This window comes from Aquarana catesbeiana, linkage group LG11 (genome assembly GCF_042186555.1).
Source record: "Aquarana catesbeiana isolate 2022-GZ linkage group LG11, ASM4218655v1, whole genome shotgun sequence".
Lineage (NCBI taxonomy): Eukaryota > Metazoa > Chordata > Amphibia > Anura > Ranidae > Aquarana > Aquarana catesbeiana.
In genome coordinates this window covers 224,132,930-224,261,948 of record NC_133334.1, presented here as the reverse complement: position 1 = coordinate 224,261,948, position 129,019 = coordinate 224,132,930, and the positions used below count along the sequence as shown (strand labels likewise).

General features: G+C 43.1%; 2 protein-coding genes across 2 annotated transcripts; one reads left to right on the top strand and one right to left on the bottom strand.

Annotated features, from left to right (window-relative positions):
- Positions 1-25,200: 25,200 nt before the first annotated feature.
- Positions 25,201-75,002, bottom strand: LOC141112515 (kelch domain-containing protein 1-like). Its single transcript, XM_073605413.1, has 11 exons — positions 74,808-75,002; positions 45,498-45,683; positions 37,454-37,544; positions 35,461-35,650; positions 35,161-35,283; positions 34,599-34,786; positions 34,297-34,493; positions 32,912-33,003; positions 30,185-30,239; positions 28,668-28,765; positions 25,201-26,244 (listed from the first exon to the last, which is right to left on the bottom strand). The coding sequence occupies exons 1-11, from the start codon at positions 74,870-74,872 to the stop codon at positions 26,039-26,041; spliced, it is 1,491 nt and encodes a 496-aa protein (XP_073461514.1). The 5' UTR covers positions 74,873-75,002; the 3' UTR covers positions 25,201-26,038.
- A 16,746-nt stretch (positions 75,003-91,748) lies between these two features.
- On the top strand, positions 91,749-105,852 carry LOC141112514 (uncharacterized). Its single transcript, XM_073605412.1, has 4 exons — positions 91,749-91,934; positions 92,846-93,534; positions 97,855-98,163; positions 105,559-105,852. The coding sequence occupies exons 2-4, from the start codon at positions 92,850-92,852 to the stop codon at positions 105,822-105,824; spliced, it is 1,260 nt and encodes a 419-aa protein (XP_073461513.1). The 5' UTR covers positions 91,749-91,934; positions 92,846-92,849; the 3' UTR covers positions 105,825-105,852.
- The last annotated feature ends 23,167 nt before the right edge of the window (positions 105,853-129,019 follow it).

Sequence of the window (129,019 nt, the reverse complement as noted above, 5' to 3'; positions counted from 1 at the left end):
AAGTGCTTTAACTGAAAATACCACCGCTCATCGACCACCATCAATTCTTTCTTGTGTTTTAAATCTTGTAGGGGAAGTATTTTTCCATTATGTCCTTCAGCTGTGCATTTCTATTCTTTATCCATTCCCCATATAAATTCTCTTTCCCCGGTGAAAAATAACTTGTGTCCCTTAATGGGATTAATGGGGAATTAAACTTCCACTTTGCTTTTTTATGTATTAAGTCCCATGTTTTTAAGACCTCTAACGTCAGTGCATGTATTTCAGTGCCCAAATCCCTATATTGTGCAGGAATCCACACAATTTTACTCAACAGTATTCCACTCATTACTTTCTCTATTTGAACCCATCTTTTTTCCTTTGTGTCTGTTGTCCAATCTAATATCCGTGGAATTAAAACCGAATTATAGCATTCCTTAACATCTGGTACCGCTAAGCCTCCTTGCAGTTTATTTTTACTTATTACAGAGAACTTCTGCCATATAAACTTTGAAATGATTGTTTTTAGTATCTTAAAATATGTTTGAGGAATAGGAATTGGAAGCATTTGGAATTTATACATAATTTTAGGTAATATTGTCATCTTTATCATATTCTCTTGGCCCATCCAAGAAAGAGGTCTTATTGCTAAACTTTTTATTTCTGTCTTAATTAAATTGAGGAGAGGAATATAGTTTGTTTGATACATTTTTCCCACTGTTGGTGTCAATTTTATTCCTAAGTATTTCAACTCTGTTGTTTTCCATACAAGTGAGAACTCTTATTTTAACTCCTGTTCTTCTTGTTTACCCGCATTTATATTTAAAATCTCTGATTTTACCAAGTTAATTTTTCAATTCGAAACTTCTCCATAGTTTTTCAGTAGTTTTATTAAATTTGGTAATGTCATCCTTGGGTTGGAGATGTAAAACAGAACATCATCTGTGTAAGTCGCTATCTTCAATCTCCAATCCTAATACCTTTTATATCAACACAGTTTCAAAACGTTGTTAATAGTGGCTTCAAGGATAGGACAAATAATAGTAGGGAGAGGGGACAACCTTGTCTTGTTCCATTATGCATTTCAAATGGTGTGGATAGCGTTCTGTCTATTTTCACCGTTGCAATTTGGTGATTATATAATGTTCTAATCCAACTCATCATCCTAGGGCCAATACCTACTGCCTCTAATATACTCATCATAAATCTCCATTCTACCCTGTCAAATGCTTTTTCAGCATCTATTGACAGGAGAAGAGTTGGGGACTTGCTTCCACTGATTTTTTTTAGCAATAGGAGTGTTCTTGCTCCATTATCTCTTCCCTCCCTTCCCAGTACAAATCCTACCTGGTCTGGATGTATCAAATCCCTCATGTGGTCTTTCATCCTCGTTGCTAATATTTTCGCAAATAGCTTAGTATCTATGTTTAATAATGCTATTCGTCTGTAACTGCAGCATAGAGTTGCATCTTTCCCTTCTTTAGGTATAACAGTAATGGCGTCTAATAATGCCTCTATTCGCATCTCAAAATGTATTCCTAATCCATTCATATATGCACATATTTTGATGTAAATACTTATTTCAATGTTTTATAATAAAGGGTTGTAAACCCATCAGGACCCTGGCTTTTACTCATTGCTGTTTTTTTAATGCTATATTAATCTCCACTTCTGTTATCGGATTCTCTACCACCTTTAGTTTTTCTTCTGAGATTTTACATAGTTTAGCTTCTTTTAAATATTTCCTTATCCTCTCTCTTCTATTTATTTCCATTTCCTGAGATCCCTTTTAATTTAAAGCATATAATGCATTATAGTATTTTTTAAATATTATTGCTATTTTAGACGTTTAGCATGTCATCTCCCCCCTCTATCCTTTATTTTCTCTATGAAGTTTATAGATTTTTTCTTTCTGAGCATTTCCGCTAGGTATTTCCCCCGATTTATTTCCCCATTGGTACCTTTCTTTTGGTATTCTATTAAATACTTGTTTAGTCTCCTCTCCTTAGCTCTTTTAACATACCTCTTTTTATCACTAAAGTGTGTTGGACGTTAGTATCTACTTTTTGTTTATGTTTTTGTTCAAGATTATATATTTCTTTTATTAGCAGTTTTCTTTTCTCAGTTCTTTCCTTCTTTTTTTCTGCCCCAATAGCTATCAAGATGCCCCTTATATAAGCCTTATGGGTCTCCCAAACCAGAGCCTTTGATACCTCCTTAACTTCATTTAATTTAAAATATTGTTCTAGTTCTTTTTTTATTCTCTCTTCCACGTCTTTATCCTGCAATAACTCTCTCAGAGAAATAGTAGGAGCCGGACTTGTCAGTATCGGAACATTTCCGTGCGCCTGCGCGGCAGAATAGCGATCTGGCGCATGCGGATGCGCGTTACAGCGAGACAGCGCACACGGGTGCAGGATACTGCGTAACGGCACGGGAGCATGCACACTGAAGCGCGCATTAACGTTACACCCCCTTGCTGGCCTATAAAAGGCTAACCAACCCCTTGTCCAATTGCTGGTTTGTCTTCCAGCTTCCTGTGTTCCTGTCTCAAGTTCTGTTACCTGTGTTTACCTGCTGTGACCCAGATTGACCCTGACCTGCTCTGCCTCTCTCCAGTACTTTGACCCCGGCTTGTTTAAAGGACCTCTCTGCTACCTGCCTTCGGTGTTTGACCCCCGGCTTGTGTAAAGGATTCCTCTGCTATCTGCCTTTCTGTGTATGACCCCAGCTTGCCTAACAGACTTCTCTACTTACCAGCTCTCTGTGCACGACCCCAGCTTGCCTTAAGGATTCCTCTCCTGACTTGCCTTCTGTGTTTGACCCCCGGCTTGTTTAAAGGACTTCCCTACTGGCCTGCTTTCTGTGTATGACCGCGGCTTGCATTAAGGACTTAATGCTTCTACTGAGTGCTCTGTGCCTAACCTCCAGCATCCTCCTGCACTCAGTGCCAACTACTATTGGGTCTGTTGGGTTAGAGCCCCAGCCGCATCTCCTACTCCAGTCCAGGTGTCTGGTTCACCTCTGCACGGCATCTCTACTCTGCAAGAGTCCTCCTTTCAAGATCCATCTACCTGCTGGTAACTCGTGCCTCTCTGTGTCCTGTACCACCTTCAAGGTTAAAGTGCGCTCAGCTGCAAGGGGAGCCGCTCTCAGCATCTCGGCCTTGGTGAGTACCCTGACAAACTCCTGATTTATTCTCCATATATTCTTGTGTTTTATAGCTCTAGGTATCCTCATTTTCATTAGTACAGGGGCGTGATCTGATATTGATGTTATCTCGATATTCGTTTTTTCTACCCAATCCATTATTCTATGCTCCACTAAAATTAGTCAATTCTAGACTAAGTCCCGTAAACAGGGAATTAATATGTATAATCTAGTGTTTTCGGTTGTTGGACCCTCCACATATCCATCATTTGAGTTTGATATAATATCTTTTTAATCTTGTTTGATTGTTGATTTTTTATCCCCCCTGCATGGGACGTACTATCTACATTCGGATTCAAACAGACATTAAGATCACTTGCCAGAATCACAATACCTTCTTTAACTGCTTGCGGACCAGCCGCCACAGTTTTACTGCGGCAGGTTGGCTCCGCTGCGTGAAATCACGTTATACTACGTGATCTCGCGGAGCTTGCATAGCAGGCGCGCGCCCCCCGTGAGCTCCGTGAGTTGGATCACAGGTCCCGCGGACTCGATGTCCGCGGGGATACCCGCGATCGTCTCACGGAGAGGAAGAGCGGGGAGATGCTAATGTAAACAAGCATTTCCCTGTGATCGGGAGCATGATCAGTGATGTGTCACACATAGCCCATCCCCCCTACAGTTAGAATCACTCCCTAGGACACACTTAACCTCTACAGCGCCACCTAGTGTTAACCCCTTCACTGCCAGTCACATTTCCAAAGTAATCAATGCAATTTTAATCGCACTGATCGCTGTATAAATGTGAATGGTCCCAAAAATGTGTCAAAATTGTCCGATCTGTCCGCCATAATGTCACAGTCACAATAAAAATCGCAGATTGCCGCCATTACTAGTAAAAAAAAAAAATTATTAATAAAAATGCCATAAAACCATCCCCTATTTTGTGGACGCAATAACTTTTGCACAAACCAATCAATAAACGCTTATTGTGATTTTTTTTACCAAAAATATGTAGAAGAATATTTATCAGCCTAAACTGAGGGAAAAAAAAATTATATATTTTTTGGGGATATTTATTATAGCAAAAAGTAAAAAATATTTTTTTTTTCAAAATTGTCGCTTTTTTTTGTTTATAGTGCAAAAAATAAAAACCACAGAGGTGAACAAATGCCACCAAAAGAAAGCTCTATTTGTGGGAAAAAAGGACATCAATTTTGTTTGGGAGCCATGCCGCACGACCGCGCAATTGTCAGTTTTAGCGATGCAGTGCCGAATCGCAAAAAGTGCTCTGGTCTTTGGCCAGCCAATTCCTCCGGGCGTGAAGTGGTTAAAGTCCATACATTTTTTCATAATTTCTTCCAAGTATCTTATTGGATTTTTATTAGGGCAATATATATTTACTAGAGTGCAATCCACAGCAAATAATTTCCCTTTCAAAAACAAATACTTACCCTCCGGATCTACCATTCTCTCCTTTAGCGTAAACTGTATATTCCTAGCAAAAACTATTGCTACTCCCTTTGCTTTTTTTATTGGGGTGTCTCCGTAGTACCGGGTTGGGTGTTCTTTTGAATATATTTTTATTTTGGAGTCATGGGTAATATGTGTTTCCTGGAGGAATATTATCCACGCCGAGTATTGTTTAGTTTCTCTTAGTATTTTATGTTTTTCTTCTTGTTGTTCTTGTGTCATATATTTTTTTTATTGGGCTAGCACTTAGTTTAGGGGGATTTACCCCTGCTCCTTTTACTGATCTTCCCCTCATGATCTTCTCACACGTCTTTCACTGTATATTTAAGGGTTCGTCACAAATGTTTTTATATGGGTGCTACCAGTCCCCAGCCTACCATCCCCGAAGAGTTAAGGCATATATATTTTGGTAATACCTCACTTCTCTGTAATGCCTAAGGTTGCAGGCCCAGTTTTTCAACTATATAGACTGGTGGTCACCATTCAGCAGTACCCCAAACTAACAGTCCCAGTTTGATGATGCATATATCGGCATTCAACTTTCAATAATGCCTACCCTGGGATGTCTTTGTTTGATAATACATAGGCCTTTAACCACTACTCTGTAATATGTGGTCCAACAGTCACCTAATATTGATATTTAGGCCAGTAATTAAAATTCATTGATATTTAATAGTTCCAGTGCAGCAAAACATGGACCAACAATCCTAATTCAGTAGTGCTTACGCCCGCCATCACAATTCCATGATATATGGACCAATGGTCACAGTTCAGTGATGCATATGTGGTACATAAGCCAATGATCGCAGTTCAATGTGGTATATCCCAGCAATTTCATTTCAGTAGTGTAACCGCCAGCAATATAACAGAAACAGGTCTCAGTAGTATATTGAATAGCGATACTTGCTCAGTAATACATTATCACACTTCCATGGTATGTATGCCAGCGAGTGCAGTTCAATATTACATAGGCTTGAATTCCCACTTCAGTTTTCTAGTGATCTCAACTCAATGATACAGTTTTTTTTTTTTTTTTTTTGCTATTGATCACAACTTAAGCAGTGCACTAGGTGGCCATCCTTGTTCAACGGTGCTTAGACTAATTATCCCAGTTTAATAATACCCAGGATAATAATCTCAGTTCAGTGGTGCCCAGGCTAGTAAACTCCATTCAATGATACCTAAGCTAGTATTCTCTGTCCAATGGGATTTAAGCTGGTATTCACAATTCGGTGCTATATAAGTTTTAGCACCCCCTGTTCAATTGCTTAATTCTGTCTAACCCAGCAATCTCCGTTCAATGATACATGAGTCAACTATTACAGTCCAGTGGCATATATGGTATATTGTATATAAAGTAGTCATCACAGTTCATCATAATGTATATTGGCCAGCAATGCATATATGCGATTTATCTTCATTTTCAGACAAACACCTCTGTCTTTCACTCTTTTAATACACAGATCTACAGGTATATCTGGTATAATGGCCTCACAGTTTTGTTTCACAGTTCATAATTTAGGAGAAAGAGAATTTATAGGGACTCACCACTCTAATCGGTGGTTGCTGCTTTTTTGCTGTTTAGAAGTTCTTAATTCTGAGGTGATGTTTTCTCCCGCTCTACGGGTTTAGGTCTCTTTTAATATGTCCTGCCGCCCTCCTAAGGCTCCTGCTGGATATATACGTGGGGCTCTGCCAGCGCTACCATGCGGGTTCTGTGCGGACTTAGGACCACGCACTGGGGCTTGGTAGGAGCCTCCCCGTATGAGTCTTTCCTCACGGATCTGCTTCTCTCCCCCCCGGGGGAATCCCTCGCTCCTCGCTTGCTTCCAACGGCAACTTCTAAGGGTAAGCTGCACCTGCACATTCCTTTTCCCAACAGCCATTTTAGCAGATTTGCGGGGGGGCACCGAGCCAGGGGACACAGGCAGACTGCTTACTCCATGCGGATGGTGCTCTCGAGCTTAAGGTCGGCTACTTGCTGGTACCATCTTAAGGCTCCTCCCTCATCAAGTTCCATATTCCGAATTCCAAATTCTGTGTTCCGAATTCCAAATTCTGTGTTCTGAATTCTAAATTCCGCGTTCTGAATTCCAAATTCCACGTTCTGAATTCCAAATTCCGTGTTCCAAATTCTTTGTTCCAAATGCAAAATTCTGTGTTCCAGATTCCAAATTCGTGTTCCAAATTCCGTGTTCCCAATTCCATACGCAGTGCATTCCAGAACCCTGCACTCCGTACGCAGCGCACACCTGAACCCTGCACTCTATACGCAGTGCACTTCTAAAATGTGGAATTCGGAATACGGAACACGGAATTCGGAACATGGAATTTGGAATTCTGAACACGGAATTTGGAAGATGGAACATGGAAACTGGAACGCGGAATTTGGAATTCGAAACACGGAATTTGGAATACAGAATATGGAATTCGGAACATGGAATTTGGAATTCGGAACATGGAATTTAGATCATGAAACACAGAATTTGAAAGACGAAACACAGAATTTGGAAGACGGAACAAGGAAATTGGAACACGGAATTTGAAACACGGAATTTGGAACACGGAATTTTGAACATGGAACTTGGAACATGGAATTTGGAACAGTAAATTTGGAATTCGGAACATAGAATTTGAAACACGGAATTTGGATTTTGGAACAAGGAATTAGGAACATAGAACACAGAATTTGGAAAGCATAACACGGAATACGGAACTTGGAATTCGGAATTTTAAATTCAGAACACGGAATTTGGAATTCAGAACACAGAATTTGGAACACAGAATTCGTAACACGGAATTTGGAAAATGGAACACAGAATTTGGAATTCGGAACACAGAATTTAGAACACGGAATTTGAAACACGAAATTTCAGAACACGGAATTTAGAATTCAGAACGCGGAATTTGGAACACGGAACACAGAATTTGGAATACAGAACATGGAATTTGGAACACGGAATTCAGGACATGGAAAACGGAATTTGGTAAACGGAACTTAGAATTTGGAACTCTGCACTCTGTACGCAGTGCACTTCTAAAATTTGGAATTCAGAACACGGAATTTGGAATTCAGAACACAGAATTTGTAACACGGAATACAGAATTTGGAACACAAAATTCGGAATTTGGAACACGGAATATGGAACACGGAATTTGGAACACGAAATTCGGAATTTTGAACAAGGAATTTGGAACACGAAATTTGGAATTCAAAACATGGAATTTGGAAGACGGAATTTGGAATTCGGAACACGGAATTTGGAACACGGAACACAGAATTTGGAATGCAGAACACGGAATTTGGAACACAGATCACGGAATACGGAACACAGAATATGAAACACGGAATTTGGAATTTGAAATTCAGAACACGGAATTTGGAATTCAGAACACGGAATTTGGAACACAGAATTTGAAACACGGAATTTGAAACACGGAGTTCGGAAAATGGAACACGGAATTTGGAACTCTGTACGCAGTGAACCTCTAAAATGTAGAATTCCAAATATGGAATTCAGAACACAGGATTTACAATGGTGGTGGAACCCTCCTACACATAAATACCACATTTAGACATAGTTTTAGGACCTGGGAGATGAGGCAACTTCTCTACATGAAGCAGCATGTTTGGGATTTGAACCCAGATGCTCAGGGATGCTAAGCAGAAGTTCTAACCTCTAAGCCACGGAGTTGCCACATGAGAACCTCCTACACATAAATACTGCATTTCTTTGGACATACAGGTGATGGAATTACATTACTCAAGAGTTATTCTTCTTGATTTATTCTGTGATATTTGGTGGTTCTTTGTAGGTGAGTGTAGAATAGTGATATTACCCTCAAATTTTTGAGAATTACATTTTGATTTCTGATGTTGGTACACATATCACATTTTTTGGGCTCAAATTATGATTATTTGGAAATAATAAAAAGCACAAAAAATTGTGACTAATTTTAAATTTGCAACAGCAATGGTATTGTTTGTGCTTTGTAAAGACACCTGTGTGAGTTTAGGTAAAGATTGTTGTGAGATGGAGAGTAACAAGTGAAAGTGACAGAGAAAAATATATTTTACCAAAACATCAAAACATTCCACATTCTAGCATTCTTGAAAACAAAATATTTGAAGTAGAAGAAACAATGTTGTAAAGGAAAAATTCTTTCAGAGAAAGATACATTTCATCTCAACATTAAAAGGATTTATTTGGGGAAGTTACAATTGTACCATTAGAATCAATGGCTAAAACTTGCATTGGACTATAATAGTGCCGATTTTCACTTACAAAAAATGCTCTTTAACACAGCGCTCATTTTTGGATTTACTATAGCTCCCTATAAAAAAGCCATGGGAGCTAAAATGAGAGTAGTTTGCATGTCTGAGCATGCTCAGTTGTGCTGGGACCTAGTTGTACAAAAACAGGAAATTTATCTCTTCTCAGACTTTTAAAGATATTTCAGTGTAGAAATCACTTTTTCACACAGTTTAAAAGCAGACTATCTAACAATATACCGCATATTTCAGTACCATTTAGGCAATTATATCATGCTCTAAACATTATTTCCATGTGCACTACTCCAGGTTTTAGTAGAGTAAGGGTTTAGGCGCTAGTTGTTTTCAGGGAGCTATAGTAAATTTGATTTTGGGAGTATTTTTTCACCAGCGCTATAGTGAATACTATTTTAGTGCTAATTAGCGACAATTACAGCTAATTAGCACCGCAGCGCTATAGTAAATGACCCCCAATGTCTATACCTGTTATACTGGTTTTTGTTTTGTTTTCTTTGTTTAAAATCAAATAAAGATATAAAAATCAGTGCAGCTGTGCAGGGCTCCGTCCCCTAGCCACATAGTTCATTTACTGAGATCTGTGAATGAATAAACTACAAATCCCATTCTCAATAGTTCTCAACAGACTACAAGTGCACTGATCAGCATGCTCATAGTCCATTCCCACTTCCTACAGCTTTCTAACTGAAAGCCTTTATGGAGATATGAGCATAAATCTGGAGGGAGAGTGTGCAGGAGCCTGACAATGCGCCCACGATCCACTGATTGTGGGTGTAATGCTTTGCTGGCTCTTAGGGGAAAAATAATAAATTCTAATTTCTCTCCTGCAAAAATATGTGCATTTATTTTTTTTAGAAGGCGAACTTAGCCTTTAATTCAAAATGTATGTTTTTACCGAGCTCTGGGAGCATAGCTATTGCTATACTTCCAGCACTCTGATGCTGGACCTTCTGGTCTCAGCTCCATGCAGCCGCTATGCCCACTCCTCCCCTCCTGTTGCCCAATTACAGAGCACTTTGTATTATGTGAACTCATTCACAAAATACAAAGGTTTCTGTGAAAGAACAGCAGAGGGGAGGGGTGGGTAGAGATGCTGTGTGTGAGAAGACATTGGGGGTTATTTACTAAAGTAAAATCCACTTTGCACTGCAAGTGCACTTGAAAGTGCACTGAAAGTGCACTTGGAAGTAAATTCACTGTAGATCCGAGGAGAACATGCAAGGAAAATAAAAAACAGCATTTTAGCTTGCACATGATTGGATGATAAAATCAGCAGAGCTTCCACTCATTTCAGATCTACCTCTTAGATTTAGAGCGACTGCACTTCCAAGTGCACTTTCAGTACACTTTCAAGTGCACTTGCAGTGCAAAGTGGATTTGCTTTTCGTAAATAACCCCCATTGTCTTTCCTTTACGCCCAGAACTGCGAAAAACTCATGCACCTTGTTGGACTTAAAGAGTGGAGAGAGATTAGAACACTTGTCAGTTTTTAATGCTGTCTGTGCTCCCATTAAGGAGATTCACTCTCTCTATTCATCTTGTTTACCATTATCATTTAAAGTGAAAGTAAAAGAAAATTCCACATTTTGGGTTGTCCCCAGAAAAGTAATAGAGGAAAAATCCTCCAATGGGGACACTAATTCTGGTGACTTCATTTGCAGGGATTTCTTTTCACTTCCTGTTTGGCTATGGAAAACTAAGTGAAGAGAAATCTCTGTAATGGGACAAAGATGGCGAAAAAAATCTGACATGGGTTATAACCCTTCCTTACTCTATCCAAAATGAAATAAAAAGTTTTGCCTATAGCTCTGCTTTAACACATAATAGTCCAACACATTTTACAGTGAGTTCAACTTTATACGTATTTTCCACCCTGGATTTAAGTTGTGTAAATCAAACTGTAACAAACTCAATCAAATCCATTTTAATTTCAGACCAAGAAACTATAAAATCTGGAAAGGTTAAAGCGGAGCTCCTCCAAAAATGGGAAGCTCCACCATCTGGTGTACCTGGGTACCGCGGCGAACTCAGCCAGAAGTTTGGCCCCATCCTCCTTCCCCCGCAGCCAGCCCAATCGGAGAGTGTAGCGTGCTTTGTGCATGCGCAGTAGGGAACCGGCTGTGAAGCCACACAGCTTCACTGCTGGTTTCCTTTAGTGGAGATGGCGGCAGCATCCTATAGCTGATTAAAAAATCGGCTCGGGTGAGGACACTGCTGGATTCCTGGACAGGCAAGTGTCCTACTATTAAAAGTCAGCGGCTACAATATTTGTAGCCGCTGACTTAAAACATTTTCTACAGGAGCCTGGAGCTCCTCTTTAAGGGCGTAAATGCAAAATACTGTGTGTTCCAGTACTTTCCTTTCCTAACTGCCACCTTGTTTTCATTTTTACCTTGGATTTGTTGCATGACAAATTTTCTGTACTTTTTCATATTTTTATTTTTATATTTTGTGTACACTACAGTATGTAGTGACATTGTTCTGCATTACTGAATTTGGTCACTAGATGTCACCATGATTCACATATTGAGTGAATATGTGCTTGTAGTGTAGACGGGTCAAATGACTATCATGGTTCTGTTTATACATTGTTGTTGATTTTGTCCAAATACAAGAATTTTGTCTCTTGCAATCATAAGAGATATACGTAGTTAATGTATTCCCTATCTGGCCCGTATTTTTACAGTATTAGCCTTTGGTTATTTAAACCTTTTTTAAAACCAAAAGCAAGCATTTATTATATTGCAGTTTACCAATTCTGCATTCGTTTTCTTTTTTAGGCTTTCTTTCTTCTATTTTCATCTGGTGATCCAGCCAATAAGTCTGTTGTTTTTCAAGAGAACAAGCTGTCTTCCAGATGTATCAATTTACAAGGATGAGACAAATCATTTACCACTGACAGGTGCCGGATCAGTTTTTTTTTATTCATGTAAAACCTCAATTTCCCCCCCAAAAAAACTGTTGCTGTAAATGTAGTTAGCTGGAGTTCGGTCTCAATTTGTTAGTGTATCTAAATCCTTGGTAGATTTGGTAGTGTGCTTCAGATCATTATTGTGTTAAGATAAAAATTTTCTAGTTCAATTTTAACTTTTAAAAAGATACAGTATGTAGCAGGGAGCTGGCAATCTTATCTGCAGTATCATAAGACACTCTGCAACATTGTTGTGTTCTGTCCGATTAGGCGTATTGGAAGTGACGTTCCATCACGGTCATCTTGGTACACCTCGCACTCGCCCACACTAAGCCTACAGTCTGAAGTCGTCAAGCGGACATCTTTTTACACCCACCGAAATCTTGCATTTTACACTTATTTTTACCACTAAGCAGCGGCAAGCCTGCTGATCTCACATGTTTGTTAATGTGACAGAAAACCACTGCTTTTAAAATTCAACATTAAAACAGTGTCACAGACTTCTAAAAACTATATTTCACGATATAAGCTCAGTTAAGTGCTAAAAATAAGTGTGAAATGCAAGACTTCGTGGGTGTAAAAAAAAATGTCTGCTTGGTGACTTCAGACTGTAGGCACCCCTGAAGAAACCTCAAGGCACCCTGGTTAAAAAAAAACTGGCCTAGGCAAATGCTGTCATACTGTACAAACCAGGAGTCTTCAGGAGGAGAGGAGAGGAGGAGGGGTTTTCTCAGCTAAGCATACTCTCCTGCATGCATACTTGGCTAAGGGCAGATGGATTCTAGGAAGTAAATGTTACATGAATCATTTGCCCTTATTCAAGATGGCCACAGCTAGAAATGCTAGGGGAGTGTTTTTCAAAGTGATTTCTCAACATAATAAAGCATTGCAACATGGATGGATAGGGGAGTTTGCTTTGAATATTAAAAATTAATTAAGTAGTGTTCTTGGTTTGTGGTGCTCAGATGCAGTGTAGATGCACATCGCCCGTGTCCACTGTATCTCATGCACGGAACGACGTACAGGTACGTCGGTTCGCTCAGCCGGGCTTCCCTGCCGCAGTATATGTGTGGTGGGCAGTCCGGAAGTGGTTAAAGGATCTGCTACTGACAGTTTGGTGCCCAATACCAAAGCATACCTTTAAAGCTCTAATTGCGTCCATGCCTTGATGCGTCAGTGCTGTTTTGGCAGCAAAAGGGGACCTTCTCAATATTAAGCGGGTCAACATAAACTTATGGCTAATTGATGTATCTTCCTGATTCAGTTTTCTACCAATTTTACTGCTTGAAACAATACAAAATCTGCCGTTTATATAGTTTTAACCCTCAACTGAGAAGGATTCAGAGCCAAAGGCATATCTTTACATCTATGACTTTGTTTGTTGCCTTCAAACTAAGTCATTGTGGTTTCTTACAAAGAATATATCAATACATTAAAAGAGAAGTATGTTTTTTTTTTTTCTTTTTTTTTTAGTATCATACTTACCTAGGTGGATGCATCATCGGTCCCCTGGCACCTCTAACACTCAGAACCAAGCGATCGAACACCACTGATTGCTCGGTTCTCACAGCTCCATGAGCAGAGAGCTGCTCACTGTCAGTCAGCGGCTTTCTGCTCTGCCCCCCCTCGCCCACTAGAGCGCTGGGCTGTGGAGGGGCGGGAGCAGCCGGCTCAGGTTTCACAGCGGCTCGCTGAGAGCCTGGGCCGGGTGCTGGTCCAGGAATCCGGGCGGGTCCCGACGCTATGGTCGTGATGACGCTCGAGCCTGGACCAATTCTGTTACATCAGCAGACATCGGACTTTAGGCCGCTCTCTGCTGAAAACGGATTACAGGGGTGCAAAATGAACTGCACTCCTGTCACCCACAGGAGTACAGCACAAGTGAGCTTTGGCTGTACTTCTCCTTTAAAAACTTTGGGAGAGGATTATCAACTTTGTTGCACATCTAATGAACACAAACAAAGAAACAGCAGATTGAGGCCTGGTTCACACTAGTGGGATTTCAGATGCGACTTGAGTTGCACAGAATTGCATGACATCGGAAATCACATTGCTGTCAGTTAAAATCAATGCGACTCAGCACATAGTGTTTTTATAAAAGGTTCCTGCACTACTTTGGTGCAATTCTGATGCAGTTTTGGCCCCATAGAGTATGCAAACCACATCCAAGTAGCACTGCATAAAATCACTGAAAGTTGGAACAAAATCAGATCGCAGCAGTGTGAACCAAGTCACAAATTTTTCTCAATATTTATAGACATCTTATATACTGTAAGCTAATTCGCACTTTTTCAAAACCAGGTCAGGACCAGTAAAATGAGAAAGTGTTTTGTATTATAAAAATAAGTCTATCTATAGGAATGTTGCTCTCTGCGCTGCAGACTGTGTTCCTACAGGCTCCAGTCATGGAAATCACATATGGAGAAATAGTGATGCATGCTATGAGATAAATCTACCGTAAGATCGCAGCTACAGTCAAATTGCTGCATGCACAAAGGTATTAATGCATCAGCATAAATCATGCCAGTGGTCACCTCTAGCATGTGTCAAGCGTAAACTATCCAATACATCTGCTGCAAATGTTTTCCAAAGCAGTCAGCCATCCAACATTTTAGGCACAGAGGTCACAAACACATACAAATTGCAGGAAATCCTTGTTCCATTACACATGGGATTCAGCTTGTAAACATAAGTCTGAAGTGCTTTTAACCACCTCAGCTCTGGAAGGCTTTACACCCTTCATGACCAGGCCGTTTTTGCCATTTAACACTGTGTTATTTAAACTGGTAAATGCGCAGTCATGCAACGCTGTACCCAAACAAAATTTGTATCATTTTTTTTTTGCACACAAATAGAGCTTGTTTTGGTGGTATTTGATCACCACTAGGTTTTTTATTTATTATATAAATGAAAATTTTGAACACAAAAAATAATATTTTTTACTTCCTGCTATAAAACAGATCTAATAAAAAAATACAATTTCTTTATACATTTAGTACAAAATATATTCTACTACATGTCTTTGGTAAAAAAAAAAAAATATTCAAAAAAATCCCAATAAATGTATATTGATTAATTTGTGTAAAAGTTATATTGTCTACAAACTGTGTTGTGTGTATATATACACATACACACACACACACACACATACATACAGTATCTCACAAAAGTCACTTTGCTACAATGTAAAGTAGTGAATGTACAGCTTGTATAACAGTGTAAATTTGCTGCCCCCTCAAAATAACTCAACACACAACCATTAATGTCTAAACCGCTGGCAACAAAAGTGAGTACACCCCTAAGTGAAAATTTCCAAATTGGGCTCAATTAGCCATTTTCCCACCATGTGACTCATTAGTGTTGGAAGGTCTCATGTGTAAATGGGGAGAAGGTGTGTTAAATTTGGTGTTATTGCTCTTACTCTGTCATACTGGTCACCTCATGGCAAAGAACTCGCTGAGATCTAAAAAAAAAGAATGATTGCTCTACATAAAGATGGCCTAGGCTATAAGAAGATTGGCAAGACCCTGAAACCGAGCTGCAGCACGATGGCCAAGACCATACAGTGGTTTAACAGGACAGGTTCCACTCAAAACAGGCCTTGCCATGGTTGGCCAAAGTAGTTAAGTGCATGTGCTCAGCATCATATCCAGAGGTTGTCTTTGAGAAATAGACGTATGAGTGGTGCCGGCATTGCTGCAGAGGTTGAAGGGGTGGGGGGGTCAGACTGTCAGTGCTCAGACCATACGCTGCACACTGCATCAAATTGGTCTGCATGGCTGTCATCCCAGAAGGAAGCCTCTTCTGAAGATGATGCACAAGAAAGCCCCCAAAGTTTGCTGAAGACAAGCAGACTAAGGACATGGATTACTTGAACCATGTCCTGTGGTCTGATGAGACCAAGATAAACTTATTTGGTTCAGATGGTGTTAAGCCTGTGTGGCGGCAACCAGGTGAGGAGTACAATGACAAGTGTTTCTTGCCTACAGTCAAGCATGGTGGTGGGAGTGCCATGGTCTGGGGCTGCAGGAGTGCTGCTGTCACCGGGGAGCTAAACAGTAAAAGAGTGAGGACAGACCATATTGACCCCATAAAGAATGAGGAAGGGAATCTGGTTACAAAGGATGGTGAGATGGCGAAGGTATTGAATTTATTCTTCTCCTCAGTCTTCACAAGGTAATCGGGGGGGGGTTTCAGTAACCAAAACTGCAGTGTTTATCCTCATGACACGTCACACATAACAGAGGACAGAATTAGAAATAGACTTGAAAAACTTAACATAAGTTAATAAGTCACCGGGACCAGATGGCTTGCACCCGAATATCCTTAGGGAACTCAGTCAAGTAATTGCCAGACCATTGTTCCTAATTTTTACTGACAGTCTTCTGACTTGAATGGTACCAGCTGATTGGAGAAAAGCCAATATTTAAAAAAGGGCCAAAATACATCCCTGGGAATTACAGATAGCCTTACATCAACAGCATGCAAGCTCTTGGAGGGGATGATAAGGGACTATATACAAGATTTTAGTAATGAAATCGGTATCATTAGCAGAAATCGGCATGGATTCATGAAGAATCATTCTTGCCAAACCAATCTATTAACCTTCTATGAGGAGGTGAGCTGCCATCTAGATAAAGGGAGGCCAGTAGGTGTGGTGTATCTGGATTTTGCAAAAGCATTTCATACAGTTCCCCATAAACGTTTACTGTACAAAGTAAGGTCCATTGGCATGGACCATAGGGTGAGTACATGGATTGAAAACTGGCTACAAGGGCTATAGCTCATAGCAGTAATCATTGTTTTCTCCTGGTGGGGAAGGCTCCCTGCGTCCCCCTGCCGGCAGAACATGGTAGCGCTGCGGGAAGGATTCCCCCATGAACATTGACTGTGTTAATGTGGGAAAACTTTTTTGAATTTTCCTTCCTGCAACCCATGGTTGTAGGGGTGAGGCGGCGGGGGGAGGCTGGGAGAACACACAGTGATTATTGGTAGCGTCTATAGCAGCTTTCAATAAGTGCATGAAAAATCTGACAAGCTGGTTGTACCCAAGTTGATCGGTTGATCAACTTGGGTACACAATCAGCCTGCCTATACATGGTTCAAATCTCAGCCGGGCCCTGCTGTTCCGGCCAAGATTCAAACGAACAGTCTACGGACAGCTTTAAACTTACAAGGATAGTGTCTTATCTGCCTAATATTCTCTCCTTTCTCCCTTATCTGCAACCTGTGAACTTCAGCACTGTAAAGCTTTGCCAGCCTTTTTCTCTATCTGGGCCAAGACATACAGTCAAGGCTGGAAATGTACATGATTTAATTGAAGAAAGTGACATATAGTTCTTGAGACCAAGGAGAGGTTCCAATAAGGAAGTGACTGCTCTGGGCTTCAACAAAATGGCGGCCTCCCGCAAGGAGAAACAGGAGCAATGCTGGAGGCAATTTACAGCACACACTAATTTTGGTAGTGTAAAACCTTGAAAATTTGTCACACCAATGGCATGCCATAATTTGCCATTCAAGTACAATGCACGGCGTGGCCACAATGTGAGAGGAGAAAGACGTGTCCAGCATAGGCTCCTGCCATCTGTCTCACACATCTGCCGAAATCCGGACCTTTACAGCTCACCCTGAAACACAGGTACCTCCCGGGGATCTGGGAAGCTCCCCTGGTCCTCCCCATGCCCGTGAAAGGCAAAATGCCTAAGAAATCAGCCGCACAGAGGCCCCGGAACGTCCCGCTGAGCACACGACCGGCGGCCATCTTGCCTGTCAGCACCTGCATGTCTGTCTCATCAGAGATAAAGGGCTTGGCTTTTCCGCTCTCCACATTGCTTTGTTTTATTTGTGATCACATTTTTAATTGTATGCTGGTTTTATGAAGATAAATACCCGATTTGTTTTTTGATCTGCACCATTGGGAGCCCTTTTTCTTTTTTATATATCCTATCCATTGTGAGTCTGCCTAATCCACCCATTTGGCCCAGAGTTCAGCTCTGTCGTTCTAATTATATTGGGAGAATACCGGACTGCTGTGGACATCGGTGTCTGTTCCATTCCCTTTGCCGAATACTGCAGGATTCCTTTGGATCGTTCCTGTCACACCGAGACGTCCGTTATCCATGCCTGTCTGACCTGGTGTCGCTGACATCCAGGTCCACTGGTTCCGGTAAGAGTACCCATTTACTTTCTTCTGTGGTATTTGCTGATGATATCATACCTGGTGTTCCTGACTCCTTATATGAAGAAAATCCACATTTGTGGTGCCCCTGACTCCTTCCATGAACATTTCTTCACCTGTGGTGTACCCATCACCCTTCGGGATTGACCTATCTTTGATTCATTATTGATTTTTATTGTTCATCATTGGGACTTATTTACACTTATATAGCATTATATATATGTATTATATATGTTTGCATATATTTATAGCACTATTTGTTCACCAGCGCTACATTTTTACCTACTGTCTCATCAGAGACACAGACGAATCCCTCTATGGCGGCGCCTGTGATCCCGGCCACTGTTGGCTCCTCTGCCAGTAATCAGGTGGGTGCTGAGCTCCAAGTCGAGCACTCCACTGCTATGATTCTGGCAGCAATAGCAGACAGTAAGTCCTCTGTGGAAAATAAGATTGACAGCCTGTCCATAGAATGTGGCTTGATAAGGCAAGACATGGACAAGTTTAAAGGCTGCCTCCATGAGTCTGAACAACGCATATCTGAGGTGGAGGACACCTCTGCCTCCACTATGCATTCTGTGGCGGAACTGCAGCAGCAAGTAAAACTCCTAACGGAGCGTTCGGAGGACGCGAGAACAGACTCCCGGAGGGGACAGAGGGCTCTAATCCTGTGGTATTCTCTGAAGCCTTTTTTAAACAGCTCCTGGGCCTGCAACACCTGTCTCCAGTCTACGTGGTGAACGTGCACACAGGCCGGCCTCTGGCCGGAGGCCTGCTTGTGTGTGGCCGAGGGATTTCCTGGTTCGCCTATTGAACTTCTGGGACAGGGATCTCATCTTAACAGAGGCCCGCAAGCATCCTGAACTGAAATATGACAATGTTATACATCTTTACCCTGATTTTTCTCCAGATCTCCAGAAAAAACGGCACTCCTTCACGGATGTCCACAGGCGCCTGAGGGAGAAGGGCCTAGTCTACAACATGCTATATCCTAGCCGTCTAAAGGTCATTCACAATGGATCCGCAAAATTCTTTGAATCCCCTGCAGATGCGGTAGACTGGTTGGATTCCATCGCTTGAAGAGGTATGCTGGGAGTTGTTGTTCATGTTGAATACGATTGTTGGGCTGTAACTCACTCCTTTAAGACAGATATTTTCTTTAACAAGTGAACAGCATTAAAGAGTCCGGGACTGCCTGTCCGTTAATCGCAGGAACCTATGACCCTATTGCTGGATACTGACACAAACCTGTTATGCCGTGTACACACGACTGGACTATTCGACAGCTAAGGTCAATTCGATCGTGTGTGGGCTTCATCGGACCTTTTCTGACAAAAAATCTGACGGACTTTAGAAATAGAACATGTTTCAAATCTTTCCGACGTACTTGAGTCCTATTGAAAAATCCATTCTTCTGTATGCTAGTCCGACGGACCAAAAACGACGTTAGGGCAGCTATTGGCTATGAACATCCTATTCTAGTCTGGTCGTACGTCATCACGTTCGAATCAGACTTTGGTGTGATCGTGTGTAGGCAAGTCCATTTCGTTGGAACTCCGTCGAAAAGTCCTTCGGAGTTCAGTCCGTCGAAAAGTCCGCTCGTGTGTACGCGGCATAAGTCTTCAAAACCCCTTCTGGAGTGGATGGACTCTTAGAACGATCCACTGTTTTTGGGACGTTTTTGGGAATGAAGTTTCTCCAGTGTTTTTTTTCTGTTCACCTGGAGCAAACAGGGAGTTGGGTACTTACACTGTTGAATTTTTTTTTACCTTTTTGCTTTTTTTGTTTTTATTTTTTCAACACTTTTCTACAATTTTTTGTTTGTTCTTTGCCCAATATGGTTTATGCTGCTACTCTGTTGTTTTGTGGTGTGTTGTGGCTCTCTGCGTCCGGGTCCTACCTCCCTGACCCCCCCTCACTATAGCATCTATCCTGTCCCTATGTTCTATAAATCTTCGCTTTATGAGTAATCTCAAAATTCTCTCTTGGAACGTCCGAGGCTTAAACTCTAAATTTAAGAGATTGTTGGTACTCCAATAACTTAAAGATCAGAATCCGCACATAGTCTTCTTGCAGGAGACCCATTTAACTGGGAGCAGGGTACTCTCCCTAAACAGGAGTTGGATTCAGAGATCCATACACTCCACTCATTCTTCATATGCTAGAGGGGTGGCTATACTAATTCACAAAAAGCTAGCCTGTTCAGTGGAGCATGTGGTTACAGATCCCCAGGGGCGCTATGTCATGGTGGTTCTGGAGGTCAAATCCCAACTAATGGCGTTCGTGAATGTTTATGTCCCACCCCCTTTTAAAAGCGAGGTCTTGTACATGATCCTCGAGAAGGTTGCCACTTTTGGCCCATTAAAATTGTTTGTGGCTGGTGATTTTAACAATATTCTATGCCCTGTACACCTCTAATCCGAATCGGCTGCAGAACCTGGAGCTCGGATACTGGGCAGATTCAGTGACTTTAGAGGAGGTGTGGTAATGGAAAAATCCTGGAGAAAGAGGTTACTCCTATCTTTCCCACGTCAGCACCTCTTCCTCTCATATAGAATTGGCATTTGCCAACCCAGCTCTGCTGCCACAGGTCACTAAGGTCTCCTACCTGGCTGGGGGAATCTCAGATCACACCCCCCACAGGTTATATTACCTCTTACCTCTGCTAGACATAGTGGGGTGTGGAGGCTACATCCTGGTTGGGTGGCGGAGCCCTCAGTCTCACCACAGTTAAAAGATTACTGGGATCACAATGAAGGAACAGCGGATAGGCCTGTGGTGTGGGACACATTTAAGGCGTCAACCAGGGGGATGTATGTATCGGCCATCAAGGCTGCCAGGGCTGAGTAAAACTCCACCACTGAAAAGCTTCAAGCTCATGAAACACTCTGTGCAAAGACTCATGCTGAAACACCTTCCCCTTCCTCCCTAGCTGAGTTGCAGATGGCCAGAAGGGCACTGTTGGTGCACTTCCAAAGTCTCACTCAATGTAACTTCAAAACTAGGGCCGAAACACTGTTTGATAAAGGGGACAAAAATGGGAAGCTGTTAGCCTATCTGACTGCTGATGCTCAGACGCACACAGCATTTCCCTGTGTTCACACACCTGAGGGCACGTTGGTGAGAGATGGGGAGGGCATCAAGCGGGCATTTGTCTCCTATTACTCTAAATTGTACACCCGTCTCACCTTATGACCATCAGGCCTTGACAGATCTGCTGGACCCCCTCTGGATCCCGGTGCTGCCAGCTGAGGTGGCGACTAGTTTAGATGCACCTTTTACAGACAAAGAATTGCCTACTTTCCCAATGGTAAGTCACTGGGCCCTGATGGGATTCCCGCAGAATGGTACAAACAATATGTAGAGCTCCTATCCCCCGGACTTTTGCAACTCTATAGAAACTGTTTAGAAACTGGTATGCTACCTACCTCCTTTTACGAGGCCCATGTGGTCTTACTGCCCAAACCAGACAAGGACCCTCTCCTGCTCATCGTATAGGCCCATAGCATTGCTTAATATGGACCTCAAAAATTCTTACTAAAATGCTTGCCAATCGGTTAATGAAAATAATAGATCATTTCATTTCACCCGATCAGACTGGGTTCATGCCTAAAAAGTAGACATGTGCATTCGTTTTCGTCCGAATGCATTTTCGTACGAATTTCAGGTATTTTCATTATCGTTTTAACAAACGATAACGAAAGTGCAGAGTCCGAAAAACGAAAGATCCGACAAAAAAAAAAGGTTTATTTTCGTTTTCATTGCTACAACAGTTCGATATAGATAGGAGATTCGACATGATGATGACAATAACAATCTGTCCATCAAACCTGTGGTCGAATGTGCCTAACCTTAGCTCTATTAGTCCAAGATTATTCTACATAGAGAGAAAAGATTCGACGTAGGGGAGGAAAGATTCGATGTAGGGGAGGAAAGATTCGACGTAGGGGAGGAAAGATAAATAAAAATAATGATGATGATGAATGTTATTGGCTGATTGTAACCAAAGAGGAGGAGCAGTAAAATAGCTAGAACTAAGTACACACGTACTTTGGCTTATGGTGTCTGTTGAAAGTTCTAAGAAGATTCGACGGAGCAGGTAAACTATACGGCGTCGCACAGTTTAGCTGCTCCGTCGAATCTTCTTTGAACATTTTACAGACACCATAAGCATTCAATGACAGATTCGACCTTAATTAGGATTTTCGGACGAATGCAATTTTTAACAAAAACCGAAATAAATAAAAACGAATTTCAGGAGTAACTAAATAAATGTATTTTTTTGGACGAAAACGAAATATTTCAGTGTGCACATGTCTACTAAAAAGTCCACAGATATCAATATTTGGAGGGTGTATACACATACTTAGTTGGAGGCTGGGAGTTCGTGGGGGGGGGGGCCTGGTGTTTTTTGATCCGGAAAAGGCATTTGACTCCATTGATTGGGGGTACATGAGGTGTTGCACTGCATGGGATTTGGCCCCACCTTCCTTCAGTGAATATCGCTGCTGTATGACCATTCGGTAGCAGCTCTCCGTCTCCGGGGTGTCAGATGCCTTTCCGGTGTCCAGGGGCACCAGCTCTCACCAGGGCTATTTGCATTGGTCATGGAACCTCTTGCAATGGCGCTCTTCCCCGCAGATACAGGGTATTACTGTGGGTACTCTGAGGTTACGGCCCTTTATGCAGACGACCTAGTGTTGTTAATCAAAGACACTGGACCATCTCTACAGGCAGTGCTGTCGCTACTAGGCAAGTTTTCTGTGGTCTCTGGCCTTAATGTCAACTGGACCAAGTCTAAAATACTCCCCTTACGGTCCCATCCTGTACCCGGACAAGCCAATCCCAATAACCCCTTACAATGGGTGAGACGGATTTAATACCTTGGACTTTTAATCACAAATTTGGTGACAGATTTCATTAACCTTAATGTCTCCCCTCTACTTGTTCTATCTAAAAAGTTTCACACCTGGAAAAACCTCCCACTGCCCTTCATTGGGAAAATAAATCTGATCAAGATGAAAATTCTTCCCTTGCTACTGTATATTCTCAGAAATTCGCCAGTGTGGATCCCAATGTCTCTTTTCAAATTGATAGATAGTATGCTCTCCTCCTTTTTGTGGCAGGGGGGAACTCCCCGCCTGAAATTGACCATTCTCCAGCAGCCATGGGGGGGGGGGGGCTTGGTGTACCTAGTTTTTATAAGTACTTCCTAGCTGGCCAACTAACAGTAGCCCACCGCTGGTTGACTTCTCCCCCAGATGACGCCTCTGTGTCCCTGGAGGCAGCCTGTGTGAGCCCATATGAGGCACTCTCGTACTTGGTCTACAGAAGTTTAAAGTCTCCGTACTCCCTCTATGCGCTCAGTGATTAGGGCATGGAATGCGACTCAGGGAATGCGGTCATCTAGTGTGAACAGGTTCTCCCCTAGAGTATTTTATTCCCACGCTACCATGTAGAAAATATAATACCAAAGGGAAAAGCCGCTTGCACCGGATAGGGTCCTAACTGGCCCCTAATAATAACGTAAACTAGCAAGTGGGTGTGGTGCTGCGCTAATCCAAATAAATGAATAGATACATAGATGAAGGGCATGCTGCAATGCTAATGTGTATAAAGCTAGTCCCAAAACGTGGGTGTGGGGTGTGTTCACAGTATAAAACCTTATATAAAATATTGTGAGATCCAAATTATTGTAAAGTATAACTAATCTCAAAAAAGAAGCAGAAAAATACAATGTTACACTGTACGTACGCCTTGAGATCTCTCCGGACGTACAGTGTAACATTGTATTTTCCCGCTTCTTATTTTGCTTTTTGTAAATTGTGTATATCAATTTCTTCGTCACCCACATACTTATTTATGCACCACTTGATAAGTCTGACACTGCATGCTTTATATCGTTTATGTTGACGTTATTGCAACTTTCCACAAGTCCGGACATTTGGATTTACTCTTTTTTGAGATTAGTTATACTTTACCATAATTTGGATCTCACAATATTTTATATAAGGTTTTATACTGTGAACACACCCCACGCCCACGTTTTGGGACTAGCTTTATACACATTAGCATTGCAGCACGCCCTTCATCTATGTATCTATTCATTTATTTGGATTAGCGCAGCACCACACCCACTTGCTAGGTTCTCCCCTAATTAACCTCTGTGGAGAAATCCCAATCTGGTACATTTTTATGACTACCCAGACCCTGTTGTCTGGACTAAATATGGGGTCAAAACTTTACAGCATATTGTACTAAATGGCATCCTAATGTCATTTAACGAACTTAAGGAGCTATAACCCACTGTATTAAATCGGTCACCTCTATTTCAATCCCCCTGTCCACTGAAGTATGCTTGTTGCATTTGGTTGAACCTTTGGCCACCACTAGGGCTATACGAACTATTCTCACCCTATTATTGTTCTATGCTAAAAGACGAATTGTCCTATCGTGGAAGAGTTAGTCAACCCCAACCTTGGAGACCTGGAAAGCTCTGGTCAATAAAGCAGTGCCATTTTATAAAGCTACCTATCTAAGAAGAGGGGCTCTAGCCAAATTTGATAAGGTTTGGGGAGGGTGGATGGCTTCTGTGGACACAGTTTTGGATTAACTACATAATCAGCTACAGTCACTGATCCTGGGGTTTGCTGCAGAGTTCTGAAGGTAAAGTTTTTGGAGTGCTAGAAGAGTGCGGGCTAGCTGGAGACCAATGTAAGTATTTTCTCAATAGACGGCCTATTCATATACCTAGAGGTTACTGGATTTCCTGGTGAGGGTATGGGGGGGAATCAGGGAGGGAAGGACCACATAGGCAGACATTCTCCTGTACGATAGAGCAGGGAGTCACCGCACGGAATCGCTATAAATCACACCTCCGGCTGGAGGGTAATGTAGTGGGCATAACTGTCTAGGCAAGACTGTACCAGGGCTGGGTTATTACCCTTTTTGAGTTTGTTGTGGGTTTTGTTTTGCTGGGGGGGGGGTTGTTTGTTTTTTTGTGTTGTTTATCTACACCCCTTTTTATTGATTTACACTGGGATGTTTTTTACTCTGTAACCAGTGACTGTTTCCGCTTTACGCGGGTTATTGTTTGTATGTCATAAAACTTAATAAAAAGTAATTTACAAAAAAAGTACAATGCACAAAGTTTTTAGTACAGACAAACCTGCACCAAAACAACATGATTCAGTAAAAAAAGACAAAGAAAATCAGCACTGCTAATAACAAATACCTGTATTTGATAGCATTCGTATGACAGAAATAACAAATAGGCAGTTTTAAGACACAAAGAACAAATTTAAAGAATATGTAAAACTGCTTTCTAACTAATCATAATTGTATAAAACTTCATTTACAATGAAACAAGCACATAGAATTCATATGTACAACCAAATGAAACAAGCTCTGTTAACACACTTAAAAGACGCTTTTTATCCCCATTTGAACGTTTTGCTGTATACGTACGTTTTTCTGTTAAATATGACTACCTACAGTAAATTCTTTTTAAAGTGGAAGTAAGCTCCAGTTTTGAACTTGTAACTACAGGTAAGCCTATAACAAAGCTTACTTATAGGTACAGTACATATCTCCTAAACTTACACTGTTTAGGAGATATTCACAAGCGATGCTGCCAGTGACATCACCGGCGCATGAGCTCTGAAGGGACGGCATACTTGTGCTGTACCTTGAGAGCTTCGTGCTGGAGCCAAGGGCACCTGACTCACCGTGGCTCTGGCCAGTTGCACAGCCGGAGCCCGCGAACCCGGAAGGAAGAGCAGGTGAAGATGACGGCGCCGGGAATCCATGACAAGGCTGCGTGGGAGGGATCCGCTTTACAGGCAAGTGTCAAAATGTGCTAGTATGCGGTGCATATGAGTACATTATGACTTGACCCTAGCCTGCAGAGAGGCCCACTTAATTTTTATTTCAGTAGCGATTTTAATACCAGTTTATGCAAGTCAGATTTTATTATAAAATTCTATACAAATCACAATACATGTTTATATACAAAATAAAAAGTCAAAGATTTATAAACAGAAGAGAAGTCAGGACTCTACAGATTCACAATATCTGTTATCTGCAGTCTGACAGTATCACAGTAGAACTGCCCCTCGTTGTCTCCTCCACCAAAGATCAGCAATTCCTGAGGACTGCAATCCTTACTTTCCTCTTGCACAGCAGGGAGGGTCAGCATAGCGTACCCTGCACGGGGCGAACGAGGCAATGATTTGTGAACCAAAGCAGTCCAAGTCTTTGTCACTGTAAGAGAAAAAGAAACCTTAAAAACATTTTAATTATGTAATATTTTCCAAATCGATACAATGTATTACTATTTCACCGTACAATAGCCAATTTGGAAATAAGATGAAGATATGCATTCACAGCCCACAACAGAACAGACACACTAAGGCAGGGGTCTTCAAACTGCGGCCCTCCAGGTGTTCAGGAACTACAATTCCCATCATGCCTAGTCATGTCTGTGAATGTCAGAGTTTTACAATGCCTCATGGGATGTGTAGTTCTGCAACAGCTGGAGGGCCGTAGTTTGAGGATCCCTGCACTAAGGGTTTGGTCAATGGCGGCAAACACATTTTGGTGATCCTGTTACTGAACCTAAGGTTTCATGCATAAGCTCAAAGAGTTGTGAGATGTAAGCCACACTTCGTTCATTTTGAGTCAACTGGCAGCAAGACAAAATGTCATGCAATAACTAGCTACACATTACATTTTATTTGATGGGGAGGAAAACAGAGTTGCAACAGTTAAACTATTTTTGATGTTGCATATGTACTTTAGAAATGCAGTAGTTGTATGCAGATTATTGTTCAGCTTTTATCAAAGGTTCTCCCACCAAATTAAATGTGTAATTTTCACAAAAGGACAGAACATGGCAAATCTACAAAAAAACTGCTACAGGTATAACATGCAAGCAGTCTCTAAAATCTTGTTCCTACAGCTGAAAGGGCAAAGCTCTCATACTTCTTGATAGCGTCAGAGCTTGCAAGCCTCTTCCTGCCTTCTGTACATTCCTTTTGCCTAATGGGGCTGCCCATAATGGGCCAAAAATCTGTGGGGGCAGAAGGAAAAGGCAAACTCAGACTCTATTTGGACATTTTGGAGCTTTGCTGGTCAAAGAGGCCCGAAATTTCATTTGAGGGCGTGGGAGGTTACTGCAGATAAGGTGCACTTTAAACCTGCAGCAGTTGTTTTTTTTCCCCATGACTAGGTCTCTTAAACATCATTTTCAATCATCTAATTTGTAGCACATTTTTTTACCCAATGTGCTGCAAATGAACTAATAGCAAATAAGTATTTGAAGTGACCTATCAGCAGACCTGGATGTAGGCAACTACTCCACCATTTGAACTATGGTTGGTGGAGGTGAACTCCACCCTGACATATAAAAAGTAATTATATTTACATAGAAGATGTTCCTCCAAATACATAAAAATTTAGGACCGATAGCCGGCACAGCTAAATATGTGCGTTTAAAGTGATTGTAAAGGCATACATTCTATGCATTAAGACAAAAAGCCTTCTGTGTCCAGCAGCCCCCCCCCCCCCCCCATATACTTACCTGAGCCCCATCTAGTTCCAGCAATGTTGTAGGAGTGTCTCGGCTGCCTGGGACTCCCCTCCTTACTGGCTGAGACAGCAGTGCAGCGCCATTGGGTCCCGCTGCTGTCAAAGTCAGTCAGCCAATGAGGAAAGAAAGGGAGCGGACTGCAGGTCCATGTCTGAATTGACACACAGAGCTGAGACTCGGCTCGGGTGCCCCCATAGCAAGCTGCTTGCTATGGGGGAACTCATCAGGAGGGAGGGGCCAGGAGAGCAGAAGAGGGACCCGAGAAGAGGAGGATCTGGGCTACTCTGTACAGAGCAGGTAAGTATAACAGGTTTGTTATTTTTAACTAAAAAAGCGAGACTTTACAATCACTTTAAGGTTGCCATATTGGTATATTGAGAGTTTGATTTGATTGTTGAAGAGTTCCTAAAACATTCCACTCTGCAGGTTGAGAATGGCTACTGGAAGACCTGCTGCATGAGGGTTCCCCCATCTAGTGGCCTCTTTTCCTGTAGCCCACAGCTGAAAAATTGTATATAACTTTGACCTATATGCCTCCATATGGTTTCCAAAATGCTAGATATGTCCATCATGTTTTGTTCCTCCTCAAGGCAGTGTACTTCCTTAAATTTTTCTTCCCCCTGTTCTTTGATAATTGGCTTATTCTGTTATTGGCTTGTTATATTACGCTGTATTTGTATTCATCTTAATAAAAATCTTCCCCCCCCCCCCCAACATGGAAGTGACCCTATCAGCCATTTTTGACTTGCAAAAATCCTGTCCGACAGGAAGCCCCACATGATGACTGTTAACACTGTTAGATGGGAAATGATCCTTATGTTACCTTTCAATACCCATGCCCAATTCAAATACCTCAGTTGCTTAAAAGCACACTCTCATCATACAGGGAAACAGCAGTTGATGATCTTTATGCCTGAAGTCAGGCCCTCAGCAAAGTGTAGGCACACAGAAGAGATTTTTCAAGCTTACAATATCAGTATGTGCTGGTAGGCAACTTTTAAAAGATTAAAATGGCTAACAGGCTCATTCTAAGCCCTTCAGTAGCAACAGTCAAAAACTGTAAATTAGGTAAAAGTAAAACAAGTCACATTTGTACCTGTATTAAACATATGGGTGTCGGTTAAAGCCTGATTTCCATCATAGCCTCCATGGATTAGGAAAGAAATATCAGACACGGATGCAGCTGAATGCCAACTGAAAAAAAAGAAAGAAAAAAACAAAAACTATGTGATCAATTTATACAGATATATAAATCATTTACAAACTATAGTAACTTATTTAAAGAACATGAACACTGACAGATGCATCAGAATTCTTTCAAATATGACTTCAAAATGTAATAACATTTAGATGACCCCATCTTAAAGTGGATGTAAACCTGAAAAAAACATTTTTTTAATGAAGACATCTACCTGGTACAGTAGAGGATGTCAAGTCATCTGTGCCCAGTCTTGCCACATAGAGTTAATTCTGCACTGAGCAATTCTCTTGTCTTTTTTTTACCAAGATAAAAAAACTACACACAGATAAATGTGTCGCCACATCCCCGCACTGCTGTGACTGACATCTAATTTCTTTATCTCATGCACAGCATGAGAGCAGAGAGTATGTATACAATTCCAGCTTCACATCCCTCCTCCTTTCTTCTCAAGCTCTCCTAGATTTGGCTGCTCCACACCTCAGCATGATTGAGCACGCTGAAGTCATGTGGTGCCTTTCCTGAGTTTTGACTAGATGTTACTCATGGGACGTGATCCACGAGATCAGCAGAAAATCAGTGTGACTACAAAGGATTTACATGGTGCAGTCAGCTCCCAGGACAGCAGCAGACAGAGTAGGAGAGTGTAGAGGTGGGCGGGAGTCATGTGACATCACCACTCCGCCCACCAAATGCACGCTAGGAGACCTGCCCACCGATTCTGGAGTTTTGAGGGGCTCCTACAGCTGAAAGAGGTTACAGAAGAAAGGCAAGGGTACATGCATGAGTTTTGTATATATGCACAGATTAATATTGTGCCATTTGTTTATACTGGGTGAGCGGTAGGTTTACATACACTTTAAGGATAGGGACAAAACTACTTTAAATGTGCATTTAAAAGGTGGTATAAATATTTACATTATATTAACAATAACAAGAGCAGACATGAACTGGTAAGGGATCCAAATAAACTAGAAACCTATTCAGAATGGATACATTTTGTTTGGATTTAGCTCACAATCCATTTGTGAATAGCGGTGTGTTTTTCGTTTGTCCCCTTCTTTTCAGATAGCTACAACCATGAAGTAACTATTATGCATGAAAAGTTGTCATAAAAATTGTTGCTTGTTATGTGATACATAACAATTTATGTATAGAGAAATCTGCACAAAAACGTGAAAGATTCCTTGCTGAATCTCACAGTTGTAACATCTTCGGTTCTAGGAGCTCAATTTTTTGCTCAGTTTTTATACATAAATCTCCACAAGTTGTCCATAAAAATTAGTTCCTTCATTGCATGTAACTGAAAAATGGAAATGTTATTGCAATAGGAAAGGCAGTTAGCTCGTTGAGATATTTTCATATGGGCTCACGCCGACAGATAAGGCCAGGCAGTATTACCAAGTATTCCTTACCTTCGAGGACTGGGGGAGCAACCGTTCACCTCAACTGGAGAGAATTCCATAAGTCCTATAGCAAAGTAAAAACATTAGGAGCTTGAGCAAAAGAAAAACACAGATAGCAAATATATGAAAACATTCAAAAGGTGCAATAAAAACGTTTATCATTATTATTTTGCTACATAATCTATTGATATTGATCTATTCACAATTTTGTGTTTTTAAAACACATTCATTGCCATGTGCTTCATCTAGAAATTTGTATTAAAAATGATGCAGAGAATGGCACATTGAAATGGATTTGGGAAAAAAAGAAATCATTAAATAGGAGCTATATAGCCTTTTTAACCACTTCCATACTGGGCCTATTCTGGCACTTCTCTCCTACATGTGAAAACCATCATTTTTTGCAAGAAAATTACGCAGAACCCCCCCCCACGTGATTGGCCCTCCTGATCACATGATGGCTGTGTCCCATCACAGCCATCATGTGATGTAAATAAAGAGCCGGTTGCCAGGCGATCAGCTCTCTTCTCCACACACGGAAGTTGTCAGTGAGGAGAGAGACAGAGCAGATCGCAGCAGCCGGCCGGTGATCAGTGAGTATGAGCTGTTTTTTACAGCTTTTTACACACTGATCACCGGCCCAGTGTCCCCACAACAGTGTCACCACACAGTAAAAACACCCGTTCCCCACATATGTCCCAATGATCATCTGCGCACATCTGTACATGATCATCTGCGTACATATATCCGTGATCACACAAAACAATTATTATACACTTAACAGGATTTTTTTTTACCGAAGACATGTGGCAGAACACATTTTCGGCCGTTAGCGGGGCGCTTTTAACCCCCACTAGCAACCGAATAAAGGGTTAAAAGCGCCCGCAAAGCGCCGCTGCCGAGGTGCTTTGGCGGCGTTGCCCATTGATTTCAATGGGCAGGGCCACTTTAGGAGCAGTAGACCGCTCCTAAAGCGCCCCAAAGATGCTACTTGCAGGACTTTTTTTAATGTCCTGCCAGCGCAGCGCCCCAGTGTGAAAGCACTCAGGCTTTCACACTGGGACTGCAGATGAGACATTTTTCAGGCGCTTTACAGGCACTATTTTTAGCGCTAAAGCGCCTGAAAAACACATTCAGTGTGAAAGGGGTCTTGAAACCGTGGTCTCCAAACTGTGGCCCTTTGCTAGTCTTTATCCGGCCCTTGGGGCACTATTCTCCCCCAATAATATGAGGCACTATTCCGCCAACTGACACCAAATAGTGGGGCATTATTCTTGCACTGACACCAACGATAGGGCACTATTCCTCCCACTAATATCAATGATTGGGCACTATTCCATCCACTGACACCAATGATGGGGCACTATTCCTCCAACTGACACAAAACAGTGGGGCATTACTCTTGCACTGACACCACTGATAGGACACTATTCCTCCCACTAATACCAATGATGGGGTACTATTCCTCCACCTACTAACCACCAACCCTGAAAAATATGTTTATTCTCACTGATGCTGGCTTGGCCTGGTATACTTTCTACTCCCACTGGCCACAATCTGGCCCCCTTAAAGTCTGAAGAACAGTAAATTGGCCCTTTGTTTGAAAAGTTTGGAGACCCCTGCTTTAAAACAATTTGTAACTGTATATGAAAAAGGGGAAGAAAATGAAAGCAGTTTACCAATAAAAACGATTTTAATAGTTTATTAAACACACATTTCATTAAAAAATCTATCTGAAAAAAAAATTTGTTGAACAAATGTTACAAGCATTCGTGTAGGGTGCCCAACATTTCCTTTAATTTTCTGTAGTAGATGAATTCTTATGATCTACAGAGCGGTCCAAATGCAGTGCAGTTTCCTCACTGAGTTGTTTCATTTATTACAGCATTGTTATTTCATTGCATTTTGGTCACTAGATGGCGCTGAAGGATCATTACAGGAAATACAGGGAAATTTGTGCAACCTGCACAAATGCAATATCAGTGTGGTCTCAGAGCCCATAAGTGCGGTCTCAGAGCCCATAGGTGCAGAGCAGGGATCATTACGAGACACTGGCTAGGTGACAGAGCGGAGATCTCAAGCTGTGACAAACCTTGTATATCAAACACCGATCACCATAACGTCCCGCCTCCTGGGCCGGCATTGTGATTGACAGCACACTGGTCTGGTTCAATGCTGGCCCAGGAGGCGGGCTGTACGGCGATAAGTGTTTCAAACACAAGATACAAGATCTCTCACAGCCCAAGATCTTCACTCTGTCACCCGGCTGAGGTTTAGGGGGAGGCGGGGTTTGGGGCCGATTGGGGGAGGTGCTGGCAGGAAGCAGAGGAGGAGGAGAGGAAATCACCTCCATGTACGATGCAGACTGGGGGTTGCAAGACCCCTCCGTCCACTACAGTATGCGGGGACAATCGTACAAGTCCCTGTTCGCTGTGGAAAACTACAAGTGGGAAGTGACAAGACCGCTGGCTGGAAGTACAGGAGGAATAGCAGCCAGCGGTCATACAAACAGGATATCACAGGGCAGTAACGTTTTTTCTTCTAAATCAGCGGGCTATAGCAGAGGAACTGCAGAGCTCAGAAGAACATGGATGGCATAGTCGGTGAAAGTAGGAGATCGGCAACAAGGACATGGACAGTTTTTTCCAGAGTTCTGCTTTAACAAATATTTTATAAATAGACTCCTATGTGTTTAGGTATCTAAACTATTCTGCAATATTTACAAACCTCACTTACCCAGATCAAGCAGAAAGAGATCATTATAACACAGCGGTGTGTCCCAACCTCCAAATATGTAAAGCTCCCTGTTTAATAAGCTGGCAGTGTGCCTGAACAAAAGGAAACAAGTAGTTATACAGGCCTCTCTTCTGTAAATACAGTTACAGATGGCAAACAAATCACACACTGCATTGTCTTTAATTACTTAAAGTGATTGTAAAGGCAGAAGGTTTTTTTTATCTTAATTCATTCTATGCATTAGGCGATTATAAAGTCTCCTTTTTTTTCCAATAAAAATAACAAACATGTTCTACTTACCTCCTCTGTGCAGTTGGGTTTGCACAGAGCAGCCTGGATTCTCCTCTTCTCGGGTCCCTCTTTGGCTCTCCTGGCTCCTCCCTCCCTTTGAGTGCCCCCATAGCAAGCTGCTTGCTGTGGGGGCACTCAGCAGGAGGGAGGGGCCAGGAGCACCAAAGAGGGACCCGAGAAGAGGAGGATCCGGGCTGCTCTGTGCAAAACCACTGCACAGAACAGGTAAGTATAACAGGTTTGTTATTTTATATATAAAAAATGAGACTTTAGTATCACTTTAAGGGAAAAAATAGTTTTTTTGTACTCACTGTAAAATAAGATTTCTAAACTTACCGTGAAACCATTTTCTTGGAGTTCATTGAGGGACACAGGAATTCAGATTATACTGATGACTACATGTGGTTTAGGACACTGGCAAGCCCACCTTGTATAACCCCTAATCTAGCCATCATGCCTCAGTTTTGTGAAAAAACAGCACCAGGGCAAAGCAAAAAAAAGCAGGAGTTGTACTTGGGTCCCTCGATGGGACTCCAAAAAAAAGATTTTACAGTTACATGAGGCTGTGCCACAGTTCTGGACCTGGAAAGCATTCTGCGGTTAATGTAGAACATTCTGGTCTTGAACGTGCCCAGTGAAGAACTCTGTGCACAAAACTCGCATTACTAGGGTAGCCCCGCATGGCCAGTCAAGCAAAGTCGGAGTACAGCCTCTAAAGCTAGGCTGTGGAAATGCAGACCCAGGTAGCTACTATACAGACACCAGCTCAAACAATGGTGTCTGCAAAGTGACTGAAGTGATTAAGGAACAAATTCCACAAAGTAAGGAAGGCTATCAAAAAATTAGCAGACCTGAGGAAAAGACATACTACCTCCTAGGACTCGGGAATTTCTGTGCCCCTCATTGGATGAGTAAACAAGTAAATTAGGGGACAGAGGAATTTTCATTCCTTCAGAAACCCCTGTAGGTTTTAAAGTACAAAAATCAAATCCCACAGAGATGGAGGGGATTTGACCAGGGAAGCCACATATGAGCCCCCTTGCTACATTTTGTGTCTGAACACACATGCTCAATTTGCTGCAAAAAATTCTTACCCTGAGCGAGCCAAAGGCTTTTTTCCTAAAACAATGGGCTGGTACCAAATTTCATGCTGAGGATCAAAGATGTATACTGAGTCACTGCAACCATCTGGTTGTGGGTTTGGACGAGGGAATACCCCACCATATACAAATAATTCTCCCCGAAATAGGGAACAAGAATGATAAGATAGAGGAGGAACTTTTCCCTGGGCCTAGAGGAGAGAATAAAAGTGCAATATTCATTTTAGTTTAAAAGAGCCAAAAACAGGTAAAGGTGAGAGCAATAATATAAGCAAGAAACACATGTACTCCCTAACCTCAACACTTCTCCATCTCCAAGCCTCTGTATCCAAGATATGAACATCATTAAACCACTTCTTGTTTTTGGAACCTCCGAAGACATAAATCCGGCAGCTCTCTGGATCATAGACTGCAGTGTGACCTGTGCGCGCTTCTGGAGTAGAACCATCAGCCACTGCCTCCACAGGAAACCATGTGTTATTCTCTAAATTCATAAGAATAATGTATTAGCCAGATCAATAATCTAGCCACCCTCCTAAAACAAAAAACATCTTAAACGTTTAAGGTCACTTAAATTATAAAACCCACAAAGAAAAACTACCGATGAAAAAATATTTGAAGTTTAGGTGAGAAGGAGCAAAGCTACAACATGCAAAATCTGGTGCAACTCTGCATAGAAACCAATCAGCTTCCAGGTTTTATTGTCAAGGTTTAACTGAACAAGCTGAAGTTAGAAGCTGATTGGCTACTATGCACAGCTGCACCAGATTCTGAGTGCACCAGTTTTAGTAAATCTCCCCCACTAAATAGTAAACCACACACTTCTAGAGCAAAAAATGTATTCCAAATTAGGTTTACCTGTTTTAAGCTTCCACATGGAATCCTTACAGAATTGCATGCGTGTGCCTTGCCCCCCTATCAGTATCACGGTTTCAGAATCAGCAGGGCATAAAGTATGACCCCAACGTCCTGATGGGACACCTAAATATAGAAAAAAAAAAAAAAAAACAGTTTAGCTGAGTGAATTCTGTTATGCCAGACCACAGCTTAATAACTATATTATTTCAGATTCTGGAAGGCTAAAAGCAAAATGGGGAACTCTGTTATATTTCTTAATATTTAAAATAAAATGCCATCTTTAAAAGATCCCTTACATACCTGAAATGCCATTGGTTGTTTTTGCAACAGCTACTGGCTTGGGCAATGGAGCACTTTTGCTGTTCTTATTCTTCAATTTTGCTGTATCACCTTTAACAAGACCCTTGTTAGGGCAAATGTTCTCTTCTTCATCCTTCAATCGTTTTCTCTTTCTGCTTTCTTGTTTTGGTTCATTCTTCTTATGATGTAGCTTAACCCAAGGACAAACATTTATTATACTACCAGTCATTAAATGTGGTGGACGCATTTGTTTTTCCTTCTCAGGATTTTTTTCCCCTTTAACCTGGTGATCCTGCTAGTATCACATTTCCTGTCCAAAGGTGACAATGTTCACTCAATGGGCTATATATATGGAGAAGCGATGTTACATTAGGACAGGACATGTGTTAGAACTACAGAACACCTTCCCTTCTCCATCTCTATAACATATGTAACTTGTTCAGAGGTGAACTGCGTTATTACAGATCTCTTCCCCATTAATCAGAGGAATTATCAGAGAAGAGCAGCACCACATTAACTGAGTATTTTTTATCAGGGACGACTCTTTACCAGCATACCTTGATTGTGTGTGAGATCAGCACATTGTTTTTTTTTTTTGTATGTGATCTTCCTGTAGACTTGAATGGGGCCTTAATTCAATGGTAGAGTTATTTACACGCACATGAACTTTAATGGCATCCCAGTCTTAGTCGGTAGGGTTCAATGTTGAGTTGGCCCACCCTATAACAGCTTCAACTCTTCTGGGAAGGCTGTCTACAAGGTTTAGGAGTGTGTCTAGGGGAAGGCTTGACAATTCTTCCAGAAGCACATTTGTGAGGTCGGGCACTGATGCGGACAAGAAGGCCTGGCTCGCAGTCTCCGCTCTAATTCATCCCAAAGGTTGAGGTCGGGACTCTGTGCAGGCCAGTCAATCTCCTCCACACCAATCTCACTCATCCAGGACCTTGCTTTGTGCACTGAACCAAATCATTTGGTGGAGGGGGATTATGGTTTGGGGTTGATTTTCAGGGTTTGGGCTTGGCCCTTTCATTGCAGTGAAGGGAACTCTTAAGGCATCAGCATACCAAGACATTTTCAACTTTGTGGGAACAGTTTGGGGATGGCCCCTTCCTGTTCCAACATGACTGCACACCAGTGCACAAACACGGTCTAAAAAGACACGGATGAGCGAGTTTGGGGTGGAGGAACTTGACTGGCCTGCACAGAGTCCGGACCTTAACCCGATAGAAAACACTTGGGAGGAATTAAAATGGGGAGCTGTTTGGAGAGCTTTCCCTCACAAATCCACAGCAGCCAGTACTTTCTAGGCTCTACTCTTCAGCATCTGATGGCAGGGAGTACACACTGCACTGCACATGCACAGAGGAAATTGTCTGGGAAAAAAGTTGCTAAAAAAAAAAAAGGGAAGTGTTTTTGGCAAGAAAAACATCATGTGTCTTGGACCAAAAAAAATAAAAAATAATTAAAAAAAAAAAATCCCAATTTTTGTTTCTCACATTACAATACCTCTTTATTGAGTTTTGACAAATCCACTGTAGCTAGATTTCACAGAACCATTCCTGGAGCCTATGCTGTTGCTCCCTCTATCTTTCCTATATCACTAATTAGGTTCAAGCTTCCAAAACAAATGTTTGAATCTGATTGGTGGCGGTCAGAAATTTTTTAGTACTAGCATCTTTTGCAGGCTTGCAGTGTATGCGAGACAGTAAGGAGCTTGAAATGTATACTGCAGAATAAAATGAAAGCAGCCTGTATGCATCTTAAAAGGGCTCCTAGAACTTTGACCAAAAGACAAAATGGATTCATTAACCTATTGGAAGAATTATATACTACCAATTTAGCTTATCTTATGTTGCTTAAGGAGCCTGAGTTATTTGTTGCCTTTGTTCAAGAATTTGAGTGTGGTTTGCCATCTTGTTGAGGTACCAGAACAATCTATTTTAAAATCTTGGAGCCTCACTTTGACTGTAATGTACCAATATCATATTTTTACCTGCCCTTGTATAAGGATGGCAACATGCACCTTGGAGTCCTTCAACTTACAGGTTAGATCTTTACATGAATCACAGTCCCAGATGAAACACCTGCAGTACAAGATACATTTATCAAGATCATGGCAAAAAATTGGATTTTTGTACTCACCATAAAATCCTTTTCTTGTAGTTCATTGAGGGGACAAATGAATCAATATTGGGTTATACTACTGCCTACAGAAGAAGAACTGGACACTGGCAAACTAAAGAAAGAAAAAACTGCCCAGAATAACCCCCCCCCCCCACACACACACACACACACACACACACACACACACACACACACACCACCACCACCACCACCTCCAACTACCAGCATGCCAACTAGTACCAAAAGTATGATCAAAACACACAGAGTACTTGTGTCCCTCAGACTACAAAAAAAAAAGAATTTACAGTGAAATCCTATTTTCTTTCTCAATGATTTAGAACCACAGGTCGATCACTTTCAGGACATCCAAAAACAGTCCAGCTGAGGGGTTGGCAACACAGTAAACAATTGCTAAAAAGCCCAAAAACATAAAAACTGGGGACTTACAGCTGCCCAAGTTGCCTGAATGACTTAGACCCAAAGCTGGCATTAGGAGAGGCCCAAACATCCACCTGGCAATAAATAAAAATAAGAACAGGTGGTCAGGTGGCAGCCTTGCATTGGGAAATGATGCTTGATGCAGGAAGAGTAAAAGTCGCTTATCTACCAGTGAAGTATTCAGAACGGGGAATTGGAGCTGCTCAAAAATAATGGTATGGTAACCCCTCTGATTCAAAAAGCAATAGCTCAAAAATAATGGTATAATAGCTCTTCTAATCCAAAAAAGGATAGCAGGCAATGGTGGGTAATTAGACCCTATTACATTGAAGGTAGAAATACCAAATACATAAAAAGTGCACTGCGCAATGAAAAGGCCTTATAGTAAGTGAGAAGATCTATCTTAAGTGATACAAAACAAATCCTTAATTGCAATGTGAAGTGTCCAAAACTATTGACTGCAAATACTGTGAATAACTGATTAAACAGTCAGATAAGATATGTATATATGACACTAGAGAAAACCAAGTCCATGTAGCAGTATAGAAAATTACTTTCAATGTTCTATATGCATATTTTCATAGAAAGTGCTGTTGTGCTAATGTCCAAAAAATGACAACTTTTTGTATTCAGAAGCCCTCACCCCTGCAGGGGTAAAGAACGTGTAATGAAGTACTTGGCCAATCCAGATGTCCCCAGAATGAACTGGTTAGGAACCTGTGCATTCTGGGAATTCTCTAGAGGAAGCCACCTAAATCCAATAGAACACCTCTGGGAAATTAGGTTTCAGTCCATCCGACGCCGCCAGGTTGCACCTCAGTCTGTTCAGGAGCTCAGTGATGCCCTGGTCCAGTTCTGGGAGGAAATACCCCAGGATACAATCCACCATCTCATTAGGAGCATGCCCCGATGTTGTCAGGCATGCATACATGCAAGTGGGGGCCATACAAACTACTGAGTACCATTTTGAGTTGCTGCAATTAAATTTCAGCAAAATGGACTAGCCTGTTGCATCATTTTTTCACTTTGATTTTTGGATGTCTTTGAATTCAGCCCTCTGTAGGTTGATACGTTTCATTTCCATCAAACGATGTGGCATTCTTTTGTTCCGAACACATTAACCAGTTCATATCAGTATAGATATCTAGCATATTTTTCCCCATTGAGATCTGAAGTATTTTCAAAGTGTTCCTTTAATTTTTTGAGCAGTGTATATTTAAGACATCAATCTATCTTCATATACTATTGGGATTTGAGCACAGGTATATAATGTAATTTTTTTGCATACTCCAGGTCAATAACCAGACCTGTACCTGTAGCTCTCCTACAATGTATGTGTTTGCCCTATATTGGCACTATATGCACTAGAACATTTGCATTTTGCAGAGCAGAGTAGGTACTGGCCAGAGAGGGACATACTTTGACACAGTTGGCCAGCTTAAACATGTGTCGCAATGTATGTGAACTAAAAACCCTATTTGTGCAAAGTTTGCTAGAAAGGGTTTATAGCAGGGTGCAGAGGGCTCATTCAAAATTTTTGTGTGTTAACATATGGTCACACCCCTTTAGCATCTGATGCATTATACATACAGTATATGAATAAGCTATTAGGATTTGATCGCAGGTATATCTTATTTCTATTTGCAAAGCTTAAGAGCTGGTTTAGCTGATCCATCTAGAAGGTGGAACAAGAGCCAAATCTCACTACAGAGTCCATTTGGAATGTCCAAAAAACACATTGGTGCTTCTACCTCCCACTATATCCTACATCTGTTTAACACTGGTGTCTAGGCTGAGGTAGCTAAACCCTCGTCCAAATCAATCTATTAAAGAAAGCCAGCTCTGCAGTGTATCCTCTGCAAACATGGGCTTTAATCAGTAGGTATGCATTGGTAACCGCCACAAAATGTCAACGTGTTTCAGCCAATTATGACTTTAAATCTTGGAATCATGATTCAGGCCATAATTGGCTAAAACGTGTTGACATTCCCAGCCTGAACGAAAATCGATAGGAAGAGAGGCTCCTCACAACGTGAAGTTGGGCAGAAGGATCGAAAAGGCGATGACTACTGGGGAAGAACCCTTTGTGGATAAAATGGTGAATAACCTCCAAAAAAAACCTCTAAATGGCAGTTCCCGAGAATGCACAAAGAACCAAAGTTTGATTCCATGGAGTCGCAACGGACAGACTGGTGAAAGTAAATGGGAACTTCCCAAACAAGGTCTTAAAACAAGGAATAGAAGGTTAATAAGCTAACCAAATCCGTCAAGGAAGGAATTAAAAACTTCATAGTGCCAAAAGCTAAGCTCTAGCCTAATCCTATCTGAAAAAAAAAAAAAAAGAGATCCTCCTTGGGCTAAAGAGACACCCAGGAACCTCAAAAGGTTTGCAAATTACATTCACTTGAATGTATCCTAAGCAAGAAGTCCACCAGAGAATCCTCCACCTCAAATCTGCGAAGCATTAAAAGAGGAAGGCATAAATCAGGTTATATAGATCCAACGAGGTCCAGAGAGCGACTACTGCTCCCACTAGAGAATTGCTGCACCTGGAAACATACCTGGTTCACAAGCATTTGAACCAGGACTGCAGAGGGGCTTCACATCTGGCAACCTCCACCTGCAACAAAAGTCCTAGAATGCACTCGGTTGTAAGGATAGCTCTCCCCAGATGTAACTGGGTGGTGAAGTCTGTCTGCCAACTGTCCACATCTGGCATAAGCACAGCGATTAACGTCCTTGACAGGTCAGAATCCCAACATCCTTGTCACAGCAAGAACTCCTGTTACTCCTCAATGGTGGAGGCATGCCAGCACCATGGCATAGTTCAATTAGATTTCGATCATGTAACCCACCTTGGTAATATCCCTGAAATGCAGAAGAAATCACAATGCCCGAGAATCCAGGATGTAAATGGAGAGATGAGAATTCTCTGATGAGAGGATCTTCAAGAATGGGATGGGAGGACCTCCCCCTGCTCCAGTGCTGGCAGACCAGCACGTCTCACTTTTGTAGCAAAGCAGTATAAACAGCATGATTATAAACGCGGAGTGGTGGGACCTGTGTCCCTCAGTGGATCAATGAAAAGGACTTTACTGTGAGTAAAAAAAAAAAATAGGATTTTTTAAAACAGCTTACCTGTAAAATCCATCAGTAGGGGGATCCAACAGTTCTGGGACCGTAAAGCACCTCGCCAGAAATTAGGAAGTTTAAAGCCATTTTCTGATCTGCGGGGTCCAGCTCTCTAAAAAGAGAAGCATTACGGGTAAAACCTTGTTTCTTCGGACACGAGGCCCGGCTACCATTCAATTCGGCCATGAAAAGACACTTTGAATGGATCCGGTTCGCCTGGCTTGCCCCAGTATAGGATCTTAGGATATTCCCTTTGGAGCTCAGCACAGGACATCTTTACATGTCCATCACCTAAGACACTGGCGTAAAAACTGAGGTATCCCTGCAAGGGGGAGGGATTATATAGGGGGTTGAACTTCCTGATAGGGTGTGCCAGTGTCCAATCACCAGTGATACCTATATAACCCATCAGTAATTACTGTGGCTCTGTGTCCCGTGATGTTCGAGAAAGAAAAAAAAATTAAAATTAAAAAAAAAAAAAAAAAAAAAAAAAAAAAAAGATCCTCCTATGTAGTTTCTCGTTCATTTAAGGTCATAGGAATTCTTTAAAAGAGAAGTATGGGTTTTGTTTTTATATTCATACCTACCTAGGTGGATCCAACATCAGACCAATGCTGCAGCTGTCCCTGAGAACTGAGCCACAGAACAACGCCGATGGCTCGGTTCTCTCACCTCCCTGAGTGGACAGATGCTGTCTGTCAGTCAGCATCTCTCCTGCTCTGCTCCTTCATGCTCACTGGAGCGCTGAGCTGTGGAGGGGCGGGGAACGGCCGTCCCAGCGGCTCGCTGAGACTGCCATCAGTCAAGGCAGCTGGCGGATCCAGACTTCGGAGGTCGGGATGACGCGCCGCCTCGACTCATTACAGTGACATCAGTGGAGAGCGGACTTCAGACTGCTCTCCGCTGAAAATGGGTCACAGGAGTGCAGAACGAATTCTCCTGATAGTAGAAGCCCAGCCTAAAAAGCTCAGGCTGGACTTCTCCTTTATTCCTAAAGCTGGCATCAGATGAGGCCACAACAGCCTCCTGATAGAATGGGTGAGCAGAAGACCAGGTGGCAGCCTTGCAAATCTAGGAAATAGTTGCTTAATGTCGAAAGCCAAACAACGCTCACAGATCTGGTAGAGTATACCTTGACAGGAAAGATTGAAACCCAAACCATGAGCTTTGATGGTAGCCTGCCTGAGCCACCTAGACGGTGGAATAAAAAGCTTGTGCACCCTTACGGGGACAAAAAAATAAATTTCCTAAACTAAGCAGCGGCTGAAAGACTCTCACAGCCTACGCCACATCAAGAAAATGGAAGGAAATTTCCTGTGGGTGGACTGGAGCCGAAAAGAGGACCTCAACCCCACTTCTTGAATAAGAGTGAGAGGTCAACAGTCTCTGAAACAAAATAGAAAGAGCCAGAAACTTGACCCTTGATAGATAGTGCTGAGAGCCAGACAATGCCCAGACCCAAAGATAGAAGACAAATTGTCCCACTGAGAAACTCCTGGGGTGCAAGTCCTGAGATTCACACCAAGTGAAGCAAGTCTTTCATGTCTGATGATAGACCTTGCAAGAAGTATATTTTCTAACTTTTATAATTGTATGAATCAGGCTCAGGATGCCCCTGTCCCTCAGAACCTGGGTTTCAATACCTATACCTGCAATGCCAGTGACCAGTGCCAGTGGGTGAAAAATCGGTCCTTGGGACAGAAGATTCTGAAAGCCCAATCCACAGAGCACCTACCAGGAATCTTACCAGGTTGGCATTCCACAGCCCAGAGATCTAAATTATCAAGAACTCCCTTCCATTTCTATCCTCCAAAGCAGACAAGGAAGAACTTTCAGAGGAGGAAACGCATAAATCAGGGTGTATTGATCCCACAGAACCACCACAACGTCCACCGCTTCTACTAGAGAATCTCTAAACCTGGAGACAAGCCAATTTAGTTTGTTGTTTACCTGGAACCCAGGCGATACACACTCAGCACCTCCCTACCTAGGAAACAGGTCCTGGAACACCTTCAGCATACAGGCAAGCTCTTCTGGGTCAAGGAGACAGACATCTCACCGTGGCAAGAGAGGTAGATCGGCCCGTCTTGGGCAAAACTTCACTTTCAAATCGTGTCAGCAATGTGCATTTCAAAAATGGGCAATTGGCAGTCACACTTCCCCTGCCAATAAGCATTTAGGGGGGAGCCAACAGCTTAAGATGTTTCCAATCTCCATAGCAAAACAGTTGGAAAAAGCAGGTGCAATGGTAAATTCTTTGCAATCTTAGGCATTTTAAATGACCAAAGACTGCAAACAGCACTGTTAGAAGCAACAGGCTGATCCTCCATTTTAAGAGTGGGGCATACGGAATCAATAAGAACAAAAACAGTTGTCTTTTAATTTGGGATTATTAGCAGTAGATTGTGACTCCTCAGAGGCCGCAGATGTTGGCATCATCAGAAGGCATGCTGAAAGCAGTCGCCGCTGAACTGTTAGTAGAATGTGTCCCCCATGTCTAGAAACAGGCATGTGGCAACCCTGTTACAAGGGTCTAATGGCCAGAGGTGACCAAAGCCACTTTTTCTGGATGGGCAGAAATAACAGATTAAAGTTCTACATGGCTTTTTTCAAGCAGAAGAAACAGTGGTGAGATGCCCCCTTATGCTGTATGGTGGGACAGAGAGAACACATAGTGCAAGTTTACGCCAATCCACCCTGCGGATAACAGCACTCTGTCCCACATCGTTAACCTCTCCTACGGCAAATTCACCGGGAATGGGGAATAAAGGCACTCAGCAACCTAAGTTCCGTAATTGTGGTAACTCCCAATGCACGGCCCAACCAGCCTAGTCACGGAGTCTTTAGAGAGACAGGGACATGCCAATGGGTTTGGACCAGGATAGTGTTCTGCAGCTATTTCCAGAACAGAACCCAGTGCCCAAAGGTCACTGCCAGGCTGTCCTTGCATGTCCAATATAGTGTTAAGGCTAAGGATGACTGACAGAAAGCTGCATTCAAAGCTCCAGTAGCAATGTAGAGAAGTGTCCTCTGAAAATGAAAAAAAAAAAAAAAAAAAAAAAAAAAGGGCTAGCAAAAAAATAACAAAAAAAATAGTTTTAACACAGCAGAGCTGTAAAAAAAGAAATTCATCGTTCTAGCACACTAGCAAACAACTGAGCTATTCTGGTAGTGGAAAGGGTTAATCTGGGTTGGACAAAAAAAGTTTATCAGTGTCCAGTCCTGTAGGTGGCAGTTTAACCTAAAGGCGAAAGTGTGTTCCTCAATGGATGATAAAATCACTATACTTTATCATCCCAGTTAAAAAGAACAGTGATATAATAAACAAAAATACTACAATGTAAAAAAAATAATGCAATTATTTGGTGTACATTTATAACAAGACACATGTTAAATATATCCCAGTAAACCTCTGTGGAGCTTACAATGCATTCAATCAGCATATGGGTTATATATAAATTATTGGGGCTGCCATTGAACCAACCAGGGTAAAGTAAACTCCATCCAGACAATGTAGTTGATTTACTAAAGGCAAATATACTGTGCACTGCAAGTGCAGTAGCTCTAGATCTGAGGGGAAGCTCTGCTGATTTCTATCATCCAATCATGTGCAGGAAAAAATGTTTTTTTATTTTCCTTGCATGTTCCCCTCAGATCTAGAGCAACTGAAGTTGCAAGTGCAATGACAATTTGCCTTTAGTAAATCAACCCTAGTGTTTTTGATGGTAATCTAATTCAGGACCCCAGCTCTGCAAGCAAAGCATGACAACCACTGAAATACTATGCTGCCCATTTTTACAAAAAGAGTATGAAAGACATCCAATTCATAAATGCAAGCTCTTATACTATTTGAATTATCTCAGAAAAGAGAATGGTGGTATATAATTTTGTTGTGTAACGGCTATTGTATGACTTAATAATAAACAGCTCTTCTACAATTTTCACAATGGTAAATGCCAAAGCTTTTAGAACTAACCCAGCTTAGTTTGCATATACTTGTGTATGTACTGGTGACTTATTTTGACAGTAAATATAGCAAAGCACAAAATAAAACTGCAGTACGCAATTTTCACTGCACATGTATAAAAGAAAAAATAAACGCTAATTGTTGTTTTCCACAGCCTATTTCAAGGTCTGTTAAAAGCAGATAACAGTCTGAAGAGATAGAAAACAAAACCATACTAAAATAAAATGATGCCTTTCTATCTAAAATCAGTGTTTTTCTTTTCATGCATTACTGAATTTTCACACAATTCTTGTAATAAATGCTAATCTGATACCAGACAGTTATTACGAAAAACATAAACAAGGCACTGGAAACGTTTAACTTGTGTACACCTTACCTAGATTCACGGGATAGTGTTCCCAAGCTGATTTTTTTACCTCCAGTTGCTTCCAGCTGGACCTCAAATTTACTATCATGGGACAATCCAGACCAATCCCCAACACTGAAAAGCAAGAGCTGGGAAGAAACAGATGGCAACACTGGCGCAGAAAGCTGGAAAGATTCTTGGGAATCAGATGGCAATCTGAAGAGTTAGAAAGAAAAAAAAATACAAGAAATAAATAAAAATGCATTCTTATCTAATTTTTAGCCAATAGGGCATGCTTGTTATAGCCCAATTGACACAGGAATTGCATTAATTGCTCAGTAGGTATGACAGTGTTTTAGCAGAAACCAGTAAACAATCTCTATGTGCCTTACATGTTTGGAGGGAGATGGTGTCAATTAGTTATGGCCTGTTTAATGTCCTCATGGTCCTCTGCAAGATTTAGAATTGTTTCCAAGGCCTTGCCTCTTAGCCCTAGTGTGAGGTACCATGGCCTTTGCTCATTGGGCATACAGTGCTGACAAAAAGTTTTTTCAAGTCCCTGGAAAATTCTGGCCATATCACCATTTCTGTACAGTTGTCCAGGGGGATTTTATACTCTCTGGACACTACGAAACCAGCAGACCCATTTTTTTGAAGCTGGAGTTTGGCTAGCACCAGCTAGTGTTGGTGCTCTTTTTGTTGATGCTGCAGAAGGAGCTGCTGGTTCTGGAGGCATAGGGTTGGATCAACTGAGCTCAGTGGCTATAGGTCGCCAACAAGGATGGTATCTAGGTGTCAGGTTGGCCATCCGGAATATCACATCTTTCTGCATCCTGTGGTGGTTAAGACTGCTCCTCCTCTGGGTTGTTATGTGTGATGCCAAAGCAAGCACTTGCTCTGCACAATCATGCTCATCCAGGACAGAGACCAGCTGCCTTTTCATCTGGCCCATGCTGGTCTGAAGTCTGACTGTGTCTTGGCTTTGCTTCCAGTAGCGGATCACTTTCTCAGCCATTTTGGCCCAAATAAAGATGAAAAGGAAAAAAGGAGGAAATCAACCAGCACTGACAGGGTGACCCCCCCCTTTATTAAAACACACCAGTCGGATGCTGGTTTTCCAGCATGCACGCTCAAGAGAAGCCACTCATGAGACCATCTTTGGTTGACTGGCAACTGTACACACAGTCCCAATGTCAACGGTCCCTTTCTGAACTCATATTTGGATCCTGTGTACCCAGCATTACAGTCACCCTTCTCACAGCCCCCATACAAACAAACAGACAGTTCTGAGTACACTGCCATCACCTGCAGTTTGTCAGCTGACTGGTCTACTAAGCAATCCCTGTTGCTCGTAATGACATGTATCGCATCCTTTGTCAAATCTAATAACCTCAACATACTGACACTAATCATCATGCAATCAGATTGGCCATCCAGTACTCTGTCAGCCAACTGTTGTATTTATAGAGAACACAAGGGTGCAGCCACACAATACAATCTCACACAGATTAGCAAATTTACAATTTAACATAAAGGCACGTAGCAATTCAATACAATAGTCTCTTTATGAGTTTTGCTAAGTACACAGAAGGCCTACTTAATAATTTTGTATTTAAAGTGTCACTAAAGCTGAATTCCAGGAATTAAGGCACTTTGTAATATGTGCAAGCATAATATGAATTAAAGAGTTTGTTAACCCCAAAAAATAAAAAATAAATCCTGTTCCCTTAAAGCATGTTATACAGCACAGTGCTTGTGCTGTGTCATTTGGGCCCTTGTAATACCTGAAATACCTGGCTGATCCTGCCAGTTTCTACCCTCCCCTCTCTGTGCTGACACCGATCTATCAGGGCTGCTGAGCTCTGACACCGGAGTCATCTGTATGTGCCTCCGTCATCCACAGCCTGCTCTCCTGTGTCTGCGTCTCCCTCTCCCCTGTCAGTTCCCCGATCCTCCCCTCCTGCTCTAAAAAAAAACAGTAGTTTTTTTTCTACAGTTCCCTCTGATATATAACATTAAGCTCCGCAGTGAATCTCATTTATAACAATATGCGGTATAACAGCTTACTCCCCCCCCTCCTCTCCTCGGCTGACGTTAGCGGGGGTTTCCCAGAACCTCCCCCTGGCAGCTATCACATTGGGAGAGGAGACCAGCAGACAGTCAGCTGAGCCTTTTATACCGTATATTTTTATAAATGACATGCACTGCGGAGCCTAAATGTTATATATCAGAGGGAACTGTAGAAAAAAAAAAATTTCCTTAACAAAACACTTTAAGTCCAACGAGCTGCATTCCCCCTCCTGAACTTATCTCTATTATTTACATCTGACAAAAGCTTGAGTGGTCCCATAGAAGACCAAATGGGGTTTTAAGTCCTATGGTCCCTGGCTGAAGGGCCCCTATTCTCATTCTTTTTTATTTTTTTCTTTAACTTACATTTTTTGGACGTGAAACACATTGCAATTTCAGGCATGGCTTAGTTACTTGATTGCCAATTAATTTAATGCTGCTGGGCCTGGTTGTTGTTCCTTTTTCTATTTCTACATCATTGATTGCTGTGTAATACTCGCAGAGAGAAACTCCTTTTGAACTTGCTTCTAATATTGTATAACCCTGTTGCACTTTGTAAGTGCCTATTTACTTCGATCTTTTCAATAAAATTCAAAGTAAAAGAAATGTAAGGACTTATTCTTGCTGGTAGTTAGAATCTTTAAATATTTGCAGTCAAAATGAAGGTTTCCTATTTAGAATAATAAGCTGTCAGTTTAGTAAAACAGCGATATCAGAACCGATTTTAGGTTAATAGGTTAATCACACATACAATGGGGACAGAAAGTGTTCAGACCCCCTTAAATTTTTCACTCTTTGTTATATTGCAGCCATTTGCTAAAATTATTTAAAGTTCATTTTTTTCCTCATTAAATTTACACACAGCACCCCATATTGACAGAAAAACACAGAATTGTTGACATTTTTGCAGATTTATTAAAAAAGAAAAACTGAAATATCACATGGTCCTAAGTATTCAGACCCTTTGCTCAGTATTTAGTAGAAGCACTCTTTTGATCTAATACAGCCATGAGTCTTTTTGGAAAAGATGCAACAAGTTTTTCACACCTGGATTTGGGGATCCTCTGCCATTCCTCCTTGCAGATCCTTTCCAGTACTGTCAGGTTGGATGGTAATAGTTGGTGGACAGCCATTTTTAGGTCTCTCCAGAAAAGCTCAATTGGGTTTAAGTCAGGGTTCTGGCTGGGCCATTCAAGAACAATCACGGGGTTGTTGTGAAGCCACTCCTTCGTTATTTTAGCTGTGTGCTTAGGGTCATTGTCTTGTTGGAAGGTAAACCTTCGACCCAGTCTGAGGTCCTGAGCACTCTGGAGAAAGTTTTCGTCCAGGATATACTTGGCCGCATTCATCTTTCCCTCGATTGCAACCAGTCGTCCTGTCCCTGCAGCTGAAAAACACCCCCACAGCATGATGCTGCCACCACAATGCTTCACTGTTGGGACTGTATTGGACAGGTGATGAGCAGTGCCTGGTTTTCTCCACATATACCGCTTAGAATTAAGGCCAAAAAGTTCTATCTTGGTCTCATCAGACCAAAGAATCTTATTTCTCACCATCTTGGAGTCCTTCAGGTGTTTTTTAGCCAACTCCTGCGGGCTTTCATGTGTCTTGCACTGAGAAGAGGCTTCCGACGGGCCACTCTGCCATAAAGCCCTGACTGGTGGAGGACTGCAGTGATGGTTGACTTTCTACAACTTTCTCCCATCTCCCGACTGCATTTCTAGAGCTCAGCCACAGTGATATTTGGGTTCTTCGTTTACCTCTCTCACCAAGGCTCTTCTTCCCCGATAGCTCAGTTTGGCCGGACAGCCAGCTCTAGGAAAGGTTCTGGTCATCCCAAATGTCTTCCATTTAAGGATTATGGAGGCCACTGTGCTCTTAGGAACCTTAAGTGCAGCAGAAGTTTTTTGTAACCTTGGCCAGATCTGTGCCTTGCCACAATTCTGTCTCTGAGCTCTTCAGGCAGTTCCTTTGACCTCATGATTCTCATTTGCTATGACATGCACTGTGAGCTGTAAGGTCTAATATAGACAGGTGTGTGGCTTTCCTAATCAAGTCCAATCAGTATAATCAAACACAGCTGGAGTCAAATGAAGGTGTAGAACCATCTCAAGGATGATCAGAAGAAATGGACAACACCTGAGTTAAATATATGAGTGTCACAGCAAAGGGTCTGAATACTTAGGACCATGTGATATTTCAGTTTTTCCTTTTTAATAAATCTGCAAAAATGTCAACAATTCTGTGTTTTTCTGTCAATATGGGGTGCTGTGTGTACATTAATGAGGAAAAAAATTAACTTAAATGATTTTAGCAAATGGCTGCAATATAACAAAGAGTGGAAAATTTAAGGGGGTCTGAATACTTTCCGTCCCCACTGTAGTTGGAGAACTACTCAAATTAATTTATTTAATTAAATCAATAACATTACATTACATATTCTTGTATTTGCTAAAACATCAATGGTTAGTAACTGAAGTGCATAAACAAAATATTTTTGAAAAAAACAAATAAAAGAACTTAAACTGAATATATCAGCTGGGTCCATAAAAAAAAAAAAAACACAAAACTTCAAACACAGTCCTTTCATCACTGCACGTCTTCTCATGATGTTGTTTCATTCGGGCCACCAGGCCTTGCATCTCTTTGTTGCATTGCTTGCATTTTGCACGCATACCTGCTTTACCCATAGGTAGAGGAACTTCATTAAAATATTCCCAAACTGGGTCTTATGGCAGTGGTTCTCAACCCTGTCCTCAAGTACCCCCAATAGGCCATGTTTACAGGTTTTCCTTTATCTTGCGCAAGTGCTTTAACCACTTCAATACCAGGCACTTTCGCCCCTTCCTGTCCAGGACTATTTTCAGCTTTCAGCGCTGTCGCACTTTGAATGACAACTGCGCGGTCAAGCAACACTGTAACCAAACTACATTTTTATCATTTTCTTCCCACAAATAGAGCCTTATTTTGGTGGTATTTGATCACCTCTGGGGTTTTTATTTTTTGCTAAACAAACTAAAAAAAGATGGAAATTTTTGAAAAAGAAAAAGTTTAGTTTCTGCCATAAAATTTTGCTTTCTCCTTCACTGATGGGCACTAATGAGGCGGCACTGATATGTAGAATTGATGGGCACTGATATGCAGCACTGATGGACACTAATAGATGGCACTGATGATGAGGTACTGACAGCTGTTACTGCTGGGCACTTATTGGTACTATGGTGGGCTCTGATTGGCACTGAGAGACTTTATGGGGGCACCGACTGGCAGCTATTGGGCACATCTGATGGGGGCTGTGCTGATAATCAATGTGCTGATTATCAGCACAGACACCCCCCCCCCCCCAACAGGGAGAGCCACCGATCGACTCTCCCTGTCAGCGCAAACCGAGGAATGCCGTTTACCGGTACTTCCTGGTTCATGCGATGATCAGCTGTGATTGGTCCCAGCTGATCACGCAGCAAGAAGCCTCTGTCAGAGGCTACTTACCACTATTGGAGATGCAGTGTGTCAGAGTGACATGCCACACCAGCGATTGCCAGGCTGCGCACCGGCATGTTATCCTGCAGGATGTCATATGACGCCCAGTCAGGATAACGGAACCACCGCTCGGCCGTCAATCTGCTATAGGCCGGGCGGGAAGTGGTTAAATTTAGAGTCGATGGCTTGGTATTTTGGACAGCGATTTTATCTAAGAGAAATTCCCAAAACATGGCCTGTTGGGGGTACTTGAGGACAGGGTTGAGAACCACTGTCTTATGGCCTGCTTCCATTTTGCTCATGAAGGAAGAAATAAAGCACTTCAAGTTATGTGCAGAAAGATCACAAGGTTTATAAGCTGCTTAGAAGGTTTCACTTTCATTTTTACTGCTTGCCCTTCCTCCTCACACTTAGAGCCTGGTACGGATTAATTTCTCTTCAATCATACAGTTTGTAGTGTACATAGATTTGCAAAACAATGGGATAAAGGAATATTCCTGAACTTTGGTTTATCTCATGGTTACTGTGAAATTGTGTGAATGCATTAATGCAGTGCATGTTATCTCAGCTTGCAGAGCTTGGACTCATTGAATGAGTTTACCAAAAATTTAAATATTGCAGAATATACAGCCTCATGCTTCATGACTAAGCTCCATTTCATGCTAAATAAACTAAATTATTACTATATCTTAAATAGAAAACTATCTTTGGATAGATTTTTACTCCAAAAGCATTTTATTAATAAATTTGATAAAAATCAAAAAAATCCAGTTTTAATTTAAAAAAATCTGATTCTTTTTATTTTTTATAAATCATAGATTTTTACCCATCTTGGTTCAAGTAATAAAGGCTTCTGCACTCGAAGGAGCTGAGACCAGAGTGTCCAGCATCGGAGTACTGGAAGCCATCTTCCTGGAGCACAATAAACCTGTCAGATCTAAATTAAAGAGATAAATTCAAGAGGTGACATGCACCTCATTGGATGCCTGAAGTTTTTACAAAATAACTGAACTCCTAGAGTTAAGCTTTAAACCCCCCCAAAAGTTTGTTGTCATTGCATAGAATAGTATTTGTTCTACATGTGTCCATAACCTTTCCTTTATTAATATATGCACTTCTAGTAAATATCTGGTTGATCCTGACATTTTTCTGGTCTTCCTTCTTCTGAGTGGCAGGGATAATCACAGCGGATCTTCTCTGCCACTTGCGCATGCTCCAGCTATTCTCTGTGAAGTGGCTGCATTCTCCCCTGTATGCCACCTCACCTGAATATTTTCATCTTATAGGGCAGCTACAGCTATACATCTGCAGAAACTCCACCTATATCAGCCCAAGCTTTAAAAAAAATAAAAATACCTAAATATTCTTGTCGTTTACATTTTAGATTAAAAGGAGTGATTTCATGTTCTTTTTGGCAAAGTTTGCTTAAAAACAACATTTTTTTTTTTTTTATATCAACACATGACTGCTACAACGCCAAATTGGTGCTTTGCAGTCACAGAGATCGCATCTAAACTTTCTGCTGTGATTTATACTGGGAGCATCACAGCATGCCTGCATTCTCCACCCACTGATTTCAGAGAGCAACGAAGAACAAAGGATGACCATGTGATTGGGCATCAACCTGCAAAAAGGTACCATATTTTAGGATAGTTTTACAAACAGATTCAATGCACAGTTGTTTACAGGTTTCAATTTGCATCACATAAAAGGTAAAAATGCATTAAAAAGGGTTTGGATGCACTTTAAAACAGCATTTTCCCAATTCAGTGCAGAGAGTTCTCTGCTGACAGCTATCAAAAAAACAAAAACAAATAGGCAGTCTGCCAACTTTCTCACAACATCGCATAGACCTGGTTCACACAGGGGCGACCTGTGAGGCGTTCTGTACAATGGAACCGTTCTAATAGGAGTCACTCAAGTTACTCTACTACTTTGGGGCGACTTCAGAGTGGCTTGCATTGAGTTCTATACAGAAGTCGTTTTGCAAGCCGCGCTGAAGTCGTGCCGCATGGGGAAGCTTCAGAGTCGGGCGACTTTGAAGACGCCCCTGTGTGAACCGGGTCTGAGGCGGAGGTAAAGAGAAACATTGTTAACACCTTCTTTTAGATCAGGGGTTTCCAAACTGCGGCTCGTGGGCCAGATGTGGCCCTTTGGTTGCCTTTACATGGCCCTTGGGGAACTATTCAAACTGCTGATATGAGACATAATTCTGCCCTCTGACACCAAAAATTGGGCATAATTCTTGCCACTGGCATCAATAATGGGGTGCCATTTCTCCCACTGACACATCAATGGGGCACTATTCCTCCTCATAATACCAAGGATAGGGCACTGTTTACTCCCACTGATGCCAGAAAAATGTTCCCACTGGCCACATTCTGGCCCCCCTAAAGTAAACTGGTACTGTTTTGAACAGTTGATGACCCCTGTTTTAGATCAAAGGAATAAACTTCGGTCTGTAAATGAGGGAAGTTTAACCACTTAAAGACTAAGGCTTCATGTACATCGCTGCTGGTAAACAGACGTTTAGGAGCAGTTGGGCGTTTTATATATACACACACACACACACATATATATATATATATATAGGTATTTATATATACACACACACACACACACACCAGTGCTTCTAAAAGCAAAAGCGGCTAAACGCAGCATGTAAATGCGACAAAACTGATGTTTTTACACAACGGTTACTATCTGTCAAGTTGCATCGTTCACGAGAGGTTTTAAAATGTTCCGTGTACATTAAGCCTTAACCTTTTTCTGACACTAAAATCAATATTTTTTGCTAGAAAATTACTTAGAACCCTAAAACATTAAATATTTATAACCTGTGAAGCTCTGGTGAACTCCATGCCCAAGAGGGTTAAGGCAGTGCTGGAAAATAATGGTGGCCACACAAAATATTGACACTTTTGGCCCGATTTGGACATTTTCACTTTTTTCAGGGGTGTACTCACTTTTGTTGCCACGGTTTAGACATTAATGGCTGTGTGTTGAGTTATTTTGAGGGGACAGCAAATTTACACTGTTATAAAAGCTGTACACTCACTACTTTACACAAAAATGTGAGGGGTGTACTCACGTTTGTGAGATACTGTATATTATTTATATATATATTAGGGCTGGGAAAAAAATCGATTTAAATCTTGAATCGAGTTGAGAGGTCAAATCGATTCAAAATTTAAGCAAATCGATTTTTTTAGATTTTTTTTTTTTTTTTTTACCGCGCCGGGCCCGAGGCGCTGCGGGCATGAGTTTTCAGGCGAGGCCGCGGCTTCGGCCTAGTCCGCGGCTACGGCCGGACGCCGCGGACTAGGCCGAAGCCGCGGCCTCGCCTAAAAACTCATGCCCGCAGCGCCTCCGGACCGGCGCGGACACCGCGCCGGGCCGGAAGAGCTGCAGGCAAGGAGTTTTTAGGTGAGGCCGCGGCTTCGGCCTAGTCCGCTAGGCCAGATGCCGCAGACTAGGCCGAAGCCGCGGCCTCGCCTAAAAGCTCATGCCCGCAGCGCCTCGGGACCGGCGCGGTTTAAGAGAATCGAAGATTTTTTTTTTTTTTAAGAAAATCTCCCAGCCCTAATATATATATATATATATATATATATATATATATATATATATATATATATATATATATATATATATATATACATACATACACACACACACATACACACACACACACACACACACACAGTTGTGCTCATAATTTTACATACCCTGGCAGAATTTATGATTTCTTGGCCATTTTTCAGAGAATGTGAATGAATTATTATCAATTAACTGTGTTTTTTTTTTTTAAATCATAATCACAACAGAAACTACCTAAATGACCCTGATCAAAAGTTTACATACCCCAGTTCTTACTATACCGTGTATTGCCCTTTAACATCAACGACAGCTTGAAGTCTTTTGTGGGGTTTGTGGTTAGGCTGTTTATCTTCTCTGATGGTAAAGCTGCCCATTCCTCTTGGCAAAACACCTCCAGTTCCTGGAAATTCTTGGGCTGTCTTGCATGAACTGCACGTTTGAGATCTCCCCAGAGTGACTCAATGATATTGAGGTCAGGAGAGTGAGATGGCCACTCCAGAACCTTCACTTTATTCTGCTGTAGCCAGTGACAGGTCAAGTTGGCCTTGTGTTTTGGATCATTGTCATGTTGGAATGTCCAAGTACGTCCCATGCGCAGCTTCCTGGCTGATAAATGCAAATGTTCCTCCAGTATTTTTTGATAACATACTGCATTCATCTTGCCATCAATTTTGACCAAATTTCCTGTGCCTTTGTTGCTCACACATCCCCAAAACATCAGTGATCCACCTTCGTGTTTCACAGTAGGAATGTCATCATGGGCCTTGTTGACTCCAAATGAAGAGTTTATGGTTGTGGCCAAACAGCTCAATTTTGGTCTCATCACTCCAAATTACTTTGTGCCAGAAGGTTTGAGGCTTGTCTCTGTGCTGTTTGGCATATTGTAAGCGGGATACTTTGTGGCATTTGCGTAGTAATGGCTTTCTTCTGGCGACTCGACCATGCAGCCCATCTTTCTTCAAGTGCCTCCTTATTGTGCATCTTGAAACAGCCACACCACATGTTTTCAGAGAGTCCTGTATTTCACTTGAAGTTATTTGTGGGTTTTTCTTTGTATCATGAACAATTTTCCTGGCAGTTGTGGCTGAAATTCTAGTTGGTCTACCTGACCGTGATTTGGTTTCAACAGAACCCCTCATTTTCCACTTCCTGATTAGAGTCTGAACACTGCTGATTGGCATTCTCAATTCCTTGGATATTTTGTTATATCCCTTTCCTGTTTTATACAGTTCAACTACTTTTTCCCCGCAGATCCTTTGACAATTCTTTTGCTTTCCCCATGACTCAGAATCCAGAAACGTCAGTGCAGCACTGGATGAAAGATGCAAGGGCCTGTCAGGAGTCCAGAAACTCATTGACCTTTTATACACACACACTAATTACAAGCAAACAGATCACAGGTGAGGATGGTTACCTTAAATAGCCATTCAAGCCCCTTTGTGTCAACTTGTGTGCATGTTATCAGGCCAAAATCACCCAGGTATGTAAACTTTTGATCAGGGTCATTTGAGTAGTTTCTGTTGCCATTATTATTTAAAAAGAGTAAACAAAGTTGATTGATAATGGCTTCAGCCAAACACTAACCTTGAGTGAAAGAAACGTTTTTGTGTCATCATTCATATTCTCTGAAAAATGGCCAAGAATTCATAAATTCTGCCAGGGTATGTAAACTTATGAGCACAACTGTATATTCTGAAACCAGTGCATTATCCCAATCGCAGCAGGTCCAAACATGTCCTGCCTGCCAAGGGGTCCATAAAATTGTTTGGTCAGTTCCTAGGTTGTTCTATTAGGCCAATGAATGCCATTTGGTACTGCATGCAGCTCTTAGCTTATACAGAAGGAATAACTCTTCTTCCCACAATTATTATTTTGGAGCTTATGAGAAATTAAACATTTCATCTGATGTTTGGAAAATTAGTTCTGATTGCCGACAGTGTGGAGCCAAGCAGTCAGCCAGGCAGGAATCTAAAAAGGAACCTTTGATGGCTTGTCCCCCCAGTCAGGCAACAGTAATTACCTACAGCCACAAGCTTACATGATCTTGTCAGGGAGAATGAGGGGGGCTTCCTGTCAGAGACCTGTCAGCAGCTATGTGTTAATTTAGGTTTGCAGGCCTATTCAGGCTCTGAACTATGAGCATTTGTTCACTTGCACGAATTAGAACCATATTTGTAATATTATCATCCTACTTTCACAGCTAACTTTACACCTTAGATTGCATTTAAACAATGCACATCTCTATTTAGAACAAGTCACAATTAGGTCTTGTTCACGCAGGCACTGAGGCCCCTAGTTCATGAATGGGCTATTTAAGTTTATGGACACGCAGCAGCTGCATGGACAGTTACCCATCCAATTTTAATAGGCTTGCAGGGATGTGGTCCTGAAACCCAGACGGTGAGCTTTTGGGGCCACTCACCTAAATACCAGTAAAAGCGGGATGAGTGGCTATGTCTGTGAGTCCCCATACACCTAAGTTACTGCCTGCACGCAGCATCTAGTGGCTAAAATTGCATAAGCACATGGCCCATTCAAAACTAGGGGTCTCAGCACCCCTGTGAATGAAGCCTTAGTCAGATGCATGAATTCAAATATTCAGCGTTAAAACATAAGTAGTCTTTGCTATCCACTGATTAATGCAGAATGTTTGAAGTTAAAATTATACTTTTCCTTGGCTATTAAGTTTAAAGTTGTTTAAGTGGTTGTAAACCCACTTTTGAAGAAAAAAAATAAATAAATAAATAAAAAAACCTCACACCTGCAAGACAAAGGCATAATGAGCCTGTACACAGCACCGGCCGGCGACATCACTCCCAGGGGTTACTTCAAGGTATTGTGGTTTCGGCGCTGTGATTGGGCGGAGCCGCGATGACGTCACTCCCCCGCATGCGCGCAGGAGCCGCCAGTAACAGCACAGTCTAACTGAAGCAACAGCACATATGTGCATTGCTTCAGTGCGCAAGTGTCTCAGGTTTAGGAGATATCCTGGGTAGCTACAGGTAAGCCTTATTATAGGCTTAACTGTAGCAAAAAGTGGTCTGTAAGGGTTTACAACCACTTTAATGGATAAGATTATTTATAAAAGAAAAAAACAGTTAGATTTACTGGTAACTCTGTCCCATTTGGCAATTGAAGCTTTGGAAGCTGCCTGCCCCTTCTTGGGTCCTTTTATTAAAACAAAAAAAGGAGTCTGATCCTCGGATCTCCACAGATCTAGACAAATAAACCTTGACTGCCCAGACAACATCCAAAGAATGCAAGTTGTCTCTCTTCCGCCGAACTAGACTGAGAGAAAAAGGAAAGCAAAATAATGTCCCAATTTAAATGAAAGGCCGACACCACTTTTGGCAAAAAGGATGGAACAGGTCCTAACACGACCCTGTCGTGGTGAAGGATCAAGTATGGTTCCCAGCACGAAAGGGCCGCCAACATCAGACACCATTCTAGCCAAGGTGATGGCCATCAGGAAGGCTAGCTTGTGTGACAGCAAGTCTAATGGAATTGCCTTGATAGGCTCAAATGGTTGTTTCTGTAACACAGACAGCACCAAGTTCAAGTCCCAAGGACACATAGGTGACCTAATGGGGGGAAGCAAGTGAGTTGCCCCCTGCATAAAGGTTCGGACCAGTAAACGGAAGGCTAAAGGCCTTTGGAAAAATACTGATAGGGCTGGAACTTGACCTCTGATTGTACTCAAAGCCAATTTGATTTCCACAGCTGACTGTAGAAAAGAGAATTCTCCCAATCACGTATTTCTGAGGATGCTATTTTTGGGCTTCACACCAAGCAATATAAGTCTTCCAGACCTTATGATGGATCTTCCTAGTGACAGCTTTTCTAGCATTTACTAGGGTAGACACCACTGGTCCTGAGATGCCACAGTGCTTTAACACCCTGGCTTCAATAGCCATGCCGTCAAATTTAGTGACTGTAAATTGGGGTGGAATATAGGACGTTGAAACAGTAGATGGGGGAGACATGGAAGCATCCACGGCCCGTCTATTTTCAGTGTCATAATCTCCAGGGCCCTCAGGGCCAGGCTGGTGCCACCAGAATGACTGGAACTCCCTCTCTCCGAATCCTGCGCAACAAATGTGGAAGGCGAGGGATCGGAAGGAAAGCATAAACCAGGGAGTACTGGCTCCATGAAACTACCAGAGCATCTGCTCCCATTGCCAGAGTATCTCTTGTTCGGGACACAAACTGCTGTAGCTTGTTGAACCTGGATGCCAGTAGGTAGACCTCTGGCCATCCCCAACATTGGCAAATTTCCCGGAACACCCCTTGGTATAGGGACCATTCCCCTGGGCAGATCTGCTAGAGGCTGAGATAATCTGCCTTACAGTTCTCTACTCCCGGGATATGGGCTGCCGATAGAATCAGCACATGTCCCTCTGCCCAGGCTAGTATGTGGTTCACCTCCTTCAGAGCTGAACGACTCCTGGTACCGCCTGGTGGTTTATATAGGCCACTGCAGTGGCATTGTCGGACTGAACCCTGATAGGGCAGTCCTGAAGCTCCACCATCCAGGACCGTAAGGCCAGTCGTACTGCCCGTAATTCCAGGACATTGTTGGGCAGGATCTGTTCTGTCCTTGACCATTTCCCCTGAGCTGTGAGCCCTTCTAGGGTTGCTCCCCAGCCTGAGAGACTGACATCTGTAGTCAGTACTCTCCAAGTTACCGGGAGGAAGGATTTTCCCTTTCGCAGGTTCTGATCCTGCAACCACCAGTTTAGGCTTAAGCGTGTCCAAGGAGATAAAGACATAGGATAATCCAGGGCTTGTCCTCTCCTTTTCCAAGCCAACAAGATGTCTTGCTGTAGAGGCCTGGAATGGAACTGAGCATAGGGCACCACCTCGAAGGTGGATACGATCCTCCCTAGAAGACTCATACAGAGCCAAATGGAGGGTTGTCTGGTGCCCCTTATCTGACGCACCTGATCCTTCAGGGGTGGCGGGTGGCAAGAATACTCTTGCTTGGACCGTATCTAGGATCAGACCTAAATACTTTACTTTTTGAGCTGGTCTCAAGGTTGACTTTTCAGTATTTATGAACCAGCCTAAGCTTTCCAAATACTGCACTGTGCATGTTATGCTCTGTTCTAGAGCCTATAGTGAAGGATCTCTGAGCAGGAGGTCGCCCAGATACCCGAGTACCAAGATCCCTTGGGCCCTTAAAAGACCCAGTACTGGTGCTAGGACCTTTGTGAACGCCCGGGGAGCTGTAGCAAGCACGAAGATACAGGAACCTCTACAATCACTCCTTGATGCACTAAATGATGTAGTGCCTGAAGCAATAAGTCTCTTTTTGGAGGATCCGAGGAACGCTGGATCTTAAAAACCTCTGAGGGGGAACCCCCTGCAACTCCAGCTTGTAACCGCAGGATATAGTTGAGGTGACCCACTCGTCCTGAATTATTGTTCTCCAAATTGTCTGCAACGTGCAGCAGCCTTACCCACCACCCGATGGAGTGGGGGCATCCCCTCAAAAGGAGGACTTGGTGCTGGGTTTAGAAGAATTTTGGACCCAGGGCTTTTTCTGGCCCTGGCCTTGCAGCTTGCCCCTGGCCCTAGAGCCCTGTTGGCGGCGGAACTGCCTTGGCGCTGAGACATATGAGGAAGCAGTCCCTGAGGTTTTAAATGAGGGACGCCTGGTGCTTGTCTTCACAGGAAGTAGAAAACGCTTCCCTCCGGAAATCTTTTGGATATATTTGTCCAAATGATCACCAAATAAACGTTCCCCATGAAAGGGGAAACCTGCTTGACTGATTGTTACAATCACTGGAACACTCCACAATATTTTATTTATTTTAGGTACTTATATAGCGCCGTCAATTTATGCAGCGCTTTACATATACACTGTACATTCACATCAGTCCCTACCCTCAAGGAGCTTACAATCTAAGGTCCCTAACTCACATTCATACATACTAGGGACAATTTAGACAAGATCCAATTAACCTACCAGCATGTATTTTGGAGTGTGGGAGGAAACCGGAGTACCCGGAGATAACCCACGCAGGCACAGGGAGAACATGCAAACTCCAGGCAGGTAGTGTCTGGTAGTGTCGAAAGTGCTATCCACTACACCACTGTGCCGCCCACTACACCATAAAGGGGTTTCACTTACTTGTCAAGGCACAGGGCAGCTTAGAAACTAAGAGCCCAATCTTCACCCTTCACGGTGTGTTCCTGTCACTTGTGGATATTGAAGGACTGGGTACCCTCTTCATGTTTAGGGTCCACTCCCTTGGACCTGTACAGCACCCTGCTGGAATGCCTTAGCGCTGTGGTGTCCAGGATTCCACTTTGCCCAGAGGCCACATTACAAGCAAAACCTTGCAGGATTTTGAGTCTTCTTTGCGAGGCTCGGGTACCATTTATCTAAGCATATAAAGCCTGTTTTAAATGGATCTGATCAGTCAATCCCATGATTCATTTAAGAACCGTTTGTGGGACTAGAGACCTGGAGCACAGAGAGCTCAAACAACCGTGCCATCCACCTCGCAGACACTGGCAAAAAAACTGAAGTACTTCCTGTATGGGAGGGGTTATATAGGGGATCACTTCCTGTCTAAAGACCTTTGGTCTACCAGTGTCCATTCACCTGGAGATGAAGTATAACCCAACAGGTAATGAATATTAGCCAAACTCTGTGTCCCATGATGTATGAAAAAGAAACACAAATAGTTAAGTTTTTAAAGGGCGGTCACCATCCCAGTCTCAATCGAGAACTTCCTCGGAACGTCTTCTGAAACAACAGAAAAACATTCGTCCAAGGTTATAACAGCATATAGGGAGGGAATCCCTGCTGTCTTGGACGACTCCTAGAAACAGAGTTACCGGTAAGTCTAACTCTGGTTTCCCTAGTCGTCTGTCCAGGACAGCTCAGGAGAGGATCAAAGAGAACTTACCAGATTGGGGGGGAGGGGGGACGGGGACTACCGCCTGGAAGACCTTCCTCCCAAACGCATGATCTTGCGCTGAGAGAAGGTCCAGCCTAGAATGTTTAATGAACGTCGAGTAGCTTGACCATGTTGCTGCTCGGCAGATTTGTTCTGGTGTCGCCCCAGCTCACTCCGCCCAAGAAGCAGACAGCACCCGTGTAGAGTGAGCCATCGGGGAAAAAAGGGCACTCTTTCTTCAGTTTTGTAAGCTTCCATAATTGCCTGTTTGATCCAATGGGTGATTGTGCTCTTCGAAGCTTGACACCCTACACTTTTACCAGAATGGTGGAATTCTGCTTCTTTAGGATTAGTTGGAGAGGCACAGAAGGAGGGCACCACAATCTCCTGGGCCCTATGAAATTTAGAGGTCACCTTCGGCAAGAATCCCGGATCTGTACGCATTACCAGCCTGTCTTCAAAGATTTGTAGGAATGGTTCTTTAATGGAAAATGTTTGCAGTTCGCTAATGCGTCTGGCTGTCAAAAATCGCAACCAGAAAGGCTGTCTTGAGAGTAGCCTACTTTAAGGACAGATCTGCCTCTGGTGGAGGTTTTGTCCACCCTTGCAACACAATTGTCAAATCCCACTATGCCAGGATCCTGATTGGAAATCGGCCTAATTCTAGATAACCCCTTGAAGAACCTGCCAACTAGCGGGTCTAAAGCCAGGGGTTGTTCCAAAAATACCGACAAGGCCGCCACTTGAACCTTTAAAAAAGGTACTCATGGCCAGCCCTTGGTCCGCTCAGTCTTGGAAAACTCTGTAACTTTGGCACACGGACCGGCCCCTGCGACAGCAGATCTTCCCTCTCAGGCAACATGAGGGGAGGCTCCACTGCCAGGCGCAGCAGCGCAGAAAACCAGGCCCTCTTTGGCAAATATGGAACCACTTTAATCATTGTTGTGTGTTCTTGCGTAGATTTCCTTAGTACCAGGGGGAATCATTTTGAACGGGGGGGAAAGGCATAGCATAGGCGAAACGCCCACTTCTGAGCAAGGGGCATCTATCCCTTGGCCCCTTTCTAACAAAAGTATATTGGGACTTTGGCATTCGACTTGTTGGCGAATAAATCCACCTCTGGAAGGCCCCATTTTCCTGCAATTAGCTAAAGCATATCCCCGTTCAGAGACTATTCTGCTTCGCAGACCTGGTGGCGACTTAAAAGGTCCGCCAGACAGTTGTCCACCCCTTGAGGTGGACTGCGGAGTTTGAACTCGGGTTGATCTCTGCCCAGGTAAAAATGGCCTTTGCCAACCGGATCAGGGAAGGACACATTGTTCCTCCCTGCTTGTTGATATATGAGACTGCTACTAGGCTGTCCGAAAGGACCTGTACATGATATGAGACCGCTACTAGGCTGTCCGAAAGGACCTGTACATGGTGATCTCTCAATTCCTTGGCAAATGCCCTCAGGGCTTCCCAAATTGCCTGCAACTTCCTCCAATTGGCTGACCTTTGGCACTCCATTCTGGACCAGGACCACTTCTGATCCCCAGTGGGCCCCCCATCCCCAAGCACTGGCATCCATGGTGATAAAAGCGGACATCGGAAAGGACCACTGGAGACCCTGCAGGAGGTTCTCCTCGTTTCCCCACCACCAAAAGGACCTCTTGGTCTTTGGTGATAGGTGGAAGGTCTCGTCCAGTGATTGTTGTCCCCCGTCCCAGTTTCTTAGGATATCAGCCTGGAGAAACCTGAAATGGGCCCTTGCCCACGGAACTGCTGGGATCGTTGCAGCCAAGAGACCCAGGCCTGACATGGCTATTCTGATGGACACCGCCTGATTGTTTTGAAGAAAGGCTGCTGTAAGCTTTACTTTTTCCACCTTCTACTCCATAAGATAGACTTTCTGTGTTACCGAATTCACCCTGTAGCCTAGGTAACGCTTGTGTCGGGGGTCGATTTTTCTTGGTTTAATCAACCACCCCAAGTCTTCCAGAAAAGCAATGGCCACCCTCAGATCCCTCTGTAATTGAGGCAAGGTGGGGGCAAAAAATAAAAGGTTGTCTAAATGCGGGATGATTGAGATCTCCTTTAGTTTCAGGGGACCTAGTGCCTCTGCCAGGACCTTCGTGAAAATCCTGGGAGGGATGAGGACAGGCCAAACGGCAGAGCCCTGAACTGGAGATGGCAGACACTCTTCCCCCACTTGATCACCACCCTCAAAAACTTCTGCGTGTCTTTGTTGATTGGGATATGCAAATATGTGTCCCTCAGGTCGAGGGAAGCCATAAAGCAATTTGGGGGGAGGATTGCCTTTGCCGTAAAAATTGTCTCCATCTGAAATTTTTGTAGACCACCCTCTTGTTTAGAGACTTTAAATTTAGAATTAGGCAGAACTTGCCCGATGGTTACTGTACCACGAAAACGTGCGAATAGAAACTCAGATTTGTCTCTTGCTGTGGTACTGGAATGAGCACCCGCTGGTCTATCAGGTAGCCAATTTGAGATAGAAGTACTGCCGCCTGCTGAGGATCCCTGGGAGGGGAGGTTACGAACGTTCTTGTGGGTGGAGTACCCATGAATTGAATTCGGTACCCCTCCCTGATTATCCTCCATTGGGGGTAATTTTTTCCCACTGTGGGAGGAACTTCCCAAATCTCCTTCCCACTGGGACCATATCATTGGGGTTTTGTTTTTTTTTGGAGAGGAAAAGAGGATGCCTCCCTTCTGTTTTCCCCTCCCCCACTGTTTTTTAATGGTCGTTTTAGGGGCCTGCCCCTGAGGCCTTTGAGGTTGAAAACAGTGCTTTTCCGGGGCCTTTGCCTTCAACCAGAAAAGCCTTCTTTTTATCAGCAGTCCGGTCTAAGACCTTATCTAGGTCCTTCCCGAATAAAAGATCTCCCTCAAATGGAATGCCGCAGAGTCTTCTTTTTGAGGCCGGATTCCCAGACCACAGAGTGCAGCAAGAAGAGTTAACCAAGGCAGAGGCTTTAGCCGAAAGCTTGATAGACTCTGCTGAGACATCTGCCACCTTTTGTAACAGACAGCGAGTCCAGGATTTCCTTCCGTGAAGTCCCTCCTTCCAAGTGTGCCTGCAGTTGGTATAACCAGACCTCCAAATTGCGGGCCACTACCATTGTAGCCACTGCCAGCTTTAAGTTAGCCATGACTACTTCCCATGACCTCTTTAGTAACACCTCCATCCTTTTATCCATGAGTTCCTTAAGAACCCCCATGTCCTCAAACGCGACCTCAGTTGACTTTGTGCATTGCAAAAATGCTCCGTCCAACTTTGAAAGTTTGTTCCACACACAGGAGGGGGTCCTCGTTAAAGGGGAACCTCCTTTTTAAGCTTTCCACCCACTCTTTTTTGATGGATTCTGATAAGGCATTGTGTACCGAAAATACCCTGCCTTGGTCTTCCTTCAGGGTCTGGTACATTTGGTCATGTATGGAAAGAGAAACCTGTTCTTCCTTAATCTCCAGGGTTTCATAGATTACCCCCAGCAAGGCGTCAACCTCCTCCTGTATCTAGGTGATTTTATCCCGGTATACTTTTGGATGAGGCTACTTCACTCAGCTCCTCGTAAGAATCCGATTCTTCCTCTTCCATTCCACCACCCTCCTCTGGGGCTGTAACGAGAGGTTCTTCAACTCGCTGTTTTGGGGTCTCAAGGCTCGACAGCATTGACTAAATTGCCTGCATTTCCTTCTTCACACCCGAGATTAAGTCTTTACATGCCCCGTTGCCTCTTTGTAGACTAGTTTGTCTATACATGGCTGGCAGAGCGGTTTGTTTCAACCCTCTTTAAATCTGGTCATGCAAGACGGGAACCTCTTTTTCCCTCCTGACTTCTCCGATTCTTTGGCCTGAGCCTAGACCAGGAGAAAAGGGAGAAGGAGAGAAGGGGGGAAAAATGCTGTCAAACACCCTCTTTCCTGGGTGTATCACCGACACCACAGTGCTACCCCAGCAGCCATAATTGGATTCTCAAGGCCCCTAAGCCTGGATCCAATGCGAGAGAGATACCTAGGGACCCTACCTGAGCTGGGCCAGCACCACTGCCACTCTGCGTCGCTTCCATGGATGTGTCCTCCTCCTGCAACATCATGCCACTGCACTTATGACCAGTGTAAATCAATCGTCCACGAATTCGGCATCCTCGCTCGCCGCGGGACCCGGAGCCAGAAGTGGAAGCCCTGCCGCTCCTGCGCTCCAAAGGCCGGAACTCAAGGACCATGCCTGCCCCCTGCACTGCTCTAGCAAGGAAACCCACTGGCTTCTGGTCCGGCCGAGGATTCGCCCCCTGCTGGCAAGAGCCCTGCGGCGGACGTCCAGCCCTCCCTGGGCTTTTTCTGGAGGAGAAGCACTGGTACTAGCTTCCACTGCAGCCTGACCAGGGCCCTTCGTACCTACACAGGTAGCGCACACTCCCCCTTCTAGACAGCCTTCCTAGGCTCAGGAAAGACGGAGCTCCATAACCTACTCCTCCTCCGGTAGAGGAAACACAAAAGACTGAGGAAGAGGAATGGTGACTGCCCTTTAAACAATTATTTGTGTTTCCTGCCTCCGGAGGTGGAGCCGGTCTCTCCTGCAGTGTCCTGGACGGACGACTGGAGAAATGCATATTTGTTTGCAGGTAAAAATCATGCATTTATTGCTTTTTTTCTTAGGAGCCTGCAGAGCATTGCATCGTGATCAAAAGACAGTTACTATAGTCCAGGAACAATCAATGTGCTATGAGAGTTCTCACCAGTGCCTTCGCAATTCATTGAGAACTAAACAGTCTGCCACATTGGCAGACAGAACCTGTAGATCCTTCAGTCACAGAACCCTGTGAATGAATAGCGTGGTTGTGCAGAAGGAGCCCCGCACAGTGACACTATTTTTAATTCGCAACAGTGGATGCAATGCTGTCATAGGTAGGGAGGGGTGAAGAACATGTTACACCCCCAAATACAGGTGTAACATTTAACATGTTCAGAAAGGTAAAGTTATCCTTTGAGGGTTTGAGCTCAACCATCCAGAGAAACCAATGTATTCGATCAATAAATACAAATCTTCCTCTGATTGGCTCAGCCAGAGAAGCAGGCTGATGATGTCACAACCTGACTTCGGCTACATACACAGTTTTTATAGCACATCCAGCTGCCTCACATGTTAGTGAGGGACATTTGGGCCAAGCTGGCCTAAATGACCTATGTAAAATTATATCATAAGATGGAGATCAGCTTCAAAGTGTTTGTTACCCTTTAAAGTAGGGTTTTCCCAATTCTAGTATCGGTATCGGGACCAATACCGAGCATTTGTACTCGCAAATGCTCCTGATGCCTAATCGGATACCTGGGAGAGGCGGCGCAATCGAAGTCAGCGGGCGGAACAACAGAAGTGACGCTCCGTGCCATCCCAACACCCATCTTGGTACACCCTGCACTCGGTCGCAGTAAGCCAGCAGCGGACATCTTGTTACACCCAGCCCATATAGTTCGGGCTGGGTGTAACAAGATGTCCGCTGCTGCTTTTATGCGGTCGAGTGCAAGGAGTACCAAGATGGGCGTCGCAGGCAGCCTTTCCTCTCATGTAATTTTTGCTGGCTGCATTTCAGTGCCTGCCCATCATGGCCCATAAATGCCACCTATCAGTGCCCAATGCCTATAAGTGCTGCCTATAAGTGCCAGCCAGCTGTCAGTGCCACCTGTCACTGCCAGCCATCAGTCCGTGGTCATCAATGCTACCTAATCTGTACTGTGCTTTGAAAACTGTCACATGACATTAAAAAGAAAAAAAAAAGTATCTGAATCGGCGAGTACTTGAAAAAGAGTATCGGTACTTGTACTCGGTCTTAAAAGAGTGGTATCAGGACAACCCTACTTCAAAGCATATTATACAGCACAGTGCTTGTGCTGTGTAATTTGGCCCCCTGTAACACCTGAAATACCTAGCTGACATTCCTGGTTCTTCCCTCCCCCCTGTAAACTGACCAGGGTTTATCATGGCTGCTGAACCCTGACACCGTGCTCAGTTTACGTGCTTCCATCATCTGCTCCTTCTTCTGTCCCCCCGCCTGCCTGTCAGCTCAGTCCGTTCCTTGATCCCCCCCTCCTGCTGTAAAAATAACAGTGTTTTCGTTCTATAGTTCCCTCTGTTGGATAACATTAAGCTCCCCAGTGTATGTGATTTATAAAAATATGCCGCCTATTACCTGATTTCCAAGCGAGGGTGACTGATGCCCAGACCCTCCCCCTGCAGCTATCAGATCGGCAGAGGAGACCAGCGGGCAGTCAACGTGAGCGTAAAAACGGTGCTCGAAAATAAGGTATTAGGCAGCATATTTTTATAAATCACATACACTGAGGAGCTTAATGTTATCTAACAGAGGGAACTATAGAACAAAGAAAATTGGCTTAACAACCACTTTAAAACTGGCCATAGATGGATTGAAACTCGAACAATTCAGCGGGGTCCAGTTGAATTTTGATCCATATGTGGGTGTCCCTGTTAAACAGAAGGCAGTCATTAGATTGCCTTCTGTTGAATAGGAACGTTGGAGAACTTAGGTCAATCCAGCCAGCGGTCTAGATCAAAAAAAAACAAAAAAAAACAAAAAAAAAAACCATCTATGACCAGCTTAAAGGTACAAAAACTGCTCATACAGTATCTCACAAAAGTGAGTACACCCCTCACATTTTTGTAATATTTTATTATATCTTTTCATGTGACAACACTGAAGAAATTATACTTTGCTACAATGTAAAGTAGTGAGTGTACAGCTTGTATAGCAGTGTAAATTTGCTGTCCCCTCAAAATAACGCAACACAGCCATTAATGTCTAAACCGCTGGTAACAAAAGTGAGTACACCCCTAAGTGAAAACATTTTGAGTGGCTACCATTATTTTCCAGCAATGCCTTAACTCTCTTGGGCATGGAGTTCACCAGAGCTTCACAGGTTGCCACTGGAGTCCTCTTCCACTCCTCCATGACGACATCATGGAGCTGGTGGATGTTAGAGACCGTGTGCTCCTCCACCTTCCATTTGAGGATGCCCCACAGATGCTCAATAGGGTTTAGGTCTGGGGACATGCTTGGCCAATCCATAACCTTTACCTTCAGCTTCTTTAGCAAGGCAGTGGTCATCTTCGAGTTGTGTTTGGGGTCGTTATGTTGGAATACTGCCCTGTGGCCCAGTCTCAGAAGGGAGGGGATCATGCTCTGCTTCAGTATGTCACAGTACATGTTGGCAATCATGGTTTCCTCAATGAACTGTAGCTCCCCAGTGCCGGCAGCACTCATGCAGCCCCAGACATTGACACTCCCACCACCTTGCTTAACTATAGGCAAGACACACTTGTCTTTGTACTCCTCACCTGGTTGCTGCCACACACGCTTGACACCATCTGAACCAAATAAGTTTATCTTGGTCTCATCAGACCACAGGACATGGTTCCAGTAATCCATGTCCAGAGTTTGCTTGTCTTCAAAAAACTGTTTGTGGGCTTTTTTGTGCTTCCTTCTGGGACAACAGCCATATACACAAATTTGATGCAGTGTGCGGCGTATGGTCTGAGCACTGACAGGCTGACCCCCCCACCCCTTCAACCTCTGCAGCAATGCTAGCAGCACTCATACGTCCTTTTCCCAAAGACAACCTTTGGATATGATGCTGAGCACATGCACTCAACTTCTTTGGTCGACCATGGCGAGGCCTGTTTTGAGTGGAACCTCTCCTGTTAAACCGCTGTATGGTCTTGGCCACCATGCTGCAGCTCAGTGTCAGGGTCTTGGCAATCTTAATATAGCCTTGGCCATCTTTATGTAGAGCAACAATTCTTTTTTTCAGATCCACAGAGAGTTCTTTGCCATGAGGTGCCATTTTGAACTTCCAGTGACCAGTATGAGAGAGATAAAACCAAATTTAACACAACTGCTCCCCAAGGTCTCCCCATGAGACCTTGTAACACTAATGAGTCACGACACGGGGGAGGGAAAATGGCTAATTGGGCCCCAATTTGGACATTTTCACTTAGGGGTGTACTCACTTTTGTTGCCAGCGGTTTAGACATTTATGGCTGTGTGTTGAGTTATTTTGAGGGGACAGCAAACTTACACTAAATATATATGAAACCCTGCGAGCCACTTACGGATAAATGCCTACAAAATAATAAGTGAACAGTGGAGACCAGCTGCAAACACTCAGTCACGTTCCATATTCGTGCAAAGTATTAAAATAAAAAAACAATGTGTCTGCGCTAGAAAAAATCGCTGCACTCAAAGTGCAGTACCCCTAGGTGCTAAAGTATAAAGTGCACAGTGCTATGTGAAACACAGCAAGTGAGTGATCAAACAAAACAACATATCCATTAAAATATCAAAATAAAATACAAGAGGATATAACAAACAGTGAATAAATGAAGTCCAAAAACGTGTATATCCAATGATATAAAAGTGCCCAAATAAATTAGTCCAAAAATTTGGTGAATTTCACATATCCTATCTTCCAAACTGTGCCACCAAAAAACATGCTGTGGTGTCTTCCAGCCGCCCCCACAGGTGTATATGCTCACCTTCCTGTGTGTGACACAGCGATTAGACTATGTCAAACAAAGCCTTGGAGCCACTCCTGTGCTCATTAGGAACCAGCTGTGCAGACTTCCAATGTTCTCAAGTGGAGATGGTTTATGCAAGAGAAAAAAACTCCATAGCGCAATATGTAGGTATAAAGGATTTTAAAATAATCAGCTCCCCTCACATATATGTGCATGCGTAAAACTACCCCTAAGTGCTAAAGTATAAAGTGCACAGTGCTATGTGAAACACAGCAAGTGAGTGATCAAACAAAACAACATATCAATTAAAATATCAAAATAAAATACAAGAGGATATAACAAACAGTGAATAAATGAAGTCCAAAAACGTGTATATCCAATGATATAAAAGTGCCCAAATAAATTAGTCCAAAAATTTGGTGAATTTCACATATCCTATCTTCCAAACTGTGCCACCAAAAAACATGCTGTGGTGTCTTCCAGCCGCCCCCACAGGTGTATATGCTCACCTTCCTGTGTGTGACACAGCGATTAGACTATGTCAAACAAAGCCTTGGAGCCACTCCTGTGCTCATTAGGAACCAGCTGTGCAGACTTCCAATGTTCTCAAGTGGAGATGGTTTATGCAAGAGAAAAAAACTCCATAGCGCAATATGTAGGTATAAAGGATTTTAATCAAATAATCAGCTCCCCTCACTGGGGTACTCACATATTGTGGGTGCGTGAGTGCACCATCCTTAACAAGCATAAAACGGTCAATCTCTCGGTGTGGTGTGCGGTGCGGCGTGTGTAACGAAAATCTCCTGCTCTCTCTCTGCTGACAGCTCCGTCCAGGCCCCTCCCCTACGCGTGTTCGGCACCGGGACCACGTGCCTTCTTCAGGGGGAATCCCCCTGAAGAAGGCACGTGGTCCCGGTGCCGAACACGCGTAGGGGAGGGGCCTGGACGGAGCTGTCAGCAGAGAGAGAGCAGGAGATTTTCGTTACACACGCCGCACCGCACACCACACCGAGAGATTGACCGTTTTATGCTTGTTAAGGATGGTGCACTCACGCACCCACAATATGTGAGTACCCCAGTGAGGGGAGCTGATTATTTGATTAAAATCCTTTATACCTACATATTGCGCTATGGAGTTTTTTTCTCTTGCATAAACCATCTCCACTTGAGAACATTGGAAGTCTGCACAGCTGGTTCCTAATGAGCACAGGAGTGGCTCCAAGGCTTTGTTTGACATAGTCTAATCGCTGTGTCACACACAGGAAGGTGAGCATATACACCTGTGGGGGCGGCTGGAAGACACCACAGCATGTTTTTTGGTGGCACAGTTTGGAAGATAGGATATGTGAAATTCACCAAATTTTTGGACTAATTTATTTGGGCACTTTTATATCATTGGATATACACGTTTTTGGACTTCATTTATTCACTGTTTGTTATATCCTCTTGTATTTTATTTTGATATTTTAATTGATATGTTGTTTTGTTTGATCACTCACTTGCTGTGTTTCACATAGCACTGTGCACTTTATACTTTAGCACTTAGGGGTAGTTTTACGCATGCACATATATGTGAGGGGAGCTGATTATTTTAAAATCCTTTATACCTACATATTGCGCTATGGAGTTTTTTTCTCTTGCATAAACCATCTCCACTTGAGAACATTGGAAGTCTGCACAGCTGGTTCCTAATGAGCACAGGAGTGGCTCCAAGGCTTTGTTTGACATAGTCTAATCGCTGTGTCACACACAGGAAGGTGAGCATATACACCTGTGGGGGCGGCTGGAAGACACCACAGCATGTTTTTTGGTGGCACAGTTTGGAAGATAGGATATGTGAAATTCACCAAATTTTTGGACTAATTTATTTGGGCACTTTTATATCATTGGATATACACGTTTTTGGACTTCATTTATTCACTGTTTGTTATATCCTCTTGTATTTTATTTTGATATTTTAATGGATATGTTGTTTTGTTTGATCACTCACTTGCTGTGTTTCACATAGCACTGTGCACTTTATACTTTAGCACCTAGGGGTACTGCACTTTGAGTGCAGCGATTTTTTCTAGCGCAGACACATTGTTTTTTTATTTTAGCAAACTTACACTGTTATACAAGTTGTACACTCACTACTTTACATTGTAGCAAAGTGTCATTTCTTCAGTGTTGTCACATGAAAAGATAGAATTAAATATTTACAAAATGTGAGGGGTGTACTCACTTTTGTGAGATACTGTATATTTGAAAATTGAATAGTCCTGTTGTACTGACTGCCTAACTCATTTATTGAGGACCTAAGGATCCTTTTACACAGGCTGTATCCAGTTTTGCTCAGCAGAGGATCTGTTCGATGATCCCCTGCTGAGCGAGGCAGCACATAACAGGTCTGTGTCCGCTCTGCCTATGCAGCACAGACACAGCCTGTTCTAAGGGCAGTTGGATGTAAATGGGCCGCGTGTCCGTGTACACCCGACTGCCTTTCGATCCAGTCCAGCCAGATGGAGGGGAACGGATCCCCTTCCGTTTGTTTTTGCTGGACCGAATCGGATGTAGCCAGGTGTAAACATATGTCATTACATCTGGCTACCCATTTCCAGGTTTTCTAGACGCATAAATTATACATCTAATTTCCAGACTACCTATCACATTTTGGAAGGCCCTGGAGCACCAGGACAGTAGACACTGTAACTGGCGTGGTGGTGCCCACCCAGATGTGTTAGAAAAGCAAAATATTTGCTTTTCTAACACTGAATCGCCTCTCCAACAATCAAGAAGCACGGGTCTGTTACCCGTTTCCCAATTGGCTGAAAGGTCAGGCGATCCTATTGGATGCCTAGGGGAGATGCATGGCGGAAGCCGCCGTGATCTCAGAAGGAAAGAGGATACAGGAGATGCTCCCAGATGCCCGCAGCAGCCTGTCCCCCTGCCCGGGTGGGGGGGCGGTATCGGTTGTTTTCTGCCCCACCCCCTCCCCCCCAAAACTAAAACCCACCAGCTGCCACTGTCCAGCACCCGCTGATTGTCGGCAATGCACAGAGAACTGAGAAATGCCTATGTAAACAAGGCATATCTCAGTTCTGGACAGGAGGGAAGGAACCGATCCTGTGTCTCTGCAAAACAGGGATTAGAATCCTTCTCTTCCCTTAGTAAAAGCAGCACACAGTGTACACAAAAACACAGGTTAGGCACACAGGTAACCCTTTGATCGCCCCTGATGTTAACCCCTTCCCTGCCAGTGTCAGTACAGGGACAGCGCATATTTTTAGCACCTATCACTGTATAAGGCCCCATTCACAATTCAGCGTTTGTAGCTTGACGCTCCAAAACACTGGAGGAGAAAAAAAATTCAATTCTTCTCTATGGAGTTGGTCCAGATCTCCCCTCCATGTCGCCTGAAGCTCAAAAAAGTTCTGGAGCTTTGTCGCTCAATTCAGGCGTTTTTCTGCTTTTTACTTTGGTGACCTTTTGACCTGTACAAAATCGTGGCAAAAACGCACGACTTCTGCCCGAAAACGATTTGCTCCAGTGTGAATGCAGCCTTAGGCCCCTTTCACACTTGGGACTGCAAAGTCGCATGACAAGTCATACCCCATGACTTCCAACGAGTACCATTCATATCTGTGCCACTTCAAAGTAGTCCCTGCACTACTTTGGTCCGACTTTGATGGGAGTTGAGGTTCATAGACCTCAAGTTTACACTGGATTCCCCAAAATCGCGGCCGCGAAATCGCAGTAGTGTGAAAGGGGCCTTAGTGTCTGATTGTCCGCCACAAAAACCACAGTCCCGCTATAAGTCGCTGATCGCCACCATTACTAAAGAATAAATAAAAATTCCATAAATACGTCCCATCGTTTGTAGACGCTTTAAAGCTTGTGAAAACCAATCAATATACGCTTATTAGGATTTTTTTACCAAAAACATGTAGCAGAATACATATTAACCTAAATTCATAAGGAATTTGTTTTCTTTTTTTTTGGATCTTTTGGCCCCTTTCACACATGTGGACCGTATGTCCGTATTTCATCCATCCGTGTTCAGATGAAATACGGACATACATGCATCCCTATGGGATAGCGGGTGTCAGCGGATGTACATCTGCTAACACCCGATGTTGTCCGGCTCCACTCTCGTCCGATTCTGCGGACGGAAGAAAATCCTATTTTTCTATCCATCTGCAGAGCGGATCGGAGGAACACGGACAGACGGTCCGTGTTCCTCCGATCCCCCATAGGGGAGAGCGGAGATCTGACAGGGCGGTCCTTGCACAGTGTGCGGGTCCCGCCCTGTCATCTGCCTGCTCAGCTGGGGAAAGCGGAGCGATCCCCGCTGAGCAGCGGATAAACACGGGGCGGATCAACACGGATCCGTCCCGTGTGAAAGGGGCCTTAATAGCAGAAAGTAAAAAAAAAAATTTTTTTCAAAAATTGTCGGTCTTTTTTGTTGATAGCGCAAAAAATAAAAACTGGAGGGGTGATCAAATACCACCTAAAGAAAGCTCTACTTGTGGGGAAAAATGACAGATTTTATTTGGGTACAGTGTCGCACGACCGCGCAATTGTCAATTAAAGTAACGCAGTGCAGCAAAACCCCCTATGACCAGCCTGTGCCCATTATGGGAACACTGAGCCATGTACCATGGTGCAGTATGAAGGATAGTGAGCCCAGACCCGCTCCCCGCCTGACGTCACAGGACGAATAAATCCCCCACACAGGTGCTATAAATACGGAGCTCCTCCCCTCCCTCTCATTACCGGTTCAGTCTCACGGGGGGCTCCCAGGTATTACACAGGACGTAGAATTCCGGCAGTCCCTCCATGTCCTCCGTATAGTTCCGCCTCTCCGTGTCCGAAAACAGCTTCCCGCCAGATTATCCTGTGCAACTCCAAAAACACCCGCCACATACAAACCCCGCCCACATCGTTCCATGCCGTTCTTGTTTCCGCCCACCTGGCCTATCAGCATCCGTAGAGCTCTCTCTTAGGCACGCCCCTTGTTTGTAGTGTGGGGAATGGAGAGCGGCGGTTGGCTGTCTGCTTTGTCAGCTGATCGCTGTGTGATTTCCTGACAGTGGAATGGTAAAGGACGGAGCGTGTGTGCTGACTGTCAGAGGGATGGGAATGGTGCAAATCGCAATCACAGCCGACATCTCCTTCACAATGATCACCAGCATGCAGCTCTGTGTGCTGTCCTGATATCATCTAACATTCCTTTTGTTTTTATTATTGCAGCTCTCACCGAAGGTACAATTAACCACTTCAGACCCGGAAGATTTGACTGCTCAATGACCAGGCCATTTTTTGCGATGCGGCACTGCGTCCCGTTAAATGACAATTGTGCAGTCATGTGACGCTGTACCCAAACAAAATTGACGTCCTTTTTTTCCCACAAATAGAGCTTTCTTTTGGTGGTATTTGATCGCCTCTGCGGTTTTTATTTTTTGTGCTATAAACAAAAAAAGCAACAATTTTGAAAAAAACTATTTTGTACTTTTTTGCTATAATAAATATCCCCATTTTTTTTTTTTTTTAAAAAAAAAGCTAATTTTTTTTCTCCGTTTAGGTCAATATGTATTCTACATATTTTTGGTAATAAAAATCGAAATAAGCATATATTGATTGGTTTGCGCAAAAGTTATAGTGTCTACAAGATAGGAGATCGATTTATAGCTTTTTTATTATATATATATATTTTTTTTTTTTATCGGGACTGCGACATTATGGCGGACACTTTTGACACATTTTCAGGACCAATGGCATTTATACAGCGATCAGTGCTATAAAAATGTCACTGTCAGGGAAGGGGTTAACACTAGGGGGCGATCAAGGGGTTAACTGTGTTCCCTAGTTAGTGTTTCTAACTGTAGGGGGAGGGGACTGACCTAGAGGAAATGACAGATCGTGGTTCCTAGCTATTAGCAACTCACGATCTCTCTCTCCTCACAGAACAGAAATTTGTGTGTTTACACACACACGTCCCTGTTCTGCCTCTCGTGCCCGCAATCGCTCGTGGCCGGCGGTCATCGTGACCGTCAGCCACGAGCATCGACACCCCCGCTGTGCAGCGCCTGCTATCCCGCTTAAAGAAGCCGACTTATAGCTACGGCAACTCGCGGGATCATGCCGCCGTATAATGACGACGGCTGGTCGGCAAGGCAAAACTTTTTTTATTCGTTTTGGAGGGGAGATGGGTTAGAACTACTGTCATGTTTTTTTTAAATCAGGTCTCCTTTTATTCATTTTATATTCAAACAATACAAAACACACATACAACCCATGTACATATTGGTAATCCCAACAATCGTATATTTCAATAATTACTTTCCGACCAGCCACCGTCATTGTACTGCGGCGGGTTGGCTTGTTCCCGCGAATCACCGTCATTGTACGTCGGCTCGGGATCTCTATTTGGCCAGCGGGGGAGCCAATCAGCAGATGGGGCGGACTCGATGTCCCCTGGCCACCTGCGATCGTTCCACGCAGTGACAGAACGGGGATCTGCCTGTGTAAGCAAGGCAAATCTCCATTCCGACAGGGGAGATCACACAGATCGATCCTGTGTTTCTGCTATGCAGGAAAGCAGATCTGTGTGTTTCCCCAGGCAGCCCATCCAGTTAGAAAACACCTGCAGGGAACACATTTAACCCTTTGATCGCCCCTGATGTTAACCCCTACCCTGCCAGTGTCATTAGTACAATGTCAGTGCATATTTTAAGCACTGATTACTGTAATAATGTCACTGGTTCCCAAAAAAGTGTTAAAAATGTCAGGTGTCTGATCTTTCCTCCGCAATGTCACAGTCCCGCTAAAAATTGCAGATTGCCGTCATTACTAGTAAAAAAAAAAAAAATGTCATAAAGCTATTCCCTATTTTGTAGATGCTATAACTTTTGCGCAAACCAATCAATATGCGCTTATTACAATTTTTTTTTAACAAAAATATGTAGAAGAATATATATCAGCCTAAACTGAGGAAGAAGTTTGTTTTTTTATAGTTAGTTAGTTTTGGGGGTATATTTTTATAGCAAAAAGTAATAAAATTGCTTTTTTTTCAAAATTGTCACTCTTTTTTTTGTTTATAGCGCAAAAAATAAAAACCGCAGACATGATCAAATACCACCAATAGAAAGCTCTATTTGTGGGAAAAAAAGACATACATTTTGTTTGGGTGCAACGTCGCACGACCGCTCAATTGTTAGTTAAAGCGACACAGTGCTGTATCGTTAAAAATGGCCTGGTCATTAAGGGGTAAATCCTTCCGGTCCTTAAGTGGTTAAATAAACTAAACAACATAAAAACTGTCAGTTTTTGAGATCAACAGGTAAATATGGATGAATGGATGCACACTCTGGAAGGACGCCAAAATCTTTATTGTAGTGATCCACAAATATAAAAGCATACACAGCACAGCGAGCACCAGGAGATAGAAATGTTAACGCGTTTCACGCAGATAACCGCTCAATCATAACACCACCACTTAATTATATGATTAGGCGCTGTTATCTGCGTGAAACGCGTTAACATTTTTGTCTCTTGGTGCTAGCTGTAAATGCTTTTATTTGTGGATCACTACTATAAAGAGTTTGGCAACAGAGTATGCAGCCATTCATCCATTTTTACCTGTTCATCTCGGAGGTGAGCCGGGCAGGCACATCTGCATTGAAGGCAACACTAGACATGCAGCACTCACACCTCGATCTGTGTTTCCTCATCATTTGACCTGTCAGTTTTTATTGCTGTCTGTGTCCCCCTGTTCACATCGGGATGATTTGACATGTCAAATCTCATGCCAAATCGAAGCCTATTGCAGGCAACGGCACCGTCCGATTCCCAAAAGTAGTTCCTGCACTACTTTTGGAGGCGATTTCAAAAGACATCTATGTGCATGAACCCACACAGATGTCTTTCAAATCACCCCTAAACTCAGCTGAACTTGCATGATTTCAAACCCGCCCTGAGCCTAGGTTCACATTGGAGCGATTTGTCATGCTATTTGAGAGATCAAATCGCATGACAAGTCACAGCCTATTGGCGACAACGGCACTGTTCCAATCGGTGTGACACCAATTGGCACCGATTTGCAAGAGTAGTTCCTGCACTACTTTTGCCGATTTCTGATGCGACTTCAATAGACATCTGTGTATGAAGCCACAGAGATGTCTATCAAGTAGCACCTGAAATCCTGCTGACCTTGCTATTTTGAAGTAGCGCGATTTCAAAGTAGCATTAATGTGAACCAGAACTTAGTGTGAACAAGGGCTAAGGGAGCCCTTGTTTGGAGCAGAGGAACGCTGTAGAGACACCCCGGCTGGGCCTTTTGATGGGGTTTCATTCCTTTGTTATCCTGAATCTACCTCTGGCTATTCTGTTTGGAGCTGTATGCCCTTTCTCTGTTTGGAAACTCCAATGCTATGAACGTAATCTTTTTCATCATGTATATCTGTAAGATGATGCTACAATCTCTTTTGAGCATTATACGGATATTGACTTAAGAATTGATTTCATCTTCTTTGGTGCCCACCCTGCGATCCCCATTGTTGGACTTGATGCTCCCCTCTCTGCTCTCCTTTTCTGAACAAACAGGACTCTGATCAATTTGTTTATCATATACATGATGGCCAATATATTGCCTTACAGTTCCTGAAGAAGCAATTAGCGAAACATGTTGAGCCAACAGGCATTTATATAGCTTTATCAAGCTCTTTATGCACTGTATTGTTTGTTATCATGTTGTGATAATTTTATATATTTTTGTTTGGTTTAGAGAGTCAACATTTGTTTACTCCTTTTTAAAATTTTCGATTAATAAAATGTCCACTCCTGAAAAATGCATTGTGTGTGTGTGTGTAGCGCACTCCTGAACCCTGCATTGTGTGCGTAGCGCACTCCTGAACCCTGCATTGTGTGCGTAGCGCACTCCTGAACCCTGCATTGTGTGTGTAGCGCACTCCTGAACCCTGCATTGTGTGTGTAGCGCACTCCTGAACCATGCATTGTGTGTGTAGTGCACACCATAACCCTGCACTTTGTATGTAGCACAAGCCTGAATCCTGCACTTTGCACATTTCTGTAAATAGCGCACCCCTCAGTTCTGCACTCTTAACATGGCACACTTCATACATTGCCCATACTCCCCTTATGCTCGCTGCACACTCCATGCATTGCCCATACACCCCCTATGCTTGCTGCACACTCCATGCATTGCCTATACACCCCCTATACTCACAGCACGCTCCAAGCATTCCCCATACACCCCCTATACTCGCAGCACACTCCATGCATTCCCCATACACCCCCTATGCTCGCAGCACACTCCATGCATTTCACATACACCCCCTATACTCACAGTACACCCCATACACCCCCTACACTCGCTGCACACTCCATGCATTTCCCACACACTCCCTATACTCACAGCACACTCCATGCATTCCCCACACACCCCCTATGCTCGCTGCATATTCCATGCATTCCCCACACACCCCCTATGCTCGCTGCACACTCCATGCATTCCCCATACACCCCCTATGCTCACTGCACACTCCATGCATTCCCCACACACCCCCTATGCTCGCTGCACACTCCATGCATTCCCCACACACCCCCTATGCTCACAGCACACTCCATGCATTCCCCACACCCCCTATGCTCGCTGCACACTCCATGCATTTCCCATACACTTATACTCGCTGCACACTTCAAAAAATGATTATCAATGCCAGAGCAAGAAGAGCTGAAATGACCCCTCAGCTCTCAAGTGCCCACATGAGTCTTTTTTTTTTTTTCTGTACTTTGCTTCAGGGAGGGGAGAACCATCTTCTGCAGCAGCCTGGACAGTCACAGCTTCTAGGTTTAGGGCAGGCAGTGAAGGAAACAGAGTAAAGCATTCCCTATATACTGTATGTTCTGTATATTTAAACATCGGGAGGCTGTTACAAAATACTCAGGGACAGTGTCACCGAGTATTCTTTTCTCCCCGAAGAAATTATGTTTACTATAGAGCCCAGGTCGACAACCCGTGGACCACGATCTACCAGTCGATCACATTGAGGTGATTGGTAGATTGGTCCTGGGCTTGCCGACCTTCTGTCACTGATTGTGGATGAAGGCAACGGCCGGTGTCTTGCCGAGAATGTTCCCTCGGCGGATAAGTTCCCCCCTGTACTGCGCAGGCGCAGCGCCTGCGCAGTACATACTACTCTCAGCCGCCGGAGATAGCCAAAGCTCAAATGCTTCAATCAGCTGTACACGGCGCCTGCGCTCTGGGTCCAGGTCCCTTCCCCACCATCCAAGTGAACCTAGAGGGGGAATCTAAAAGTGCCAAGCGCAGCGAGGCCGTGCCCGAAGCGTGGCGAGCGAAGCGAGCCCGCAAGGGGCCCTCTTACAGGCGCCGTGTACAGCTGATTTTCAGCTGTTCTGCTTCGGCTATTTCCGCCGATACCTACTGCGCAGGCGCAGTAGAGGGGGGAACTTATACGCCGAGCGGAACTTTCTCGGCAGAACACCGGCCACAAAACAAGAGAAGCAGGGCAGGAGGGAGCAGACGGCCGCGGGGGCATCAAGCCTGCCTCATGAGCCAATGCCATGTCCATAGTTCTGGCTGCAATGTCAGGTGGAGTGATACCAAAAGCACTCCGCCTCTCATTCTTGGTAGCGGGATCCACAGCAGCTGGAAGTTCTGGTCAGTGGGCATAATGGGGCACAGTAAAAGCTATGTGGGCACAATTGCAGCTATATAGGCACAATATCATAAAGATCCTATAGAGCCCATACAGATGCACAATGTCAGCCATATGGGCACAACATGGCATATGTACACCTCTCTCCAGTGCTCCTGCGATTGCTGGATGAATGTGAGGCGTGACGCGCATGCCGCCTGCCATGAGGTACTCCAATTTACATCCTATTTACGGTCATTCGCCAAATTAATTGGGAACGGCACAGTCTAACTGAAGCAATGGCATGTACGTGCCGTTGCTTCAGTTTTCTTAAGTGCGATGACGTCGGCACATGCAAATACAGGGGATATCTCCTAAACCATGCAGGTTTAGGAGATATCCAGTCTAGCTACAGGTAAGCCTAATTATAGGCGTGCCTGTAGTAAAAAGTGGTTGTAAAGGGTTTAGAACCACTTTAAGCTCCAAGGGTTTATTTAGTTTTAGCGCTACACATTTCCCCTTTCATGTGTAAACCTTTGGCTGCTGCCACTGCAGCTAAAGGGGGTAGAGATTGGGAAAGGTAAAAGTGTGACTCAACCACAGGGTTTTACCAACCCCAATCTCACGTGTAAACAAGCCCTAAGGGTACCACCGCCAAATGCAGCTAAGGGCTGTTTTACAAGTGGAACAGACACCACTGTTCCTCTAAAAAGTGATCTAAGCATGTTTGACAGGTTGTGAAAAGGCAGATTTAAAGCTATAACTGCCGTGCAATGCATGCAATTGCCTAACCGCTAGTGTGAATGAGTCCTAACATTGCTGGTGTGATGTCACAGTATATCTCACTATATGCAAAGTGAGCTTTCCCTCTGAACACTCTCCCTCATGTTACCATAAAAAAAAAAAAAATTCTAACCTGATAAATATATATGCCACCAATCAATGTAAGGGTTTATATACATTTGAGGAGAAGGTGGTAGGTTTTCTTCAACTACAGTGGAGATCAGTGAGGTCACAACCCGACTTTGCTCACTGGCAGGGGTGCCTGGATCATAAGGCTGGCTGAACAGTATTAAAAATTATTTGGCAGCTCTTTGTATTTTTATGTATATAATTGCGGGCCTGGCTGCTATGAGTTATTGTGGGAAAAATCCTTGATGCAGGTAATGCTGTAGGAAGATTAACTATCTGAGGTCCGTTTGGTGGTATGCTGATTGCCCGTGGGACATGACCATGCATTGTTGGGCCTGCTATCTAAGGCCTTAACCTCTGGTAAGCAGGCTGAGCTCTCACCCTGGGATGGTGATGGTGCCTGGAAGTAACTGCTAATAGCTGGCAGAGGATTCACTCTGCTTGCAGAAAATTCTAATGAACTTTGTTGATGTGAAATTCTAATAGAGGTCACTTGTGTTGCACATTGCACTTTCTATGTATGCACAGATTACACTTTTATTGTTTTTATCACATATTTAATTTATATATTATTTATTGATATTTTTTATTCTTTTACTTCTTTCTTTGAATTATTGTGGTGTACATTGTGGTGATAATTAGCTTTAGCACATTTTGTAGTTTTTTTGGGTATGGGACAATATGCCTGACTGCATGGCCTGTTTTCAATGTGTGACTGAATTTTTAGATGGTTCTCTGGCTTCTTTGTGGCTGTTGACCGTTTACACTTAACTACCCCACTGACTGAGGTTATTGCTGGCCCTGACATATGCTGGGGGCTATAATTGTTGGCCTCAATGGAACTTATTTTACTTCACAATCTCTTCAATGTACCTCCAGGCCCTTTTTAGCCTATACAAAGAGGAAAAGGTGGAACAATACAAGCTATTGATCAGGAAGAATCACTCACATTGGCCACACCCATTTTAGCCACACCCACCTTTTGACCACACACACATGCAAAAATTGCATGCCACATCAGCTCCCTCGCTTTTTCTTCCAGCACTGGCACGGCACCCCCAAAAAGCCGCCCCTGTCTGTAAGGTGAACTTACACTGGGCCCCCTTCCCCGATCCCACTGTATCGGAGTCCTGTCAGACAACAGGTCACCGCTTCACCAGTCCAGTGATTTGAAATCCTCCTGAATTTCTCTCCTCTCGCGCTGACAGGATGGGCTTGACAGAGTCTGACTCTGACTCTAGACCATCCATGTGAAGGTGCTGACCAATTAGAATGCCTCCTATCCATGCGGAGGTACGGATAGGAGATTAAGCATTCATTTCAAATCCCCAGACCGGTGAAGCGGCGTTCCGGTGTCTGACAGCAGGGGATAGCAGGACTCTGGTATAGCGGGATCGGAGGAGGATGGGGAGGAGGTCCAGTGTAAGTTCCCCTTACAGGTTTTCTGTAAAGCTGAAAAAAAAGAGCTGGATGCATTCCTAAATGCACAAAATACTGAATACTAATATTTAGAAGTAATAACACCAGGGGTAAGTGATCCAGGGAATATCCGATTGCCTCCTGTGGGATCAGGAAATAAATCCCCCCCCCCCACTGGAACAAAGTGGATCATGCTTTATTGTTTTTTTTTGCCTTCCTCTGGATCAACTGTGGGTATAGGATAGTGTATATGGAGGTTTTCTATTTCTTTTTTTTTTCTAATTGGTTGAGCTAAATGGACTAGTGTCTTTTTTCAACCTGATCATGTAAGACTAGTTCTGGTGTATCCTTGACTTGATGGGCAGACAGACGGTGCTCACAAGGGGCTCCTGTTAGCCATTCACCTTCATACAAAGATAATAGAGCTGCACACATCTTCAGGCTCATGTAATTATCAATCATGGTAAAAGAGCTACATGATCAGTCTCAAAGCCAGAGGCGTCGTTAGGGGGTGGCTATTGGGGCTACAGCCCCGAGCCTGGGGCCAATAGCCCCGTGTCTCTTGTCTGGTCCAGAATGCAGGGGACGAATGCAGGGAACAGGGGCGGACTGAGCCGTGGTAGCGCTGGCTCCGGCTCCAGCTCCGCCCCCGCCTGACTCTACGCTTGGTCACTGGTTGCTATAGCCGCCTAGCGGCTAGCAACCAGTGACATCACTGCCCACTGTGCCCACACTGCCCAGCATTCAAAGCTGAGGAGGATTGCACTTCCTCCTCCTCCGCGCTAGTGCTCGTGGGGCCTGGCCTGCGAGTTCTGGACTGGATTGTCCCGCCTCTGGTCCGGTGGCGGCGTGGAGTGCAGAGCAGCAGTTAGGGGGATAGGGGGATACCTCGGCAGCCGGGAAGAGCCCAGGAGGAAGAGAGAGAGAAGCCACCGCCACCCTGAGCAGCATCCCCAGCGCCTGCACTCCTCCAATCTCAGTCTTCTCCCAGCTCGCTGTGAGTGGAACAGGAAGAAGACTCCAGAAGGCGGGAATTACAAAGGGACCTGCCGTGCCACATCGATCCCCGCTCGGGTGGGCGGCTCTCCTCCTCTCCTCTGGCTGCCTCGCACACCAGCACCACGGCTGAGCTGCTGCTGCAGGATCTGGACACATGAAGTCTGTCTCCTCCTGGTCAGGTAGGTCAGTCAATGTGTGTATGTCAGGTACCAGGTCAGTGTATGTCTGTCAGGTAGGTCATGTAGGTCAGTGTGTGTCAGGTAGGTCAGTGTAGGTCAGTGTATATCAGGTAGGTCAGTGTAGATCAGTGTGTGTCAGGTAGGTCAGTGTGTGTAGGTCAGTGTGTGTAGGTCAGTGTAGATCAGTGTGTGTAGGTCAGTGTAGATCAGTGTGTGTCAGGTAGGTCAGTGTGTGTAGGTCAGTGTAGGTAGGTCAGTGTATGTCATGTAGGTCAGTCAGATAGGTCAGTGTATGTCAAATAGGTAGATCAGGTAGGTCAGTGTGTGTAGGTCAGTGTAGATCAGTGTGTGTAGGTCAGTGTAGATCAGTGTGTGTCAGGTAGGTCAGTGTGTGTAAGTCAGTGTGTGTAGATCAGTGTGTGTCAGGTAGGTCAGTGTAGGTAGGTCAGTGTATGTAGGTCAGTGTATGTCAGGTAGATCAGTGTGTGTAGGTCAGTGTATGTAGGTCAGTGTGTGTCAGGTAGGTCAGTGTATGTCAGGTAGGTCAGTGTGTGTAGGTCAGTGTATGTCAGGTAGGTCAGTGTGTGTAGGTCAGTGTGTGTCAGGTAGGTCAGTGTGTGTAGGTCAGTGTGTGTCAGGTAGGTCAGTGTGTGTCAGGTAGGTCAGTGTATGTAGGTCAGTGTATGTCAGGTAGGTCAGTGTATGTAGGTCAGTGTGTGTCAGGTAGGTAGGTCAGTTTAGTGGTCAGCATTATGGGCACTGGTAAGCCAAGCAGCAACCAGCAAGTGAGCTTACCCCCTGCCATACAACCCCACCACCCAGCCAAAAAACCCAGCACCACTAGAGACACCCCCCGTGCTGGCCTTGGACTTAGGGCTGAAGCCCCTGGTCTTTTTGCCACCTAGCAACGCCCCTGCTCAAAGCTAATGTGTTTCTCTGCCTCAAAGATGCTCCCTGGGAAGGAAACATCCCCAGTCCTTCCAATGAGATCTCAGCTTAAAAAAAGAAAAATACTTACTGTAATTTTTCCATTTCTGGCGTCAATGTATGGCAGCATACATGTGGTAGTTTGCTACCACGTTGGTGCCAGGAAAATGGAAATGTGTATCAAAAACCGTAGTTTTTCTTTCCTGGAGCCAACCCATGACAGCATACTACCATGCGTGCTGCTATGTTCTATGAGAAAAAAAATGTGCAAAAACTTACTATGAGGTGCTAATGAATTGTGAATGGCTCACACCTTTCACACTCTCATCAACATGTGAACAAAACTTATATAGACTCCAATACTGGTGCCGCACTCGCACTCCACACTGTACCTAAACAATGTAGTGCTCAGATACTACATAAATTCCTTCACTAGTGTCCACATCAAAATTATAATGTATACAAACATGATAGTAATAAAGAGACTACTCAATCACAAAAATGTTAATGACCTTTAGTGTCACCCCCAGTAACACTCTCTATATCAGTGATGGCGAACCTTGGCACTCCAGATGTTTTGGAACTACATTTCCCATGATGCTCAACTATACTGCAGAGTGCATGAGCATCATGGGAAATGTAGTTCCAAAACATCAGGGGTGCCAAGGTTCGCCATCACTGCTCTATATAGTGCAATCCACTCTGTTCTTTGTGACAATCCACTGTTATCCAAAGTGCTTCATGTAGTGCTCAAAAACCTCCACAGGCTGTGCTCACACCTGGAATCATTGATTATATGCTCTGATGTGTTCAAAGCATTTAGAATTTAAATTCTTTTTCTAATTCAGATAATTAGTTTCGCTATTTATTTTGGGATTTGAAATTCGTTACTGTTGTGATTCGGAAATTCAGATACATCCAAATCTCTGAAATAATGGAAATTTTGTCAGAATTTATATTCATAACTAATCACGAATCACACATGTCTATTTGTTACTGCTACAGTAATATACTTGAAACAGACTTGAAAGTCCTTATGACACTTACCCAATTTGGTTAACGATAGTGGGTTTGTGGTGTAAGGGGGACAGGCTTTGCTGCTAGTAGAAGTGGTAAACATGCACAAGGCAGAGACTGAGCAGACTTGTCCTGAATTTTATTCTGCAATGCAGCAAACAAACCCTTGTTCTGTCGCACTCAACTCTTTTGAGATTCGGCGCCGGGTCTCTTATCTGGCATATTACCGCGGGCACTTCTGGGTTTTATCTGGTGCTTTGCAGCAAATGAGTAGACAGCTCTCTTGATTGCAGCGGCTTTAAATTGCAAAGCGACACATGGGTTAGCATTCAAGCACTGCATTACTACACCTAAGCCAAGCACCCTATACTGCTAAAGTCTTGCCTTCGTCCTCCTGCCCCCAGTGTATACCATGGATACAGCTTCAGTCTCCTCTGTGCCTCCTGAGTCCCAGTGTTCTTCAGACTCCCAGAGCATCCTCAATGCCTGCCATCAAACCTCAGTGTGTTTCTGCCATGCATCATCAGTTGTCAGTGTCCACAGTATAGCTGCCCCTCCATTGCACCCCTGTACAACCTATGACTCTAGCGCACCCTGTGTCGCTTAGTGATTCCAGGATGCTCCTGTTACTCCAAATGTACTCCAGAGCATCCTGTGATATATATAGTGATTCCTAATGCACCTCTGAGCACCCCTGTGACTCCAACATATCCTGTGTCATCTAGTGACTCCTATGTGATCCCATGATTTCAAGTGCAACCCAAAGGCATCCTGTGTCATCAACTGACTCAAGTGGTCCCCTGTGCACCTATGTGACTCCAAGTGAACCCCGGAGCATCCTGTGCCATCTAATGACTCCAGTGCACCCCCATGACACCTAAGTCTTCATACAGCCTCCAATATGCTTATGCGTCTGAACGGTCCTTTTATTAGTGGATATAGACCTCAGTCGCTCAGGCCATGAATCCAATCAATAAACCTCAGTCACCTACCAATTTGAATTAACGTGTGTCTCAAACAGTCCATGCTCGGGATAACAGACAAGTCAAGGTGACATGACATTTCTACATTTACTCAGCTCTCAGTCACCAAACCTCTTGCCAATTATGTCCTGATAAACTTAATCTATGATGTGCTTACAATTTAACTTGCATCAAAGAAGAATACTAGGGATGGTCACTATGAGTACCTAATAGTTACATACATAGTAGGTGAGGTTGAAAAAAGACACCATCAAGTCCAACCTATGTGTGATTATGTGTAAGTATTACATTGTATATCCCTGTATGTTGTGGTCATTCAGGCGCTCATCTAATAGTTTCTTGAAGCTATCGATGCCCCCCACTGAGACCGCTGCCTGAGGAAGGGAATTCCACATCTTTGCCACTCTAGTAAAGAACCCTCTACGTAGTTTAAGGTTAAACCTCTTTTCTTCTAATTTTAATGAGTGGCTACGAGTCTTGTTAAACTCTCTTCTGCGAAAAAGTTTTATTCCTATTGTGGGGTCACCAGTACGGTATTCTCTCCAGAGAGAATAAGTTCAGTGCTCGCAACCTTTTCTCATAACTAAGATCCTCCAGACCCTTTATTAGCTTTGTTGACCTTTGTACTCGCTCCATTTCCAGTACATCCTTCCTGAGGACTGGTGCCCAGAACTGGACAGCATACATAGGTGTGGCCGGACCAGAGTCTTGTAGAGCGGGAGGATTATCGTTTTACCTCTGGAGTTGATCCCCTTTTTAATGCATGCCAATATTCTGTTTGCTTTGTTAGCAGCAGCTTGGCATTGCATGCCATTGCTGAGCCTATCATCTACTAGGACCCCCAGGTTCTTTTCCATCCTAGATTCCCCCAGAGGTTCTCCCCCCCAGTGCATAGATTGCATTCATATTTTTGCCACCCAAATGCATTATTTTACATTTTTCTACATTGAACCTCATTTGCCATGTAGTTGCCCACACCAATAATTTGTTCAGATCTTTTTGCAAGGTTTCCACATCCTGCGGAGAAGTTATTGCCCTGCTTAGCTTAGTATCATCTGCAAATACAGAGATTGAACTGTTTATCCCATCCTCCAGGTCGTTTATGAACAAATTAAATAGGATTGGTCCCAGCACAGAACCCTGGGGGACCCCACTACCCACCCCTGACCATTCTGAGTACTCCCCATTTATCACCTATGGTCCATGTCAACGGACCTTATTTTGTACAGTAAACGTTTATGGGGAACTGTGTCAAATGCTTTTGCAAAATCCAGATACACCACGTCTACGGGGCCTTCCTTTATCTAGCTGGCAACTCACCTCCTCATAGAAGGTTAGTAGATTGGTTTGGCAAGAACGAGTCTTCATGAATCCATGCTGATTACTGCTAATGATACCGTTCTCATTACTAAAAATCTTGTATATAATCCCTTATCATCCCCTCCAAGAGTTTACATACTATTGATGTTAGGCTAACTGGTCTGTAATTCCCAGGGATGTATTTTGGGCCCTTTTTAAATATTGGTGCTACATTGGCTTTTCTCCAATCAGCTGGTACCATTTCAGTCAGTAGACTGTCTGTGAAAATTAGGAACAACGGTCTGGCAATCACTTGACTGAGTTCCCTTAGTACCCTCGGATGCAAGCCATCTGGTCCCGGTGATTTATTAATGTTAAGTTTTTCAAGTCTAATTTTAATTCTGTCCTCTGTTAACCATGGAGGTGCTTCCTGTGATGTGTCATGAGGATAAACACTGCAGTTTTGGTTACTGAAGCCCCCCGATTCCCTCGTGAAGACTGAGTAGAAGAATAAATTCAATACCTTCGCCATCTCCCCATCCTTTTGTAACCAGATGTCCTTCCTCATTCTTTATGAGGCCAATATGGTCTGTCCTCCCTTTTTTACTGTTTACATACTTAAAGAATTTCTTGGGATTTTTTTTGCTCTCCTCCGCTATGTGTCTTTCATGTTCTATCTTAGCCGTCCTAATTGCACCCGTACATTTCTTGTTACATTCTTTATAAAGTCTGAATGCTGATGATAAACCCTCAACCTTGAATTTTTTTAAGGCCTTCTCCTTCGCTTTTATATGCATTTTTACATTGGAGTTAAGCCATCCAGGACTTTTGTTCGCTCTTTTAAATTTATTACCCAATGGGATGCATTGGCTAATGCCCTTATTTAATATGCTCTTAAAGCAAACCCATCTCTCCTCCGTGTTCTTTGTTCCTAATATTTTATCCCAATTTATGCCTTTTAGCAAGGTTTGTAGTTTAGGGAAGTTGGCTCTTTTGAAATTCAGTGTATTTGTATTCCCTTTATGTTTCCTAATTATAATGCCCGTTGGCATCAATAATGGCCCTGCAGTCTTCCAGCACTTTGTTAACGAAATTGTCACATATTTTGGTCGAAGTCAATTTGAAGAGAGAGATCAGCTTTACTTAATCTTACTCACTGGAGGCAGTAACAGATTGTAGCAGGATAAGGAGTGGTATAGGTGCCTGTGGTGGCGTCCAAACATAGTGGTTGGTCAGAAAACAGTTGGTCTTGAGTCTGCTGAAATGCTGAAGATGCTAGGACTAGATCAAGCGCAAAAAGCTGAAGTAGGTAAGGCTCTGGATTCTACGGATGCAGGTCATAGTCAGGACAAGCAGTGGTCAACAACAGACAAGCAGCAGAAGTACTGATTCAGTAGACAGTAGCAGGATCAAAGTCCAGGTCAAGGTCAATACCAGACTGGTAGCAGAGCTACCAATCCTCCATATCAGACTCAATCCTTTGTTCCCCTAACCATGTGTAAGTAAGAAACCTAGGTGACACATAAATACTGCCCCCAATCCTACCAGCCATTGGCTCCCACTGGTTAACGTACCAGATCTCTGACAATAAAACTTTACATTTATTATTTATATTTAAAAATGATCAGAACCCAATAGTAAAACTCCATTGCTGATAGTTTCTGCTGTTTTCACAGTTTTTTTTTCTCATAGAAAAACCTTGAAGCTTTACAACTACTTTAATTTTTTTTTAACATTTTCCAAAAACTTGGGGCAGAAAAAGGAAATCTTCAAAAGATTCTTTATGCCTCTTAGAAAATACCTTGGGGTGTCTGTTTTCTAAAACACAATCATTTTGTGGATGTTTCTACTGTCCTGGCACTCCAGGGCCTTCAAATATGTGATAGGTAGTCATAAAATTAGATGCCTAATTTATGCCCCTTGAAAGCTTGAAGGTATTCCTTGGATTTTAGGCATCTCTATGCGGTTAGGTTGCAAAAGCTCTCACAAATGTGGTATCCCCATTCACAGGAAGAGTAACAGAATGTGGTTTGAGGTGTAAATCTAAGTATGCAAACACCTATAATTATTTAGATGTCAGTGCACATCCTAATGGCCCGTACACACGATCAAAAAATCGGACGACAGATCATCCATTTTTTGAAAATGGAGAGGTTACGAAAGTTACAAAAATTCTCGTATGACAGAATAAAAAATTGGAAGTGATGTAATGTGTTGTAGTGTATTTAATGATCCGATTAACGCACGATCGCTTTGAAAGCGGTATTTTTTGTACAATTTTCGGCTCGTGTGTATGGGCCATTGGGGATCGCTACAATTGCTGATTGCTAAGACTACAATTGTTCTGTGTAAATCTTAGTATGCCCATGCTGTGTGTGAGAAATATTTTTAATATACCTTAATTGACAGCTGTGTGTAAAAGAATGTGCATTTTAATTTTCCTATCTTCCTTTTCCAAATACTTGTGTTTTAAAGTATAGAGAAAAAGCAGTACTAATAACCCATACACAAGCCTGTGTATTTTCATGGGTGCCAAAAATATGATTAATATAACTACATACTATCAATATAAAGATAGCTGACTTCTATATTTTAAAATATCATTTCTTGCATTTGTAGAAATGTTTTCTAAAATGTCTGAATGTATACAATTGAAATTATTATTTTGTAATAAGAAGATATCTGTCATTTAGATGTATTTTATACATGCGTGATTGAAAACGGCTAACTATTTTTTTTTTAAACGGTATATTCTTGTTATGCCCTGCATGGGGGGATGGTGTTTTAATCCCAAATATGTGTTTTATTGCAGTGTGTGGATTCATTCATGTGCAGAAGATGCTTCATTTATCAGAACAATCCCCTTGAGAAAGAGGAAATCTGCTGAAATCAGCAAATGGCGTGCTATCCGCTCTGCAAATTTCTATCTGCTTTGATTCATCTGAATGAGCACTTGTACATCCAGTACAATGCATTATCCACAATTAAATTTTTTTCCTATTAAACTAAAGTTAAAAAAGTAACAGGAATCAGAGTAATAATTTTAATACTTTTGTAGTTAATCATGCATGAATGCATAAAATAATTCTATATACAATTAAAAAATCTCTTTTGTAACTTCACAAATGTCTGGTTCTTTTGTCAATCTGTGTCTCAACAGTATTCATCTCCTCTTTGTCAGACATAGTATTATCTTGTAATCAGCACAATGTGTAAGGTAGTAATTAGCTTGGGCTGGTTTGTCGGTTTGGATAATGTGGGCGAATTTTGATTGGCTGATGGTGATGTCATCCTGTAAGGAAGGGAGGGTGCTTGCAGTCGTCATTCAGTGTCACCCTCTGCACACACTAGACACACATATACACACACGCCAACAGGCTCAAACACAAAGGACATGCACAAGCACTGACACTGCGGAGTCAGTCATGCACAAATGAGGCCAACTATTAAGGAATCCGTATTAACTGAGGAGGGGAACAGCTGACAAAGGTACAATTGTTTGAAATTATATGCAATTACTAATGTATAATATTTTAACAATTCTTGCATGTTTTTACATTACAAGAAATAAGTATAATACAGAAAGTGTCCATTTAAAAAAAAAAAAAAAATATATATATATATATATATATATACACACATATACACACACATTTACTATGTATGCTAGTTTTTTTTTTTTTATTCTAAGCAAACACTATTTTTAAATACTATTTATTATTGCTGAGCATGCATTACAAATTCCTCTAATCCTAAGTAGTCACTATTATCCTTATGTTCAATGATCATACATTACAGTTGATGTACTGCATCCTAGCGGTACAATTACATACTGTGATACTTGTGGGATATGCATGCCTATGCAAATTATACAAGTCATTAGAATATTAAATGCAATATGTTTGTGACATCACTTTTGGATATCAGGCTTTTTTATTGCACTGTGGCGTATTTGGTGAATATGGCCTGTGCCTTGTGTTTTGCAAGGCAGCAGTGTCGTAGAATCCCTGCAGTATGTGAAGGTGATCTCTGCGTATTCGATGGAGCTCACGTTTGAAAGAGGCAGCCACTGCAGAAGAGCAAACAGCAAACAGGCAGCACAGCAAATCAGATGTACAGCAGAGAAAATGAAGACACTATGCATTTTTTGCTCAAACACTAAGTAATGCAATGTGTGTAATAAAGATCCAGGGTATTGTTACTTACAGTATGTGAATTAGGTTTTAAATGAACATTAGATATGTTCTATATTGTTTGTCAGTTTTTTGTTAGGTAACCCAAAAGACATTGTTAAAATGAGGCATATGATCTATATTATATTTGACTCTTAACAGAAAATTATGTAGTTTAGACTCTTGCATTACATGGTATAAATTGGTAATTCATATTTTTCATTGCAGCATTATGCCCCCTGTTCCTCTAGAAGATCGTTCTGCTCCCCTGCCTCGTCCCCGCTCCCTTCCTTTGCGGGTTGCACCTCATTCACATATGGCTCCTGAAGTCAGAGGCCTGCAGCCTGGCCACCGGGCACCATCACATGCTGACCTCACTTTACCTGGACATCTTCCACAGCTCCAACCCCCCCGCTGGCCACGGGAATCCTGTTCTCGTCGGAGGGGTTCCCCTCCATCACCATCCACACGCTCCCCTTCATGCTTCCGTTGGGCACTTCACCCTCTAAAATGTGGCTGCAAAGGCTGCTGGCGCCTGCTTCGTCCTCCAAGAAAATCTGTGGGTTCGTCCTGTAGCTGTGACCCTATCGTAACTTTTGATCCACAATTTATGGGGAGCTCAAGGGTGAGCTATGATGATGATGATTACAGCGTACGTGCTATTTGGCCAGATGAGTTGGCTCGAAAAATTATGTCACGGACAAGGGGTGGAATGCTTGGGGGGTCACCCCTGCTATTGGACCCCAGAGGTTTAGAGGGGTTGGAGGTAGATGAACCAGCACGTCCCCGTTCACCTCCTCCACCATCAACACCACCACCTTTGTCGCCAATTGAAGGGACAAATAGGAGGATTCAGAGTCTATACCTTCTTCTTGAGCCATTAACGGACAAAGAGAGTTCAGGGGGAACAGGCAGAGGTGAGTGTCAGGAATTAAAATGAAAATGTGCAGATGTTTAAAAAAAAAAAGGAAAGCAAATTATTTTATAAAGAAGTGTACTGTGTGGCAAATAATATATATCCTAAAATAAAACTTTTCTTTCTATCTTGCATTTATGGTTCACTGACCAATTTTACCCATCCTTCAAAAGACCCAGATAACAAAAGCTGTAACAGTTTAATAATAGACCACAATGAAAGGATGACGTGGTCTATTGAAATTTGTAGGAAAATATAGGGCTTTGTTATACCTTTTTATATGTGTAATTAGGTAGGATAAAGTAGCAAACAGTTAACCATTTGTGTTTTTTATAAAGACTATAAGGTTTACCTAAAAGCATGGAAAACATGACCTGCTAGTGGACATTGAGGACAACATTTACAAAAAACTTGACTGTATCGTATCTAACCAAGATGCTTGTGTCATGCCAGCTTGAAATTTTAAATTGATAAAATTAAGAACAGTTATCACAGTTACTGCATTAATACAAGATGAAGATGACAAAATAAACAAGTGAAGATGCAGAGACAAAAAAGTAGAAAACTATTTCCAACCATCTAAGAATGTATCAATCAGACTAATGGCCAAATATTTGGTTATACAATTTTGTACAAATTGTTGTTCTATAAATGATAGTGACTTTCTCTACTGATAAAGTTGTACTTTTACAAAAAAACACATTAATTAGTGACAAAAATAAATCGGTGAAATTTCTAGGTACCACATATGCACATGTGTAGCTTTGTTCAACATTCTCAAAAAGTTCTTATAGCCAAGAGTGAAGGAGCATAAAAGATTCTGACAACATTTTTTTAATCACTGAAATATAAACAGATCCTTCATATGATGAAATGTTGGCTTATGACAGGGCAGGTGAAAGGCCCATGCTTGCTTAAAAAACAAAAGCCACCCGTTAAAGACGGCCTAATTGAGATATAGTGATGGCATAATGTACTCAGTGAATGTGACTATATTTGTTCTAGATGCAACATACAGTGGCAATGAACTGTACTAATCGCAACAAAACAGGTCATCAAAAACAAACATGTAAACAGGAAGGCAGCCGATATGCACGTGACTGTGATTTATTAGAGAAACATGTTTCCTCTGTGACACACAGACTCAAATATGCAGCTATTTCTGAATTGTCTGTATGACGGCACTTGCAGAGAAAATGAATGTGTCCCTGAGGAGTGAGGTCAGACAGATTCCTATTGTAATAGCATTTTTCCTGTTGCAAATGTGCCTGCATCAGAAGCACCCTTGTACACGGACTATAGATGTCATAGCTAGACATAATCATGCATCTAAAAGCATATGCAGCACAAGTCTGAAAGTTGTGCATTGGTCTAAGTTGCTTTGGATTTGGGATCATGCATTTTGAATTTTTTTTTTCAGTGCAAAGATCAAACATGAATTTTTAATGTAATCACCCATGCCCTATCCCTACACTTACCACTATGTTTCTCCCAAACAATAAAACCAAACCAATAAACGTACAAAATTAGCACTTAAATTTTTCACAATCCTCTAAATTATTATATAAAAATAAACAAACACTTCCTTAACACTTAACCCTCATCCCCCCTTCTCAACCTTAACATCCTAATCTCTCACCCTAAAGCCTAGTACACACTGCTAGTTCTTTTGTTCAACCCAGCGGGCTGAACTAAAAAAAAAACTGACAACTATCCAACGTTAGTACAGAGATCTCAAATGCTGTTCTATTGTGTTCTGACAGGGAGAAGCCCCTCCCTCCAAACACTCCGGTCGTAAGCATTCTCGGCCATTGGCAGAGGGTGCTGATTGGTTGCTGGTCGGCAGACTGTTTTCAGTCATGCTGCAACAGAAGTCGGCCGACTGTAGGACCAGCTGCAGTACACATGGACCGAATGTCGGACGGTTTCTACTGAGCCACTTGACTTTCGGCCCATGTGTACGGGGCTTTCGACATAGAAATATAGAAGAGCTATGGCAGAAAGAATACTTACATGGCCCATCCAGTTTGCCCCATTTTTTTTTTTTTTTTACTTTTTTGTCTGAATATAGATCTATGTTTGTCCCAAGCATGCTTGAATCTACTTACTGTTGACTGACTCACTACCTCTCCTGTAAGTTTATTCCAAGCATCAACTATTCTTTCAGCAAAATAATACTTTCTAAGGTTAGTTTTGAACTTTCCTCCTTCTAGTTTGAGGTCATGTCCCTGTGTTCCTGACCTTGGCCTAAGGTAAGATCAAAACTAAAGATAACTCTTTATTAAGCCATTTTATAGTGTTGAACATAGTGGTAAATAGCTATGAAGCCTGCTGTTTTTTGGGGTTTTTTTGCCGTCTGTGTCCTGTTGGGAACATTTTCCTGTACTTTCTGCCCCAGAGACAGAGCAGAGGAGATCTCTTCAAAGAGAGAGGACATCCATTCTTGGACAGTGGTCACCAGAACAGGTGTTGCCATTGGAAGATTTACCTCCCTGTTATTGGAATAACTTAAAAATGTTGGCTTTACCATCAGTTTCTGTACTGGAGACAGTGGTCTCCAGGACCAATAGTGAGGTTAAAAATCCCCAGAAGGGACACGAACACTAAAGAAAACCTTACAGAGGTTCTTATCCTTCCTCATTCTATCCAAAAATAGTTTTGGCTTTACATTAGTTTTAACCCCTTAAGGAACCTGTGCAGAGACCTGAGAGAAATATGGGAACTGTCATTTGCTAACCTCTTCTGAGAATGCCAGTTGCCTGGCTGTCATGCTGGTTTAATGGCGTCAACACTTCTCTAGTAACTGGTAAGTACCAGTATGCAAATCGGCCAAGGCACTATTCCCAACGCACACGTTCCTGTAGAAATGACTGAGCATATAAGTGGGTGCTGATACAACCATAGGCTGGAACCGTGACTAATCAGAGCAAGAGAATGTCACCAGCACACCAAGGATCTCCAGAGCGAGTCCAAAGCTTTATTCAGAGATCACATCCTTACAACAGATTGCAGCATTTTGAAACCACACCTGATGAAAGGGTCCTGCTTGGCTTTGAAACGTTGCAATCTGCTGTAATAATGTGATCGTTGAATAAAGCTTTGGCCATGCTTTGGAGATCCTTGCTGTGCTGGTGACATTCTCTTGCTCTGAGTATGCAAATCAGGCCTTCTGAATTCACTCTACCTGCACTGGATGCATGTATGTTTCAGGTAAGTGATTAAAAAAGTACTTATAAGAGAAGCATGGCAAAAGCAGACTAAAGCCCGCTGTTGGCTGATGTCACAGAGCCGCTCTAGGCTCTGGAAGGATCCTGACAATAATTTCTGGTTCCACCTAAATGCCTGCCTGGCAGCTGGCTCAGCTTCACAGTGTGCCACTGAGACCCTGAGCCCGCCACACCTGCCCCTTCCCCAGCATGGCACTCCAGTGACCGCTGGAGGACCAGTCATTTGATTACTTTGTTTTCAGGCTTAGAGCCACTGGGGGACAACTGCATCACTCCGAAGCTGCAGCAGAGAGGTGAGTATATATATTTCTTTTTTGGTTTTTACGCACCTCTCCTTTAAGTCATAGTAGCCACACAATCTTTACATCACAGGCAGCTACCATTTCACAAATTGCAGCTTCTATTCTCCTCTCGGTAAAGGTTTGTTTAGTCCCAAAAATGTAATTGTCACTGGAACTATTAAATGATACTTACAGTAACTATCACCTGAATACTTGGCCTAATGTTCACTTTGCCCCGTGCTGTTTTTTTACCACATTCTACAGCAAAACGTTTTTTTGCCTAAATTGCAGCACAGGAAACTCCTGCTCTGGTTGGTACCATGCATCCTAAAAAAGAACAATTTTGTAATGTGCAATGGTCCTTAAATGTAGATGAAATTGTTTTCCTTAAACACAAGACTAGTTATGCCGTGAAGTCGGTTAAATCAACCACTATGATTTATCATTCCCATTGTGATTTCTCATTTCTCTACATTTAAAAACTGTTTTTATACAAGAGATCCTAATGAAACTCACAAATATGTGTGTAATAAAAACTCAACAGCGTGAGAAACTCATCTGAGCATTTTACGGATTTTTCAAGGTCACTTGAAAGAAATATTGTTATGCTATTAGCTGTTTCAGGCTAGCTAAGGAAAATTGTTTATCTAGATCGCTAGAAATAAACTAAGGAAACCAAGCATGCATAAGATGCAATTATATCCTCACATTGTTTTATAATTGTCTCAATTAAATTAGTATCTTTGAATGCAAATGATAAATTGCATTGCGACTGTTGCACTCAATGTACAATATATGATTTTTTTTTTAAAGCTTTGAATGATGCCCCAGCTGATGATTGTGTTCTGCCAGTGGAGGTGTCTCCTCCTGTGCCACTATCGCCTGACCTTGAGAAAGCTGAGCTTAGCCTCATCTTGCCTTTTTTGTTCCTGGGGAATGAGAAGGATGCTCAAGACCTAGCCTGCATGATTACCCTAAATATAGGGCATGTGTTGAACATCACAACTCATCTGCCTTTGTACCATGCTGACTCTGGGGCCTTGAGGTACAAGAGACTACCAGCCACTGATAACAGCAAGCAGGATCTGCGTCAATATTTTGAGGAAGCCTTTGAATTTATTGGTAAGTGAGATGCCCTAAGAAAAAATACGTGTTGTTAGCAAATTCCTTATCTGACACTGAGGATTGAAAATTTGACATTGTGGGGTTGACTTACTAAAACTGTAGAGTACAAAATCTGGTGCAGCTGTGCATCGTAGCCAATCAGCTTCTAACTAGGGATGGGCGAATGGTTCAGCCCGAGCATAAGTTCAGGCCAAACTTTTGTTGTTCAGTTGTTCGGCGAACAGCCAAACAAACGGGTTGTTCGAACGTTTGTTTCGGGCCACCGAACCGACCACAATGCATTGCGGGGATGAACAGTGCATTGCAAGCCCTGATTGGCTGAAGCAGTGAAAGCTTCAGCCAATCAGAGTACAGGGCACTGTCAGAGTCATGATTGGACACTGTCATCACGACTTTATCCAATCATGGATCATTCCCGCCCCACAGTATAAAAGTATTCTTTCAATGGCAGCCATTTTCAGTGTGATTTCGGCGTGGAGAGAGATAGAACAGGGCTCTGTTCAGTGCTATTAGTTAGTTAGTGTGCTATACTGTGCTATTTTGCTCCAATTGTCAGTGTAGAATATTAGTTTAGTGTCAGTCAAGGGATAGAGTGAGTGTAGTGAGGAGGACCATCATTCAGCTTTGCATAGTGTGCAGCTAGAGAACGAACAGCTCAGATAGTTTCACTGTAGTGTAGTGAGACCGTGTCATTCATACATACATTAGTGTGGAGTAGGGACAGCTCAGATAGTTTCAGTGTAGTGAGACTGTGTCAGTAATCTTTGCCTTAGTGTATAGCTAGAGTAGGGACAGTTCAGATAGCGTCAGTGTAGTGATGGTTGAACACCATCTATTTGATTGCGTTACTGCCAGTTTAACGCCATTTACTTCTGTGTGCATTACTGCCAGTTTAACGCCATATAGTTTTGTGCGTTACTGCCAGTTTAACGCCATTTACTTCTGTGTGCGTTACTGCCAGTTTAATGCCATATAGTTTTGTGCATTACTGCCAGTTTAATGCCATTTACTTCTGTGTGCGTTACTGGCAGTTTAACGCCATACCGTTTTGTGTGCATTACTGGCAGTTTAACGCCACATCGTTTTGTGTGCGTTACTGCCAGTTTAACGTCATATCGTTTTGTGTGCGTTACTGCCAGTTTAACACCATATCGTTTTGCGTGCGTTACTGCCAGTTTAACGCCATATCATTTTGCGTGCGTTATTGCCAGTTTAACGCCATATAGTTCTGTACGTTACTGTATGTTTGGCGCATTATATTGCAGTATATTATAGTGTATCCATGGAGTGTGTCTGTGTAGTGTGAGTACTCAAATTAAAGTGCACCAAACACCTCTTTACATTGATTAAAGTGCATCTACGTACAGATTTCAACTTCTTTACATTTGCTTATAAGCACTGCCCCCTAGCTCCCAATAATGTCTGGGAGGACAACAAGGAGAGGCAGACGTTCCCTTGGCACTGTAAGGGGGCCAGCAACAAATGTGTCCACAGGCAAAGGTGGACGTGGTGGTCAGTCCTCAGGCAGGGCATCATTTCCTCTGATTAGTGAGTTTGCCCTTGTTATCCAGCCATAGCATGCAGACCCAAACACCCAAAGACCAATTTTTCAGCACCTGTTTGACAGGTGCATATCATTGCAATTTTTTACAGCAAGACCAATTCTTGTTTTCATCAGGAGTACCTCTATAGGGTTACGTGGGAAGGTGCCACCGACACCCAAAGACCAATTTTTACACACTCATTACTTTTATCCAGAGTCAAAGTGACACCAGAATGTATCCAAAAATCTCTAATCTTGTTCCCAGTGCACTTACATTATGGCCTCATCATACACACTGGCTCCCCAGCTGTTGCTGAGCAAAATAAAGGCAGCTTGCAGGGAAAATGTGTTTTTTTTTTTTGCTTTATAAATGCAATTATTGTTGCAGTAGATTCCAGACAAGGTACAGATCTGCCACTTTACAAGTAGACTAAGGGGACCCCCCAGGCACTATATTGGAAGGAATTTTTCATTTTTATGCTTTCACTTTAACCACTTCCCTACCCACATATAGTCGTATGACGTCCTGGGATGGGATCTCCCATCCTGGGTGGACGTCATATGACGTCCTGGGATTTCCGGCCGTCTAGGTGGCGCGCGCGCGTGCCCGCCGCGTTGCTCGGGACCCAGTGCGTGAGCCCGGCGGCCGCGATGTCCGCCGGGCACACGCGATTGCCCGTTAACCGGGCCGGACCGTGGATCTGTGTGTGTAAACACACAGATCCACAGCCTGTCAGGTGAGAGGAGAGCGGTCTGTGTTCCCAGAACGGAGGAACACTGATCGGTCTCCTCCCCTTGTACGTCCCCTCCCCCCTACAGTTAGAAGCATTCCCTAGGAAACATATTTAACCCCTTCCCGCCCCCTAGTGGTTAACCCCTTCACTGCCTGTCACATTTACACAGTAATCAATGCAATTTTATAGCATTGATCGCTGTATAAATGTGAATGGTCCCAAAAATGTGTCAAAAGTGTCCGATGTGTCCGCCATAATGTCGCAGTCATGAGAAAAAATCGCGATTGCCGCTAAAAAAATAAATACATATTTTTTTTTTAAAAATGCCATAAATCTATCCCGTATTTTGTAGACGCTATAACTTTTGCGCAAACCAATCAATATACGCTTATTGCGATTTTTTTTTACCAAAAATATGTAGAAGAATACGTATCGGCCGAAACTGAGGAAAAAATTTGTTTTTTAAAAAAAAAATTGGGATATTTATTATAGCAAAAAGTAAAAAATATTGTGTTTTTTTCAAAATTGTCGCTCTTCTTTTGTTTATAGCGCAAAAAATAAAAACTGCAGAGGCGATCAAATACCACCAAAAGAAAGCTCTATTTGTGGGGAAAAAAGGACGTCAATTCTTTTCGGGTACAACATTGCACGACCACGCAATTGTCGTTTAAAGTGCGACAGCGCTGAAAACTAAAAATTGGCCAGGGAAGGAAGGGGGTGAAAATGCTCTGTATTGAACCGGTTAAAAATCAAAAAATCACTGCTCATTTAAAAATGAAGTTTTTCACAATTTTTTTTTATTGATACATGTCCCCCAGGGCAGGACCTGGAACCCTATAACAATTGTATGCCCGATTACTTGCATATAAGCCTTCAAAATGGGCACTTTTTGATTTTGGGTCCCATTGACTTTAATGCGGTTTGTTATTCGGGTTCGAACTTTCGTGGTGTTCAAAAGTTCTGATGCGAACTGAACAGGGGTCCATTCAGCCCATCCCTACTTCTAACTTCAGCTTGCTCAAATAAGCTTTGACAACAAAACAGAGCTGCACCAGATTTTGCACTCTACAGTTTTAGTAAGTCAACCCCTGTGTCTTCTTTCTCTTTATATACTATATATCACTGGCGGCCCGTCCATATGAGGCACAGGGGCACCGCCCCCCTAATCCATGCGCCCGGCCCATAATCTACATGCAAGGAGCCGGACACTCGGCTTCCAATGAGGGTTTTTTTTTTTTAGAAGCACGTGATTAGAGCCTGAGGCTCTAATTGGCTTAAAAAAAGGGTGGGCTCAGTGCACAGAGCACTGCGCCCCAAGCCCACCCAGATGTGTGATAATAGCAAACTAATATTCGCTACTGTCTTCCTGATTCTCCTCCCGGCCAATCAGGAAGCGGGTCCTGAGACCCGTCAACCGATTGGCGAGAGGGGAACTGATTCTATTGGCTGCCAAGAAGGAGGAGGGAGGAGACACAGGGGAAGCTGCCAATGCTGAGGAGGAGGAGAAGCAGGGTGAAGCCGCTGCCCACAACCTAATTGGGGTAAGTGCGAGGCCGACAGGGGTGGGGGGGTGCCTGTGACCCAACCGACCGGGGGGTGGCTTTAGGAGGATTTTTTGCCGCCCCCCAAAAAAATATACCACGGGCCGCCACTGCTATATGTACATTTCCCAAAAGTTATATGGGGGCTGCAATAGCTGACCTCATTATGAAGATGCTTGTTGACAGGCTGATATGCTTTCATGCCTGCTGTCACTTATCTAAAAAAAAGTTTGCATATTAGAAAAGTCAGAAGTCTTAATTGCATACTTATTCTGGCTTAGTAGCGTATGTTATTGAAGGCAACTAGCATTTCCAGAATAAGAAGTACTGTATCAGAAAAGGTTTCCTTTAAAACACAGCCTTTGCCCAGACACCTCTTTGAACATTCGTCTTTGTTTTGTCCACCTCTAGCAACTGCTCCCCCCTATTGTCTAGTGATATCATTTCTTGAAGCATTCAACTTATCCATAGACCAGGTGCCTCTTTATAGTCTTGACTGTTCAGTAGTGTAATGTAAATAAAGGCACTGGGGTTGATTTACTAAAGGCAAGTAGACTGTTAACTTTGCAAGGGACTTTTCCCCAGAGCTTAGTGAATAAAGTGAAGCTCTACTGACTTCCATCATCCAATTATGTGCAAGCAAAAATGCAGTTCTTCCTGTTTTCCTTGCATGTGATTGGGAATTCTTTGCCAAGTGAAATTTCTTCACATTCACTAAGCTCTGGGGAAAATTCCCTTGCAGAGTGCAACTTCCCCTATAAAGTGAACAGAGCCTCTTTGCCTTTTCTAAATGAACCCTACTACATTATTTTTCTCACCCAGCATATGTTTTTTTGCTATAGGAGAGCTGATATTTGACATCCCAGTACCTGACACTATAAAAAAACATTCTTCCTGTGCTTCCTTTTCCACAATTTAATGCGTAAGTGCTGGTTCACACAGGGGCAGCCCAACTTGCAACGCGACTTTGCAAGGCGATCTGCACACGACTTCAGCGGCAGCTTGCAAAATGACTTCTGTATAGAAGTCAATGCAAGTCGCCCTGAAGTCGTCCCAAAGTATTACAGGCATACCCCACTTTTAAGTACACAATGAGGTTTATTTACTAAAGCTGGAAAGTGCAAAATCAGGTTTCCTTCTGCATAGAAACCAATGAGCTTCTAACCCCAGATAGTTCAATTAAGCTTTGGTAATAAAACCTGGAAGCTCATTGGTTTCTATGCAGAAGTGAGCCTGATTTTGCACTTTCCATCTTTAGTAAATAAACCCCATTGTGTACTTAAAAGTGGGGTATACCTGTACAGGAACCTTTTTCTAAGTCGGAGCGACTTGAGTCATTCCTATTAGAACGGCTCCATAGTACAGAACGGAGCGCAACTTCTCAGGCGGCTAAGTTGCCCCTGTGTGAACCGCCACTTAGTGAAACAAAGTACTATATGTATCACAGGAAAGAAGACGCTTAGACCCCTTTCACACTGGGGCGGTTTGCAGGCGTTATTGCGCTAAAAATAGCGCCTGCAAACTGCCCCTAAACAGCCTCCGCTGTTTGTTCAGTGTGAAAGCCCGAGGGCTTTCACACTGAAGCGGTGCGCTGGCAGGAGAAGAAAAAATCTCCTGTCAGCCGCTTCTTTGGAGCGGTGAAGGAGCGGTGTATTCACCGCTCCTTCACCGCTCCTGCCCATTGAAATCAATGGGACAGCGCGGCTATACCGCGGTAATACCGCGCTATACGAGGGGTTTTAACCCTTTTTCGGCCGCCAGCGGGGGGTTAAAACCGCACTGCTAGCGGCCGAATACCACGGTAAAACAGCGCTAAATATAGCACTGTTTTACCGCCGACGTCCCCTACCGCCCCAGTGTGAAAGGGGCCTTAGTTTTAAACATATTTATTCTATTTAGCTATCATATGTATGAACAATGCTCAGCAGAGTTTTTTTTTTTTCTTTTATAGGTAGGAGCATACTACCATAATACTATGATACATCAGCCATAGGCGTGCGCAGGGGGTGTGCCAGGTGTGCCTGGGCACACCCTAATCACTTCGTATGGCGCAGATTTCCCCTGCTGATAGTTTACCAAAGCCCCTAAACAGGGCTCCTAAAAAGAATTGTAAAAATAAATAAATAAATAAATAAAAATAAAAACCTACTGACACCATTCACTGCCCTACTGAAACCAACCTCTGCCCTACTGACAAGTCCCCTGCTCTACTAACACTGTCCATGTTTTATTACATTTGAGGTGCACACCCTAATGCAATAGGCTGCGCACACCTATGACATCAGCAATTATTATTTTTTTTTCGTACTTGCAGTGTGCTTAGAGAAAAAACAGAGAAATGTGCATACAGTCCAGAGAAATACTAAACATGTCTTTTCTTTTTAATTTTGCCTTGGCATAAGCTGTAGAAATACTCAGACGACTGGATACATTTTAGGAGTCACACCTTCACTGACTTGCTGAAAATGTCTTCTGACATTTACATCAAATGAACATTAACTATTATCTACAGTTTTGGGTCAGGGTAAAAGCCTAGTACACGCTATTCGTTTTTTTTCTTCCATTCAAACCAAGAGGGCTGAACGTAAAAAAACAGCCGCTGTACTAACCATGCAGTGTTAGTACAGCGATCTTCCCTGCTGTGCTATTATGTTCTGACAGGGGGAACCCCCCGCGTCAGAACACTACGGTCAGCGCTCTCAGCCATTGGCCATCGGTCATGTCCCATCGACAGAAGCCGGCCAGATGGCTGCAGCACACACGGGCCAAATGTTGGCCGGTTTCTATTGGACCCGGCCGACATTTGGTCCATGTGTACTAGGCTTTAAACTGGCCATAGAGGGATCCTTTTTTTTTTTTTATTAAAAAAAAAAACAAAAAAAAAAACAACCAATTCCCCCATCCACACATTTGAGATGGATGAAGGAATCCTCCCTGCTGTGCTATTGTATTCTGACAGCAGGGACTGTCAGAATGCACCGATCAGCGCTGCAGCCATTGGCTGCATGTGCTGATCGAATGAGAATCTTCTAACAGTCCCACTGGAGAGAAGCTGATAAGCGCTGCAGCAATTGGCTGCATGCGCCGATCAAGTGAAAATGTTCCAATAGTCCCAGTCGAGACTCTGGAGCCGAACAGCTATAGATGGATCGAAATACGGACAGCCCCTGTTGAACCAGACACATTTTGATTTCTTTGGCTAGCTTTACACTAAAGCTTTTCATGCTTTTATTTTATTCTTAAAGCTTACCTCTACGCAAACAGCTAAATACAACATTGATATCAATATATGGAAGTTGTTTCACCAGTAATGTCTGTTATGTCTGTCTGTCTAGTCCTAAGATTTACATGACTGTGCACACATTACAGCCAATCTGGTGACCTGAATTTAATTGGCTGCAGGTTAAAGAACAAAGCTAGGTTACTGTCCTTTTCCTAGGCTATTACTGGACAGTATAGGAGCAGCGACAGACTAATGAGGTCATCTCTCTGCTCTCTCTTCCTGTCAGCATTTTCAGCACACAAGAATGCATTCTATAGATGTTTCTCAATCATCTCTTCTTATCTCTTGTAGAAGAGGCTCAGCAGAAAGGAAAAGGAGTGCTGATCCACTGCCAGGCTGGGGTCTCTCGTTCTGCGACCGTGGTCATCGCCTACTTAATGAAGCACACTCTGATGACTGTGGGAGATGCATACAAGTTTGTCAAGGGGAAGCGCCCAATTATATCTCCTAACCTAAATTTTATGGGGCAGCTTTTGGAGTTTGAATCTGATCTGAATGCTGGAATTACCCCAAGAATTTTGGTCCCCAGGCTACGTGGTGTTGAAAGCGATGTGTGATGAACAGAAAAGAAGAAAGGAGAGACTTTGGTGTGGAATGGGGGGGGGGGGGGGGGGGGTGGGAGAATGGCGAGGAACAAAAACGAGTCATGATTAAACAAGAAGCAAAATCTAGAAAAAAAAGCAACATATCATTGACAGCCTGCAGCCCACTTAGAAAAGCCGAGTCAGATCCCAGTGGATGCACAGCCTCTGCGTCTGCAGAAAATACAACTTCACACCCCAGCAGTCTTTCAGCCCATTCACAGTAAAATACTACAGCAGCAATCTTCAATCCCAGAGGAGCCTCACAATCTCACATCTCAGTTCCCACAGACACTGTACTATCGGAAGAAAATGTGCGCCAACGACATGATCACATAATGGGATTCGGATGCAAATTTATATGTCACAGTTCTCTAATTGCTTTTGCAAAAAAAAAAAAAAAATGACACATCCTGCAGTTTTAGGTTCCAGAGATATCAATACTTTATAATACTTTTATATTATTTTTGATCAGTAAGCAACTCGGGTGACCTATGGAAAGAGCTGAACATCATTTGTCCAACAACAAGTTAGCCACAAATGCCCCAGAGGACTGCGATATTACACATGGTAATATGTGGCATTTTGTGCTTTTGCTGTCGTGGAGATTATTTAGATGCTCTCAGATTACTTTAGGTTAACTAAGGCTTGTCTCTGTTTACTCACTGACCATAGCCATGCTTAACCCAGTTTGGATGTCTTCATTTCCACACCAGATTACTACCGGCTACTCCAAACCTAGCCAGATCATTTATGCTGGCCATACACTATACGACGAATCGGCCAAACCCATTTTCATAAAGGGAACATTTGGCCGTGAGTGCAAACGATAGTGCCATCATGTAATGACCGATAAATCGTTCAGTGGACATAAATAAATGCATTTTTTGTTTGTTTTTTACATATACCTAGTGCAGACAGTTTGGACGGGAAACACATTAACCTTTCAATTTATCGTTCGTTCGGCAGAAAATTTCCAAACTTGTCCATTGTTTTTTCGGCTCAAAAAACGTCCCAACGATTATCGATTAACCCATTAACTGGCCAAAAAACGAACGAGCAGTCTAAATCACCGAATTTCGGCCGATTTTTCGTATAGTGTATGGCCAGCATAAGTCCTTGCCAGGCCACATCTGCCCGTGTAAGCAGGTAATGGCTAATGTTTCTTTTCTCTCTTATGGTAACATGGCCTTGCTATGTGCAACACTCATAATTAAATGCTGATATGTATACACACTGCTGGATGGAAGTATTGCACTAGGTTCATGACCAGCAAAGACAATGGGGGTTATTTACTAAAGTTGGATAGTGCAAAATCTGGTGCAACTCTGCATAGAAACCAGTCAGCTTCCAGGTTTTATTGTCAAAGCCTAATTGAATAAGCTAAAGTTAGATGCTGATTGGCTATCATGCACCACTTCACCAGATTCTGAGTGCACCGGTTTTAGTAAATCTTCCCCAAAGTGATGCACTGTGAACATATACACTATATTACCAAAAGTATTGTGACGCCTGCCTTTACCCACACATGAACTTTAATGGCATTCCAGTCTTAGTCCGTAGGGTTCAATATTGAGTTGGCCCACCATTTACAGCTACAACAGCTTCAACTCTTCTGGGAAGGCTGTCCACAAGGTTTAGGAGTGTGTCTATGGGAATGTTTAACCATTCTTCCAGAAGTGCATTTGTGAGGTCAGGCACTGATGAGGACAAGAAGGCCTGGCTCGCAGTCACCGCTCTAATTTATCCCAAATGTTTTCTATCGGGTTAAGGTCAAGACTCTGTGCAGGCCAGCCAAGTTCCTCCACCCCAAACTTGCTCATCCATGCCTTTATGGACCTTGCATTGTGCATTGGTCCAAATTATTTTGTGGAGGGGGGATTATGGTGTGGGGTTGTTTTTTAGGGGTTAGGCTTGGTCCCTTAGTTCCAGTGAAGGGAACGCTTAAGACATCAGCATACCAGGACAATTTGGACAATTTCATGCTCTCAACTTTGTGGGAACAGTTTGGGGTTGGCCCCTTCCTGTTCCAACCTGACTGCACACCAGTACACTTAGCAAGGTCCATAAAGACATGGATGAGTGAGATTGGGGTGGAGGAACTTGACTGGCCTGCACAGAGTTCTGACCTCAACCCGATAGAATACATTTGGGATGAATTAAAGCAGAAACTGCAAACCAGACTTTCTCATCCAACATCAGTGCCTGACCTCACAGATGCGCTTCTGGAAGAATGGTCAAACATTCCCATAGACACACTCCTAAACCTTGTGGACAGCCTTCCCAGAGGAGTTGAAGCTGTTATAGCTGCAAAGGGTGGGCCAACTCAATATTGAACCCTATGGACTAAGACTAGGATGCCATTAAAGTTAATGTACGTGCAAAGGCAGGCGTCCCAATACTTTTGACAATATAGTGTATGTATATTTTTATACGTGTCTAGAAATGACAGCCTAAAAGCTTGTGAATTTATCTCTTGTCAGCCAGCAAGTTCTCATTATTCCAGAATGCACTTACTACCCGTGTGAGCAGTAAATGCTTATAATGGCAGTCTACATGGGCAGTATCAATTGGATGGATGGCTGGGCTGACTTAAGACCAGCCATAGATGGAATGAATCCCAGCCAGTTCAGCAGGGACTGGCCGAGATTTGATCTATCTATGGGCAGGCTGGTTGTATTGAAGTCGATCCATTAATCGACTGCAGTTCATTCAACTGGTTGGATCTTGTTTTCATCCAATCACTGCTGGCTGCTATAGCTGCTAGCTGTGATCATTCTGTTCTGCCGGCAGGGAAGGCTCCTTGTCGGCAGAACACAAGAGTGCTGCGATAGATATTGCCTCATGAACACTAACTGTATTGATAGGAAAATCAAGCAATTTTTTTTGTATCCACCTATGGTGGAAGGAAAGAAAATTGCACAATTAATGGGCTGCTTTAGGGCTGATTTGTTCTGAAAGTTTATTCCAGGCAGAAGGAAAGCACCATGCATTGTAGTTGTATATTCCTAAGGCTATATTCACACTAGAATGCGGTGTGTTCAAATTGCACAGTCCTTGTAATGTGCAGTGGGTGTCAGTGCAATGTTAACGACAACCCAAATGCAGGTCGCAAATGCAGTACAGTTGCCTGCACCGGATCACATGGTGCAAAATGCTGGTTGCAGTGCGTTTCCAAAAGTAATACTACTTTTGGTGCGATGCAGTGCAATTGGAGCCCATTATGGGCCCCAATTGCACCACACTGAATCTCATGTGAACTGCACAGGAATGTGCTACACATTCCTGTGCCATTCATAGTGTGAGCTGGGGCTGAAGCTCTATTAAACCAAATATGTAATATATTGCAGCTTAGGAATCTTTAGATGTGGTGGCTGCATTAGTTTTCTTTGTTTAGAACTTCTTCCCTCTATTTTCACCCTGTGATCTGGCCAGTAACACACTGCCTGAGTTAGAATGCTTACACTCTGGATGAAGGCGCAATAAAGACACCTTTTGGCCAGCAACATTGTTAAACTGGGGGAAGGGAGTGCTAGCAGATTTAGATACACTAAACAAATGTGTAAAAGCTGATCATTGTAAGCACCCCTGTCAGTGTTAAATGGTTTGTCTCATAGAGAGATGACTGATACATTTGCAGAACAGCTTGCTAGCTTACTAGCTGGATCACTAGGTGAAAATTAAAGAAAGAAAGAGCAAAATAGAAAAACGAATGCAGCCATCACATGTGAGAACTGGTAAACTGCAATACAATAAATGTTTGCTTTTGGGTTTAATACCATTTAGGCTAGGTTTCCACTAGTGCGACTTTTCATGCAATTTGGGACTGAAAAGTCGCATGACAAGTCGTATCCCATGATTTCCAATGAGTACCGTTCATATCTGTGCGACTTCAAGTCGCAGCGACTTCAACATAGTCCCTGCACTACTTTGGTCCCACTTTGATGCGACTTGAGGTCCATAGACCTCAAGAATACACAGGCATTGCTTCAAGTCGCGGCAAAAAATTGCGGTAAAATTGTGGCAAAAAATTACGGCACAATCGCAAGACTTTGGGGACGCAACAGTGGAAACATAGCCTTGAGGTACATTATTAAATGGATACATATAACTAGTATACCCCAAACTGCCTTGATATCAGCCTTTGTCTTCCCCTGTACAGCAGACTGGGAGAAGGAGGGGTAGCACTTAGAGCCAATCAGGCTCCGCTGCATGCACATGTGCTGAACGGGAACATGATGAAAATGAAGAGAGGGATGTAACACCAATTTATCCTTTATTGGTAACTGAGAAATTGGTGTCAGCCTCTCGACTTTGCTATTTGTTAGCGGTGTAAGAATCACAAGCATGGCTAGATCAAATGAAAAAAATTCAGTTTACATATTTGCATTTCAACTGTGTATTTAGCAGTTTGTTTGGCATCCAGCTTTAAATGGGATTGGTGGAGACTTTGCATACCAATTGAGTAAATATATATACAGACAGGGATAGAGATAGATGTACGCTATTAATATGCAAAAGCTGTATACTAAACACAATTTTTGTATGCCTTTTGCATTTTATACATTGAACTGTTACATCATATAAACCTTCATTACCAAGTACAACAGAGGTTCACATGGAACAAGAAGAGATTACACAATTACACAACATTAATCTGCAGGATGACAGAGGTAATCCCTTTTTTAACCACGCTACATGGAATGATAAATGGAAAAAAGAACAAAAAAGTATACCAGGGTTTTTTACTTGTAAAAAAAAGAAAAAAAAATTGAACATCGAACAATATTTTTTTAAAACATTTTGCAACATAATAATCATGTGCAATAAGGACGTGACAAACTTGTGTTTTTTTTTTTTTAATTATTATTTCATAATAGGAAAAATTAGGTATTTGCCAGAAACGTAGCAACCTTTGCCCATTCCTGTCCAATACCAGGGGTGTTTTCAATGCCAACTTCTGCCCAACTCCCGTTTTGTGTGTCTTAAATCTTCCGTGCTGGAGACTGAATTACCTCGGGCGTTAAATCCCCTAATTACACTGTGAAACTGGGCATCCTCCAAAGATGGAGGAGGTAGCAACAAAATGCCCTCCATCCCTATGTTTTCCTCATTGCTCCCTAAATTTTATCTGGGGAACCAATGGTCTTTATTTATTATTCTGAGCTATTTATTAAAATAAAGTCTTTTTACAAAAAAAGTGCTTTGTTATGTGTTTGTGTAATAATAATTGTAGCGTTATGTATGAGGTTATGCTCATTTCCACAATCATAATGCTCACCACACATGAACAGCTCACATTTCCTTTTACAGCAAGCTTATGTTTCTTAATAATTTACATATTTTTTGATTTACTGAGAAACCTAGATAAGTGTGATGCCCTTAACGGCGTCTTAGTAAAACTGGAACTATACGCATAGGGGGTGTGGGTTCCCTAGCAGTGTGTGCATTGACTAGGAACTCCTGCAAATAGCATATGGGCAATAACCCCTTGAAAGGGAGCCAATGATCCTGCTGTAATAACCAGGATGGCCGCAAGGCCACAGAGATACAGAAGAGGCACCTACCCATTGGCAGCTCAATGCACTTGCAAGATGGCATTTTACTTGGGCATCCCTCGGGTGAACAAGCAGTCGCATTGACTAGTATTGGCCACCATATCTAGTAACCCCTTGAAAGGAAGCCAATGATCCTGAGGTAATAACCAGGATAGCCGCAAGGCCATCCCCTGGGTGAACAAGCAGTCACATTGACTAGAATTGGCCACCATATCTACTAAGCCCCTGAAAGGGAGCCAACGATCCTGAGGTAATAACCAGGATGGCCGTAAGGCCACAGAGATACAGAAGAGGCACTTACCCTTTGTCAGCTCAATGCACTTGCAAGATGACATTTTATTTGGGCGTCCCCTGGGTGAACAAGCAGTCGCATTGACTAGAACTGGCCACCATATCTAGTAACCCCTTGAAAGGGAGCCAATGATCCTGAGGTAATAACCAGGATGACCGCAAGGCCACAGAGATACAGAAGAGGCACCTACCCATTGGCAGCTCAATGCACTTGCAAGATGACATTTTACTTGGGCATCCCCCGGGTGAAGAAGCAGTCACATTGATTAAAATTGGCCACCATATCTACCAAAAGTGCACGATAGGCCAATAAACTGTTTGACCTTAAGCTGGCTACACATTATACAAAATTTTTTGTTCAATTTTCTTTAGTTTTTCCTTTAACCACTTCAGCCCCGGAGGATTTGGCTGGCCAAAGACCAGAGCACCTTTTGCGATTCGGCACTGTGTCACTTTAACTGACAATTGCGTGGTCGTGCGACGTGGCTCCAAAACAAAATTGAGGTGCTTTTTTCCCACAAATAGAGCTTTCTTTTGGTGGTATTTGATCACCTCTGCGGTTTTTATTTCTTGCGCTATAAACAAAAAAAGAGCGACAATTTTGAAAAAAAATATTTTTTACTTTTTGCTATAAAAAATATCCCCAAAAAATATATATATATAAAAAAAAAAAATTTTTCCTCAGTTTAGGCCGATACGTATTCTTCTACATATTTTTGGTAAAAAAATCGCAATAAGCGTTTATTGATTGGTTTGCGCAAAAGTTATAGCGTCTACAATATAGGGGCTAGATTTATGGCATTTTTTATTAATAATTTTTTTTTTACTAGTAATGGCGGCGATCAGCGATTTTTATCATGACTGCGACATTATGGCGGACAGATCGGACACTTTTGGCGCTATTTTGGGACCATTCGCATTTAAACAGCGATCAGTACGATTAAAAATGCATTGATTACTGTGTAAATGTGACTGGCAGAGAAGGGGTTAACCAGGAGGGGGCGCTGCAGGGGTTAAGCGTGTCCTAGGGATGTGTTCTAACTGTGGGGGTGATGGGTTACGTGTGACACTACACTGATCACGGCTCCCGATTACAGGGAGCGGTGATCAGTGACAGTGTCACTAGGCAGAACGGGCAAATGCTTGTTTACACTAGCATTTCCTCGTTCTTCCTTAACGTGAGACGATCGCGGGTATCCCCGCGGACATCGAGTCCGTGGGACCCGCGGTCGGACTCACGGAGCTAACGGCGGGCATGCGCGCGCCTGCTATCCCAGCCCCACAAGATCACGTAATATTGTAATGATTTTGCGCCGCGGAGCCAACCTGCCACAGTAAAACTGCGGCAGCTGGTCCGCAAGCGGTTAACTATGTAGTCCAAGGGCCTACCTGATTGCATACCATTTGAAACTGTTTAGGTTTGACCTCATATTATATGATTTTGGTAAAAATGGAAAATTGTACCAGAAAATTGTATAATGTGCAGCCAACTTTACTTGTGGTCAGGATCCACCTAGATGCCTGAACGGCAGCTGGCTAAGCCTCTCAGCGCTGCGGAGAGCCTGAGCCAGTCGCTACTGTCCCCTTCACAGCCTGGCATCAGACCGATGCTGCAGAAGGGAGATGAGTATGTATTTAGTTGTTTTTTGTATTCCCACACCTCTCCTTTAAAGCAGAACTAAGCTATCTCAATCATCATGAACTATTTTAATCCTTATGCCACCAGCTTTAATAAATAGATATAAAGGTATATTATATTTACTTGTTTTAAACTTTTTTTTCTACATTTCTTTAGTTGCTTCCTGGTTTCTGGCCTTGGCCAAAATTATGTCATACATCTCAGAAGTCTTCATGGGCATTTTTTTTTTCAGGAGGAGGGGAGAAGAGATTTTCTTAGCTAAGCACACAATCCTGCCTGTATGACTGAGCTAAGGAAAGATGGATGAATCATCTGCCCTTACTCAAGATGGCCGCAGCTAGAAATGCTATGGGGGTGTTTTTCACAGTGAGCTCAACAAAGTAAAGCATGGAGACATGGAGACATGGATGACATTGAGACATGGATGGATGGGTGTTTGCTTTGATTATTAAAAATGAATTAAATAGCATTTTCAGTTTGTGGTGTTCGGATACAGTTAAAAGACAAGTATGGCCAAAGCTTTTTTGGCTATACATCTCTTCTGGGTCACAGGGGTACACTTATTCCTGCACTCCTGTGACCCAGATTCAGCCGAGAGCTGGCTTCACAGAGCCTGTCTAGACTCTGGTGGGGTCTTGACTTTAATAAGGGATCCACCCAGATGTCTGACTGGGAGCTTACTCAGCCTTTCAGCACCCCGCTGACAGCCTGAACCAGCCACTCCAGCCCAGCACTCCAATAAGCTCTAGAAGGGCAGAGCCGAGAGCTGTTGACTGTCAGTCACCATTCTCTGTTCAGAACGGACTGAAACCTGAGTGATCAGTGGCCATGTAATTGCTCAGTTCTCAGTCTTAAAGCTGACTGGGGAAAGCTGCAGCTTCGGACGAAACGCTGCAGCCACATACAGTATATCACAAAAGTGAGTACACCCCTCACATTTTTGTAAATATTTTATAACTTTTCATGTGACAACACTGAAGAAATGACACTTTGCTACAATGTAAAGTAGTGAGTGTACAGCTTGTATAACCGTGTAAATGTGCTGTCCCCTCAAAATAACTCAACACACAGCCATTAGTCTAAACGCTGGCAACAAAAGTAAGTACACCTCTAAGTGAAAATGTCCAAATTGGGCCCAAAGTTTCAATATTTTGTGTGGCTACCATTATTTACCAGCACTGCCTTAACCCTCATGGGCATGGAGTTCACCAGAGCTTCACAGGTTGCCACTGGAGTCCTCTTCCACTCCTCAATGTAACATCACAGAGCTGGTGGATGTTAGAAACCTTGCGCTCCTCCACCTTCCGGATGCCCCACAGATGCTCAATAGGGTTTAGGTCTGAAGACATGCTTGGCCAGTCCATCACCTTTACCCTCAGCTTCTTTAGCAAGGCAGTGGTCGTCTTGGAGGTGTGTTTGGGATCGTTATCATGTTGGAATACTGCCCTGCAGCCCAGTTTCTGAAGGGAGGGGATCATGCTTTGCTTCAGTATGTCACAGTACATGTTGGCATTCATGGTTCTCTCAATGAACTGTAGCTCCCCAGTGCCGGCAGCGCTCATGCAGCCCAGACCATGACACTCCCACCACCATGCTTGACTGTAGGCAAGACACGCTTGTCTTTGTACTCTTCACCTGTTTGCTGCCACACAACGCTTGACACCATCTGAACCAAAAAAGTTTATCTTGGTCTCATCAGACCATAAGACATGGTTCCAGTAATCCATGTCCTGAGTCTGCTTGTCTTCAGCAAACTGTTTCTTGTGCATCATCTTTAGAAAAAGCTTCCTTCTGGGACAACAGCCATGCAGACCAATTTGATGCAGTGTGCGGCATATGGTCTGCGCTCTGATAGGCTGACCCCCCCCCTTCAACCTCTGCAGCAATGCTGGCAGCACTCGTCTATTTCCCAAGGACAACCTCTGGATATGACTCTGAGCATGTGCACTCAACGTCTTTCGTTGACCTTGGCAAGGCCTGTTCTGAGTGGAACCTGTCCTGTTAAACCGCTGTATGGTCTTGGCCACCGTGCTGCAGCTCAGTTTCAGGGTCTTGGCAATCTTCTTATAGCCTAGTCCATCTTTATGTATAGCAACAATTTCAGATCCTCAGAGAGTTTTTTGCCATGAGGTGCCATGACCAGTATGAGAGAGTAAAAGCGATAAAACCAAATTTAACACACCTGCTCCCCATTCACACCTGAGACCTTGTAACACTAACGAGTCACATGACACGGGGGAGGGAAAATGGCTAATTGAGGGAACAGCAAATTTACACTGTTATACAAGCTGTACACTCGCTACTTTACATTGTAGCAAAGTGTCATTTCTTCAATGTTGTTACATGAAAAGATATAATAAAATAATTTAAAAAACGAATAAAAATGTGAGGGGTTTGCTCACTTTTGTGAGATACTGTAGGTAAGTATGCGTGTTTGTTTTTTTGACATCCTGGACTTCTCCTTAAAGTTCTGCTTTAATACAAAATTATGATGTAACTGTTTGCAGCTGTGAATCAATGAAATGGGTGGAGGTTTCTCTTGCACTCTCTGTCACACAAGAGTAGAGTGACCAACTTATAAATAGTTCTATACAACTGTTACAAGTCCATATGACAGTTGGAAAGTGATTATATTGTGTGTTATATTGCAAAGGACATCTTCATCTGACAGCACTGAGTGGGCAGTGCACTGACTTGCTGCTCTAGGCTGCATTTGCAATTGAGCTCAGCAGCTGCAAGGGATTCTGGGAGCACAGACAATCCGCCATTATGGCTCTATAGTTACTAGTCATTAGTGCGCTCATTCTGTCTTAATGGGTGCCATTGCGTCCATAGCAAACAACCAGCTTCTAACTTTCATATTCTCCACACAGCAAGAGAATTAGTCTCAGTCACTTTGTGGGTAATCAATAGAAATTTTATATAGGTATATTATATATATATATATATATCCAGCACTACCCCCATAGGAGCCACTAAATAGAATGGGTCCCCTTGTCCCGCCTTGACCTCCTCAAGAACCTCAGCTCCTCTGACACACTGGGTTGAGTTCAGTGATACAGAAACTCACTGGAATTAGTCCTTGGCAATCAGCAGCAACACTTCGACAAAGAAACAGGCATTAGGCAAGTCAGTAAAGCGAACTAATATATTGTCACTAAACAAAGTTGATAAAAAAAAGCAAGCACAAGGTTGAATCAACAATGATGGTAACACTATCAGCATACAGAATGTTGAGCGGTAAGGACAAGGTATAAAAGTAACATTTGGTTCTCAGATTAGCATAAACAGTAGCAATACCGTAGGCGCAGCAGTGGGCAGTAATAAGACTTAAAGTGATACTAAACACACACTGTTTAATTTAAATTGACCCTTCTGCATATGGAATTTTAATTATTTCAATAAAAAAATAAAAATAAAGTGTTACTAAACCCAGTAATATGAAAATAGTTCACCCTCCCCCCCCCCCCCCCCCCACAGTGCCCACAGCTTTTAAATCATCTTTTTACATTAAAATACCTTTTTGGATGATCTGTATACCACGGTTACATGATAAACTACAGAGTTTCTCCAGTGCTGAGAGTTCAGGAAGGCGGAGATTTCCACTGCAGCCTGTACACACGCCCACATGTGTGATGTCAATATCACGTGACCTGGCTATTTCTGATCAACAAGTATGTGCTCTACAGCATAAAAGACACAACTGAGCATGTGCAGGTCGGCTACGCTGCCTGTTAGCTGGCCTTCCCCAGATAGACAGTGCAGGAGGGGGAGGATCTGTGCATACAGGATAAAACAGCCTTTTTACACAATGCAGAGGATTAACCCCTTAAGTTCCAGTGAGTATAAAAAGCATGCTATGCTGCATATACAGACTGATTTTACTGTTGTGGGTTTAGTAACACTTTAAGTACCTTTTTCCTAATTGATATACAGCTGTCACATGACCCAGCTCTTTCCCAGCCTGTCTGAAGGGAAACATAAGCAGGAGAAGCTCCTTTTCTCTGCTGCTGGTCACATGGTTAAAAAAAAAAAACATTTTGAATACAGAGTAAAAATAAATAATTAATATCAATAAACTGTTTTAAATTGTCATGCAAATATATATTTGAAATCAAATCTTTATATTTTTTGGGAATAACATGGTGTGGGTGGATTTCTGCCAGTCACAGTCTGTGTCACGCCCCTCCAGTCTGTGTTTTAGAATAAGAGAGGTGAAGCATCCATCAATCTACATTTAATATCCAGCCCCTATTGTGTTTAGCTGGTTAGTGGGCATGAAGGAGTAGGGAGGGAGTGGGCTGTCATTTACCACTGTGTATACACCCACATGTGTGACTCTATAGTCACATGGGCTGCTAGACCGACTGGTATACACTGTACACAGAAAAGTAGTAGTAATGAAAAGGAACAGGGGGGTAATGCGTGGAGTGATTCAACAGGAGGGGCAGCCTCTAAAGTGGTTCTTCTGCCCGCTATTGTTGGGGCCCTTCAAGTAGTGTTTGTGCACTTACTGGTAGTCTTAATAAGCCAGCGTGCAGTATAGGGAAGTGAAGATGCAATGGATAAGGTGCATAAGCAGTTTCCAAAAGGGGGAAGGTATAGGTGTAGAGTGGGTAAGTCCCTGCGATTCAGCTGGTTTCTTGCAGTACAGATGGGGCGCCCCGCTCTCTCTCCCTCAGGCACCTTCAAAGACTTATGGAGGGAAGCAGTGGGTGAGAGGTCTCTCCAGTCCCTCGGAGACAATAGCATGGCTCAAACATAGCGGTCTGTAATGTGCAACAAGGGTGTCTCTTTCCCTCTGTTCCTGGGCCTCCTGACCCGGCCTAGCAGCCGCCAACCCTGGATGCAGAGCTCCTCAAGTCCCTGGTGCCAAGAGAGCAATGTTTACCCATGTGGTCCAGTAAAAGCCGTCTTGCCACTCCCCGGCTCCTCAGTGCATTTTGGGAACTGTAGTGTAAAGAGCTCACCAGCCCTTTGCCTAGCTGCTGTCTGTAACTACAACTCCCATAATTCACTGTACTCTGCATAGAAGTCTATGGGCTGGTTTGGCTTTTGTCTCCCCCTGCTGTTTGGAGGGAATAACACAGCATAAAATCAGCATTACAGTAGAGAATAGAGCAACATAGGCCATTGTCTCACTCTCCATGTTGTTGTAACCCAGCATCTGGCTACATATGTCTATGCTGATTTCTCAGGACTGCACAGCTGCTGTGAACATAATGAGGGCGCCCCACCATCCCTGCTGGATTTGTGAAAGAGAAGTATGACCAAAGCTCTTTTGTCCATACATCTCCTCTGGGTCACAGGCGTGCACTTAGTTTTGCACGCCTGTGACCCAGATTCAGCCGACAGCTGGCTAAAGCCCCCTGCCGGCTAACGTCACGGAACCGGCTCAGACTCTGCAGGAATCCTGACAATAACGTTGTGTTCCACTCAGATAACTGACCGGAAGCTGGCTCAGCCTCTCAGCGTCCCACTGAGAGTCTGAGTCAGCCACCCCCACCCCTCCATAGCCCACTCTCCAGTGAGTGCTGGAGAGGCAGAGGGCAGAGCACAGAGCCAGTGACTGAAAGTCACCGCTCTGTGCTCAGAGCAGATTCGAGGACTAAGCAATCAGCAGTCTTTGACACCACGGGGTTGATTTACTAAAGGCAAATCCACTTTGCACTACAAGTGCACTGCAAGTGCAGTCGCTTTAGATCTGAGGGGAAGATCTGAAATAAGGGGAAGCTCTGCTGATTTTATCATCCAAGCAAAAATGCTGTTTTTTATGTTCCTTGCATGTCCCCCTCAGATCTACAGCGACTGCATTTCCAAGTGCACCTGCAGTGCGCTTGTAGTGCAAAGTGGATTTGCTTTTAGTAAATAAACCCCTTTGACTCAGAGGGCAGCTGCAACATTGGATCAATGTTGCAGACATCTAGGTGAGTATTTATTTAAATTTTTTTTACATTGCCACACTTCTCTTTTGATTTATTGCGTTATGTTGGATTTCTTTTTCTTCTTTTTGCTGATTTTTTTTTTTTTTTTTTTTGCTGATGTAACAGAGATCTCCCACGCTTCCAGACACCAACAAACCAAGCAATGGGTTGCAACGGAGCAATGCACATCTCGCACGCCACTAACAGTTCTACCGTGGTGCCCAGCGCTGCCCTCCCCTAACTTTGTATAACCACCCCACTATAGCCCCTACTAGGTAAAGAATTTCTGTTTATGCAAATCAAAGGGAAAATAAATCTTAAAGCGGTTGTATACCACTTGGCTTTTTTTTTTCTTTCTTCCTGCAAGGTAAAGTCATAATGTGCTAGTATGCATCGTGTACTAGCACATTATTTGAAACTTACCTTAACCAACTCAGCCCCGGAAAATTTGACCCCCTTCCTGACCAGAGCACTTTTACAATTTGGCACTGCGTCGCTTTAACTGACAATTGCGTGATCATGCAATGCTGTTACCAAACAAAATTTGCGTCCTTTTTTTCCCCACAAATAGAGCTTTCTTTTGGTGGTATTTGATCACCTATGCGGTTTTTATTTTTTGCGCTAGAAACAAAAAAAGAGACAATTTTGAAAAAAAAAAACAATATTTTTGTACTTTTTGCTATAATAAATATCCCCAAACATGTTTTTAAAAAACAAATTTCTTCATCGGTTTAGGCTAATATATATTCTTCTACATATTTTTGATAAAAAAAAAAACACAATAAGCGTATATTGATTGGTTTGTGCAAAAGTTATAGCGTCTACAAACTATGGGAAAGATTTATGGCATTTTTATTGTTTTTTAGTTTTTTACTAGTAATGGCGGTAATCTGCGATTTTTTAGCGGCACTGCGACATTGTGGTGGACAGATCGGACACTTTTGACACATTTTTGGGACCATTGACATTTATGCAGCGATCAGTGCTATAAAAATGCACTGGTTACTGTGTAAATGCCACTGGTAGGGAAGGGGTTAACACTAGGGGGCGATCAAGGGGTTAAATGTGTTCCCTAGTTAGTGTTTCTAACTGTATGGGAATATTACTGACTGGGGGAGGAGACATATCGCTGTTCCTACTTAATAGGAACAAACAATATGTCTCCTCTCCCCTGACAGAACAGGGATTTGTGTGTTACACACAAAAATCCCCGTGCTGGCTCTCGTGCCCACGATGCGGCCATGTGCATCGGGTCCCCCACTGTGCAGTGGCACGCCTCCGGCAGCTCTTAAAGGGAACAACGTACCCATACATTGTTTTGCACAGCCGTGCCATTTTGTCTAAGTATATTGGCGTGAGCCGGTCGGCAAGTGTTTAAAACAAAGCTCTTCCAGCACCACGATGTCAGCGCTGCAGCCGCTTCCATCTTCACCCGCCTTTCATGGGCTCATGGGTTCACGGGCTCTGGCTCTGTGATTGGTGGGAGCCACAATGACGTCACTCCCGGCGTTCACGGCACAGGGCTCGGAAGGAACGGCACTGGTGGCTGATTCTTCAGAGCGCATGCGCCAATGATGTCATCAGCTTCATGTAATGTACATGTTTAGGAGATATTTTCACTACCTATAGGTAAGCCTTATTTTAGGCTTACCTATAGGTAAATGTCAGCAGAGAAAATTTACTTCCTCTTTAAGATATATTCTGTAAATGGTGAGGGAAGGTGCTTGGGATAGTTTATTAGCTGGACTAGAATATAAGTGTAGCCGGGTGCCCGCTGGCTGTGTGTGTGGAATGGTCTGTGTATCCCTGTGCTGGCTCTACGCCTTCAACCCCCCTCCAGCAACGCAGTGACATAGCGGCTGTGCTGAGATTGGGGAGAGGTGCAGCTGAGGGCTGTATGTAAAATCCAGACCACACCATAAACCCTGTGAAGGGGAGGATCGCACCCTGACAAAGAGGGGGAGGGAGCCTCACTGTCCACAGAGAAAGGGACTTTAATTGTGTCAACAATTGAGGAAACAAAATGAAAACGATCAAATGTATAAAATCATCATTTTATCATATCATATTAAAAATAAAGTGACATCAAGATAAAGACCAAAAGGTATAAAACCATTGAAGTATTGGACAGTCAACAATGTGTATAATAAGCATGTGCAATCAATGCGTAACGTGTGTAATCAAGTTGTTCTTTTTGATTTGTGTCGAGTGTTTCTTTATTTTTCCAGTGTCCATCCACTAAGCATGAATCCTAAAGAAGCTATTACAGTGAAACGCATTGATTACACATGCTTATCATACCCATTGTTGACTGTCCAATACTTCACTGGTTTTATACCTTTTGGTTTTTATCTTGATGGCACTTTATTTTTAATATGATACAATAAAATGACAATTTTATACATTTGAACTTTTTAATTTTGTTTCCTCAATTGTTGGCACAATAAGGTCCCTTCCCCTGTGGACGGTAGGGCTCCCTCCCCCTCTTTGTCAGCCTGCATTTTTCCCTTTCACTGGGTTTATGATGTGGTCTGATATATACTCAAGTGGGATGGTGCCACCATGAGGATGAATATATACAGTGGGGATAGAAAGTATTCAGACCCCCTTAAATTTTTCACTCTTTGTTATATTGCAGCCATTTGCTAAAATCATTTAAGTTCATTTTTTTCCTCATTAATGTACACACAGCACCCCATATTGACAGAAAAACACAGAATTGTTGACATTTTTGCAAATTTATTAAAAAAGAAAAACTGAAACATCACATGGTCCTAAGTATTCAGACCCTTTGCTGTGACACTCATACATTTAATTCAGGTGCTGTCCATTTCTTCTGATCATCCTTGAGATGGTTCTACACCTTCATTTGAGTTCAGCTGTGTTTGATTATACTGATTGGACTTGATTAGGAAAGCCACACACCGGTCTCACAGTGCATGTCAGAGCAAATGAGAATCATGAGGTAAAAGGAACTGCCTGAAGAGCTCAGAGACAGAATTGTGGCAAGGCACAGATCTGGCCAAGGTTACAAAAAAATTTCTGCTGCACTTAAGGTTCCTAAGAGCACAGTGGCCTCCATAATCTTTAAATGGAAGACATTTGGGACGACCAGAACCCTTCCTAAAGCTGGCTGTCTGGCCAAACTGAGCTATCGGGGGAGAAGAGCCTTGGTGAGAGAGGTAAAGAAGAACCCAAAGATCACTGTGGCTGAGCTCCAAAGATGCAGTCGGGAGATGGGAGAAAATTATAGAAAGTCAACCATCACTGCAGCCCTCCACCAGTCGGGGCTTTATGGCAGAGTGGCCCGACGGAAGCCTCTCCTCAGTGCAAGACACATGAAAGCCCGCATGGAGTTTGCTAAAAAAACACCCGAAGGACTCCAAGATGGTGAGAAATAAGATTCTCTGGTTTGAACTTTTTGGCCTTAATTCTAAGCGGTATGTGTAGAGAACACCAGGCACTGCTCATCACCTGTCCAATACAGTCCCAACAGTGAAGCATGGTGGTGGCAGCATCATGCTGTTGGGGTGTTTTTAAGCTACAGGGACAGGATGACTGGTTGCAATCGAGGGAAAGATGAATGCGGCCAAGTACAAGGATATCCTGGACAAAAACCTTCTCCAGAGTGCTCAGGACCTCAGACTGGGCCGAAGGTTTACCTTCCAACAAGACAATGACCCTAAGCACACAGCTAAAATAACAAAGGAGTGGCTTCACAACAACTCCGTGACTGTTCTTGAATGGCCCAGCCAGAGCCCTGACTTAAACCCAATTGAGCTTCTCTGGAGAGACCTAAAAATGGCTGTCCACCAACGTTTACCATCCAACCTGACAGAACTGGAGAGGATCTGCAAGGAGGAATGGCAGAGGATCCCCAAATCCAGGTGAGAAAAACCTGTTGCATCTTTCCCAAAAAAGACTCATGGCTGTATTAGATCAAAAGGGTGCTTCTACTAAATACTGAGCAAAGGGTCTAAATACTTAGAACCATGTGATATTTCAGTTTTTCTTTTTTAATAAATCTGCAAAAATGTCAACAATTCTGTGTTTTTCTGTCAATATGGGGTGCTGTGTTTACATTAATGAGGAAAAAAATGAACTTAAATGATTTTAGCAAATGGCTGCAATATAACAGAGTGAAAAATTTAAGGGGGTCTGAATACTTTCCGTCCCCACTGTATCTCTGTCGGGCTCACATCTTCATTTGTATCCCTTAGATGTAAAATCCCCCATTTGCTCCTACACCCCCCCCCCCTTCTGGCAGCAAGGCGGTCCCATCAGGAATAAAGGAAGAAGATCACGGGGCATATAGTTCCCTTAAGAGCGCTGTACAAAGCTGGTTAAAAGGGCTTGGACTTCAGTACACAAAAGGATTTGCACAACAGAGGAGGAGAGACAGAGCTTTTCCCAGATAATTCTGGAGAGGTCCGGGTCTTTGCCAAGGTCAAGCAGAGCAGTGCAGACCTGATGTTCAGGGCTGCCAGTGCCCCACCAGAGAGACAGCTACAGAGGAGACAGAGCAGTATGGGAACCAAAGTGTGCAGACCTGCTGCTGTGTTCTGAGCACCCAGAGATTTATTGTCATGTGTGCCTGCATCAGAGAGGGCAGAGCCAGTGGGGACCTGATTGTCGTATTGAGCCTTCTGGGACAACTGACTGCCAAGCGTATTAGACCAAACCTGTTTACCAGAAGTGGTGAGTGGAACAACCCAGCTTAATCCCTTACTGCCCACAGTTAATGTCAATAGAGACTGCTCTCTACCTAGCAGCCCATCAGCCATACGTTGTGTACTGTCTTAAAGGAGCAGCTACATGTGCACCACCTAACAGACAGGTCCCAATGATAGCCAGCTTAGTAATAATAAAAAGGCGTCCAGTGCTTTATAGAAACCCCCAGAGCTACCCCATATTAGGAACGCGTACACCCACCCACTATTAGGGCTGTATGCATACAATGCACTCAAGTACACTGTGAGCCTATATTTCTCACCATTTATATCAGTTAAACTTTGAGTCACCCGGCACCCAACACCATTTCTTTGGCTGTCACCTGTTGGCTTCTCTCATGGTCAGACGCTGAACCCCGGTGCTGTGAATCTTGTCACTTCCGCCTGTCTCCTACTTGCTCTTGTGAGTGCAACTTACTATTTTTTAATAGTGTAGAACAGTTTTGTGAATAACATACACCTACAGCAGCATATTAGCTGACAGAATGGCCAAGTTGGGCTCGGGAGCTGTGCCTGCACACCAGGTGGGAAGTAGAGACTCAAACGTGGGCTTTGGAGCTGTATTGTTTTAATGAATGTTGTCAAACTCATCCATGTAGGCAGGGTTCGGTTGGAGTAACACTGATGTTCTACCATATTTAAAATATAGGCTAAAGACGCTTGTCAAATTTAGGCCAAATTTTTGTATTAAGTGTGTGGATTAAGAAAATGTATTTTCCAGTCTAACATTTCTTTTTATGTGGCACGCTAAAGTCCCAATAATTTTTCTGCATTTACATATTTTTCTTCTCCTTGTCACCAACTCTGCAGTGAATATGATCTCAGAACACAGTATTGTTAACCAGTTTTTCCAGTCAGCACATTGCCGATTAGCTACAAAGAAAATTATGATTGTGCAAAAATTTAATAAAAGGCATTAGGAAAAAATGGGCAACAGTTTAAGATTATGTCATATTTAAAATGTGTCCCTGTGCTGTATTATGTAAGTAATGAAGAAACTATATCTTAATATTCTTGTTTCCAGAGAGATTAAATGTAATCCCTTGTACCGATCAAACTGGAGCAGGTTCATATAAGGACACATACAACTATGTTACTTTCCCGCTGTTGCAAGAGTGTTTGTAATTACCCTCAAATTAGTAACTCTGTTACCAAGTACATTGTGAGACTTGGACTGTGAGAATTCAAAATCTAATTTTGTGATTTCCAGCATTTTTTCTTCCAAAAAACTTTCATTAAAAGGCATTTTTAACATTACAGCCAAAATGACAAAGCATTAAAGCGAGTCGTATGTTATAGGTACAATAATTATGTGCAGCCTTTTTTATAATTTTCAGTCAATGAAAATGCAGGGAGAGAACAAGCATTATCAAGTGCATACATAAGCTTGTGGTGGTGGTGCTAGTCGTGGTGGTGGTGGGGGGGTTATCTAGCAGAGTTGGAAGCATATCTTTCCAGCTCCATTTCATGTAGCAAAGGATTTGTAATAATTTTGCAGCCCCTGTCTCTGCAATCCTAGATAGCTGACTGCAACAGTTTTGCAAACACTTATGACAGATTTACTTTGTGACTGTGACAGTTTTTCACTTAACCGCTTTAGCCCCGGAAGATTTTACCCCCTCCTGACCAGAGCACTTTTTGCGACTCGGCACTGCGTCACTTTAACTGACAATTGCGCGGTCGTGCGACGTTGCATCCAAGCAAAATTGACGTCCTTTTTTTCCCCACAAATAGAGCTTTCTTTTGGTGGTATTTGATCATCTCTGCGGTTTTTATTTTTTGCTCTATAAACAAAAAAAGAGTGACAATTTTGAAAAAAAACACAATATTTTGTACTTTTTGCTATAATAAATATCCCCTTATTAAAAGCAAATTTTTTCTCAGTTTAGGCCGATATGTATTCTTCTACATATTTTTGGTAATAAAATTCGCAATAAGCGTATAGTGATTGGTTTGTGCAAAAGTTATAGCGTCTACAAAATAGGGGATAGATTTATAGAATTTTAATTTTTTTACTAGTTATGGCGGGTGATCTGCGATTTTTAATCGGGACTGCGACATTGTGATGGACACATCGAACAATTTTGACACATTTTTGGGACCATTGGCATTAATACAGCGATCAATGCTATAAAAATGCATTGATTACTGTAAAAATGTCACTGGCAGCGAAGGGGTTAACACTAGGGGGCGATCAAGGGGTTAATTGTGTTCCCTAGTGTGTGCTCTAACTGAAGGGGGGAGGGGACTGACTAGGGGAGATGACAGACTGCTGTTCATACTTTGTATGAACAGATGATCTGTCACTTCTCCCCTCAGAGAACCGGGATCTGTGTTTACACACAGAGATCCTGGTTTTCACCGTGTTAAAAGCGATCACAGGAGCTCGGAGGTCTCACTCGCATCGGCTCTGGGGGTGAGCTGCAGGCGCGCCCCTAGTGGCCACCTTAAGGAGCGAAATAACATGACGGCGATTCGCCTGCCCGTGCCATTCTGCCGCAGTGTAACTGAGGCCGCTGGTCGACAAGCGGTTAACAAAACAAAATTCCCCAGCACTTAGCCCAGCTAGTCTGCTCAAAATCTCTAATTAAACTGTTTTAATTCAAGTAATTTTGTTGTATAACCAAGTTTTAAGCACCTGTAAATCTGGAAGCTATGACCAGTAAGTGGTCTCTGAAGATAGGTTTGGTAAACAAGTTCAAGACTTGCCACAGACACAAGATAGCCCTTTTAAGACTTGTTGCTAATTCTTCAGATTGTTCTATAAGTAGTAAGAAACTGTATTCTCAAAACTTTTAAAAAAAATTTTTGTTACCCCAACATTTCATATTCCATGTGTTTGCTGTACCATGTTACTTGTGTTAACAAGTATCCTGTTCTCTTTGTATTTTGCCAGTCCCACCAGTTTCCTGTTCAAACTGAACATACTAAACATGAGAGCACATCTATTTCCATGTGGTCAGTTTTCTGATTGTGGTGGGAGAACAGCCTGCCTGTAATCCAATGATCAGACTTGTGTTGCCACGCTCCCCTTGCACAGCCATTCACTGGAAAGATCAGTGTCCTGCTGTTTTTCCACCCCCACCTGTCCAAGCTCCTTTTGCAGCTGAGAACAAAGCTGATAACAGAAGTGCTGTCAGGTTTTGCTGTTTTCCATGGATCCATCAAAGAGATTTACCTTCACTTCCTGTCCTGCTGGTGTTTTTCCCAGACAGGAAGTAAGGAAAAAAAAAACAAGGGTAAATCTCTTTAGGGCTCCTTTCACATTTTTACTGCCCTCCTACAAACGGTCATAGTGCTGATCAGGTGTGTACACATTGCCGGTCCAATTTTAATGCTACAGCAGAGTTTGTCAGGTGGGCACCTCCTGTCAAACTCTCCCATGTAAGTAACAACCACAAACAGAACTCTTCCATCGATTGCTAACCATTATTGTAGATGAGAGAGGATGACACTATGCTCCATACCTGGCAACCTGCCAACTTATCAGACCCTTTTGGAGATCTATCTTTAACCACTTGCCGCCCGCCATATAGCAAAATGATGGTGGCAAAGTGGTTTCAATAACCTGACCGGACGTCATATGACGTGATCAGGATATTAAGCCGCTGCGCGCCCCCGGGGGCTCGCATCGCGGCGATCGTTGTTGCGGTGTTTCAGTCTGACACACCGCAACTCAGATCTAGGTAAAGAGTCTCTGACGGAGACTCTTTACCACGTGATCAGCCGTGTCCAATTACGGCTGATCACGATGTAAATAGGAAGAGCCGGTGATTGGCTTTTCCTCACTCGCGTCTGACAGACGCGAGTAGAGGAGAGCAGATTGGCTGCTCTCCTGACAGGGGGGGTCTGTGCTGATTGTTTATCAGCACAGCCCTCCCTCGGATCCCACCCAGGACCACCAGGGAAGCCGCCCAGGACCACCAGGATGGCCAGCCACACTGGACCACCAGGTATGCCCCCTAGACCCCCAGGGAAATACCAATCTGTGCCCAGGCAGCTGCCAATCTGTGCCCAGGCAGCTGCCAATCAGTGCCCACTCCAATGCCTACCACTGCCAGTGCCACCAGGGATGCCTATCAGTGCCTCATATCAGTGCCGTGTATCAGTGCCCATCAGTGCCACGTATCAGTGCCCAGCAGTGCCGCCTATCAGTGCCACCCATAAGAACCCATCTTTGCAGCCTTGCAGTGCCCATCAGTGTCACCTATCAATGCCCATCAGTGCCCACCAGTGCCACCCATGAGTGCCCATAAGTGCCGCCTATCAATGCCCATCAGTGCTGCATATCAGTGCCCCCCATCAGTGCCGCCTACCAGTGCCGCCTACCAGTGCCGCATATCAGTGCCCATCCTCAGTGCCCGCTCATTGGTGCCACCTTATCAGTGCCACCTTATCAGTGCCCATCAGTGAAAGAGAAAACTTACTTATTTACAAAATTTTTTAGCAGAAACAAAAGCAAAACTTTTATTTTTTTCAAAGTTTTCAGTCTTTTTTTATTTGTTTAGCCAAAAATAAAAACCGCAGAGGTGATCAAATATCACCAAAAGAAAGCTCTATTTGTGGGAACAAAATGATAAAAATTTAGTTTGGGTACAGTGTAGCATGACTGCGCAATTGTCATTCAAACTGCAACAGTGCTGAAAGCTGAAAATTGGTCTGGGCAGGAAGGTGTATAAGTGCCCTGTATTGAAGTGGTTAAATTATGCCACCAAATCACGGGAGTTGCTTGGCCGGAGACCCAATCAGTTACTTTACTATCCATCATGCCTGGATCAGTTATAACAGTGAAAAAGCCTGCTCTGATTCCTCCTATCTGCAGGTTGAGCCTTGATTCCTAAGCATTGGAAGATGACCACAATTTCTAGCATTAGGGAAGCCAAACTTAATATGAGGATGGAGGAACTAACAGCGAGTCTATAAAAGCATTAATCAAAGCTTTCGGATGTATGGTATACTTGGAATAACTTAATTCGTTCAGTCAAACTTCAGTCCTTTCAATGAACTTTAGACAGTGATTTTATTTCCA

What these genes read in the sequence shown, in the direction of transcription:
- LOC141112514 (XM_073605412.1), top strand. Translation starts at nt 92,850, where the DNA reads ATGCCCCCTGTTCCTCTAGAAGATCGTTCTGCTCCCCTGCCTCGTCCC. An exon ending in TTCAGGGGGAACAGGCAGAG is followed by an intron (nt 93,535 to 97,854) that starts GTGAGTGTCAGG and finishes TTTTTTTTAAAG; the next exon opens with CTTTGAATGATGCCCCAGCT. An exon ending in GGAAGCCTTTGAATTTATTG is followed by an intron (nt 98,164 to 105,558) that starts GTAAGTGAGATG and finishes TATCTCTTGTAG; the next exon opens with AAGAGGCTCAGCAGAAAGGA.
- LOC141112515 (XM_073605413.1), bottom strand. Translation starts at nt 74,872, where the DNA reads ATGGAGGGACTGCCGGAATTCTACGTCCTGTGTAATACCTGGGAGCCC. An exon ending in CATGTGGAAGCTTAAAACAG is followed by an intron (nt 34,787 to 35,160) that starts GTAAACCTAATT and finishes TTATGAATTTAG; the next exon opens with AGAATAACACATGGTTTCCT. An exon ending in CACCCATATGTTTAATACAG is followed by an intron (nt 26,245 to 28,667) that starts GTACAAATGTGA and finishes TTTCTCTTACAG; the next exon opens with TGACAAAGACTTGGACTGCT.